Below are 105,520 nucleotides of genomic sequence, written 5' to 3' on the forward strand. Positions count from 1 at the left end.
TTCGCAATGCATGGCAAGTTATTGTTTCACAACATAAGTCAGCTCCTGGCTCTCCAAGGCAGACACCCTTCTCTGGTCGCACAAGGCAGGAACTGAAGATCCACCCTTCCTGGTGCCTCCAGCGCTCTGCTCATCATGACCCCCTAAGCTACTCCAGGCATGCTCTGCTCCCTTTCACCCTCAGCTATGCCAAAGCCTTTATCGCCTCCAGCCCTTTGCACTTGCTGTTCCCTCTGCCTGGGCCCCTCTTCCTTCACATCTTTGCATGACTGACTGGCTGTGACTCATCCTTTAAGGGTCCCAACTCCGACCTCTCTCAGAGAAGAGGCCCCTGACCACCCTGTAAAGAGGGGCGCCACTCAGTTCCACTTTATCTCATCCAGCGTTCATGTTACAGCACGGCTTGCAAATTGTAGTTACCTTGTTTGTTTGTCTACTCTGTTCTCATCTGCCTTACCCATTAGAAACTGGATCCAATCTTTTCTTTTTATGCAAACACCTTCTATAAATATTTGCTTTTTGTTTTTGTTTTTGTTTTTGTTTGAGACAGAGTCTCACTCTGTTGCCCAGGCTGGAGTGCAGTGGCGCTATCACTATGAAAAGATCAGGTCACAGGGATACACAGATGACTAGGATTTGTAGTTGACCAGGATTTGGTGCTACCCTAAAAGAGGTCTTCTTTTCTGGGGGCCAGGGACACAGTAATGTAAACGTGTATTTCAATGCAATATGATAAATGTAATGTAAACGTGTATTTCAATGCAATATGATAAATGTAATGTAAACGTGTATTTCAATGCAATATGATAAATGTAATGAAACGTGAATTTCAATGCAATATGGTAAATGTTTTGCTATTGAAGCACAGAGATAAAGCTCTCTCCAAGTCTGAGTCATATTTGTTCTGGAAGAATCAAGGAATTTTGAAGACAAAAAAATGAAGCAACGGCTCTCCGGTTTTATTTGCAATGTTCTGTGTTTCCAAATCACTTTTAGTAATCTGCCTTTTGAGAGAGGCATCCCCTTTACCACCCTGCCTAAGAGGAAAATTAATTAGATGATTATTTAAAATTTGGTAGGTTTCAAAGGAATGGGTATTTGGAGCACACTTCACTAGTCTTTCCCCTTTTGTTTTAAAAATTTGCCAAAGTAAAAAGTTGCTTTAGAAAGTAGAAAACCAATAATGACTCTAGCAACCTGGAATGCAGTAGAGGCAGCTATCTGGCATATCTCAGATTATAATATTCAAATACGTGCCGAAGACAAACACAATTTGGCATGCTACAGAACTAGAGAAACAGGTAGGCCTGAGAGTTACTTGAATTTTTTCTGGGGCAGAAACTCAGAAATCCAAAAATGATCTTATTTACAAGCCTTTAGTCTGAGTTGACCTTTCTTCTTTAAAAGACATCGATGCCCTTTCGTCGTTTCATTTTCTGCCAATTTCCAAATGTTCTCCAAGAAAAAGACAACCTCTGAAATTCACCAAAAAATAAATAAATAAAAACCCTCTAAATCAATCACTAAATGAGGAAAAACAGACAGAACTTCGTTAATTGACTCAGGCTTTTAAAAATTGTCTCTCCTGATGGGGACTGAGGGATGAGAGCTTGAAGCTCACAGAACACAGAGTGAGTCAACAGCGGCATCTAGTGTTCAATCCGAATCCTGCAAAGCCCCTCGTTGGAGATGGGAGGATCTGTGTGTTATTGTAAGAGGCAAATCAGTTACATTTATCCACTCATGGAAATCATTGAGAAGCACTCACCCGAGTGTTTATGGTGCTGCTTCCATAGATGTTCACAGGAGAAGGACGCAGGTTGTCCTAATTCCAGAGAGATGGAACATCACACAGCCTTGGCATGCATCTCACCTGCATCTCAGCCTCATCTCAGCTTCCCCTCAGACTCAAACTCAAAGACAGGACTACGTGCCTGAGAGTCCCTGAAGGGGAGAAGCCCTCTAAGGTGGTTTAACAGCCTTCTCTGGAATAAACGGAATAGATTGTGTTAATTGTTGGAAATAATCCTGCTTTTGCCTTAACTTTTTTCTGGACACCCTGAACTCTTCAGTGAATAGTGAATTCTGGGGAAACTATTTAATCAGCTACAATCTATAAATAAGGGGTGATTTTGGATCTGTGTATGCCAGTGATTTTCACCATTTTCCCCCAGCAATGAAATGATTTAAGGGAAAAACATGAGATATTTGGAATGACAATGTTACAAAGAATAGATACATATATATAATCTATAGCTGATCTCTTTAAAGGGGGGTTGGTGTAGAAAAACCAGACCTACAGGCACTCAGCCTTCCAGAACTCCCGCCCTTCCCTTGCCTCTCCTCACCCCACTCTCCTTGGCCTCCCACCCTATTGGCCCCAGCCCCGTGCCACTCCCAGCTTCTGAGGCTTATCTGCAGAGACCTAGGTCCTCCTAGAATAACACAAGCCTTTTAAACTTGGATCTGTTTTCTTTCGGAGAAAAGTGACAGAAAGGCACCCAACAGACCTGGGCAAATGATACAAGGTACATTAATACAGGTTAAGATGTAACCTAGCGGACACAGAAAGCTACAAAAAGCGGGAGGCTTAGCAGCATTTTGGCAGTTGGAAAGATAAGCTTCCCTTGTTTTCTATACCCACCAAGGTGCCCTGCCTTCATCCTCACCACTTTGCTGATAGCATTATGTCTTTGGCTGAGGATGCCATCAGATCCTTTGGGAAATTCTCCTTGACATTCTGAGAGATTTTCTACCCTCCTGAGCCCTCCCGGGGGCTGCCCACCTGTCTGCCCATAGATGCAAGTTACTGGTGACAGTGCCAGCAAAAATCTGAAGGTTTACTGAAAGGAGAGTCAGTGGGCAGTATCTTCCTAACACCATGTGCCTTGGAGCTTCCTCTATAATTATTCATTCATTCACTTCATTCACTGAGAAAGCATAATTGCGCATATTCCAAACTACCCCCAACCAAAAGGCCAGGATTTGTTATGGTTGGAAACTACTTGTTTACCTAGATTATAAAAATCATAAGCCCGGGCACAGTGCCTCACGCCTGTAATCCCAGCACTTTGGGAGGCCGAGGCAGGTGGATCACCTGAGGTCAGGAGTTCACGACCAGCCTGGCCAACATGGTGAAACCCGTCTCTACTAAAAATACAAAAAATTAGCTGGGCATGATGGTGAGCACCTGTAATCCCAGCTACTCAGGAGGTGGAGGCAGGAGAAACACTCTAATCCGGGAGGCGGAGGAAGTTGCAGTGAGCCAAGATCGTGCCATTGCACTCCAGCTTGGGCAACAAGCATTTATCTTTCGTGTTACAAACAATCCAATTACACTCTTTTAGTTACATTTAAATGTACAATTAAACTATTATTGCCTATAGTCACCCTGTTGTGCCATCAAATACTAGATCTTTTTCATTCTTTCTAATTTATTTTGTACCCATTAACCATCCCTACCTTCCCCTCAAACCCCTTCTCCACTACCCTTCCCAGCCTCTGATAACCATTCTTCCACTCTCTATCTCCATGAGTTCAATTGTTTTGATTTTTAGATCCCACAAATAAGTAAGAACATTCAATGTTTATCTTTCTGTGCCTGGTGCCTGGCTTATTTCACTTAACATAATGACCTCCAGTTCATCCATGTTGTGCAAATGACAGGATCTCATTCTTGTATATATGCACCACATTTTCATTATCCATTCATCTGTTGATGGACACTTAGCTTGCTTCCAAATCTTGGCCATTGTGAACAGTGCTGCAACAAACAGGAGTGCAGCTATCTCTTTTTGATACACTGATTTCCTTTCTTTTGAGTATATACTCAACAGTGGGATTGCCAGATCATGTGGCAGCTCTATTTTTGGCTTTTCGAAGAACCTCCAAACTGTTCTCCATAATGGTTGTACTAATTTACATTCCCACCAACAGTGTATGAGGGTTCCCTTTTCTTCACATCCTTGCCAGCATTTGTCATTGCCTGTCTTTTGGATATAAGCCCCTAAGACATCTTCAGACATGTCTGAATCCTTGAGTGGACACAACATCCAGTCTTTCTCCAAAGGTACTCCAGAGATCACCTGCATCAAACTATCCTGGAGCAGGAAGCATGAAAGCTGTCTAGTTTCTCAGGCAGGTGATCAAGGTCAACAGCATCATACTAAGTCGCCTTGTTAATGTGTAAGCTTTATATGATGTGATGAAAATGACACTTCATCTCTGTGGCCTCCCCCCAATCTAATCACAAGAAAAATATCAGACAAATCCCAATTGAGGTATATTTTTACAAAATATTTGGCCAATACTCTTCAAAAACACGGACAGTCCAAGACACTATCATGCCCAAGAAGAGGAACCTAAGGAGGCATGGCAACTAAATGTAATGTGGCATTAGGTAAAAACCAAGGAAATAGGAATGGAGTAGAGCCTTTAATTAATAATAATGTATCAATATTGGTTCACTAGATATGACTAACCATACTCATGTGAGATGTTAATAACATGGAAAACTGGGTGTGGGGTATACGAAAACTTTCTTTTTTTTTTTTTTTTTTGTCACAGTTTTGCTCTTGTTGCCTAGACTGGAGTACAATGACATGATCTCCGCTCACTGCAACCTCTGCCTCCCTCATTCAAGCGATTCTCCTGCTTCAGCCTCCCTAGTAGCTAGGATTACAGGCCCCCGCCACTACACCCAGCTAATTTTTTGTATTTTTAGTAGAGATGGGGTTTCACCATGTTGGCCAGGCTTGTCTCGAACTCCTGACCTTAGGTGATCCACCTGCCTCAACCTACCGAAGTGCTGGGATTGCAGGCATGAGCCACTGCACCCAGCTCATGAAAACTTTCTGTACAATCTTTGCAAATTTCTATTAATGTAAAACTATTCTAAAATAAAAAGTCTATTAAAAATGCCTATTTTCAGGCCTCATGCTAGTCCTTCAGAATTTAAGACTATCCTGAGTGGGATGCAGACACCTACATATCTAACAAGACCCCCAGGTCTGAAAACTAATTTAGGATTAGCTGGAACTCCTACTACACTTACAAGGCAACACCCTTGCTGCCACCTGCTCAGCTGCCCAAAAGAAAGGTGCAGAAGCTTCAACAGAGACGAAGTTCAGGATACTAAAGAGTAGATACTTAGCTTCTAGAACACAGCAGCCAGTTCCTTTGTCTCGTGTATTATATTGCCATCAAATGCCTCTGAATAGAAATCAGCAGTTCAATTTTTGCCCCAAAATTGGATTTGAACCTCTTGCAGTAATGATGCTAATAAAATTACCTCTAATAAGATATCTAAACTGCATTTTTGCACTCTGCCATTAACAAAGTAAAACACTTAATGGTTAATTTGTCCTGCATCTTGGCTCACCACTGTATCTCTCAAAGAGTAACAAAACCAGCCGGGCAAGGTGGCTCATGCCTGTAATCCCAGCACTTTGGGAGGCGGAGGCGGGCAGATCACAAGGTCAGGAGATCGAGACCATCCTGGATAACACAGTGAAACCCCGTCTCTACTAAAAATACAAAAAATTAGCCAGGCCTGGTGGCGGGCACCTGTAGTCCCAGCTACTCGGGAGGCTGAGGCAGGAGAATGGTGTGAACCCGGGAGGCAGAGCTTGCAGTGAGCCGAGATTGCGCCACTGCACTCCAGCCTGGGCAACAGAGCGAGACTCCGTCTCAAAAAAAAAAAAAAAGAGTAACAAAACCAATATTTATAAAAGTTTTCCATGGCTCTGGAAATTTTTCATCAGGCTTGAAAGAGCTAAGTAACTACTCCTCTGTAACAGATTTCTGACATGAATATAACGAAAATACTGCCATTCCTTACTTGAATTAAGATACATCAGGACCAAATTATATTGCAAAATGTAGCAGTAACATGCAGCAACATGCAAACAGAACATGATGAAGCGGAAAGACAATTAAACTTGAGATCATAGTCACAGGTAGTAGATCATGTTGCAGTTACTTACTAGCTTTATGGCTTCTGAGGAGTTACCTGAACCCACATTAGCAAAACGATCAGTTTGGAATAGAAGACTTGTAAGATCCATTTGAGCTCTGGAGTTTTCACTATGGAATCTCAAAGCCAGGAGTTAGTCTTGCACCCAATATCACAGTGCTAAAACTTGGATTTGTAAACTCAAAATAATTTAGAACATAATTGAGAAACTAATGATAAAAGGTAAATGTAAAACTTGAGCATCTTAGTCCTTGAGAATTATGTCCCACAACATGAACTCAGCCAGTATCAAAGGCATTCAAAGATGCCTTTCAATCCATTTTGCCTCTATTACAAATGCTGCCATGTGAGACAGAGACCCAAGGATAAAAGCTGACAAGTAGTAGAGAACAGAAAAGCCCCATAAAACAGATGTTTTAAACATGAAGCAGGTGTTGATGTTTATTTATACCTGGCTGCTGCATAGATTGACATTCTTAAAATTTCAAAGTAGAGTTTCTCCCCCACAGACAAGGGACAATGAAAACAAATAGACAAGTCACAAAAGAAATAAAAATGGTAAACAAGCATATGGAATAATGTTCAACCTAACTAATAAACATGCAAATTAAATCAACAAGGAGGTACCAATTTTTTTCTTACCAATTTTTTTACTAGTGTATATTTCAGTGATGACAAAGATATAGTGAAACTATATTCTCATACATCACTGGTAAGTGATAGCATAAATTTGTACAGGTCTTTTGGAAAATATGTAATGATAAGCATAAAGAATGATTTATATCTTCATGACCTTTGATTCTGCAATTTCACTAAGAACACAGGAGAAAGCAATATGCAAGAAGATGTTCACTGCAGAGAAAAATTGGAAACAGCCTCTAAAAGTCCAGAAATAGATGAAAGATTGTAAACTTTGTTACATCTACTCAAATATTATATAGCTTTGTAAAAATGATGTTCTCAGAGGCTATTTAGTAACATAAAATGTTTATGACTTGTGAAATGTGGTAAATTACCAGATCATATATACACACACACACACATATATATATATATCTTTGGCTTATGCAATGTTTTTAAAATTTTAATTTAGTGAACATTTTCATACTGAGAAAATTTACACAAAAATATGCTTGTTTGGCTCTACTCAAAAAATCAGAATAACTGGCAAAACTGAGCCCTCGTACATGACAATTATTTGCAGCTGAGTAGTAACTATTCCCTTTAGGACAAAAAATATATAACCCCCTTTGATCTACAGTCCCAATCCAATGGCTCATGGAAGCATTTGAGTTCATAATCCCTGACCTAAATTTAAAAATCAGGGTTTAAAATTATACATATAGGCCAGGCACGTGGCTCTTACCTGTAATCCCAGCACTTTGGGAGGCTGAGGTGGGTGGATCACCAGTTTGAGACCAGCCTGGCCAACATGGTGAAACCCCATCTCTACTGAAAATACAAAAATTAACCAGCCATGGTGGCAGGTGCCTGTAATCCCCGCTACTTGAGAGGCTGAGGCAGGAGAATTGCTTGAACCCGGGAGGCAGAGGTTGCAGTGAGCCAAGATTGCGCCACTGCACTCTACCCTTGGCGACAGAGCGAGACTTCATCTCAAAAAAACAAAAAATTATTATTATACATATAAATTTTAAATATGCACATAAAAAAGAATGAAATATCCCAAATTGCTACGAATGCTTGGTTGTCTAACAGTTCTGATATTATAGTTGATTTTTTTTTAATTTTCTGCACTTCTCTTTTATTTGGAAAATGGGTTAGAAATTAGAAATTAGAAACCTGAGCCAATGTGACCTCTCAGTAAATGTCCAGTCTTTTAGTAAATACCAATAATCTCCAGCAACAAAAAAAAGAAAGTGAAGACGATATATTTATTTCCCCATAATCTTGTAACCAGGTGGCGTGTTACAAGGAAAGCAAGTGTTGCCCCAAATTCTTCTAAACGTACAATTGTTATTGGCCAGAAATTCTACCTTTGCTTCCTGTAATCCCAAATAAGTCCTCCTTTCTGTTCTCAGCCACAAATATTGAAATAAAAATGGGAGTGAAAGTTTCATTCTTAGGCAGACACAACAATATTCCAATAATAAGATCCGACAACGTATCGTCAGGTGTGTGAAGTAGGCAGATAAAAAACAAATGGAGCTCTAGGCCTTGAGTACTGCTGGGTTTGACAGATTTTTAGTATCTTCTTCCTAAAAAAGGTGATGGAAACCAGACAGAAAAGTATTCCTAGCATCATTTACACAGCTTAATAAACTTTCACATACAAATTTTGATGAAGATAATTGAAATGATTAAGCAACCATCTCTAGAAAGTGGATTCCTGATTAAGATACTTCAAATGCTAACTATATGTCTCTAGAATATATGATAAAGTTCAGTTACACATATGCATAATTCACACTACATGTTTAAAAATGTTTAAAATAAATTGCTGCATAAAAACTACAGATGTTGTTTTTTTAAAAAGTAATGATCTATAGGCCTAAGCTTCCTCTAGCTATTATGTCATTATTTTATTTCTGTATTTCTAATTCTATTCTCTCCAAATTTATTATCTTTAAATACTTAGAACATAGGTGAGAAACAATATCAAATAAATCCGCTATAGCTAATAAGTGATTAAATGATGAGACTCAAGCTAAAATCTGGTTGCCTGACTTAGTTCTCCACAACCCAGTGTTCTAAATCCATATGTTTAAGTGACTTGAAAACTGGATACCCAAATGTCCATCCATAGTGTGTCAAAACAGAAGATGGAAGAATATTCTAGAAGTTAATAACACTTGCTGAAACATTGTAAATAGCAAGTTCAAAGTGGCTACCCATTTTCATCCTGTACGTAGTTGTGATTTAGAAGTTATGAGAGTATACTCCCTTCACTGCAAAATATTTCTTGTGATATTAGTAATAGAAAGTGATCCGAGGAAATGAATAAATACATTAATTCAATGGAAAGGAAGCCAGGGTTGTGCCATGATCCCTCTCTGGGCATTGGAAAATAGTCAGATAAATTGGTTTCTGCTGCTACCACTGCAGTTCTTTTCCAAAAGTTACTGCCGTTAGTCGGATAACTCCTAGGGAAACTTAACATTTAATGTCTTCACTAAAGAAAGGACACTTGATGATGGTCTTGAAAAACCATCACATTGGAAAACATGTGATAGTGATTGTATTGGCAACTCAGATACTGTCACAGTTGGGTTCCCTGAGGGAAATTATTTTGAAATGGAGATTGGCATGAAAGAAGTCTATTAGCAAATTCCTGTGGAGGAGAGAAGGAAGACAGGCTTGGGGAAAGGGAGAGATTTTACTAAGATGCCGTCACAACAAAAGCCTCAGCCAACCTAATAGGGAACTCTGGAGCAATGTAAGTGTATATGTGTTGTGTGTGTGCACGTGTGTGTGTGTGTCCATCATAAATATTTTCTATCTCAAGTGAATACAGTTTTTGATCTACCATTCTGATGGGTGGGGAAAGAAAACATTTGACAGATCAGTGGCCACAAACCATGTAGCTGACCTTGTCTTAGTCTATTCTAGCCAAGGTTTCACATCTGGTACAGACGCTGCAGTTACGATTACTACTTGGCTGAGTTTTCAATAGTCCACTTTCATCCTCCAGTGTCTGGTTTTTATAGAGGTCAGAGTGGTGAATTAAATGGAATTATGATAAGGCTCAACATTCCCGCTTCCACATGGCTTTCCCTTTAAGGAAATTCTAACACACATGCCAAGAAAGGAATGGCGGTTCTGTCAACTCCCAAGTATGTTCAGTCTGATTATTTATTCTGAAAGTAAGGAGATGACAGGGACAGGGAGTCTAAGTAGGGGGATGATTATTTATTCTGAAAGTAGTAGTCGACAGGGAGACTACCATTGGGTAGAGCCATGAATTCAGTGGACCTAGTGTTAAGTAATACCTGGAAAAGAACTCCATTTATTACCTGAATCCCATATGCCCCTCACTCCAAAAGGTGGACTGTAGTGATACTCTGGTCCTGAAGTATCAACGTCAGCTTGGACCTTGTGTCTCAGTGCCCTCAGATTATTCATGTACTCCCCTTCCCCAGTGTACAGTTATCCAAGTAAATAACCATAGGGACATCATTGCCATACACACTTGCATTGGTTTTACAAAGACCTTCTTGGAGACCTAGATTTTGCTTCAATCAGCAGTTTCTGCATTTGGAAAATAACAAAGGTCTGAAAATTTGGCAAAAGATTATAACCTTTTATTAAGGTGGCTGTGTCCTATCTCCTGATCACCCATCCTTGAGGTCTTTTGAAGGTATCCTTTGAGCAATACTCATTTTAGACTTATTTTGCTCCTAAAGATGGCATGTTCCATTAACTGTCTCCAAAGCTCTCTGCAGGAATCCTTCAACCTGGCCACTCATTGTGATAATTGTATCCATTTGGCTTCTGATAGTGACTCACTGCCATTGGGCCTCTGTTCTTCCATGTCCATTGCTGTCAGTGAGCTCACTTCTGTAACAGCATCTGGCCTTCAGAACTGCCACTGAGCTTCTCAGGGATGCTGGTGCCCTCTCACCAATGCATTCCTTATCCCTTTAGTACATGTGTCCTCTGTGCCTTCCTGGGTGTCCCTTTGCCTTTAAGAAAGCATAAATAATATTCTGTGCAACACATCCATGAACTGTAAAACCAGGTGTTTGATCTACTGGTTAGAGGGTTTTCTCCTGGTGCATATTAAAATAAATATTAATATAAAAACTTCCATCCATCTACCACCCCAAATCAACCTGCATACACAGATGAGCCTTTAAGAAGTATTAAAGTAAGAATATAAAAAAAAAATGAAAAAGGAGTACTAAAGTAGTCGACAGGGAGACAAAAAGTGGGAAACTCTCTGGCCTTCCACACTTCTGTGGCCACTGGTCCTGCCAAGCACACTGTGACATCTACAGTGGCCACCTGAGGCACCCCTGCGCCTCTCTCATGCACTGCCATGTCCACTGGACTTAACACACATCTAATCCTTGACTGGCTTTAGGATGATGGGAGGTCCTTAAACCCATGAGTGTTTCAGCCTCTCTGCCCTTTAATTTAAAGGGATTATGGAAAGAATATCTATCCCTTCTTATTTCAGAAATATAACACACATCCAGCTGAAAAGTAAATACAGGAGTCTTTTAATTCCTTGTAAGGAAAATTTCCTGGATAATTCCATGTATTTTAATAATCACAGAGATAGTCCTATCCTTATTCATTATCAAAAATACTGTGGTAACAATTTATAGATGCACACAATCTCATCTATTTTGACATAAAAAAGGCAGAAAGGCAAAATACAAATTCTGAGACAGAGAGTAAAACAATACAACATCCTTAGATTTATTTATTTTATTGTTTGTTTCACTGTTTGAATGTTTATCTTGCGAGAGCCTACAGAATTGAGAGAAAATATCTGCAGGCTAATTTTACATAACATGAGGCAAAGATTAAGCACTAAATATAAAAAATAAAACTTTCAGCTTGCTTATTAAACTAGGAAGAATTTTCCTGAAACACAGCAGTTAAATTGGTCTACAATGCATTAATAAATGGAGAACACGGATCTCGCCTATGAAATATTTTAAACATTGTGGACGCTACCAAAAAGCTCATTGGTATATAAAAATTTTCAAGTCACAGTCCTCTAAGCAGACTAAATACAAGTTAGTTTTTAACCTGAATTCAGAAGTGCAAAATCTGTAAAAATAAAAATATTGCCATTGTTCTCGGCAATCTATGGATTAACCTTACAAATCCTTAAAGTCTTTTCAGTAACATGAACCATGATCTCTTGATAAGTTCCTTGCTTAAGTGGCAAGTAACTTTTGAAGCTGGACTTCTCAATCTGTAGAGAGAAGCAAGCTGCATTCACAGCATTGCTCCCTTTTGAAAATTATCTTCTGAAGAGAAGAAGGTCCAGCAAAGATCTTCAGTGCAATACTCCCTGCATATGTGCAAGTCTGCATGAGAGGTTCTCCCACAGGTGCAGCTGCCAGCCAACGAATCAGAAACAGATGAAAGAGGAGAGAAGAAAACAGATGTCAAACACTTCAGTTTACAGATGCTATTCCAGATAAAATGCCAAGGGCTTGGCCGGGCGCGGTGACTCACTCCTGTAATCCCAGCACTTTGGGAGGCTGGGGCAGGCAGATGACGAGGTCAGGAGATCGAGACCATCCTGGCTAACATGGTGAAACCCCGTCTCTACTAAAAAATACAAAAAATTAGCCAGGTGTGGTGGCACGCGTCTGTAGTTCCAGCTACTCCAGAGGCTGAGGCAGGGGAATCACTTGAACCTGGAAGGCGGAGGTTGCAGTGAGCCGAGATCGCACCACTGTACTCCAGCCTGGGCAACAGAGCGAGAGTCCATCAAAAAAAAAAAAAAAAAGCCAAAGGCTTTTGGAATAGAAATGGACAATATACAAAGATGAGAGAACCAGATATCAATAATGTTGGGAATTTAAAATGCAAGTACCACACAGGAACACATAACTCTTTAAATGCAGCTGTAGGAAGTTCCATTTGGGTCTCCCTTCTGAGCAGCACTCCTTGTCATTTCTGTTTTTTTTTTTGAGACAGAGTCTCGCTCTGTCGCCCAGGCTGGAGTGCAATGATGCAATCTCGGCTCACTGTAACCTCCACTGCCCGGGCTCAAATGATTCTCCTACCTCAGCTTCCTGGGTAGCTGGGATTACAAGCACGTGCCATCACACCTGGCTAATTTTTGTATTTTTAGTAGAGACAGGGTTTCACCATGTTGGTCAGGCTGGTCTCGAACTCCTGACCTCATGATCCACCCACCTTGGCCTCCCAAAGTGCTGGGATTACAGGCATGAGCCACTGCGCCCAGCCATTCCTTGTCATTTCTATCATTTGATACATCTATACTTCTGAATAATCATAACTGATACTCAGAGAGATGCCCTGACACCCTCTAAGGTTCTACAAGGTGACCAAATCAGAGAGGTCACCTCATGCCTAGTATTATTTTGGGGTTAGCATACATTTTATAATAATTATTTTTAAAACTGGCAATCCATTTTGGGACTCAATGACAGCTCTCTCTATTAATCATATTGTTTTATTAACTGAAATAGTCCACTCAGTCAGTAGGATTAATGATCAGAGATTATGACACAACCAAAACCAAAGCTGGAGCAATGGGCTCTCAGAATGGAACCACCCATTATGAACTATCCATCTGACCAACTCTTTAACTTTCTTCCTAAATATGAGATCACCAAGGCGTTTCAGTGCAGCCTGCACAATTCATGGGGCAGGGTCCTCAGATTAAAGACTTTACATTTATGTAGAATTCAGTATCATTTTTCACTAAGCAAACTATTTGCTCACTCTCTTCTACATGTAATTGTCCAACTTTGGTTGACTGCTGAGTCCTCATGGAAGAATTCCCATTCTGCCCCTGAGACTCTCCTTTAGGGACTTGGAAACGGAAGGTAGTGCAGTTCTTTCTGGCCATCTGCCAGGCATGGAACCCCAGGCTTCTTGGGGTAAGTTCGACGAGCAAGCTTAAAGAACTCTTCTGCAGCATCAAGTGCAATGAGACGGTCCTGCAAAAACGAACAACAAACCAAAAAACTGCTGGCAAGATAGGAACCAAGACATGTTGATGGGAAAAAGCAATCTAACAACAACAAAGCCCACCCTGGAAATGACAATGAGCAAGTAAGACGTTTATTAATTTTTTCCTAACAAATGTAGAGACACGCCTTAATCCTTTAGTTACATTATCCAAGAAACATTTCCCCACTCCTTAGCGTCCTTTCAGATTATTTTTTAGTCTTATAGGTTATATAAACAATACTTCTCACATCTCTTTGACCTACAAATGGTTCAGAAAATAAGACTACACAGTAGAATTCACTGAAAAATACAAATTCTTGAGCTGGAACCCAAGCCTCAGTAGGTCTACGTGTGATACAGAAATCTGAACTTTTAAAACTCTTTAGGTGATTCTGATGCTGCGGGCCACTGGGGACCACAGTATATAATGCCAGCATCTGCCACCTCATATGTGATAGTGATGGTGGTGTTGGAATACGGAGGATAGTGAATAGTTTTAAAAAGCCAAGCAATTAAAGCAAAATTAGGGCAAATGAAAAAAAGCATCCACTTACCACAACAAAGAGATATCTCTCTGAGAGCTCCCAACTTGTTGGGAAAATATTGGTTTCTTCAGCCAGTTTTAACAACATCTCTCGAGCTTTCCTTGTGTTTTTAGAATCACTGATGGTGCTGAGTTTAGTCACTGACAACAAAGAGTCAGCTTCCTTTTGAAAACCTAAGGTAGAAAAATGGACCACTCATGTAAAGTAGTCCCAAGTTAACAAGTGTCCCGCAATACGGTCCCCGCAGGAGATTACGAACAGACCGATGTGGATTCTGTACAAGCATAAAGCATCAGAAAACTGAAGCCAAAGGTACTATTCCATGTGCTGCCTCCCAGATCCATGTGATTGGCAGGATATTTAATTACAATTCTTTTGGTATTTTTTTTCTCTTTGTTAACTTTTCCCTCAGAGCCTCAGATACTCATCCACTGGCTGCTTCCCACCTTGTTTCTGGTTTGAAGCCCTCTTTCCTGTCCTCCTTACTCTTTACCTTCTCCCCTGTCCCCAGAATTCCTACCTGCCTCCCAGCCTGCAGAGTGGTTCCCTCCAGGCTGTCCTTCTCCAAACCTGGATTTCCTTCCTCAGGGTAATATGATCAGCTGGTAAAAATCACTTACCCAAAAGTATAAAGGATTCAAAGACTTAAACCTACTTGGAGTAACTTACATTGTTTAAAAAAAAAAAAAAAAAAAGGCTATTAGCTCACAACAATACTAGATATGCAAAGAGGGCAGAGATCCCATCCCATCCCACTGCATGCCAACCAAAGCCATAGAGATCGGTCACATGGCCCCCCACGCTTGAAAAGTGATGATGCCAAGATGTCATGTTCTCTTTCAAAGCAAAAGGATCAAGGACTTCAGAACTGATAAATTCACTTTTTAAACATTGAAGCAGGATTATTTTATAATGTGGGGGCCACATTTATTGTATCACAATCCTGGAAGAACTGAGAAAAATCATTATCATTAACCATTAGTGATGAGGGCAGGTATCTACCCTAATGCCACAAGTGTTTTTCCCAACCTCGAAGCTTTTCTTCCATATTTCTTCTGAAATTCTACACTGAGTTTTGCTGTCTGTCTTGCAAACAATATTTCTCCCAACCTGCTTCATCTTACAAAGCTATGACTAATTGGCCAACACCCCATCTAATTAAATTAATGTACAATGCCAAAAAAGTAAATGGTAGGGCCCACAAGACTGCACTGGCATGTGTACCCAATACTAGGGACAGATGGAGTAACACATGGCACAGTGTGTCCTGAAGACATGGACTGGTGACAACAGAAACATCAGGCATTTATGCTTGAGGATATAAGAGCAAGATTGGGAGAATAATTAGTACACAGTAGTCTTAATTAGTCAATTATTGACATTCCTTTTATAAAAACCATGGTGGAGAAATTGAAGAATAATGATCACAACTAGTTATTTTTACCATTTCACAATCTCTTTCAGACTTACCTAAATCTTCTAAGATGCGCTTCCATCTGTTTCTTACTTCCCTTCGAACCTGCCGCAGGGTATGGATATCATAGTTGAGCTTCTGCCACTCCTGCAGGAAAATAAAAGTTTAGTTTTATTTATACCCCTTGGCTTAAACCTCTATCTCATTCCCAAACTTCATGTTGCCTAAACACCTGGCTCTTCTCTTTTATTAATCTTCAAAGCAAGCCTAAAAGAAGAGAAGGAGATGGATGAGATAAAGTTGATAGGAATACTATCAGCTACCACTGCTGGAGAATCTGCTCTGCACCAGGTGATATGGCACCTTGCATAAATTATCTTACTGAAACTCTTCACATTACATATTCTCTCAACTTAGTGATCTCACCTGTAAAGTGGAGTTAACAATGATAAATATTCCATTTAAGAATGTTATAAAGATTGATGGCATACAGAAAGTACAATATCTGCACACAGTGAGCATCTAATAAAATCTATATATTATTAAAGCCATTTTATAGATACAGTAACTGAGGCCCAAAGAGCTTCCTTGGCTAATCCAATGTCATCAGCTAATAGGTATCAGAATAGATATTGGAAGCCAAGTCTGGCTCAAAAGTTCATAAGAAACTGACACACACAAAAAAATCTATGTCTCCCTTTGTAGTCAGAATAAAGTAGACCTGAAAATCCCAAGTTTCTTGATTCCTGGGCAATGTCTCCTTCACCACCATATCTCAGCAACATTCTTTTTTATTCATTTTCCTTTGATAGGATGAATCTGTCACAAATTCAACTTTATCAACTGATTAAAGTTCTTTATCAGTCCTTTGTAAAGGAGGCCATCATGTTGTTCCAATACAGAACTTGAATATTTTAGGAGCATTAGGGTCTTTATTGAGATAAGTGTGCCTTTAAAATGTCATAGAAATTTGTTTTTAAGGAGGCTTGTCACTATAGAGCAGTCATTTTATAGAGTATACCTTTTACTGTTTCTTAGCAAAGACATTAACCACACAGCTATCCTAATGCACAGCCCAAAAGAACATCATTCTAAATGCTCAATTTAGGACTCAAGTTATATGATATTTTGACTCCTCTAACTGAAAATGTTTCAATGATGCCATTATTTCTCTACTAAGTTCTGTTCAAGGCTTGCCTTGTTGACTGCCAATCAACTCATGACTGTTTAAGAAAAACCAGTTTAGCTGCCATTCGCAAATGTTTATAGATACCACTTGGAAAAAGAAAAGCTAGCAAAACAAACTGTGTTTTGTTACGACGGCATTTTAGATCTTGAATCTGAGGATATGCCATCAGCAGGGCATGAGCTTTCAGCTATTTTCTAGAAGTCAGGAAGTGGCAAGTTTGAACACTTTCTCCTGGTCCTCTTTTATTTTACCAAAGGCATGTTGAACGTGCATGTGCACATGTGCATGGTGATTGGGGTCAGGGACAAAGTCTGTGACCTTGGAAGAGGGCAAAGTTAACTAAGTCATATAAGAAATATGCAATCCTGGCCACATCTTTAGCATCATGTTAAGGCATACCTATCTAATCCCTCACAGACTATATAAGTTGTAAGGGAAAAAACTCAAGTACTGCTGTCTTCATTGGATGGGCCTTATTATACTTACTTGGCCACTCAGTATAGCATATTGGAAAATACTGTGGGTGCTGAGCCTGAGTGTCTGGGTTTGAATCCCAGCTCTGTTATTTACTAACAGCCTGACTTCAGGGAAGTTCTTAACCTCACTGTTCCTCAATTGCCTCATCTGCAATATGGGGATAATAAAACTACCTACCTACCTCATTGGCTTATTGTGAGGATCAAATGAGTTAATACAAGTCCTTAAAATGGAGGTTGGTCCACTTGCTCCTCCAAATCAGTGTAGCACAATTAAGAAACAATCCTAGGTCGAGGATGCTGGCTCACACCTCTAATCCCAGCATTTTGGGACACAGAGGAGAGCAGATCACTTGAGGTCAGGAGTTCGATACCAGCCTGGCCAACATGGCAAAACCCTGTCTCTACTACTACTACTACTACTAATAATAATAATAATAATAATACAAAAATTAGCTGGAGGTGGTGGCACACACCTGTAATCCCAGCTACTCAGGAGGCCGAGGCAGGAGAATCACTTCAACTCAGGAGGCAGAGGTTGCAGTGCGCAGAGATCGCACCACTGCACTTCGGCCTGGGCGAGAGTGAGACTCTGTCTTAAAAAAAAAAAAAAAAGAGGGCCAGGCATGCTGGCTCAAGCCTATAATCCCAGCACTTTGAGAGGCTGAGGCGGGTGGATCACTTGAGGTCAGGAGTTTGAGACCAGCCTAATCAATACGGTGAAACCCCGTCTCTACTAAAAATACAAAAAATTTGCCAGGTGTGGTGGTGTGTGCCTGTGGTCCCAGCTACTCAGGAGGCTGAGGCAGGAGAATTGCTTGAACCCGGGAGGCAGAGGTTGCAGTGAGCCGAGATCACGCCACTGCACTCCAGCCTGGGCAACAGAGCAAGACTCTGTCTCAAAAAAAAAAAAAAAAATCCTCCAGGACTCAGAATTATTTCTACTATGAGCATGGAGGACATGATACATTACATTATGCAGTATGCAATTTGCCAGGACCTCCAGAAGAAAAATTTCTCTGCTCTAAGTACTAGATGGTTTTATCTTTCCTAAAAATTATTCCATCTTTCTGGATGTTGTAAATTTTATAACTGATCCATTTCCACTTGTGCCTGAAAATTTCAAGTCCTTTCATGAAAAAATATATACATACAGGATTTCACAAGCATTTTTGAATTTCTTCAATTTCTGGCTACTTGTTATGACTTTATTCATATTTTCCTCTTTCTTTCCTGTCTTATTTTAGTTTATCTCATCTCACTATACTTTTATGTAAGTTGCCTTAACTCCTTTTAGATAAAAAGATGACAATAAAATAAACAAAATAGTAGGCAGAGCTACACCGTGCTTATTCTCAATGAAAATGACCCTGCTTTCTGGACTTCATGAAAAGTGACCAGATTGTTAGTCACACTTGATTAGAGACCCACTCAATCAATCCACGGATGAGTTGCCTCATATGTTCACACAACTTTAACTTATGAAACAAACCACTAGGTGGCTTCACCAACTTGCAATAAAAGGTCTCTGACAATTTTTCTTTTAGCTCCTTAGGCTCATGTCTTAGGCCTTGTTCTAAATGCAGCCAAATCTCTGTTTTTCAGAGACTCATTCATCATTGGATCATCCAGGCTTTGGACTTTTAAAACATCCTTCCCTTCCTGCTGTCCATCGATTAGTCATTTTGCTATTCCTAAATATCTACAATGAATGTTATATGAATTCATTCAGTTTCAGTGTCTGTTACTCTGATAAAACATTTAATGGGGAAGCAACACATAACTAATAATCAATATGAGATTAAAGATCTGCTAAGGATGGATCCATAGTTGATGCATCTTTGGATCCCACCTTCCCCTACCATGGTCTGGGGACAGCTTGCACATGACAGGTGCTTGTTAAAATTAGTTCAATGAAACTATGGATGTCATACTTCCATATTATTACTGTCTTCTTTTGACAGAATAGTCATGAATAATTATACATGAAAGTATCTGGAAATTTTATGCAAAATCTAAAGCTCTAAAACAAGTAGAAGCATTGACAGGGTTTTAACTAAGAATAGGCACTTGATTAAATAATTGGTAAGAGGAGAATCTGGATTCCTCTTAAACATGTGACTCCAAAGAATTGGATCTTGATATGGTTTGGCTCTGTGTCCCCACCCAAATCTCATGTCGAATTGTAACCCCCATATGTTGAAGGAGGGGTCTGGTGGGAGGTGACTGGATCATAGAGGTGGTTTCTAATGGTTTAGCACCATCCCCCGGTGCTGTCTCGTGATAGTTTTCACAAGATCTGGTTGTTTGAAAGCATGTAGCGCTTCCCCCTTCTCTCTCTCTCTGTCTCTTTCTCTCTCTCTCTCTCCTGCCACCATGTGAAGAAGGTGCTTTCTTCCCCTTCACCCTTTTGCCATGAGTGTAAGTTTCCTGAGGCCTCCCAGCCATGCTTCCTGTACAGCCTGTGGAACTGTGAGTCAATTAAACCTCTTTTCTTCATAAATTACTCAGCCTCAGGTGGTTCTTTATAGCAGTGTGAGAACAAGCTAATACAGATCGAAATGCAGCAAATGAAAAATAGTGATGTAAAAAATGTTATCCAATTACATCTCTCCATAACTAAAGAAACTAACTCCGCTACTCCCTGGCGTTAGAGCAAGTCTTCTGATGTCCCTCTCCAATTTTTAAATTGTAATGATTTATCTTTTAAGCTTGAAACAAATAATTTGAAAATAACAGTTAAAAGTCAATTACATATTCTTCCCAAGTGACTTCAATGCAATTCTACCAGACATCAAAAGTTAAAGTCTTATTTTCTAAAGTAATATTTTATTTGTTTTTCCTTAATTTCTGAAATAATATATTGTGGTCAATGTGATGCCGTGGCCCTGAACTTTAACAATGGGTCAATTAGCAAAGGTGTAGCAAAAGAAAACATACTGAGCTAATTTCATAAGATACCTGAGAACAAGTCAAAACTGCAATCAATAACTGAAGATGTTTATAGCTGAATTCTTGGGGTTTTTTTCCTCGTCAGTTGTTGGCCAAATCAGATTAGGGCTGCTAGATAAGAAGGTTGAGGCAACAAGATGAAAGGCAGAAAGAACTCAATGTCCTGCCACCATCAATGGCTAATTCTCCTCCAGCTTTCAATCCCCAGGAGCTGACCTTGACCTTGAGTCCTGATTTAAGCTCCTCAGATCACTTTCTCATGCATAAAACTAAAACAACATTTGATTCTTTAACCAGCATTTCCCCATTTCCCCCACCCTCTATCCCCTGGCAACGACTGTTCTACTCTGCTTCTACGGGTTTGACTTTTTTAGATTCCACATATAAGTGAGATCATGCAGTAATTGTCTTTCTGCGCTTGGCTTATTTCACTTAACACAATGACCTCTAGCTTCATCCATGTTGTCACAAGTGGCAGGATTTCCTTCTTTCTTAAGGCTGAATAGTATTCCATTGCAATATATTTACCAAATTATCTTTATCCATTCATTCATCCATAAACACTTAAGTTGTTTCCATATCTTGGCTATTGTGAATCATGCTGCAATGAACATGGGGGTACAGATATACATCCCCATAGTGTATATATGGTGACTATAGTTAATAATACTGTATTGTTTACTTGGAATTCAATATGATTTTAAGTGTCCTTACTGCACACGTGCACGCACACACACACACAGACGGTAATGGATGTGTTAATTAATTTGACTGCGGCAATCACCACACAATGTATATGTATATCAAAGCTTCATGTTGTATATCTTGAATATATATAATTTTCACTTGTCAATTAAATATTTTAAAATTAAAACACAACATTTGATTCTCATCTGTATTACTGAGTTTGTAGATAAATGGGATTGTTTAAAAGTACTTTTTATTTCTTATAAAAAAGGGGACTTATACACTTAAAGAAATATATTCTAACAATAACTTACATATATTTTAAACCATCTTAAACTCTTAGGAACAACTTCAAAAGAGATCAATTTATTTTTAATTATAAAAACAATATAATCACATAGAAATAAAATATCAAAGAGAACAGAAAGATACAAAATAAAAACCAGAGGTTTTCATTTTTCATTTAATCCTCTTCTTCCAGTCTAATTCCTCAGAGACAGCTATTGTTGAACATTTCCTCTTCTTCTTCTTTTTCTGATAGCTACTTCCATAACTCCAAGAATAGGCTTATACTTCCAATTTCTCATGTGTTAACTTTAAACTTCCTTGTACTCCCTCTATGAACAAAGAGTAACTTAGCTTTTCCTCTGTGCACATGTGTGCTCTCTCTTTCTCTCTCTCCCCCTCTCTCTCTCCTATCTCATTGCAAGGGAGGCTGGAAAAGTGAGGAAGCAGATTATCAATAGCACTTTGGACCAATCACGATTCATCCCTTAAGGTTGGCACCTTGCTGCCCCAAACAAAAGCTGGATTCTGATGGCAAGGAAGAAACAAAGGGCATGAACACCGGGGCAGCTAATATGTTTGCCACAAGTAATATGATGTTTTCTTTGCCAACATCTGTTATCCTCTTCTCCCATCAATCTATTAAGTACACTCAGACTTTCCCTTGCAGAACAATTATAGTCTTAGCTCTCAGAGTGGACACTGATTGGCTTATGCCAATAAACTCATTTTTGGCTGTATATTAGAATCACCCAGGGAGTGTTTTAAAATAGCCATGCATGGGATCCACTTCCCAGACCAATGACATCAGAATCCCTTGAAGGGGTTCCAGGTTTGTGATCCAATGACCTAAGCCAACTAGCATAACCTATTGGTTCAGCGATGGGCACATAACCCAACTCAAGCCAAAAGAGAGGCAGTGAAATCCATGAAGCTTCTGGAGCAATCAGGAATGGTGTTTTCTCTTCTCCTGCACAATGTGATATGAAGGTGCAAAATCTGGAAATGCTCTCATCACTTTGACTAGCCTAAGAAGAGCCAGATTAAGCAATAAGTAACAGAGAACAAAGTTGAAAGAATCACAGAGATATAGAGCCTATGGATATCCTGAGACTCTGGGTCAATTCTCATCTGAAGTCAGACCTACTTCAGGAACTCTCTGTTGTCTTAGCCAATTCCATTTGGGTTTAAACAACTGGAGTTCTTTTTCCGGCCCTTGCATTGGAAACATTCATGTTGTAAAGCCCACTCATTGAGTATATAAAGCACAATATAGATACCACACAAAATATTAGTTTCATATTTTCCCACCCTTGCCCCCAGGAAAAACTTTCAGTGCATAGATTTATCTAGCAGGGAATAGATAGGGCTTACAGTGGATGCAGTGTTAATGGCTCTGCCTAGATCCCAATCTTTCTGTCCCAAAAGTGTCTTAGGCAATGACACAGATATAACAGCAGCCCTTGTCTGTAGCCAGGGCTTACTTTATGGTGCCTCCCCTGAATTCTGTCCAGCAGAGCAAAGCCTCTGACTCTCATGAGATGTTGCTATAACAAAGGAAAGAGGTGGCTTACATCTAATTGGCTAATTTCTTCCGAAGATCCAAGCAAGAAATGTCTAACTATGATTGGCTTAACCATTCAACTCTCTTATGAAGACAGGTTGAATCCTTTTGGCTGGATCTAATGACCAGTTCAAAGTTCACTTTTGATTAAAAACTTTGAGCTAAAATCTATTCACAATCTGAAGACCAACCATTAAGATGACCTTGTCTTTTGTCTTTCTTGGATGGTGAAAAACCATCTTCAGAGGAAGATGTTCATACTCAGGCTAAAATGATCCTTATTGTATTTGATCTGTGCACAACACACACACACACACACACGCACACACACACACAAACACACAAAACAACCAGAAGAGTATTGCTCAAATGTTATAGATGACACTCTGGTGAAGTTATGTAACTTGCCCCATGCCCAACCGCAAACAGCAGCTAAGCCAGAACTCAAATCTAAGTGCATCGAATTCCAAAGCCCACAGACTCTATAAAAAAGAAGAAACAGAAAAGAATGACTATTGTTGTTTCCTCAAATTATGCTTCTTTTTTCTTATGCATTCACTATTTTATTTTATTTTTTTAGAGAAGGAGTTTCGCTCTTGTTGCCCAGGCTGGGGTGCAATGGCACGATCTCTGCTCACTGCAACCTCCACCTCCCGGGTTCAAGCAATTCTCCTGCCTCAGCCTCCTGAGTAGCTGGGATTACAGGCACGCACCACAATGCCCAGCTAATTTTGTATTTTTAGTAGAGATGCAGTTTCATCATGTTGGTCAGGCTGGTCTCGAACTCCTGACCTCAGGTGATCCGCCCACCTTGGCCTCCCCAAGTTCTAGGATTACAGGCGTGAGCCACCTCACCTGGCCACATTCATTATTTGTTAAGGTAATACATTTATATGATTCAAAAAGTACTAAAGGCTCTGTCCCCCAGTCACTAGTGTTATCTCCACAGGTAATTAATGTTACCAATTTTATCAGCATTTTCCCTATAAACACTAGCATATTATACCTTGCACTTTTCACTTAATAATATGTTTTAGCAATCAGCCTGTGTCAAAAATGTAAGATTTGGGCTCTTTCTTTGACTTTTTTACCATTTAGTATAGACAGAAATGGAATAATAAACATATTTGTTTTATAGAAAATGCCCCCCCATATTACAATATATTCCTGCATGTGCCTTAAAACTTGAACATTCCTTAAGATTTTTCGCCTCCTAGTCATTCTTTCCAATATCACTGTTGAAAAGCATTAAGCTCCCACGTGGATTCATGCACTATATACCACCCTTTGGGAATTTTCATTTCAACTCAAACAGCAAACTAAAAGAATATGCCACGCTGCTGGGACAATGACAACACTGCATTACAAAAATTAAATACATCTAAATCACAGACTAAAAATTAGAGTAGTTAAATACTTTTCCTTGGAAGTGGCAGCTTGTTGGCAAAATGAATTCTTTGAATACGATGACTGTTGTCTCTTTCCTTTCAGTTTGCACCAATTGACATCATCTTATGCTGCTTCTACTTAAAATGAAGAGGGATTATCGAAAAGATAGAAAAAAATGTATTGACTGCTTCTCCAGTTCAGTTTTCTTTCATTTTGTAGGTAGTAGAAAATATCAGATAAGGTGGAGAAAGACATATAATACACGGTGGGAATCTGGATTATCACCAGCATCTAAGAAATCCTCTCATGTTTGTCTTTCACAGAGAAATGTGAAATAGATAATACAGACTAGGATAGTTCTGCCGCTACTGAAGAGTACACAGAACTGTTGATGTCAGTCTGGAAAAAGGTCTCCAGTAATGCACCGTGGGGCTCAATTTTGGAGCTGATTTTTATCAGTGACTCGATGAAGTCAAAGATCACAAAAGTAGAAAGGATTACTAGTACATGGAATCATAATGTCAAACGTATAACAAATAAAGCCTGTGAGGTACAATCTAAAGGCCAAAATTTATTAGGAATAAATAAAAATACATCCTACTTTTAGGTCGAAAAAAATCAACACAGCCAAAGCAGCAGATCCAGGGATCGGCCTACACAGCAGTTCATGTGAAAGAAAGGCTGAGGCCTTGGAAAACCAAATGTTCCAAATCTACCCAAAATGTGGCATTCCTGAGGATTAACTGCGTTAATATATATAAAGAGATGAGTGGTACCTAGAAAATAGTAAATACTCTGTAAACATTACATCTATCTATCTATCTACCTACCTACCTTCCTACCTACCTATCTAATCTATCAATCATCTATCTGCCCTTTTTTGCAGATGCCTTTAAATCCTTTTTGGGTTTTGTCAGGTAGGTGATACAGAAAATAATATATATATCAAAAGAGCCTGTAGAAATTAAATTTCTAGAAATTAAAAATTTTATAGTACATTTCTTTTGGTGTTGTTTGTTGTTGTTTTTGAGATAGTATCTCACTCTGTTGCCCAGGCTGGAGTGCAGTGGCATGATCATGGCTCACTGCAGCCTCGACCTCCCAAACTCGAGCAATCCTCCTGCTTCAGCCTCCCGAGTTGTTAGGACTACAGGTGTGCACCACCACATCCAGCTAATTTTGTTTATTTTTTGTAGAGATGAGGTCTCACTATGTTACCCAGGCTAGTCTCAAACTCCTGGGATCAAGTGATCCTCCCGCCTTGGCCTCCCAAAGTGTTGGGATTACAGGCATGAGCCACCATACATGGTCTAAAAATCATATAGTGTGTTTCTGTATAAAGTATAGAAATTATACTTCAGTGTTCCAGTTGGGGAGGACTGTGTTACCCTATGAGACGGATACCCTTATAATCCATCTTAAGATGAGGAAACTGAGACTGAAGTAACTTACCCAAGCACACACAGCAGGTAAGTGAGAAGCTGGGATTTGAAACCCAGACAGTCTGGTTGTGCGGCTGACACATTGAGCTACCATCCACACTGCCTGTTAGAACAGGATGGGAGAGGGTGGGCAAGGCAGGAAGGAAGGAAAAAAAGTAGAAAAAATAGAGAAAAAGCAACTGATTCAAGAAAAGACCAACCTGAAGCCACAGCAGCTATGCCTGAGGAGGAACTAGGAAAACACAATTGAAATCTGGGGAGAAAACAGAACTTTTCTAGAGGCAGAGGATTCCCCGCATCCAGCACAGGATGCTGCCAAACCTAAAGATGTTCTTTTTCCGAAGGGTGGATTCACAGGACACAGCACCCTGGTGCTTCCTCTGGGGACTTCAGCGCTCCTCTTCCTCCCAGAGCCAGTGGCAGGACCCTCCAGCCCCTCCTACTTTTCCCATGCCTCCCTCCCCCACACTCTCCTCTCCACTTTGTCCCCACTTCATCTCTCAAGGAGTTTGACGAAGGTAAACCATTCCCCTCAAGAGGAAGAAAGAGAGGAGGCGGGCAGGAGCCACAGAGGTCTGAGATTCTAAGGACTGAAGAGAGAAGGTAAATATTTGGGGCTGAGCTGTGCTTGTCTGCAGCAGGGAGGGCTGTGAGACTCCCTGATACTTTTCTGAAAGGAGGTTTCAGGCTTCCGGACTGAGAAATCCCCAGGAAGACTTACCTAAGGTACCTCCTCAGCTCTTCCCACTTCCTTCCCCCAGCTCTCATCTCAAAAGGAAGCCTCTCCTCGGAAACCTCCCTGGACAGCATGCCCCCTTCTTCCCCCATGCTTGTGAGATTACAGCTTTAAAACTATTCACAATGGCAAAGACTTGGAACCAACCCAAATGTCCAACAATGATAGACTGGATTAAGAAAATGTGGCACATATACACCATGGAATACTATGCAGCCATAAAAAATGATGAGTTCATGTCCTTTGTAGGGACATGGAGGAAACTGGAAACCATCATTCTCAGCAAACTATCACAAGGACAAAAAACCAAACGCCGCATGTTCTCACTCATAGGTGGGAATTGAACAATGAGAACACATGGACTCAGGAAGGGGAACATCACACACCGGGGACTGTTGTGGGGTGGGGGGAGGGGGGAGGGATAGCATTAGGAGATATACCTAATGCTAAATGACGAGTTAATGGGTGCAGCACACCAACATGGCACATGTATACATATGTAACAAACCTGCACGTTGTGCACATGTACCCTAAAACTTAAAGTATAATAATAATAAAATAAAATTTAAAAACAAACAAACAAAAATAAATAAATAAATAAATAAAATAAAAGAACTCCTGATTCAGAACCCAGCCAAGTCCTCTTCAGAGTTCGTGCAGCAAACCAGTTTCACTCACTCACATGATGGGCCTCTTCCTCCCAGAGTTAATTAGCTGCACATTTTAACAAACACCCAAATGTTTGACTGTATTTGCCAAACCCAAGAGAAAAAGGATTCTGCAAGAGACGAGCTCACTTCTCTTCACAGGGCAGCTGGCTGCACTGATGCAAGCAGCCACAGTACCCTGCCCTTAATGAACTCCTTGACCTCCTCAAGCTCCAGTCCATTCTGCATCCCTCCCTTCACTGCCAAATGGCTTAGACTGGGAGCCTCCATTGCTCTTCTCACTTCCTCCTATCCCCTGATCACCAGCCCCCAGCAATCTGCCTTCTTCAGGCCTGCTCTCTATGGAAAGGGCTAAGGTATTAATACTTCCTCCCCATCCCACTAGTGACCTGATTTAGGGGAGTCTTATAGTCCTTTCCAAAGAACCTCACCACCTCTAAAGCATTTAATCCTGATGGCCATACCCTTCTTAACATGCTTTCTAGGTTTCTATGGGAAAGGGAAAAGGAGATGAGCATTTATTAAGTGCCCACTGAGTGCCATGGGTAGTAAGTCCCCCACCACCCTGTGAGGTGGGTATTAGTATCCCTATTTGGGGGAGGAAGGCGACAGTATCCTGCCTAGAGTCTAAGTCAAGAGGAGCTCTGGGATTCGCGATCTGCTGCCTCTAAAGCACATCCTCCAGCTGATCCCCCTCACTCTCAGCTCTCTTCCCTCTGCTGGTTCCTCTTCCTTCATCTCTTCCTTTGCAGTCCTTTCCTAAGGCTCTGTCTTAGGTCTTCTTCTCACCTCTATCTCCCTAGATAATTTCCCCTAATGCCTCAATTTCTCCTGTCATTACTTCTCTCTAGTGACTCCTAAGTCTCTTACTTTAGTCCTCACCCCAAGCCTTGGCTCCAGGTCTCAATTTCCACCTTTCTGCTGGATGTGTCCAAGTGGACGGGCTGCTGACATGTGGATGAGCCCAATCAGACTCCACCATCCTCCTGCAAGTCACCCTTCCACCTTATGTTCCCAACTTTGCCAACTGCTGCTCACTCCCTTAATCCCATCTTCCAAATCTAAGCCAGCCACCTCAGCTTGTTGATTTTCCCTCTGCACAAGATTCTTACTCTTTTCTGCCTTAATTGGCCTGAATGCCTGCAGAAACTTGTTCCTCTGCTTCCACAAGCTAAATTCTCCAATCTCCTCCCAACCTGCTGTCTTCCAAAGATGAGATTGGGTCACTTCCCTCCCTGAAAACTTCAGTTGTTCCATACCGCTTACTGAATAAAGTTTCAATCCCAAGAAGGTTACCCATGATCTGACCTTTCTGGTCTTGTTCCCAATGACAGCCCTCCACACAGCGTCTGCCTCTGACACTTGGGAACACCACTCTATCCTCCAGCACACCTTGAATGAACCTGCATGCCTCGACCATGTTCATTCATGGCCTCCTTCCTCTGTGATCTAAATCCTACTCACCCTTCAAGGCTCAGCTCAAATGCCACCACCTCTGAGAAGTCTCTGCTGTTCTTACCAATTGAAAGTAAACTGCTGCTTCCTTTGAACTTCCTCAGTTCCTTTATGAAAATTGTTGTAGAGTTACTGACTGTATAGATACTCCTTTTTTTTTTTTTTTTTTTTTTTGAGACGGAGTCTCACTCTGTTGCCCAGGCTGGAGTGCAGTGGCGTGATCTCGGCTCACTGCAAGCTCTGCTTCCTGGGTTCATGCTGTTCTCCTGCCTCAGCCTCCCAAGTAGTTGGGACTACAGGTGCATGCCACCATGCCCAGCTAATTTTTTGTATTTTTAGTAGAGACGTGGTTTCACCATGTTAGCCAGGATGGTCTCGAACTCCTGACCTCACGATCCACCCGCCTCGGCCTCCCAAAGTGCTGGGATTACAGGCGTGAGCCACCGCGCCCAGCCAAGATACTCTTATACAATAGGTATCTATAATGTCTCCTTTATCACCAGAGTATAGGCTACCTGACCACAAGAACCAGGATTCGCCCAGGTCCTAACCAGTGCTTTGTACACAGCAGGTCCTCCAGTGGGGCTGCTGAACTGCACTGCACATGATGATGCATGTAAAAGCCAAGTTCTGGCTGTGCTCGAGTGCCTATTGTGAATATAGAAAGCTGCACTAAATTTTATTGGAAAAAGCCACTTGGGCTATAATCCATGTGAATTCTGAACAAGGCAGGTTTATATAATTAAGATATTTGGGCCGGGCGCGGTGGCTCACACCTGTAATCCCAGCACTTTGGGAGGCTGAGGCAGGCAGATCACACGGTCAGGAGATCGAGACCATCCTGGCTAACACGGTGAAACCCCGTCTCTACTAAAAATACAAAAATTAGCCAGGCGTGGTGGCGGGCGCCTGTAGTCCCACCTACTTGGGAGGCTGAGGCAGGAGAATGGCATGAACCTGGAAGGCAGAGCTTGCAGTGAGTCGAGATCGGGCCACTGCACTCCAGCCTGGGCGACAGGGCGAGACTCCGTCACGAAAAAATAAAAAATAATAATAAAATAAAATTTAAAAAGCACCTGGGCCTGGACGGTGTCAAGGAGGGCACCCTCTTCCGGCACTACAAAAGCTGACTCTCTGCATCTACCAGGCATGGTATGCAAGCGAAAAAGAGAAGATTGTATTTCACTGTTCCTAGACAGCTGGTGCACTCATTAACTGTCTGCCCTAACCTCAGCCCAAATGGAAAAGGATCAAATGACACAGCAAAGAAACATAGTGACTGAGAGGATAGGCAAAAGACTGGACTAACCTTGGAGTAGCGGTTGGCAGGGGGTAGAGGCCAGGAGGGGCCTGTGCCCAGCAGTCTGGCACCTTCAAGACTTAGAGGGGCCCTCAATAACTCCCAACAATGGTTGGCTTTATGCTTTAGCTTGGATGTCTCACCACTCTGGAGCACTCCCTTTAAGAAAGGTTTGTCTGTTGGTAAACAGAGCTGATGAAAATGAACCTTTTTGGCTGGGCAGGTCAAACTCGGATGTAGGTATCTCTCTCCATGCCTCATTAGACCTACCCATTTAGTGAGATGAGAACTAGCTTCTAGGTATCAGATTCACGTGCAGGTCTCCTCCTCCTTTTTTTTTTTTTTTTTTTTTTTTTTTTGAGACAGTGTCTTTCTCTGTTGCCCAGGCTGGAGTGCAGTGGCGCAATGTTGGCTCACCGCAACCTCCGTCTCCTGGGTTCAAGCGATTCTCCTGCCTCAGCCTCCCTAGCAGCTGAGATTACAGGTGCCCACCACCATGCCCATCTAATTTTTGTATTTTATAATAGAGATGGGGTTTCATCATGTTGTCCAGGCTGGTCTTGAACTCCTGACCTCAAATGATCTGCCTGCCTCAGCCTCCCAAAGTACGGGGATTACAGGCATAAGCCACTGCACCCAGCCTCTCCTCCTTTTTGACCCAGAGCTATCTACTTGCCCTTTCACTGAATCCCAGGAAAAACTGGGTCTTAGTCGAGTTCACGATCCCCCTAGGCCTAGGACCACATGCTGCTCCCATCACCAGGCCCTAAGGTCCCACCCCAGATGCTCTGATACTTAAAAGATTAATAAAGTGAAATTTGGGGTCAGTTCATCTCTATATACCATGCGGAGCCTCAAACCCCAAATCACACCTTGGAGTTACTGCTTAGAGCACCTTAGACAGGCACATCCATAGCCTGGTTACTAATGCAGTCCCACCACTCTTTGCAATGCTCAATTGTTTTGACTCTGAATCTGAGCTAGAGTTTTGACCTAGAACAGGTCAAATGCAAAGGCTGAGTAATGCTTTTCCAATTCTATTTATTTTTATTCCACGGCTCCACTTGAGTTCTGGAAACAGACTGCTTTGCAGCCAGAGGCCCCTGACCTAATTCTTTATCCTGGTTTTAACCAGATTAAGCCAAGGGAGAGCTCACAGCTCCTGCTGCCCAAGTATGTCTGCAAAGCCACAGGAAGGGGCCACTAAGCAATAAGATTCGAGCTAGTTTTGTTTAATTTGGGGACTCCCACCTCACTCACAGTTTAGGGTTAAAAGAGCAAAACTCAGGATGAGATTTTGCTAATGCTGTCAGGGGAGGGCTGGGGCTTGCCATTTTCCATGTGATATTGTTATTCCTAATCAACTAGCTGGAACCACCTCCGAGTTCTGGGGCTCTGCAAGGAAGAAAGATAATTAGTCACAGCAAAGACAAAGGATAATATGACTAAATTCCTGCCCGTGGATAGAAAAAGAAGACTTACATTTCTAACAAGGCAGAAATAGCCAATTCGTTCAATTAGTTTAAGCATGTACCATTGAGAAAGGCCACTTCTTCAAAGTCGTGACCCAAATTTAGACTGAACTCTGAATCCAGAGTAGAGAAAACATCTCAAAGATCTTGCTATCCCTCCACATCCAGACCTGTGTTGTCCAATACAGCAGCCAATAGCCACACGTGGCTACTGAGCACCTCAACATAGCTGATCCAAACTAAGATGGGCAGTAAGGGTAAAATACACATCAGATTTTTGAAGACTTAAGAAAAAAGGGCCAAGCATGGTGGCTCACGCTTGTAATCCCAGCAATTTGGGAGGCCAAAGCAGATGGATTGCTTGAGCCCAGGAGTTTGCGACCAGCCTGGGAAATGTGGCAAAACTTTGTCCCTACAAAATATACAAAAGGCGTAGTTGTGCACACCTGTAGCCCCAGCTTCTCAGGTGGCTGAGGTAGGAGGATTGCTTGAGCCTGGGAGGTCAAGGCTGCAGTGAGCTGTGATCACGCCACTGCACTCCAGTCTGGGTGACAGAGCGAGACCCTGTCTCAAAAGAAAAAGAAAAAGAAAAAGAATGTACAATCTGTCATTAAGAGTTTTTATATTGGCCAGGTGACGTGGCTTGCACCTGTAATCCCAGCACTGTGGGAGGCCGAGGCGGATGGATCACTTGATCTCAGGAGTTCAGACCAGCCTGGGCAACATGGTGAAAACCCCGCCTCTACCAAAAATACTGTAGTCCCAGCTACTCAGGAGGCTGAGGTGTGAGGATGGCTTGAGCCTGGGAGGCGGAGATTGCAGTGGGCCGAGATCGTGATCATGCCACTGTACTCCAGCCTGGGTGATAGAGTGAGAACCCATCTCAAAAAAAAAAAAAAAACAAAAACAAAAAAAACAGAGTTTTTATATTGATTACGTGTTGAAATGATAATTTTGTTATATAACTGATTAAATAAGACTATTACATTTAATTTCACCTATTTATTTTTACTTTTTTAATGTGGCTACTAGAAAATTTAAAATGACTTATATGGCTTGCATTGTATTTTTATCGGGCAGTGCTGATCCACACAACATTATACTCAATTGTTTAATTTTAAAGTATGGCAAAACTTGCAAAGGAATGTCTTTTTAGCCTAATACCACCAGAAAACACTCTTGTGTAGATCCTCCAGGTGGTAGTGGAGGTGAAGATTCATCCTCCTTTTAGTCCTTTATTTGAAGCGTGTCTTTCAGTTTACAAAAATGCTTTCATACCCATAATTCATTAACTGATAACTACACCTAGACAAACGTCATTGTTTTGAAAAGACCTCTGAGACAAGAAAAAAGATAAATACATTTGACTAAATACAAATTTGAAACTTTTATATGTGACGGGAAGGAAATAATAGTGCCTTTCAGTTTACAAAAATGTTTTCACACCCATAATCTCACCTAACTGATAGCTACACTTAGACACATCTCATTACTTTTAAAAGACTTCCAAGACAACAGAAAAAATAAACTTCACTAGTAAAATTTTGAAGCCTTTATACAGTTAGGGGAAAAAATCACAATAAAATGGCAAGCAATATACCAGAAAAAGCATTTGATACAAATATACCAAGGGGTTAATATAGAAAGAAAGTCAGGCCAGGTGTGGTGGCCCACACCTGTAATCTCAGCACTTTGGGAGGCAGAGGCAGGTGGATCACTAGAGGTCAAGAGTTCAAGACCAGCCTGGCCAACATGGTGAAACCCTGTCTCTACTAAAAATACAAAAATTAGCTTGGCATGGAGGCACACATCTGTAGTCCCAGCTACTCAGGAGGCCAAGGCACCAGAATCGCTTGAACCCAGGAAGTGGAGGTTGCAGTGAGCCAAGATTACACCACTGCACACTAGCCTGGATGACAGAGTGAGACTCTGTCTCAAAAAAAGAAAGAAAGAAAGAAAAGAACAGAAAATCACACTAATGAGCAAAAGACATTGAGATAATTCACAAAAAAATCAATTAAGGCATAATATCCACCCTATAATAACCAAAGAAATTCTCAAACAATGAACACTGTGTTGCTATTGTTGTCTAGCCAAATTATCTATCAAAAATAAAATGAAATTGTCCAGTGCTGGAGAGGGTCTAGTGAAAGGGGCTATTTTGTATTATGATTGAGTTATAAAATTTCTGTCACTTTCTGTGAAAACTATTTGTCAGGATGTATCAAAGCATATGAAAATGGGCAAAATCTTTAACCCAAGAATTCCAGTTCTAAGAATCTAGACAGACAGATAGATAGATAGATAGATACATAGATAGATAGATAGATAGATAGATAGATAGATAGACAGATATCTCTTTTTAAAATACCAGAAGCAAAATGCAATAAAATAGTACGATAGTATTTATCTTGGCTAGGATTACATATGAGTGACTTTTTTTCTCCCGTACTTTTCAAATTTTCCACAATGCTCACATACTTCTTTTATAATCAGAACAGAAACTTTAAAATCCCTAAGAATGATTATTTTTAAAGCTTCCTTTGTAAACCTAATCTAGCATCTAATTAGCTCAAAAATGGAAAAGTCTAGGTCTGAGTATGACTATAACTTAAATTTATTTTAAAAGGTATTTGCTATGTTTCAGACGGCAACTCACAGGCCATAACTCATCTGATTTCAAAGAATTTTGTTAAATTGAAAATCCTATTGATACATTTGCAGGTTCCTGTGCATGTCCCAGTATTCAGCCGAAAACACTGTTGCTTCTGTGGGGCATTGACCCTGTATTCCAGGATCTCGCCAGCCTCAAAGGGGAGGAGGCAGACAGGGAGCATGGCGACAGCAAGAACAAGGTGACGACAAGGACAGGAGCCCCAGCAGAGTTGAGGTCATCTTGGGGGATAGGGGAGAACATTCAGCAGAGATAGGCAGGGGATACAGAGGGAGGAAGGAAGAGAAGAAATTAGAAAGTTAAAATGTGCTTTTTTAGAAAAACCAACAATCCTAGAAATCTGACAGCTTCTCATTCTTTAGCCCAAAAGCTTCTTGTTGTAGTGGTCAACCCTTTCCTAATTATTCCTCCAGGATACCTATCACCATGAACCCTACCTTACATTTGCTCTTCCTTTGTTTGCAAGCTGTCAAGTTGTTTATCTCTGCTTGACACTGCACAATTACAGTCCTTTTTTACCTTTACTCCCTAGGAGGAAGAAGTTTAAGCAGCAGGGCTGTGATCCATTCATTCACCTAAAGGGAGTAGGGGACTTGGTGGTGAGAAGAGATGAATGATCCCAGGAAAAAAGGAATGAAGGCAGGTGAACCAATCTAATTTCTCATCAATTGCACCTCCAGGTAATGAAAGGAATGATCTTTGCTAGGAGGAAAAACCTTGTCTACTGAATGCCCTTAGAAGGATGTCTCTGGCCAGAGGATTTCTTAGAATTGCAATACCCAAAATCTTTGGGGCGTGGCTCCCTGGAAAATGTCATGTAGCCAACAAAATAATGAGGGGTATCAAATGGAGTTCTTTTATAACTTAAAAGCTTTGCACTGTACACCTTACTTAGACCCATTTAGTATTGTGAGTCAGAGGGACAGGTCTAGGGAGGGAGAGGGGGTCCCAGGGAGACATCCTCAATGCCCCAGACCTCTCTCTGCTTTATCTGAGCCTCTCAATAGCCTGCCTCTTCGGAATTATTAGTAAAGCTTAATGATGGGTAAAATTCATGATCCGCGTGGATCTGATTTGACAATGGGTTTTGCTCATCCCACCCCACTTCCATAGCTTGATTTCTACTGTCTAATTTTTCCATATTTTCATGACCTACCCCAGATCTTCTCAAATTACCTATATTCTTTTTTTAAGACTTACAGCCACAAACTAAACCACTTCCCTAATCACCCCAAGCACATCTAGAGCACACTGTGTCCCCACAAACAAACCTGGTCACACTGACACTTTAATAAAAGGGACAGTATGTTGTGCTTGTCAATGGCAATAGGGTTCCTTTAACAGCTGAGAATTATTACTTAAGTTCAAGCCTTGTAAAACATTTTCCCTTTTTTTTTTTTTTTTTTGAGATGGAGTCTCACTCTGTCATCCAGGCTGGAGTGCAGTGGCACAATCTCGGCTCACTGCAACCTCTGCCTCCCAGGTTCAAGCAATTCTCCTGCCTCAGCCTCCCAAGTAGCTGGGATTATAGGCATGCGCCACCACGCCTGGCTAATTTTTGTATTTTTAGTAGAGACGAGGTTTCGCCATGTTGGTCAGGCTGGTCTTGAACTCCTGACCTCGTGATCCTACCACCTTGGCCTCCCAAAATGCTGGGATTACAGGCATGAGCCACTGCACCTGGCAAACATTTTCCATTACAATTCTAGTATCCCATTCACTGTCCATTTTTATACCCCCATAATCTTTAACTGAGCCTACAGATTCTGCCTCCCTGACTCAAGTGTTGGGGTTTACTCTTACAAACCCTAATGCCAAAAGCCTCAGGCAAAATAATCACTTAAGCTGAAGCAGTCCTGGGATTGTCTGGAAAAACTGGTTAACATATTTGTTTATAATTACCCCAGTCTTTCCTCGTTATTATAGACATATGAATGACTCCTCACCAAGCCAGTCACGAATCTGCCTTTTGGATCCTGAATCTGCAGCCATTCCCAGTTTCTGAGACCTTTACCTTGTCGGTCATCTGCCTGCCTCTTTGTCAACATGATAGGCTTCAGATAAAGCCATTAAAACATTTCCTGTGAATTTAAAACCCCAGAATATGAAAGGAAAATAGCAGAGTGGCACTAGTCCAAGACAGGGTGCATTTTAATATATTTGAAAATTATAGTGCATTTTTTCACTTAGACTAATCTCACATAATAGAGCACTGTTTAGCCATTTTTCAAAAGAAATCATCAGTAAATGAAAAATGTTTTATACCCATAAATGAAAAAGCTAGAAGATTCTCTCAATCTCTAAAGAGGATCTCTTCTTCCAAAGTATCATAAATCAGGGGGTATAAGAAGTCTTCCTTAAAGAGGCTGCTCATATGTCCTTTTTGTATGAAAAATTAAATCCACACAGTCATTTGCGCCAAGTCTACTGAGCACCAAGTGGCCTCAAGTAGAGGCCAGCAAACTTTTTATGTGTATTTTATCTTGGGGTTCTGTGTGAGACATCATTTGTAGCACAAAAGCAGCCATAGTCAGTATGTAACCACATGGGAACGACTGTGTTCCAATAAAACTTTATTTATAAATAGGCAGCAAACTGGATTTGGCCCATGTGTCATAGTGTGTCCTAAGTGTGAAGGGAAATGTAGCAGGAGGAATCAAATCCACCCATCTTACTCTCAAAAATGCCCACAACTTCCACTTCAGGCCCAGTGCATGCATCTTGTTCAAAGGGCATGAATGAGGTGTGGCATGAATGAGGTCTAGCAGCTTAAGATGCAAACACATAGGAATCCAATATTTAATGTTTTGGGGGTTAAAAGCTACATCACCTCTTCACAGCACATCAGCCTTTAAATATGAGGACTTTTTGAAATCATGTCTCCAGAAGGAGGTATCCCTTCTGTTAGATGAGAAAACAGGCCCAGAGAGGTTGAGTGGCCAGCCAAAGGTCACAGAGCAAATTCACAGTAGAGTCAGAAGACAGTAGTAGAGTTAGGCCCAAACCCCAGGAACCGTTTCTGCTGAGTCACCTTCCTCTTGTGCTCTAGGGAACAAGCATCTGTTTTACTTTTCAACACTCACTACCACAGCGTCAGGTAACAGAGTAAAAAAGACGAGCTTTTAATCTTGCTTCAGCAGGATAGTGATTTTTTCAAATGTTGCCTCACAACAGAACCCCAACATAAAATACACATGAAAGAAAGGTGCCTCTCTCCCTCTGCCTGGCCCTACCCAAAGCTCATGGGACAGCTTGAAGGGATCCTAATGATCACAGAAACCAAGTAGTTCAAAAGTGATTTTCATTACCATCTACTGTCTCTTAGCACCTCTCAGTTCTAGCACTCCCCTCCTCTACCTCTCAGCCCTGCCCTACGCCCAGGGCCTACTGATGCAGTGTTCCCTCTTACAAGCTTCCCCTCCGTAGCCTACAATCAAAACTTACTAGTCCTGGAGCACAGTCCTTTGAAAAACTAATTTGTGCTGACCTATGAGTAATTGGTAACTTAATTTTTTGCTAAACATAATTAATCTGTCTCATTAGAACTTTTTCTTTGAGACAGGGTCTCACTCTGTCACCCAGGCTAGAGTACAGTGGCGCAATCATGGCTCACTGCAGCCTCAACCTCTGAAGCTCAAGCGATCTTCCCGCCTCAGCCTCCAGAGTAGCTGGAGCTACAGGTGCACACCACCACCACGCCTGGCTAATTTTGTTTTTATTTTTAGTAGAGATGAGGTCTTGCTATGTTGCTCAGACTGGTCTCAAACTCCTGAGCTCAAGCAATCCTCCTGCCTTAGCCTCCCAAAGTGCTGGGATTACAGGCGTGAGCCACTGCACCTGGCATTGTCTGATAAGAATTTAATGTGTTATTCTTCCCAGACATCAGATTTGAGTTTTAAAGGGGCCTTTAGTAGCCCAACACAATGTTTTTGAAATTGGGCAGCTTCTCCAAAGATGTCTCGGGAGCTGCCTAAGATGGAGAAATCTAGGCTTCTACCCCTATGTCATTCACCCAGAGAAGCTTTAATTGCATTAGTTTCCTGGTGGATTTCATTTGAGGGAAGAGTTCCAGAGATAACATAAAAAAGCTTAAAAACCACAGACTTATGCCAAAGCACTGACCCATGATCAACATCTGAACCACAATGCCAGTACAGAAGTTATTTTAAGTGTGTCAAGAACTGTAAAGCATCTGAGATTTCACCCCCTTTACAAGCTAACAAGTTCTCCTGCCAATTTCAGGGGTGCTGGCAAAAGAAACGAGATTCCTGGATCAGCATTTTTATGCCATTTCTCTGAGTGCCAGTTTCCATATTGTAAGGCAGAGAAAAACAAATGATGTCTATACAGTAGGTTGCATTACAGAGGAGAAACCCTGAACTTAGGGAACCTGAATCTTTTATAACGGGCAATAATCCTGCCTGCCCTTTGTGCCAGAGGGAGACAGTATGTCCACCTCCCAAGGCCACGCATTATATAAGCATCCTTGAAAAGACAGTCCAGAACAAAGGGCAGACGATGACTCTGCTTACAACATGTGCAGAGACCAGCAGACCCAGGGAGAACTGTCTCCCAATATGGAGGTCATGGAGGGGTGGGGGGCAGTTAAAGCTAGGCCTACTTAGGACTCCCAGTGTAAGCTTCCCAGGCTGGGAGTTAGCAGGTTCAGAGGGAAAGAAAAAACCTTGCAAAGGGACAAAGAAGTGTTTTCTACTCATTTAGTTAGAAAGCATTCACCATCCCTCTTAGGATAGAGTTAAAAATTCTCACCATGGCCTACATTTTTTATTTTATCAATTGCATGCCTATCATTATGGGTTAAAATGAGTCCCCTCAAAATTGGTATGTTGAATCCTAAGCCCCAGTACCTCAGAATGTGACCTTATTTAGACACAATCTCTTTACAGAAGTAATCGAGTTAAAATGAGGTTATTCTGGTGGGCCCTAATCCAGTACAACTGCTTTCCCAATAAGAAGGGGAAATTTAGATAGAGACACATGCACAGGAAGACAACAAAGATACAGGGAGAAGACAGCCACCTCCAAGCCAAGGATGGGGGCCTGGAGAACATCCTTCCCTCAGAGCCCTCAGCAGGAACCAACCCTTCATCTCAGACTTCTTGCCCCCAGAACTGTGAGAGAACAAATTTCTGTTGTTTAAGCCACCCAGTTTATGGTACTTTGGAACAGCAGCCCCAGCAAACCAATACACCCACCACATGAATGTATTTTCCATTTTGAATTCACAAGATGAATCAAATAAACAGAGCCATCCATGAAATATGAGTTTTTCTACTTTGAGACTTCTGCATCAAAGGACTGTGACTCAAGCCTCTCTAACAAGAGTCTCTTACTCATCTGCACAGCCATACATGCACAAGGGCAGCAGGGAAACAGCATGGGCTCTGGGTCTGAGTCTGAGCTTCACCCCTGACTAGCAAGTCATTCAGCCTCTGTGACCTCAGTTTTACGAACTGTAGAGTGGAAGACACTTGCCTGCCAATGCCACAGGCTTGTAAAGCTCAAACGTTACACGAGAAAGCACACTGCAAAGAAAAGTGCTATACGAATGTTAATTATTAGGATAAGATGATCACAGCTTCAGCTGCTACAGTGGGTTAAAAATAATACTGATATTTACAATAGCAAAGACTTGGAACCAACCCAAATGCCCATCAATGATAGACTGGATAAAGAAAATGTGGCACATATACACTACAGAATACTATGCAGCCATAAAAAAGAATGAGTTCATCCATGTCCTTAGTAGGGACATGGATGAAGCTGGAAGCCATAATTCTCAGCAAACTAACACAGGAACAGAAAACCAAACACCACATGTTCTGACTCATAAGTGGGAGTTGAACAATGAGAATACAGGAACACGGAGGGGGACATCACACACTGGGGCCTGTCAGGGGATGGGGTGCGAGGAGAGGGAGAGCATTAAGACAAATACCTAATGCATGCAGGGCTTAAAACCTAGATGACAGGTTGATAGGGGCAGCAAACCACCATGGCACATGTATGTCCATGTAACAAACCTGCACATTCTGCACATGCATCCCAGAACTTAAAGCAAAATTTAAAAAAATAAGAATAAAATAGTGACAACTGCTATCCACGCTTGGAGGTAGGAGTTCAATAGAAAATCATCATTCTGACACATGTCAGCATTTGCCCTCTCTCTAGTTTCCATGTACCCTAAGGTGCTTTTTATTCCCCAACCATCACTTCAAAACAGGTAAGCAGTAAATACTATGTCATGGATCAAAATATTAAGAAGTCAATGAAATTCTATGTTTTTGGACACCTAGCAATCAAAAGCCTAGATCTATCTGGTCCTGAGCCAGTTCCTCCAGATGACTGGATCTTGCCCTGTGTCAGATGAGAAGTTTGCATAAAGAAAGGCACAGGCAGAATAAGGTAGAATATCCTGGACAAGCTGAATGTAGAAAAACATGGATCAAAGGAGCAGAGGTCCTGCCTGCTTCCTTTCCTGCGTGTGTTACAGGGCCCTGCTCTCAACTTACTGTAGCTGGGAGAAGAGTCCAAAGCAGCAGAGACAAAAGAGCAAGAAAAGACCTTTCAAAACTAGGGCAGAGGAACAGGTAGAGTGAGTATATGAAGGACAGTCTGTGTTTCAACATCAACCAAGGATCTGCCAGCGAGAAGGGAGATCATTTCTCAAACGCACTGCCTTACCTAACCCATCAGATGGGAAAGACATTCCCGGCACCCGCAGTTAGTTGCCCAATGGTGCAACTCCAAGATATGCCAGGTGCTGATTGCCAGCTCATGCCAGGGATCACCCCCTCTAGACCATTCAGTCCTTGGGCTCCACAAGATCGTTTTGGACAGGAAGCCACCTGGATGGTCCAGTGCTGTGTCCTCTACCTTCAGGACCCTGTCTCCTTCCTAGGAATCCTGGATCCCAAGCCTCTGGCAGTATTTCTCAGATGATGAGGCTGCTCCAACTCCAACTTGGGAAAGACCAAAAACTTCAGCAGCATTATCCACGGGTTATCTGGAACTCCAGCAAGAAAGCACTGAACTGGCCTCTCTATTTAGAAAACCTCTCCTCTCCATAAAAAATTAAAAAAGAAAAGGAGGAATAAGAAGATAGGATTAAAAAAAGCTGTGAAGCTAGGTGCAGTGGCTCACACCTGTAATCCCAGCACTTTGGGAGGCCGAGGCAAGTGGATCACTTGAGGCCAGGAGTTAGAGACCAGCCTAGCCAACATGGTGAAAACCCATTTCTACTAGATGTACAAAAACTAGCCAGGCCTGGTGGTGCTTGCCTGTAATCCCAGCTACCTGGGAGTCTGAGGCGAGGTTGCAGTGAGCCGAGATTGTGCCACTGCACCTCAGTCTAGCCAATAGAGTGAGACTCTCTCCCAAAAAAAAAAAAAAAAAAAGGATAGCAGAAGCATTTTGGGATATGGATATGTTCATGACCTTGATTGTGGTGATGATTTAATGGGTGCAAAAATTATCTAATTGTACATTTTAAATATATGCAGTTTATTGTATGTCCATTATACCTCAATAAAATTGTTTTTTAAAAAACAACAACCACAACAATTCCCTCAATTTCACCAATTACGATGAATTGGGGTTTACAGTTTCCTCTTCCAAAATTGGAGAGCAGGTTAAATTCATCCACCATTCACACCCCACACTAATACCTGCTTTTTAACAATTCCCAGGTGAGCTAAGCCTAGGTAGAGTGAATGGACATGTAACTGGGTGAAAAGAAGGGAGAAAAAAAATATGAGTGTTGGGGTCCTTTGGGGGTGAGCCAGACTTGGTAAGGAGAAACCAAAAGGGGCACAGCCAGAGGATGATAGGGCAAGAACCCTGGAGGCTGGATGACCCTGGAGAAGGGGCCCTTCGAGAGTTAAAAGGAGAGCCCAGGACAACAGAGGGAATGACCTTGCATGCAAAGGCAGCCCACCTTGCTGGTTACAAACACCTCTTTGGGTAGCTTCGTCCTACTCCAAAGCCCATTCCCTCCAAACTTCTGCCTAGAGAAGCAAAGAGATAATGGCTCAAGAGCATGTACTGCAGTCACTCCCCATTGAAAGCAACGCTGAAACCTCATTAACATTAAACAGATAACACCACATGCAGCAAAAGATGACAAAGAGCATTTTTGAATTTATTTTTGCAGACTGCCGAGGCTAGATTCAAAGAGTGGACACCCTGTCCAGTCCACAGTCCACAGGCCTCTCCCTCCTTACAAGCTGTTGCATGCCCACTCCCAGCTATCCTCCAACTCCCCCAAATGTTAAGTGATTGCTGGGAAAGAGATTGGAGCAAATGGATAAACGCACGTCCCTGAGGCATGTCCTGGGCTTTTCAACAAATTCAACTGCAGTAGATTTTTATCTCTACCACTTCGACCTGTTTTCCAAACTTTCTGGTACACTCACCAATGCTGGCAAAAAAGAAAAGAAAAGAAACTAGAACAGATTAAAGTACATTCAGTTGTACACTGGAACAAAAAATATTTTGGTTGTGCTGCAACAGGCTGACTCCCATCACAGCCCTCTCTGAGGACAGCCTAATACCTGGGCCTGGTTAACCATCAAAGGCACCTGCACCTTCTACTTCTTAGTTGAAAAATGCAACTCCACAGCCAGGTCTGGCAATCTGTGGCTGCAACACACTTCTTGCATGCTTGTGGCCTCCTGCTGCAAAACATGTTTTTTATGGAAGAAGAAACTAGGTTAATTTGCACTCGGGTCCATTGAAAATCACCCCATGTTAAGTGCTTTATTAACAACAAAGACAACAGCATATTGGTAAAAGAGCTTGGGTGTGACTTTTCCTCACCTAGATTGTAATTCGACATGGCAATTATTTCAAGAGGGTGTGCCCAGCTTGTATTCATTTGCTGTGTGGCCTGCCTCCTAGATTGCAAAACCATAAAATGACACAGCTCACTCCTGGGCTGTAAATAGCACGACCATGTGTAAGGATTATGTAACAAGTATCCGGGGACCTGGCACCCAAAGGAAAGGACTGTTTCAGGTCAAGAAAAATACGGTCTCTTTCCAGAACACTGGATTTAAGTCTGAGAAGTAGCAGGTCTCAGCCCACATCAGAACTGGGCAGGTGCTCCCATTTCCCCACATATTCAATTAAAGCCAGAAGGCAAGCCCAGTGTTCTTATGGAGGGCTCCTCAGAACCCTCCTCGATGCCCCACCTGAGCCCAAGCATGTCAGGAGGTTCCACTGCGTCTGTATCTGGGACTCTCCTGGGCTCCATGCAATTAAGAGCCATTTTTACTGTAAGAGGAGCCAGACCAACCAAGGGAAGAGGCAGGGCTAGGAGTGGTGGTGAGGGCACAGTGGTGAAAAAGGCAACACACAAAGATCTATTAATTAGCATGTGACTTTACAGGCAGGGGAGGGGAAGACAGCTGCAAAGAAAGGTACTGATGTAAAGGAAGAATCTTAGACCCTTGGAAAGATAAATGCTGACCAATGGCTTCATCGCCTTTCTGCTTTATCTACTCTGGTGAAATTCCTCAAAGCCTGCTCCAGTTCCTAAACACAGACACAAACACACACACAGACACACACACACACACACACACACTCTCTCTCTCTCTCCCTCTCTCCACCTCCCACTTTCTCCAGCACACCCACAGTAAATCAAAGCAAAACAGTTTAGAAAGACCCAGGGTAACAGCCACCACAAAATGTGTTAGGAAATAACAGGGAGAGAATTTTATTTTATATGAATTATATATATATATATGAAATAATACCTCTGAATTGTATTCAAACTGTACAGAAAACTATAAAGTTAAAGGAAAGTAAAAGCCTCCTTCCCTCCACCTACTTCTAATGCAGGTAACAGTCCACAAATCTTATCACTGTACATTAGCATATACATGCTTTTACACAAATGGGATAACATTATACATACCCATTTAGCAATAGATCATAACTGTCTTTCCAAGTCACTATCTATAAATCCTATCTCATTATTTTTCAAGGTATATAGCATTCATTAGTGAAGCTACTTAAGACATACTTAGCCAGTACTTTCATTGGGTAGTTTTATTTCTATACTTTTGCCTTTCATAACCATAACTTTGTTTAGCAGTGTGAGAATGGTGCCCACTGACCATAGGCTAGATTGACAGCAAAACTGCTGGATGAGTTGACTTAATTTAGTTGCAATATGTAGGCTATTCTACCTTAAAAAGAGCTAGTCAGTGCAACCTAAATGACTGCCACAGAAGCCAAGGAGCTGTTTTGATCACAAGGAATACCATTTGGGGGCAGCCACATCCCATGGGCTCAGCCAAGAGAAAAATGTAAATCTTTACTAGACACTGCCACAGTCCATTCGGGCAGAGATTTTCCAAAGCTTAATAACCTCATAGGTTTCTGTACCTTCAGTCAGCTTTATATATTAAATAATGCATCAAGAAAATGAATAAGCCTTCAGTTGGGAAAGTGTAACTATCAATGGGCAACAGAGATGATATCATTATTTGACAGGAAGACAGTCAAGAAGTCTCATGGGGCCAGGCACGGTGGCTCACACCTGTAATCCCAGCACTTTGGGAAGTTGAGGCGGGCAGATTGCCTGAGGTCAGGAGTTCAAGACCAGCCTGGCCAACACGGTGAAACACTGTCTCTACTAAAAATACAAAAAGTAGCCGGGCATGGTGGTGTGCACCTGTAATCCCAGCTACTCGGGGGGGGCATGGTATGGGGGAGCTGGGCTGAGGCAGGAGAGTTGCTTGAACCCAGGAGGCAGGGGTTGCAGTGAGCCAAGATCGCACCACTGCCCTCCAGCCCAAGTGATAAAGCAGGACTCCGTCTCAAAAAAAAAAAAAAATGGGACAGTAGGATGTCATTTCCTCACTGAGCCTTGGCAGTGCATTAAGTTCTACTTGCAACAATCTGTGTGTTTCACTCGGACTACAATTTCTTGAAACTCTACCTTCCATTCTATCCCATGCATCTTGCCTTCTATTCCAAATCTGTCGGTTCTGTCTGGGTATCTGCCCAGCCTCTTCAACTAGAGCCTTTATTTGAAATACATCCCTTGCTCTTAGCCCCATATTCACACAATATTACATTATTCTAGATTTGCCTTGATTCCACATTCTGCTACCTGCCTTCCCAAATTTCTGCCTGTACCCAGTGCTTAAGGCTACTACTCATCTGGGGATGATATTCAGAAATCACCATCTACCACCATCAAAGGACAGGAGGTTCTAGCCAAATGACGTGAATAACTTTATACTGGAGAGGAAAGCACCAAGTTATCATACCTTGAGGACAACGGTAGTTGGTGTGGTATAGGTAACGTATTTAGAGCAACATCTGGAGTACAGGGAGTGCTCCATAAGTGTCAGTTGTCGGGAAGCCCACCAGACTAACAGCGGATCTCTCAGCAGAAACTCTACAAGCCAGAAGAGAGTGGGGGCCAATATTCAACATTCTTAAAGAAAAGAATTTTCAACCCAGAATTTCATATCCAGCCAAACTAAGCTTCATAAATGAAGGTGAAATAAAATCCTTTACAGACAAGCAAAGGCTGAGAGCTTTTGTCACCACCAGGCCTGCCTTACAAGAGCTCCTGAAGGAAGCACTAAACATGGAAAGGAACGACTGGTACCAGCCTCTGCAAAAACACGCCAAATTGTAAAGACCATCGATGCTAGGAAGAAACTGCATCAACTAACGGGCAAAATAACCAGCTAACATCATAATGACAGACATATAACAATATTAACCTTAAATGTAAATGGGCTAGATGCCCCACCTAGAAGACACAGACTGGCAAACTGGATAAACAGTCATGACCCATCAGGGTGCTGTATTCAGGAGACTCATCTCACGTGCAGAGACACACATAGGCTCAAAATAAAGGGATGGAGGAAGATCTACAAAGCAAATGGAAACCAACAAAAAGCAGGGGTTGCAACCCTAGTCTCTGATAAAACAGACTTTAAACCAACAAAGATCAAAAGAGACAAAGAAGGCCATTACATAATGGTAAAGGGATCTATTCAACAAGAAGAACTAACTATCCTAAATATATATGCACCCAATATAGGAGCACCCAGATTCATAAAGCAAGTTCTGAGTGACCTACAAAGAGACTTAGACTCCCACACAACAATAATGGGAGATTTTAACACCCCATTGTCGATATTAGACAGATCAACAAGACAGAAAATTAACAAGGATATCCAGGACTTGAACTCAGCTTTGCAACAAGCTGACCTAATAGACATCTACAGAACTCTCCACCCCAAATCAACAGAATATACATTCTTCTCAGCACCACACCGTACTTATTCCAAAATTGACCACATAGTTGGACGTAAAGCACTCCTCAGCAAATGTGAAAGAACAGAAATTATAACAAACTGTCTCTCAGACCACAGTGTAATCAAACTAGAACTCAGGATTAAGAAACTCACTCAAAACTGCACAACTACATGGAAACTGAACAAGCTGCTCCTGAATGACTCCTGGGTAAATAATGAAATGAAGGCAGAAATAAATATATTATTTGAAACCAATGAGGACAAAGACACAAGGTTCCAGAATCTCTGGGACACATTTAAAGCAGTGAGTAGAGGGAAATTTATAGCACTAAATGTCCACAAAAGAAAGCAGGAAAGATCTAAAATCGATACCCTAACATCACAATTAAAAGAACTAGAGAACAAGAGTAAACAAATTCAAAAGCTAGCAGAAGGCAAGAAATCACTAAAATCAGAGCAGAATTGAAGGAGATAGAGACACAAAAAAACCCTTCAAAAAATCAATGAATCCAGGAACTGGTTTTTTGAAAAGATCAACAAAATTGATAGACCACTAGCGAGACTAATAAAGAAGAAAAGAGAGAAGAATCAAATAGATGCAATAAAAAATGATAAAGGGGATATCACCACCGATCCCACAGAAATACAAACTACCATCAGAGAATACTATAAACACCTCTATGCAAATAAACTAGAAAATCTAGAAGAAATGAATAAATTCCTGGACACATACACCCTCCCAAGACTAAACCAGGAAGAAACTGAATCTCTGAATAGACCACTAACAGGCTCTGAAATTGAGGCAATAATTAATAGCTTACCAACTGAAAAAAGTCCAGAACCAGACAGATTTCACAGCCGAATTCTACCAGAGGTACAAAGAGGACCTGGTACCATTCCTTCTGAAACTATACCAATCAACAGAAAAAGTGGGAATCCTCCCTAACTCATTTTATGAGGCCAGCATCATCCTGAAACCAAAACCTGGCACAGACACAACAAAAAAAGATAATTTTAGACCAATATCTCTGATGAACATCGATGCAAAAATTCTCAATAAAATACTGGCAAACCGAATCCAGCAGCACATCAAAAAGGTTATCCACCACGATCAAGTCAGCTTCATCCCTGGGATGCAAGCCTGGTTCAACATACTCAAATCAATAAACATAATCTATCACATAAACAGAACCATCAGCAAAAACCACATGATTATCTCAACAGATGCAGAAAAGGCCTTTGACAAAATTCAACAGCACTTCATGCTAAAAACTCTCAATAAACTAGGTATTGATGGAACATATCTCAAAATAATAAGAGCTATTTATGACAAACCCACAGCTTAATTACTAATCAAAGCTTCCTGATTTAATGTGAGACACATCATTTTGAATAAAATTAACTGATGAATGGACACATCGGGTAGAATTTGAGCTTCTGTTAAAGCATGCCCTGTGTATGACAATAGCCTAGATGTCTTTGAAATAACAATCACACATTGGAGTTTTCATAAGAGGGAAATAAGCTGGACGCTATCTTACATTTTTTTCTATGAAGTTCAATGCCTACAAGCTTATTCCTGTTAACATTTAAAATAAAAGATAGGTCGGGCACGGTGGCTCACGCCTGTAATCCCAGCACTTTGGAAGGCCGAGGTGGGTGGATCATCTGAGGTCGGAAGTTCGAGACCAGCCTGACCAACATGGAGAAACCCCATCTCTACTAAAAATACAAAATTAGCCGGGCATGGTGGCGCATGCCTGTAATCCCAGCTACTCGGGAGGCTGAGGCAGAAGAATCACTTGAACCCGGGAGGCAGAGATTGCAGCAAGCCGAGATCGCGCCACTACAGTCCAGCCTGGGCAACAAGAGCGAAACTCCATCTCAAAAAAAAAAAAAAATAATAATAATAATAATAAAAGGTAAACAAAGTTATTCAATTATCTGCCCTAAATTCACTGAACCTTGTAGCTTTCCTTCTCCACTTTATAGTAAACAGCATTGACACCAAGTAAGAAGCGCATTTCTGTTTGGACACTACTGAGAAAAGTCCCTTAACCTCTTGGGTCTCTCACTCACTCTCTTTTAAAATAAATAGTTTATTTATCTCAAAAGACTGCCTTGAGAAGCCAGCAAATGCTTATAGAAGGTGCCTTGACTGTATGACAGGCAGGTATCTCTGATGATCTCAGATAGTCTAAGAAAAACCAAAGTCAGTACTGAGTAGGTCACTGGAGGCTTGACTTGGTATTAACCCCTGGTGTTTCAAAATGTATATGTCATCGACTGTGATTTTTTAAAGATAAAAGCTTTGAGGCAGCTTTATGGTTTCAGTTTCCTTTCAGGCCCTGTTTTATGCAAGATGTGAAAAAAACAAACAGAAAACAAAAAAAACTAATGGAAAGAGCCCATTTCTGTCCGCAAATTATCCTGCACATGCCTGCCAATTAATATGTGGCCTTCCAGAAATTTTGACCATCACAAGCACAATACGCAGGAAACGCAGAGGTGCAGCAATGCGTTGCTGTGACAGCGAGGTTCTGGATATGGAGAAAGTTGGCCAGCATCTGCCCTTTTCCTCCAGGCACTGCATTCTCCTGGAGGGCCCCAACTTGTTGTCCATCCTTCCTATTTCACTGAACTGTCAGGACTCACAAGGTACGTAACCCTTGGCCTTCATATATCTTTCTGGGGCTCCAGGGGAGTGAGGTCAATGAGGACAAACTCTAAAGAAGAGTAAAACAAGGAGGGCTGGTCATCACAACCTAGAATATAAATGCCCAGAAAACAGAGTAGAATTCAGTTACAAAAAGCTCCCCAGTCTCCTGCTCTTTCCTTTACCTTCCACGGCCAAGCAGCTTCGAGGGAGGCTCCACCAGGCATCAGCCTCTTCCAGGTTTACATCCCTCATGATGATATTGAGTGGTTGTGACTGGCCCACAGTTTCAGTGCATCTACTTTATGCAGGTGTGAAAACTGATCAGTATGAAGCTGTCAGCTATTTTTTTATTGAGCAATTTGGAGGTTAAGAAAAGTGATAGAGGCTGGGCGCAGTGGCTCATGCCTGTAATCCCAGCACTTGGGGAGGCCAAGGTACTCGGGAGGCTGAGGCAGGAGAATCACTTGAACCCGGGAGGTGGAAGTTGCAGTGAGCAGAGATCGCACCACTGCCCTCCAGCCTGGGCAACAAAGCAAGGCTCTGGCTTAAAGAAAGAAGAAAAGGGAAGAGAAGCAGAGGGGAGGGGAGGGGAGGGCAGGGCAGGGCAGGGCAGGGCAGGAAAGGGAAGGGAAGGGAAGGGAAGGGAAGGGAAGGGAAGGGAAGGGAAATATTAATAACAAGTGTTGGCAAAGATGTAGAGGAACTGGAACTCTTGTACCTTGCTGGTGAAAATGTAAAATGGTACAGATACTGTGGGAAACAGTACCGCAGTTCCTTAAAAAATTTAACAAATTAAATAACTTAAATAATTAATAACTCATTAAATAAATTACTCTATGATCCAACAATTCCACTTCTAGGTACATGCCCAAAAGAACCGAAAACAGGGACTCAAGCAGATATTTGTACACCCGTGTTTGCAACAGCATTACTCACAAGAGCCAAAACATAGAAGCAACCCGAGTGTCCATCAATGGATGAATGAGTAAACCAAATGTGGCATATACACACTATGGAATATTATTCCACTTGAAAAAGGAAGGAAATTCTGACAGCTGCTGCAGTGTGAATGAACTTTGGAAACATTACGCTAAGTGAAGCAAGATAGCTATGAAAGGACAAATACTGCATGATTCCACTTACAGTATGTACCTAAAGTAGCCAAATTCATAGAGAAAGAAAGTAGAAAGTTGCCAGGAGCTGGGGAGTTATTGTCTAGTGGGCACAGAGTTTTAGTTTGAGAAGATAAAAAAGTTCTGGAGATGCATGATGGTGATTGTTGCCAAAAAATATGAACGTACTCAATGCCACCAAACTGTACCACTTAACTGAAAAATGATTACAAGAGGAAATTTTTGTTATATATATTTTAAATTAAAAAAGAAAGGTGATCCTTGTCTAGGGCAGTCCCAGTTTATATTTTTGGCCTGGAATACTTAATATTAGCAGCCCCTCTCCTCTTACTTAAGAACTTAAGTGACTATGTCCCAAACTGGACAACAGATAGTATAATCACTCTAAGATTAAATAACTATTCAGTATCATCTCATTAGAATATGGCAGAGGTATGCTTCTTATCCTCAAATCTGTCTGATTCCAGAGCCCATGTTCTTCACCACCACACATCCTGCAGAATTGCTAATGATGCTGCTCGCTGGCCTACATCAGGTTTGCCACTATTTATTGTGTCAACTCTGCTGACTTACATGGAGCACTGAGGTGCTACCTACTTAGTAAGAAACACTGGCCGGGCACGGTGGCTCTCACCTGTAATCCCAACACTTTGGGAGGCTGAGGTGGGTGGATCACCTGAGGTCAGGAGTTCAAGACCAGCATGACCAACATTGCGAAACCCTGTCTCTACTGAAAATACAAAAATTAGCCGGATGTGGTGGTGCATGCCTGTAATTCCAGCTACTTGGGAGGCTGAGGCAGGAGAATCACTTGAACCTGGGAGGCAGAGGTTGCAGTGAGCCAAGATCATGCCATTGCACTCCAGCCTGGGTGACAAGAGCAAAATTCTGTCACAGCAAAACTCCATCAAAAAAAAAAAAAGAAAAAAGAAACATTGATTCTCTTAATGCTAATCAAAAGAAATGCTTATATATTTTTTAAAAAGGAGAACGGGGATGAGCAAAGAATAGAAACATTACAGACCGATGAACAGAACATCTTCTGGTATAATCCATGGATTTTAGTAATCGAATGGTGCAATAGCATCAGGGCCATGTGATACGCAGTGCCCAAAGCAGGTGGATACAAAACCAACACCAAAACCAGTTACTCCATGACTCAGTTGACACAGGGTGAGTAATGATCAGCAAACACAGACCGGAGTGTCTACTCGAGGCAGGAAGCCAATATCCGCTTAGGAACTTTGTCTTTGACCAAAGAGTTTCCACTGACGCTCTTTCTAAACTCACTGGAGAGCCTGGAGTAATGTTTCTAGTCATGCAGGTTTCTGGGTCACACCAACCTGAGCTGGGATCCCAATGCTCCCAGTCACTTCCTCCAACACTTTGTACCAGTGACAAAGTCTCTAATCATCTGAGTCAAAATGCCTCTTTCATAGGGTTACCGTGAGGATTCAGTATTTGTCTGGAGAACATGAAGCATGTTGCTTAGCGTACAGGGTAATATTCTATAAATATTATTACGTAGAAAATAGAGTGCAAGAACCCTTGATTCTCAGATCCTAGTAAGCTTGTTTATTCTCTCCCTCCACCCTGCCCCAAATCCTGTAAACCCAAATAGTCACTAGCAAAGTAAAAGAAAGAATAAATGCATTCAAGAATCCAGATAATCTGGACCTCAAAGAAAGAAGCCTTTGGAGGATCCCAAAATTATCTAGAGAATTGCTTCCCTTTTCCAGTTATTTTGCTCCTCCGTGGTTGTGGTAAAACTTGCAGTCCTATCTCCAAATGTAGCCAATGTTCACCCACTTCTGGAAAAATCAGATGGCCCCGAAAGAGTGGGCTTTGTCCAATTCTTGGGGACATATTGAGACACAGTAATGCAGAGCCAAACTGGAGTATCTCAGTTTCTGAGTGCTTAAGCATTATGTGGCTGGTCCACGATCAATTCAACCCCCCTTTCCCTGTTTCTCCCACCCAATATTCCAATCAACTCTGCTTTGTTGTCCCTTTTTGTATTAGGGACATGATAGGCTAAGTGTATGATCCAGACATTGGAGACAGCCCCTGGGGGAAGGTCTGTTCCTATCTTAAACATTTTTAAGGAACTGTTTACAATGTCTGGCAATACCCTAGCAGGTAGTCTTCATGTACTGGGGGCAAATAAATTATAAATGAGGATCATTTATGTGTCTGCCTCTGTAGTTTTAATTTTTCGCTTTTATTTTTAGTTGACATGTAGTAATTGTATGTATTTATGAAGTGTTGCCTCTGTAGTTTTAAAAAAACAAAACTTAGCTGCTCCCAGGGGGTTTGGCCAAGTGTAGTTTTCAGAGATCACTCCAGCCACACAAGCATCTGGTGACCATGTGGTTCCTGCTGATGAGTGACAAGCAGGCAGACACATGTCATGAGAGGTATATGCATTTGTCAGCATGCAATTACTTAATAGCCTTAAAGGATAAGCGTAGAATTTCTGTCACTCATTATGCCAAATAAACATCACCTGTTTTTGAACCAAAACAGTACTTGAAAGAGTTTATGAGAATGATCTGATAGTTAGTGTATTAGTCCATTTTCATGCTGCTGATAAAGACATACCCCAGACTGAGAAATTTACAAAAGAAAGAGGTTTAATTGGACTTACAGTTCCACGTGGCTGGGGAAGCCTCACAATCATGGCAGAAGGCAAGAAGGAGCAAGTCACATCTTACATGGATGGCAGCAGGCAAAGAGAGAGAACTTGTGCAGGAAAACTCCTCTTTTTAAAACCATCAGATCTCATGACACTTATTCACTATCAAGAGAACAGCATGGGAAAGACTTGCCTCTATGATTGAATTACCTCCCCCCATGTCCATCCCACAACATGTGGGAATTCAAGGTGAGATTTGAGTGGGGACACAGCCAAACCATATCAGTTAGCATATATCTCCTTAACCAAAAATGTAAGAGCAGCCAGTCACAGTGGCTCATGCCTGTAATCCAATGCTTTGGGAGGCCAAGGCAGAAGAATTGCTGGAGCCCAGGAGGTCGAGGCTATCATGAGCTATGATTGCACCTCTGTACTGAAGCCTGGGCAACAGAATAAGACCTTGTCACCAAAAAAAAAATTAAGGCTTTTTTAGCAGAGTCAAAATGTGAAAGCTATGTACAAACTCCTAAAGGAACTGCCAAACCATAGAAAGAGGCACTAAAACAGGTCAGAGAACACTAAACAAAGTGAAGAAGGGATGGAACAGAGTAGAATGAAATATTTGGGAGGTAATAAAACAGAAGCCCAGGAAATAAGTCTTAACAAGCTGCAATCACCATGGAAAAGCATAACTTGGGAAAAATGTGTGTTGTCCCTGGAAACACTTTCTGAAACGTGGTCACCATCCTCAGACCAAATGTAGCTGTCATCCCACTGATATGAAAATCCCTTTCGTACTCATTGGCACCAACAAGACACAGAGACAGGCTTATGAGCAGACTTTGCTTATACATTTTGAAATCTATATTGAATCACAAACAATATCTGTTCCTTTCTCTCCATTTCAATCCTGATACTCATTATATATCTCTGGAGCCATAAAGCCAGATTCAAATCCTGCATCCAAACTCAACAGCTGTGTGCCCTTGGATAAGTTGCTTAAAATGGAAATAATAATGGTGCCTGCTTCAGTGAGTTGTTGTTAAAGAGGACACAGTTAACATATGCAAAGTGGTTAGAACAGTGCCTGGCACTATTTTCATTATTATTAATATCTTAGAGAATAAGTTCACTCAGTATGATTACAATTATTAAATAAATAATAAGTTGTATCCATATTTCATTAACAATTATTAAGCTCCCTAGAGCAGAGCACGTTATGTAAAGCACAACTACTTTAATGAAAATGAACATAAGGATAATGATTTAGGAACATTGAGACTGTTTACTACTTCTTAGGCAAACATAATGTACTTTATGGCATCATTCAAAGACAAGAGCAATAATTTTTCCACTACTTAGAGGTTTGCAAATGCATCATTTCTTCTGCTGAAGGTCTGTTTTCCATCAGCTCCAGAAGCCTTATGTAAATGAAGGTGGATTCTGTCTATGAGATTTAAATAATGTTGTTTTGTATTTTTTTGACCCCAAATGACTTTAAGCTCATGCCTTTGTTTCATTATTTGCTCTTCTCTATATATTTTTTTTCCTGACTTTTTTTCAATTTGGAACACTGTAAATTTAGCCTTAATTATTTGTGGTCCTTCCTCTACCAGCTTCAGATTCCAAGGAGAATGCAGACTGTACATACACTGTCTTGAATTTATTTGTTATCATTCAGAGAATTCCAAATATGGACATTCCTAGGTCTTTTGTGCTATTTCTACTCAAGGAAAAACATTATGTTCCATTTTTCTTAATACCTTTCTTGAGCTTCTAAATTGTATCATACAAAAAATATCTAGGGTTCCTTGTTCCTTAGTAAGTGAAATTTGGTTTTCTTCCAAAACCAGAATACTTTTTTTAAATTAAAATCTGTACCAATTTTATCCTGTGTGGAAAAGAAAATAAGCAATGGTAATAAATATGGAACTCATTCAAAGTTAAAACAATCCCCGTCTAGCTTCCCACTTTCACCTTCTAAATCAATGGTGAGTTCATTTTTCAATTATCTTGGACAAAACAACAATAATCATAACTAGTAGTAGTCCTTGCTATAAACGTCTTTACATATCAATAGCTCATAGGCATATTTTATTTTATTTTAAGCTATCTCCTACTGGAAAGAAAACATATTTATTTAGCTGGCATATTTTTTAATTGAGTTATTTGAAAATCTGGACATTTTATATGAAAATCTGGATTTTCAGCTTCTTTTGAAAAATTAAAAATTCCAGTATTTGTGGGTCCACATTCTCAACATGGCGAGTGGGTTCACATTCTCAACATGGCAAGCAGCTATCTAGAGCTTAACAGCTGCTCCCATTAAAAGCAGTATGAGTTTCCAATGCCATTCAATATGCGGGGTGAAGGGCAGCAGGTACCCACTTCCCTCACTGATATTATTGCCTAGTTCCTGGAGAGATCTGAGATGGCAACCTCTGTTCTCCACCTTGAAGTGTTTTTCCTAGTTTCCCAAGAATGAAGTGATATAGTTTGGCTGTGTCCCCACAAATCTCACTTTGAATTGTAATTATCCCTACATGTTAAGGGCAGGGTCAGGTGGAGATAATTGAATCATGGGAGCAGTTTCCCCCATTCTGTTCTCAAAGTCTCACAAGATCTGATGGTTTTATACATACGAGTTCCCCTGCACAAGTTCTCTTGCCTGCCGCCATGTAAGACATGACTTTGCTCCTCCTTTGCCTTCTGCCATGATAGTGAGGCCTCCCCAGCCATGAGGAACTGTGAATCCATTAAACCTCTTTGCTTTATAAATTACCCAGTCTTGGGTATGTCTTTATTAGCAGCATGAGAACAGACTAATACATGAAGCACTGTCACAATTCCAACATTTCAAATGCACATACTTTGATCCAACAATTCTACTGAAAAAACTATGAAAGGTCATACAAATATATATGGATGTCCACTACAGTATTTCTTCCAACAGGAAAAAAAATAAATCAACATAAATATCAATAGGAACTGGTTGAATAAGTGATGGTGAATCCATGCAAGAGAATACTAGAGAGTTCCCTAAAGCAAAAAAGTAAATCTAAGCATATTAAAATGGAAATATGTCCAAAATATATTAAGTGGGAAAAAAGCAAAGTACAGAACAGTACATAGTATGCGATCCAATCTGTAGGGAAAATGAATTTCAACATTTTAGAAGAAAACATAAGCAACATTTTTTTTTTTAGATGAAGTCTTGCTCTGTCACCCAGGCTAGAGTGCAGTGGCGCGATCTTGGCTCACTGCAAACTCTGCCTCCCAGATTCAAGCGATTCTCCTGCCTCAGCCTCCTGAGTAGCTGGAATTACAGGTAAGTGCCATCACGCCCGGCTAATTTTTGCATTTTTAGTAGAGACTGGGTTTCACCATGTTGGTCAGGCTGGTCTCAAACTCTGGACCTCGTGAGCCACCCACCTCAGCCTCCCAAAGTGCTGGGATTACAGGCGTGAGCCACCACACCCTGCAACATAAGCAACTTTTAAAAACTACATTACTTTTATACTTTTAAAAGAAGAAAGTGGAAGGGCGCAGTGGCTCAAATCTTTAATTCCAGCACTTTAGGAGGCCTAGGCAGGTGGATCACCTGAGGTCAGGAGTTCGAGACCAGACAGACCAACATGGTGAAACCCCGTCTCCACTAAAAATACAAAATTTACCAGGTAGTTAATTAAAAATTAGCCGGGTGTGGTGGCGCATGCCTGTAATCCTAGTTACTCTGGAGGCTGAGGCAGGAGAATCACTTGAAACCAGGAGACGGAGGTTGCAGTGAGCTGAGATCACACCATTGCACTCCAGCCTGGGCAACAAGAGTGAAAAACTCCATCTCAAAATAAAAAAAATTTAAAAATTTAAAAAATAAAAAAGAAGAAGAAGAAGGAAGCACTATGAAAAGGTTTATTTCAAATCATTTCATGCATAATTATCATCACGTCTTCATGTTATTTATTTGACTGCCTGTCTTGGAAACAGAGTTCCTGTTCCTCTACAGTCGAGCCTGATTTTATTTCTTAGGCAAGAGGAAGAGGTTATTCCAAGATGGCTGAATAGGAACAGCTCCAGTCTGCAGCTCACGGCGAGATCAACGCAGAAGACGGGTGATTTCTGCATTTCCAACTGAGGTACCTGGCGTATCTCATTGGGACTGGTTAGACAGTTGGTGCAGCCCACAGAGGGCAAGCTGAAGCAGGGTGGGGCGTTGCCTCACAGAGAAAAGCAAGGGGTCAGGGAATTCCCTCTCTTAGCCAAGGGAAGCTGTGAGGGATCGTGCTGTGAGTAACGGTGCACTCCAGCCTAGATACTATGCTTTTAACATGGACTACGCAACCTGCAGACCAGGAGATTCTCTTGGGTGCCTATGCCACCAGGGCCCTGGGTTTCAAGCATAAAACGAGGTGGCCGTTTTGGCAGACACCGAGCTAGCTACAAGAGTTTTTTTTCATACCCCAGTGGCAGTGGAACACCAGCGACACAGAACCATTTACTCCCCTGGAAAGGGGCCGAAGCCAAGAAACCAAAGGGGCTGGCTCAGCGGATCCCACTCCATGGAGCCCAGCAAGCTAAGATCCACTGGCTTGAAATTCTCGCTGCCAGCACAGCAGTCTGAAGTTGACCTGGGATGCTCAAGCTTGGTTGGGGGAGGGGCATCCGCCATTACTGAGGCTTGGGCAGGCAGTTTTTCCCCTCACAGTGTACACAAAGCCGCTGGGAAGTTTGAACTGGGTGGAGCCACTGCAGTTCAGCAAAGCCACTATAGCAAGACTGCCTCTCTAGATTCCTCCTCTCCGGTCAGGGCATATCTGAAAGAAAGGCAGCAGCCCCAGTCAGGGGCTTATAGATAAAACTCCCATCTCCCTGGGACAGAGCACCTGGGGGAAGGGGTGGCTGTGGGCACAGCTTCAGCAGACTTAAATGTTCCTGCCTGCCGGCTCTGAAGAGAGCAGTGGATCTCCCAGGATGGCCCTCAAGCTCTGCTAAGGGACAGACTGCCTCCTCAAGTGGGTCCCTGACCCCTATGCCTCCTGACCAGGAGACACCTCCCAGCAGGGGTCAACAGATACCTCATACAGGAGAGCTCCTGCTGGTATCTGGTGGGTGCTCCTCTGGGACGAAACTTCCAGAGGAAGGAACAGGCAGCAATCTTTGCTGTTCTACAGCCTCCGCTGGTGATACCCAGGCAAACAGGGTCTGGAGTGGACCTCCAGCAAACTCCAGCAGACCTGCAGCAGAGAGGCCTGACTATTAGAAGGAAAACTAACAAACAGAAAGGAATAGCATCAACATGAAGAAAAAGAGCATCCACACAGAAACCCCATCCACAGGTCACCAATATCAAAGACCAAAGGTAGATAAATCCCCAAAGATGAGGAAAACCAGTGCAAAAAGGCTGGAAAGTCCAAAAACCAGAATGCCTCTTCTTCTCCAAAGGATCACAACTCTTTACCAGCAGGGAACGAAACTGGACAGAGAATGAGTTTGACAAATTGACAGACGTAGACCTCAGAAAGTGGGTAATAACAAACTTCTCCGCCCTAAAGGAGCGTGTTCTAACCCAATGCAAGGAAACTAAGAACCTTGAAAACAGGTTAGAGGAATTGCTAACTACAGTAACCAGTTTAGAGAAGAACATAAATGACCTAATGGAGCTGAAAAATACAGCAGGAGAACTTCATGAAGCATTCACAAGTATCAATAGCCAAATCGATCAAGTGGAAGAAAGGATATCAGAGATTGAAGATCAACTTAATGAAATAAAGCATGAAGACAAGATTAGAGAAAAAAGAATGAAAAGGAGTAAAGAAAACCTCCAAGAAATATGGGACTATGTGAAAAGACCAAATCTACGTTTGATTGGTATACCTGAAAGTGATGGGGAGAGTGGAACCAAGTTGGAAAACACTCTTCAGGATATTATCCACAAGAACTTCTCCAACTTAGCAAGACAGGCCAACATTCAAATTCAGGAAATACAGAGAACACCACAAAGCTACTCCTCGAGAAGAGCAACTCCAAGACAAATAATTATAAGATTCACCAAGGTTGAAATGAAGGAAAAGATGTTAAGGGCAGCCAGAGAGAAAGGTCGGGTTACCCACAAAGGGAAGACCATCAGACTAACAGCGGATCTCTCTGCAGAAACCCCACAAGCCAGAAGAGAGTGGGGGCCAATATTCAACATTCTTGAAGAAAACAATTTTCAACCCAGAATTTCATATCCAGCCAAAATTAGCTTCATAAGTGAAAGAGAAATACAACCCTGTACAGACAAGCAAATACTGAGAGATTTTGTCATCACCAGGCCTGCCTTACAAGAGCTCCTGAAGGAAGCACTAAATATGAAAGGAAAAACCGGTACCAGCCACTGCAAAAAACATACCAAATTGTAAAGACCATCGACACTATGAAGAAACTGCATCAACTAACGGGAAAAATAACCAGCTAGCATCATAATGACGGGATCAAATTCACACAAAGCAATATTAACCTTAAATGTAAATAGGCTAAATGCCCCAATTAAAAGACACAGACTGGCAAATTGGATAAAGAGTCAAGACCCATCAGTGTGCTATATTCAAGAGACCCATCTTACATGCAAAGACACATATAGGCTCAAAATAAAGGGTTGGAGGAATATTTACCAAGCAAATGGAAAGCAAAAAAAGCAGGGATTGCAATCCTCATCTCTGATAAAATGGACTTTAAGCCAAAAAAGATCAAAAAAGACAAAGAAGGGCATTACATAATGGTAAAGGATCAACACAACAAAAAGAGGTAACTATCCTAAATATATGTGTACCCAATACAGGAGCACCCAGATTCATAAAGCAAGTTCCTAGAAACATACAAAGAGACTTAGATTCCCACACAATAATAGTGGGAGACTTTAACACCCCACTGTCAATATTAGACAGATCAACAAGACAGAAAATTAACAAGGATATACAGGAGTTAAACTCAACTCTGGAGCAAGCAGACCCAAAAGACATGTACAGAACTCTCCAACCCAAATCAACAGAATATACATTCTTCTCAGCACCACATCACACTTATTCTAAAATTGACCACATAATTGGAAGTAAAACACTCCTCAGCAAATGCAAAAGAACAGAAATCATAACAGTCTCTCAGACCACAGTGCAATCAAATTAGAACTCAGGATTAAGAAACTCACTGAAAACCACAAAACTACATGGAAACTGAACAACCTGTTGTTTAATGACTACTGGGTAAATAACAAAATTAAGGCAGAGATAAATAAGTTCTCTGAAACCAATGAAAACAAAGACACAACGTACCAGAATCTCTGGCACTCAGCTAAAGCAGTGTTTAGAGGGAAATTTATAGCACTAAGTGTGCATAGGAGAAAGCAGGAAAGACCTAAAATTGACACCCTAACATCACAATTAAAAGAACTAGAGAAGCAAGAGCAAACAAATTCAAAAGCTAGCAGAGGACAAGAAATAACTAAGATCAGAGCAGAATTGAAGGAGGTAGAGACACGAAAAACCGTTCAAAAAAAAATCAATGATTCCAGGAGCTGGCTTTTTGAAAAGATTAACAAAATAGATAGACAACTAGCAAGACTAATGAAGAAAAGAGAGAATAATCAAACAGATGCAATAAAAAATGATAAAGGTGAGATCACCACCGATCCCACAGAAATACAAACTACCCGTCAGAGAATACTATAAACACCTCTATGCAAATAAACTAGAAAATCTGGAAGAAATGGATAAATTCCCAGACACATACACCCTCCTAAGACTAAACCAGGAGGAATTTGAATCCCTGAATAGACCAATAACAAGTTCTGAAATTGAGGCAGTAATTAATAGCCTACCAACCAAAAAAAGCCCAGGACCAGACGGATTCACAGCCAAATTCTACCAGAGGTACAAAGAGGAGCTGGTACCATTCCTTCTGAAACTATTCGAAACCACAGAAAAAGAGGGACTCTGCCCTAACTCATTTTATGAGGCCAGCCTCATCCTGATACCAAAACCTGGCAGAGACACAACAAAAAAAGAAAATTTCAGGCCAATCTCCCTGATGAACATCGATGTGAAAATCCTCAATAAAATACTGGCAAACTGAATCCAGCAGCACATCAAAAAGCTTATCCACCACAATCAAGTCAGCTTCATCCCTGGGATGCAAGGCTGGTTCGACATATGCAAATCAATAAACGTAATCCCTCACATAAACAGAACCAATGACAAAAACCACATGATTATCTCAATAGAAGCAGAAAAGGCCTTCAACAAAATTCAACAGCCCTTCATGCTAAAAACTCTCAATAAACTAGGTATTGATGGAATGTATCTCAAAATAATTGATGGAACGTATCTCAAAAGAGCTGTTTATGACAAACCCACAGCCAGTATCACACTGAATGGGCAAAAGCTGGGAGCATTCCCTTTGAAAACTGGCACAAGACAAGGATGCCCTCTCTCACCACTCCTATTCAACATAGTATTGGAAGTTCTGGCCAGGGCAATCAGGCAAGAGAAAGGAATAAAGGTATTCAAATAGGAAGAGAGGAAGTCAAATTGTCTCTGTTTGCAGATGACATAATGGCATATTTAGAAAACCCCATTGTCTCAGCCCAAAATCTCCTTAAGCTGATAAGCAACTTCAGCAAAGTCTCAGGATACAAAATCATGTGCAAAAATCACAAGCATTCCTGTACATCAATAATAGGCAAACAGAGAGCCACATCATAAATGAACTCCCATTCACAATTGCTACAAAGAGAATTAAATGCCTAGGAATACAACTTACAAGGGATGTGAAAGACCACTTCAAGGAGAACTACAAACCACTGCTCAAGGAAATAAGAGAGGACACAAACAAACGGAAAAACATTCCATGCTCATGGATAGGAAAAATCAATATCATGAAAATGGCCATACTGCCCAAAGTAATTTATAGATTCAATGCTATCCCCATCAAGCTACCACTGACTTTCTTCACAGAATTAGAAAAAACTACTTTAAATTTCATATGGAACCAAATAAGAGCCCGTATAGCCAAGACAATCCTAGGCAAAAAGAACAAAGCTGGAGACATCATGCTATGCTACCTGACTTCAAACTATATTACAAGGCTACAGTAACCAAAACAACACAGTACTAGTACCAAAGCAGATATGCAGACCAATAGAACAGAACAGAGGCCTCAGAAGTAATGCCACACATCTACAACCATCTGATCTTTGACAAACTTGACAAAAACAAGCAATGGGGAAAGGATCTGCTATTTAATAAATGGTGTTGGGAAAACTGGCTAACCATATGCAGAAAACTGAAACTGGACCCCTTCCTTATACCTTACACAAAAATTAACTCAAGATGGATTAAAGACTTAAACATAAGACCTAAAACCATAAAAACCCTAGGAGAAAACTTAGGCAATACCATTCAGGACATAGGCATGGGCAAAGACTTCATGAATAAAACACCAAAAACAATGGCAACAAAAGCCAAAATTGACAAATGGGATTAAACTAAAGAGCTTCTGCACAGCAAAAGAAACTATTACCAGAGTGAACAGGCAACCTACAGAATGAGAGAAAATTTTTGCAATCTATCTATCTGACAAAGGGCTAATATCCAGAATCTACAAGGAACTTAAATAAATTTATGAGAAAGAAAACAACCCCATCAAAAAGTGGGCAAAGGATATGAACAGACACTTCTCAAAAGAAGACATTTATGCGGCCAAAAAACATATGAAAAAAAGCTCATCATCACTGGTCATTAGAGAAATGCAAATCAAAACTACAATGAGATACCATCTCATGCCAGTTAGAATGGCGATCACTAAAAAGTCAGGAAACAACAGATGCTGGAGAGATGTGGAGAAATAGGAACACTTTTACACTGTTGGTGGGAGTGTAAATTAGTTCAACCATTGTGGAAGACAGTGTGGCAATTCCTCAAGGATCTAGAACCAGAAATACCATTTGACCCAGCAATCCCATTACTGGCTATATACCCAAAGGATTATAAATCATTCTACTATAAAGACACATGCACATGTATGTTTATTGCAACACTGTTCACAAAAGCAAAGATTTGGAACCAACCCAAATGCCCATCAATGATAGACTGCATAAAGAAAATGTGGCACATATACACCATGGAATACTATGTAGCCATAAAAAAGAACAAGTTCATGTCCTTTGCAGGGACGTGGATGAAGCTGAAAACCATCATTCTCAGCAAACTAACACAGGAACAGAAAACCAAACACCACATGTTCTCACTCATAAGTGGGAGCTGAAAAATGAGAACACAGGGACACAGGGAGGGGAACATCACACACCTGGGCCTGTCAGGGGGTGGGGGCCTAGGGGAGGGATAGCATTAGGAGAAATACCTAATGTAGACGACAGGTTGATGGGTGAGCAAACCACCATGGCACGTGTATACCTATGTAACCTGCACATTCTGCAGATGTATCCCAGAACTTAAAGTATAATTTTAAAAAAAGATGGAGAAGAGGGAGAAGGGGAAGAAGAAGGAGAAGAAGAGGAAGAAGAAGAAAAGAAGGAGGGGGAGGAGGAGGAGGAAGCTTCTGGAGGACCCATCACACCAAGCCCAAGGACCAGCACAAAAAAGACACAATGGGCCACTTTAGAAGCTGTGCTTTTCAAGAGGGCTTTGTTGTTCATGTTCCTCTGCTGTCTTCTGAAAAGTAAAGATAAGTGGGAAGAAAGGTAGGAGCTCCTCCAGGGAGAGCTGCCAAATTCAGCTCCAAATACTTTTCCAGCCCCTTTCACATTTGCATGGGGCCCTGGTGAGAGAGAGAGAAAGAGAGAGAGAGAGACACTATACATTATTTCCATATTGCTGTTACTGTTTTGGGCAGAGTCAGGGAAGAAGAGGAAGAAAAGAGAAGAAATGACTCTGTTTTCACCAGCAGAAACCTTAACTGGTTAATATAATACAGGAGTGTAAGAATTTGTTCTTTCCACTAAAGAGAAAACAAGGCCACGCATTCCCAATTATATGCTCAGAAAGGGCAGCCAGGGAGTGCAGTTCTTGGCAGCAGCAGGATTTATGACTTGCCTTCAGCATTGCCCATCACAGAGGGGATTTTGCTGGGGACATGGGCAGCCAGAGGTAGTGGGTGCTCGGTCACTAGTGGGATGCTACACAGCAGCCACTGAAGGAGTCCCAGTCCACCCTTCCCCAGGCCTCAAGAGCAGAGGCAACTGCCGGCCCTTCCCCCATCCTGTGATCCACATCTCCAACCCCTCCAAAGCATCCAACTCACATCAGAATAAAAGGACCGGGACACATGGCACTTCTAAAAGTTATCACCTCCTGCTAAAATATGTTTTTTTGGGAAAAAAAAAAGTTACCAATTACCAAAAATAAAGAAACCTCGATAAGGAAAAGACAAGCTCCACAGCACCTCCACCCACCCCCCGCCACCAATATACACACTAAATCCAACTATAAGTTTCCCTACCCTGCTCAATTCCTCTACACAAAGAAGCATGGAGTGTATATTTAATACAGGTTTCTCCTCAGAGGTAGCTGATGAACACAGAAGTCAGAAAACCTAACTCAAACATGACTTTCCAAAGAAAGGAGAAAAAAAGTATGATTGTCTTTGCTGTTTTTTTCTTAACTTACAGAGTTCTCTCCTTTTTAATATTCTAGTGTTCTTAAATCAATCACTTTGGATTTAGAGTTATTGTGAGGGTTCAAGGCTTATCACAAGAAGTATCTCAAATATATAGTGGATCCACTGCTGTCTGATCAGTATGCATAATTTAAGGACCTTTAAACAGGAAAAAAAAACTAATTCAGGCTTCACTAATTCAAAATTAGTGATAATGCAAAGTACCCTTCAAACTTCAGTCTGAATCAAGTAAGCGTGGCTTACTAAACAACTGGAAAGATTAGAGATGGACGGTTTAAGCCATTTAAGATGACAAACTATCTTCACACTCTTCAACAGCATTGCCTTGCGTGTAATTTGTGCCATTAAGGTAGGAATTAGAAATGAGCCTTATCTCTATATCAAGCAGGTCAATCAAGACTAGCTATAATTAGCAACCAGTGATAATATATGCTGCTAAAATACCTGCCCTTCATTTCAAACATTTCATCCTTCATTCTTTTTGTTATTTCAAGGGGATCTTCTCAGGAATTACTATTTTTTACTATATAGCATCATCTGCGCACAGCAAGACATCAAAAGGTGCTCACCTCTGAGTCTTTGGCCTGCTGATTACGAATGACTATCAAATTGTACAGGGTTCTGTCGTCGTCTGCCTCTGTGTGGGACACATCATGGGGCATACTCCATAAATTCTTCTCATCATCCCTCACCAGAGTTGCTCCAAATGAGGAATATGGATTGTTATCACTGTTGTATAAAAAAAGGAAAGATTGGGGTTTTATAATATATATAAAATGTTATATGTCATATGCATGCAACATACAATATCAATTAAAACTTATACTATGTAATATATAAATATGTTGTCAAAAAGGTCTGAATTGTCTTTAATAATTAAGCATAACACAACAGAGCAGTAAAACCAAACCAAAAATATAAATAAATCACTTTAAAAAGAACAGAGAACAGATGTACCTGAGCAGAGGTAATTACTACAGTTAAATATGAAATTCAGCACCGAGTACCCCAGAAGCTAAGACAACAAAGGAAATTCAATTCTTCTTTTTTTTTTTTTTGAGACAGAGTCTCGCTTCATCACCCAGCATCACCCAGGCTGGAGTGCAGTGGCACGACCTCAGCTCACTACAGCCTCCACCTCTCAGGTTCAAGTGATTCTCCTGCCTCAGCCTACCGAGTAGCTGGGATTACAGGCGCCTGCCACCACGCCCGGCTAATTCTTGTATTTTTCATAAAGACAGGGTTTTGGCATGTTGGTCAGGCTGGTCTTGAACTCTTGGCCTCAAGTGATCTGTCCACCTCGGCCTCCCGAAGTGCTGGGATTATAGGTGGGAGCCACCGCGCCCAGCCAGGAATAGAATTCTTGTGTGATTAAAAGAAGAAAACGATTAACATGAAGGGATGAATGTTTGACCAGCTCTGAGTTCAAGGAAGCATAGTAAACTTGGAGTACAATGATATATAATAGCTATCAAATTCCTTATGCCAGGAAAATTAAGTAGTAAACATGCGTACCCAAAGACTTTCAATAAACAAGGCAGAATGTTGAGTGAGAATTTCAGTAGTCCCGTTCTGTACATTTGTTTTATGATTTATGCCTTATAAGGTGGTACCTGGGTGTGGACTTACAGAGAAGATTAGTGACAGAGCATCACATCTGGGGCATGCCTGCACACAGCCCCAGTTAACTTCTGTAACCCCCAGTTGACTTCTGTGGGAAGGACAGGTAGGGTCACACAGAAGCTATTCACTTCACCTAGTAATATATATAAAGCACTGACTACATGCTAATCACAGGGCTCAATAAAATTGTGAGCAAAACAGACATCATCCCTGTCCTTGGACCTCACTAGAGTCTAGCATGGGAAACACATTAATGAATGACCACATGACTATAAAATAAAAATTGTGATAAGTGCCATTAAGTGGGAGCTCAGGAGGCCATGAGAACATATGCAAGCTGCTAAGAGAAAATCCTCATGAAGGCAGGCATCAGGTAGGCGTCATGAAGAAGAGATGCTGGAGCTTTAAGTGGAAAAACAAGAACAGAGTTGCAGGCAGAGGAAACAGCATCTTCAAAGGCCTGGGGTGGAAGGAAACAGGAAATGTTAAGATGTCAATATGGGATGCTCAGAAGTTGGCACTAAGGAAATTTTGCAACAGGAAGCAAAGTGCCAGTCCCCAGACTGGGGTTCAGCAGCAGGAACCCACCCAGCTAGGGAGGGGCTCCAGCCCTAGAGTGATGAGGTACAGGTCAGACTGCCAATCACCGCCTCAAATTTTGGAAGACAGGGCCGGGCACGGTGGCTCACGCCTGTGATCCCAACACTTTGGGAGGCTGAGGCAGGTGGATCACCTGAAGTCAGGAGTTCAAGACCAGCATGGCCAACATGGCAAAACCCCATCTCTACTAAAAATACAAAAATTAGCCAGGTGTGGTGACACATGCCTGTAATCTCAGCTACTCGGGAGGCTGAGGCAGAAAATCGCTTGAACCGGGGAGGCAGAGGTTGCAGTGAGCTGAGATCGCGCCATTGTACTCCAGTCTGGGCGACGAGCAAAACTCCATCTCACCAATAATAATAATAATAATAATAATAATAATAATAATAATAATTGGGACAACAACCAGGGCCCACTTACAAAAACTAGGGCAAAAGGTGGGGACAGAATCTTGGAACCAAGGCTAGCAGGAGACCAGCTACCTGAATCAGCATGGGGTTTAGAGACTGAATATTGAACAGTGCTCCTGAAATCCTTGTGGCTGCAGGTCAGAAGTTTAGGGTCTGGGACTGAACAAAGTACCTGGCCCTATGGGGAAAGGTGCAGATGATGGGAAATCAGACACAGCTCAGGCACACTATGCTCAGAACCACGCTGTTTTTACTGATTAATACCACAAAAGCTAGAACACAGGCAGCCCCACAGCCTGACTCTTCCTAAGAATGATGAACCAGTGAAAGAGGAGGAAAATGATGCCTTTGGGCCCTGCCCATGTGAACTTTTATGAGCATGTCAAATTCATTAATTTCATTCATTCCATTGTTTGTTTATTCAACAAATGTGGAATAAATGCCTGCTGTATACTGAGTACCGGGCTGGGTGCCATGGGGACATGAAGATAAATAGGACATTGTCTCTGCCCTTAACATAACTATAATGCAATGAGATCAGTACATTTTTTTAAAAAAAGTCTACACAGATTGTTGTAGGAACAAACAGGAAGAAGTGATACGTTATGTATGATGAGAAGGAAGTTCAAGAACTAACCAGACCTGAGGACTGAACAGGCTTCCACCAGGAAGAGAAACAAGGGCAGAGTTATTCCTTGTAGAAGGATCAGCTCAAGCCAAAGCAGTATATGGAGGTTTCAGGAGCCCATGGGGTTGGGGAATCGAAGTATTCCTGCATGACTGCAGCACGTGGTGCGCGGAGCAAGGAAAATGGAGAGACATGAAGAAGAAAAGGTAACGTGGGGTCAGACTAAAAGTAGTGCTGGTGTCCAAGCTTCATTCTGTGAACTGCAACATTATCAACAGGATTTTGAGCCATGTCAGGTCTGGATTTTAGAGAAATAACTCTGGGTGAAGGAAGAACAAGAAGATGGCTTAGGAGGGTGTCACAATCAACTGTCACACGGGAGTAGGTGTAATTTTCAAGCCATGCTCTTTGAGGTCCTGGTGTCAGGGGGCCTTGGGACCACAGTGGGGCAGAAGTAGAGAAAGAGATGGGCAGGGCTTCTCTGGAAGAGATAGAAAGAAGCCCATGAACCAACCACAACCAGAGCAGCTTCTCCATTCAAATAGTCTTTGTTAGAGCTAGAAGGAAGACTGTTTGAGGTACAGGAAAAATGGGGTTCTACTGCTAAACAAATACATAATTTTGAACATTCTGAAATTATGATTGAGATAAAAGTAAGCGAGATTGAGAGCGAGGGAAATAGCAGTGAGAGTGGAAATGAGGACCAATTCCAGCAGCATCAGAGAGCGGGTGACAGCAGCCCATGGTGGGAGGCACAGAGGTACCAGCAAAGGTGATGCCTTTAACTGTAACACATGGGGCAGAAGCCAAGGCTGACATTATGAGCAGGATGTTCAGGGAGATGTCAGGGATCTGGGTTTAGGAGCAAGGACAGGGTAGAGATCTAGATGTGGGAGCAATACACAGCATTTCATGGCATCACAGAAGCAGGTCAGAGAATCAGAAGAATGGTCTTAGGGGATTTGGAGAGGGAAGAGAATAGGTGAGTCAAGAAAGAGAGATCAGGCAGGACAAAGAGCAGGTGGACACCAGAGAAGTGTCAATAACATGAAAGATGCTGACTCCAATTTCTTTCTGCAGCCAATGATATGCAACCACTGCATAATATATTCAGGGCTTGAGCCAAGGGCTCCTGCATTCCACCCCTCACGTTACACAAGCATCTAAGGTAAGAAGGATGGGTGGCATTGGCCTACTTTGCAGATAGGGACAAGAATACTGCAGTGCTTGACTTCTTCTGGGCCAGACAGCCAGCTGACAGTCCCCTCAACATGAGTTCCTGGGTGGGGATCTCGGAGCAGCCACTGTTATATAACTCAACATCCAAATGCTGTGACAGGGATGCACTCACAGTGAAGTAGCTCAGATAATAACTACCTGTGTGGATGCTCCCTGTACAAACCAGCAGGTTCCCCTGTGGCTTGTCCCCAGGATGCACTCTCCTTGAGTCACCCAGACCTGGCACAGAACTTCCACCAAGAGCTGCAACCATGGCTTCCAACATCACAATAACTGCACCTCTGGAGCAATGAAACCCTGGTACTTTTCCTGACATTGGTCTTCCATCTTCCCCCAGATGTGTTTCATTTCTATGTCTTGTCTCCTCAACAGGTGGGTCAGTTCCTCTAGGGCAGGGGTTGTATCCAGTATTTCTTCTACATTTCTACATTTCTTCCCCACATCACCTAGCAGGGTCCTAGGACACAGCAGTTGCCTTAAAAGTACTTGTTGAATGCAACAAACTGTGCTGTGATCCCAATCTGCTGAAGGAAATCCCAGACATAACTCATGGTTACCGCCTTTTAAAAATTTCCCTAAAGCAAGAGCTTTAGAAAGGAGCCAGTATGTACCTGAAAAATCAGTAAAAATAACGTTAGACCATGAATAATCTAGCCACCTTTTACTTTACTAAGCCACAATTTATTTTCCTATTTTAAAATGACGATCTCAGCTGCCTCCCTGGCCAATTCCCAACCCTCTCACAACCTCTGTCTCTGTCTCTCTGTCCCTCCTCTCTCTAGCTGTCTCTGTCTCTCTTTCCTGTCTCTTGCTCTCTCTCACTATCACTTCTTTTCCTCTTTATTTCTCCTCTCCTCTCTCTAGCTGTCTCTGCATCTCTGTCTTTCCTCTCTTTTTCTCGCTTATCACATCCATCCACACACATACATGCATGACTTCAGCCAGCATAAAACACTAGCCTCTCATCCTTAATCTACAAGCCCAAGTAAAGCTCTATAGGAAGGTCAACCCCAGCCTGTTCAGAAGTGCCCATGTCTCCAGAAGGTGAGTGCCTCCTGGGTTCTCACCATATCTAGCCCTGCCCTAATTAGAAGCAGTATTACCCTAACAAGCCTCCAACTCTGCCTAGCCACTGATATTCAGGGGATGATGTAAATCAGGAAAGAGAACCAACTGCTGTGCTCCTGGACCGGCAATGCCTCCCAGCAGTGGTATTCTCTGCGAGCTCCTGGGCCCTCCCCAGCAGGATCTGACCTGCTCGTGGCTACGAAGCAGCCTCCTCCACTCTGCCCCTCTCCCTCTCCAGACCCAGACCTGGCTCCTGCTTCGTTCTTATTCAGTAATTGCAAGCTTTCTTTGGGGCATAGGAAAGGTGGGGTGCCACTGTTAAATAAATAAAGAACTTTTTTCAAAATATTAGTGAAAATGCGCAGGGGCTGTGAGCTCATTCAGCAGCATCAGAAGCATCTGTGAGAGTTGGCCTGGCTCACCAGATCCTGGGTCCCGTTCTCTGGGCCTGCCCCTTTCACTCCTGCACGGCCACCAGGTCAAGGTGTCAAGCCACATTGTTTTAAAACTTTTAACCCTTTGGACAGAGAAACTACAACAGAGAGAAGCCTACAGCAAATGGCCTAAGGAGAAGCACCTTTGGAACCTCTATGTATCCCAGACCATGAAGGGCTCTGGGGCATGTGTCAACAGAATTTAGTGCAAAGGCCTGGGGGTCTGGGCCTGAAATCCCCTGGGAGGACAGATGGCGGGAAACAGACCATAAGTCAGAAGGTTCCCTTTTTCTCCCTCCCCCATATCATGAGTTCTAAAAGGCTCTAAAGAAAGTGAGAGTGGTTGTTTTTCCCCTGGCCACCACCTGCTGATGATAAATATTTTATTAACATCAGGCATTTGAGAGGTGGCTCTGATATTACACACTAAGCTGCTTTTACTCTCAAAAGGTAGGGTAAGATTTCACCCTTAATCCCACCCAGGGGCTCAAGACCCAATCAATCCAGAGTCTTTTCTTTCAACATGATATAAAAAAGAGACAAAGGTTTGTAGGAACTAACTTCTGCCTGGGGGTATGGCTGCAAAGTGCTAGTCAGCATTGAAGCTATTTACCAAGAGTTCCTCAGGATTCCTCACTACTAACAAGGGCTGCATGTAAAAGACCTTGGAAGGCTCCATGAAATACAGTGCACACAGGCTGGCCTCCGACACCAGCAGTTCCAGTGACTTTACTGCTCTCCCCACAGGCCATGTGGCAGTGGCCACTAGCTTAAGACTGAAACTTTGAAAACAGCAAAGAAAGAAAATCTCCAGTCAACAGCAACCAACGGTCCAGAAAAACAGGCTGCCAGGTCCACACCCTTGACACTCACAGACTTTTGGTTTGATTTCCTGCTAGGAAGTCGCTGGCCTGCTACCCCCCTGGCTTCAAGACCTTTCCCTTCTTCCCTCTATTGAGACCTCCCTGGGATGGAGCAGGTGAACCTAAGATCTTCTCCCTCTCCATCCTCGCCTTGCTTCCCTCCTCACTCTCCTTCTTTGTCTTTCCTTCAGTCCCTCCTTTCTCCCTCTCCTCTTTTTTTTCTTTTTTCTTTCTTCCCCCTCTCTCTTCCTCTCCTTTGTTTTTCTCTCTCCCTGTCCTTCTCTTTCTGTCTCTCTTCTCTCTTTCTCTCCCTCTCCTCCTCTCTCCTTTTTCCTTCTCTCCCATTCTCTCTTTCCTTCTCTCTCTCTTTTCTCTCTTTCTATCTCTCCTTCCTTTGTTCTTTCTGATACTGGCTTTCTCCTACCTAGTCGATCCAGTGTTTAAACATGTCTTATCCCCAAGTTTATTTCTTATTTTTTTAATTTATTTTTTATTTTTTGAAACAGAGTCTTGCTGTGTTGCCCAAGCTGGGGTGTGGTGGGGCGATTGTTCCATTAGTTCCAGCGCTTTCCTCAGCACTCGCCACCTACACTCATGACCTCCTTCAGCCCCAGAGATGTGACCTGCCTCAGTGTGAAGGAAGAAAAGCCCTGGGCACCCCTTTCCTGGCATCCCACTCTGATGTGCTCCTACCATTTGGGCTTTCTATTCTCACGCTGAGGCAGAGCCCCATATGATGCTGCTTCACACATCTGTGCCCTGCTTTCAAGGCCTGAAGACGGTCCTGACAGGCACCCTGTGAAGCAAGCACTGTTATGTCATCCAGCTAAGGAAACATGAGGGCTCAGGAAGAAGGCCCAGTCCTTGGTGTCTCCTCTGCTTTCATTCACACCTGGTCACTTCATCTAGTGCCATGCCTTTAAACATCATCTACATGAGGAAGATTCCCGAATCGGAATCCCCAGCTCAGTACTCTCTCCCAAATTTCAAATTTCCCGTCTCCGCTGGGATGTCTCACAGACAACACAAGCTCAGTGTGGTCCCGACCAAGCACCTGATCTTCCCGCTAAACCCATCCACAGGCTCCCCACTCAGATGATGGCAACTCCATCCTTCCCATTGCTCAGGCCAAGACCCTTGACGGCATCCCCCTCTCCCTCATCCCCTATATCTATCCATCAGAAAATCCTATTGGTCCACATTCAAAAAATATCCACCTCTACCACTACACCCTGAGCCAAGGCTTTTTATGTTTTGCATAAGAATTTCTACAGTTGTCTCTTTTACCCAGCTATTTCTTTCTATTCTTAACACAACAGCCAAAGTGATCCTTTTAATATGTAAATCAGATCATGTCATCCCTTAGCTCAAAATCTGCCAGTGGCTAACCCATTTGGCCTAGAGGATAAGCCAAAGTCCTGCAGTGGTCCCCAGGCCTGCAGTGACAGTCCACCACCCTGCCCTCTTCAGTTCCCTGAACCCATTAGTCAAGTCACACTTTGACCTTAGGGCCCTTGCACTGGCTGATCTCCATCTACCTAGAATGTTTTTCTCCTGACAGCCAGGTCCTCACTCCTCCCTCTCCTTCAAGTCTTTGTTTAAACACCACCTCCTCAACAAGGCCTGCTCTGACCAACCTATTTAAAATTGCAAACATGCTCCCTCCCTTGCTCTACTTTTGTTTCCTACACACTTATTTATCTCCTAGTTTACTTATTATGTTTCCTGTTTATTGGGCTCCCCAACACTACCACCACCACCACTAGAACAAAAGCCACGAGGACAGGGATCTGTATCTACTTTGCTCAGTGATGTATCTCAAGTACTTAAAACAGTGCCTGACAGGAGAATCACTTGAACCTGGGAGGTGGAGGTTGCAGTGAGCAGAGATAATGCCAATGCACTCCAGCCTAAACGACAGAGTTAGACTCTGCCTCAAAAAAAACAAAAAACAAAAAACCTGTGCCTGGCACATAGTAAATGCTCAATAAATATCTGCTGAACCAATGCACTCTTGTTTCCCAAGTTCACAGGGCTCTAAACTGTAGAGATGAGTATGACTCTGTGTCTTCAAGCTCACAGACAAGCTCCTAACATTTTTTTAGCTGTTTAAATTTATGAAAATTGGCCTTACAGTCTTGTGGGAGGAAGCAGATGATAAGCACATATGTTTACGCCATGTGACATTCAGAACTGTAAAGAAATACATAGTGAGTAAGGGACACAGTGAAGGGTGGGGCACTGTTTTAAGAGAGTGGTCAGGGTAGAATATTCTGATAAAATGACTTTGAGAAGAGATCTAAATAAAGTGAAGGAGTTATCCACACAGAAAACTAGAGAAAGAGTCTTCAAGGCAGGGCAGGCAGAAAGTGCAGAGGCCCTGAGGCAGGGGTGTGGGTGGTATATTTGAGGAACCAGGGGAAGCCAGTATGACTGAGGGATGAATAATTAATTTCACTTATATGCTGACTTTAAACCATACTTAATAGCCCAAAACTGGAAACCACCCAAAAGTCCACCAAGAGTAGAATAGGGGAACAAAATGGAATACAGTCTAAAGCGATAAGAACCATGAACAAGGCTACACACAACAACACGGAGGAATCTCACAAAGCTCCACCAACAAAGTGAGTTCTATGAGAACACACAGTTTGATCCCGTTTATGCAAAGTTTAAAGGCAGGCAAAACAAAAGTACATCTTCAAGGTGCACACATAGGTGGGAAAGCTAGAAGTCTAGACATGATCAAGGAGGAGATAAGGGGCTGGCAATAGCTATCTCTTGCCATGGGAGGTGGTTACAAGAGTACTCACTTTCTAGTTATTCTTTTTTTTTTTTTTTTTTTGAGACAGGGTCTAGCTCTGTCACCCAGGCTGGAGTGCAGTGGCACAGTCTTGGCTCACTGCAGCCTCTGCTTCCCAGCTTCAAGTGATTCTTCTTCCTCAGCCTCCAGAGTAGCTGGGATTATAAGTGCCGCCACCACACCAAGCTAATTTTTTTGTATTTTGAGTAGACACAGGGTTTCACCATGTTGGCCAGGCTGGTCTCAAACTCCTGACCTCAAGTGATGCACCTGCCTCGGCCTCCCAAAGTGTTGGGATCACAGGTGTGAGCCAACCATGCCCAGCCTATAGTTATTCTTTATACTGAACATATTTGTGTATGTTTTTTGTCTGTAATATCACACATTGGAACACAAGTTTTTAAAAGATTTTTGTAAAAAAAAAAAAAAGCTAAGTAAGAGCCAATTCAGGACAGTGTCAAACAGTTCAGGGGTTCTTTTGTTGCACACTATGTCACCAAAATTATTTCCTAAAAGGGCACAAAAGAATAGAGTGCATGGTATATAACTGTCACAAAACAAAGATTTATTAACCAGACTAAAATGACTTCAGTTGCTAACAGAATAAACTATTTTACCCAGCATTTAAGCAGAGTTTATACTTTTTAAACATAGGTGGTGTAGTGATAAGATCACTTCAAGATTCTAGAGAATAAAAAGTTGCAGGAAACTCTCACATGATGTGTAGGAGAAAGAAATTTCATCTTCTCGGGAACTTCCAATGGCACTATGACTAATGCAAGTCACAAAAAGAGAAGAGGGACGCTGTGGCTTGCCGGGGAAGAAAACCTTTAAAAGTCATCTTTGTGAATTTTGGACAGCTGACTTCTTATAAAGAGCTTCCCTCCTACACGTTGGGCCTAAAGCCCAGTTCCTGGGACAGCACTCATGCACCTCTGGCCCTCCCCTGTCACTCCCCTGTCTTTCAAGAAGGCAAAAGCACCAGCCTTGCAATGGGAATCTTCCAGCCAGGGCACTTTCCTTCAGTAAAAACCCTTTGTGCCCCTGCAGGCACTTCCTGTGAATCATTGTCCGGCCCCGGAGCTACCGGCTTTGCAAACTGCAGGTTTCTGCAGGAAGCCACAGATGAGGTGTGCCAATCTTCCCAATCTGCTCAGAGACCTGGCTCCGGAAAACCCAATAGTATGGGGTGGGAAAAAAGTCAGGCCATCTGGGCCCCAGTCTGAGAAATCTCACTGACATAAACGTACTCGTCAACTTTCTAAAAGCCCTTCCAACGGGGAGAAGACGATTTGGTCAGCTCCAAGGTCATGTGAGTCCACACTGTAAAATGAAAAACTCTAAAAATGTAAAAGATTATTATACTTCTAGAGTTGGTGGTGATTCCCTTTTACATGTTGTGAGCCCTCCCTTACCCCCACCCTTCTTTCCCACTGGCACCTGGTTTCCCTAGCCTCGATGCAGGAAAAGACCCAGGGTTTCTGGACCCCGGGCTATAACAATTCAGGGATAGATTCAAACTCCAAACACAACTTCTAACACACACCACATAAGCAGCTAGTTCCATACCTCTCTGCACACCAGAAGGGCTCTGCTCTTTCTATGGCATTGAAATCTACTAGCATATGAATCCCAGTTCGACCACGTGTGCCTCTAAGCAAGTTACTGAAGTTCTCTCTGTCTCAGTCTCCTCAATGGCCAAGTGGGGATTGTGGACATAATTACAGCCAATCCTCATTATTTGGAGATTCTGCATTTGCAAATTTGCCCACTCGCCAAAATTTACCTGTAACCCCAAAATCAATACCAGTGATGTTTCCAAGGCCATTCGTGAACATGCCTAGAGTGACAAAAAATTTAGAGTTGCCTGAGACGCACAGCCCCAGCCGAGGTCAAAAGGCAACACTCAGGCTTCTTGGTTCAGCTCTCAGATTGGAAACAAGCATCCTTTTTGTGATCACTTAGCAACATTTTATTTATTTATTTATTTATTTATTTATTTATTTATTTATTTATTTTGAGATGAAGTCTCGCTCTGTCAGCCAGGCTGGAGTACAGTGTCTCAATCTTGGCTCACTGCAACCTCCGCCTCCCAGATTCGAGTGATTCTCCTGTCTCAGCCTCCAGAGTAGCTGGGATTACAGGCATGTGCCACCACGCCCAGCTAATTTTTGTATTTTTAGTAGAGATGGGGTTTCACCACGTTGGCCAGGCTGGTCTCATACTGCTGACCTCAAGTGATCCACCTGTCTTGGTCTCCCGAAGTGCTGGGATTACAGGTGTGAGCCACTGCACCCAACCCCCACTTAGCAGCATTTTTTTTGCATTTTTGTACTTCTAGCTGGCAATTTCACTGTTTAGAATATCTCCCAAAGTGTAGTGCTGAAGTGCTAACATACATGTTGGATAAGCTTCACTCCAACCTGAGATATAGGGTGCTGGGCATGAGTTCAATGTTGATAGATCAACAATATATATTAAATAAGGTGTCTTTAGGCAGAAACACATAAAACAAAGTTATGTATTGATTGGTTGACAGGGATCTAATCCTGCCATCGGCTCACAGGAACCTAACTCTGTATTTCCCCTAGGAACAATGGTTCAGTATTCACTAATTCAGTGTTCAAGTGACTTTACGGAACCTAACTACCACAGACAACAAGAATCAGCTGTGCTTCATAGGGCTATGGTGGGGATTTCATTAACAGATATAGAAGAAATGGTTTAGTTTGAGTCACGCCGCTTGGGGCAGAGACTGAGTTGAAGAGGAAAGTGTCTCTGACAAGGAAGTTCATCTTCCCTGCCCTCATGCTCCTGATCCTGTGCAGATTGGGCTCAGTGCTTGTGACAGACTAGGCACTGTTGTAAATGCTTTGTATCTGTGGGCCATTCAGGAAAATTCAATTTGTAACAATTGTTACTCTCTAACTTCTATTAGCTGTTAATAACTGATAATCAAACATCGTTATATCTGTCTGATTTTTCAACAGCAAAAGAAGAAATGGAAAGAATGAACAACAATAGCTATGATTTTATGTGTGGCTCTCTCTTAAGCCACCCAAGTGGACCATATAATGAGCTTCCAAATCTGTTTTGCTCCTTGTTCATCTGGATGCCCACCTGCAGCTTCCATTCATGATAACAAACTTGATGCCCTCTGCAGGCAATGAATGGACAGACGTCACTGTTTTATTTTTCTACAGTGCCTGAATTCCTGGGAGGGAAAAGTAAAATAAAATCTCAGTTTGCTCTAGATGACTGTTTTGTGCCCACACAAAGGATCATTCTAAAAAGGAATTGATCAGGACCTTCGGGTGTGGGCCAAATTCAAAACAAATTGAATTTTCCTGAATGGCCCACAGATACAAAGCATTTACAACAGTGCCTAGTCTGTCACAAGCACTGAGCCCAATCTGCACAGGATCAGGAGCATGAGGGCAGGGAAGATGAACTTCCTTGTCAGAGACACTTTCCTCTTCAACTCAGTCTCTGCCCCAAGCGGCGTGACTCAAACAAAACCATTTCTTCTATATCTGTTAATGAAATCCCCACCATAGCCCTATGAAGCACAGCTGATTCTTGTTGTCTGTGGTAGTTAGGTTCCGTAAAGTCGCTTGAACACTGAATTAGTGAATACTGAACCATTGTTCCTAGGGGAAATACAGAGTTAGGTTCCTGTGAGCCGATGGCAGGATTAGATCCCTGTCAACCAATCAATACATAACTTTGTTTTATGTGTTTCTGCCTAAAGACACCTTATTTAATATATATTGTTGATCTATCAACATTGAACTCATGCCCAACACCCTATATCTCAGGTTGGAGTGAAGCTTATCCAACATGTATGTTAGCACTTCAGCACTACACTTTGGGAGATATTCTAAACAGTGAAATTGCCAGCTAAAAGTACAAAAATGCAAAAAAAAAATGCTGCTAAGTGGGGGTTGGGTGCAGTGGCTCACACCTGTAATCCCAGCACTGAAAAAGTTCAAAGCAACCCTTGTGAAAGATCCCTCGGTGCATGACATTTACACCACAGCCAGCTTCTCTGTGTTCTGATTCAGCATCTCCCAGGCCTCTGATGTCTGTATTAGATCCTACATGGCAGTAGGCTCCATGGTGCCAAAAGACCTGAGCGTCTTTCTCCTTAAAGGTGACTGCAGCTGTGCCTCCAGGAACACAAACATGCTCAGGAGAATCACATGTTCAAGCGATTCTCCTGCCTCAGCCTCCCAAGTAGTTGGGATTACAGGTGCCCGCCACCACACCCGGCTAATTTTTTTATTTTTAATAGAGACGGGGTTCACCATGTTGGCCAGCCTGGTCTTGAACTCCTGACCTCAGGTGATTCGCCTGCCTCGGCCTCCCAAAGTGCTGGGATTACAGGTGGGACCCACTGCACCTGGCCTCAGGTAGATTTTTGTATGGCAAGAGCATGCTCTTATCACTGATGGAAGAAAGCCATGCTGCAAAACTGAAATAATTACCAATGCTTTGGGCTCACACATCTTTCAAAAGTACTCTGTAATGGGCTGAATAGTTTCCCCCCAAAAGATATGTCCAAGTCCTAATCCCCAGTCGCTATAATTATGACCTTATTTGAAAACAAGGTCTTTGCAGATGTAATTAAGTCAAGGATCTTGAGATGAAATCATCCCAGGTTTTAGGGCAGACCCTAAATCCAATCACTGGTGTCCTCATAAGATAAAAGAAAGGGAGATTTGAGACACAGAGGAGAGACACATCTAAGATGAAGGGAGGCAAAGACTGAAGCTGTGTGGCTACAAGTCAAGGAACACTGGGAGCAACCAGAAGCTGGAATCAGTGAAAAATGATTCTCCCCTAGACCCTTTGGAAGGACTGTGGCCCTGCGGAAACCTTGATTTCAGACTTTTGGCTTCTAGAACTGTGAAAGAATAGATTTCTCTCTCTCTCTTTTTTTTTTTTGTTGAGACGGAGTCTCGCTCTGTCACCCAGGCTGGAGTGCAGTGGCGCGATCTCGGCTCACTGCAAGCTCCGCCTCCCGGGTTCACGCCATTCTCTGCCTCAACCTCCCGAGTAGCTGGGACTACAGGCGCCCGCCACCACACCCGGCTAATTTTTTGTATTTTTAGTAGAGACGGGGTTTCACCGTGTTATCCAGGATGGTCTTGATCTCCTGACCTTGTGATCCGCCCGCCTCGGCCTCCCAAAGTGCTGGGATTACAGGCGTGAGCCACCGTGCCCGGCAGATTTCTCTTGTTTTAAAAGCCACCACGTTTATGGGAAGTGGTGGTGGCAACCACAGAAAACCAGTGATTACATACTCCAAGTATTTCTTTTAATTAATAAGATGAAATTTTGAACCAAAAGTCACTCACTATTTTGCAGACAAATGATCAATGATCGGCCGGGGGCAGTGGCTCACGCCTGTAATCCCAGCACTTTGGGGAGACCAAGGCAGGCAGATCACGAGGTCAGGAGATAGAGACCATCCTGGATAACACGGTGAAACCCCCTCTCTACTAAAAATACAAAAAATTAGCCGGGCGCGGTGGCCGGCACCTGTAGTCCCAGCTACTCGGGAGGCTGCGGCAGGAGAATGGCGTCAACCCGGGAGGCGGAGCTTGCAGTGAGCCGAGATCATACCACTGCACTCCAGCCTGGGCAACAGAGCAAGACCCCATCTCAAAAAAAAAAAAAAAAAATAGTGGTGATTGTTGCTCAACTTTGTGAATGTACTAAAAACTACTGAATTGCATACTTTAAAAAATTTTTAAATCAACTAAAAAAAAGTTTTCAGATCCAATCTTCAGATGCCTTGTATAGGAAAGAACCTGCAGGTACCCATATACACACACGCCACTGTTCCACGTATCCATTAATAAGCTGTTCTTCCCAAATATTGTTATATGGAAATGGTGCCAGAATGACACTAAACCACATGAGACCAGTCCACTCATACCCACATGCTCAGAATAACGATAATTAATAACTACAATTTATTGAGTGTTAACTATGTGTCACACTCTATACTAAGCACTTTATATGTATTATCTCCTTTCATCTCTCATGGCAAACCTTTGAAGTATGTACTGTTATCATCCCCATTTTACAGATGATGAAATTGAGGCACAAATAATTTTAATAACTTGTGCCAAGTTACCTAGTTGGGTGAGCAGACTCATTCCAGGCAACCTGATTCACAAGCCCTATGCTACTCTGCTCCAATTGACCCTTGGGCTTCTTAAAATCACATGCAAAATTCACTGACTTGTATTCACTGGATAGAAGCTAAGACAGGAGAGCATCTAGATTTTAAAACAACCAGAACTATTAACTGAAACAGCAATCCTGGACAGAAAAGTGGAAATACTCAAGCCTCTGAGGTTGAAACTAAGCTCAAGTCTGTATTTCATGTTACTAAGAGCCCTGACAAGTTCAGCGTATAACCTAAGCATAAAATTCTAGATTGTAGTTACCCACTACCTATTAGATTAGAGATAGATTATTCCATTTCTCCCTACGCACAATAATCTAAAAATCTAAGTGGGAGTGTCATTGACAAGAGCAATCAAAATCACTGTATATTGTGTGTATGACTTTATATATATAATATACATCAGTTACATGTTTATATACATGTGTGCTTACCAAACAGCGAGGAGTAGATGGTAATTTCTAAGTACTACATCCTAGAAGAGGAAGATGGATAAGGGCAAAGTAATCAAAGAAGATTGCTTGAGAAGGCCTTGAAAATAGCTTTTGGGAAGGAGGAGCAAGGATAAAGGTCACCACTTGAGGGAGGGTTGGAGCGAATGAGTGGATTATTCCCACGGCCACAAGGAGTGTACACTGTTTAATGTACTGGAAAATCAGAGTGGACAGGCAGGAAGGGGTTATGTAAGATCTCCAAAGTCAAGGGGGTGTTTGGACTTGATAGAGTAAGAAAAGGTAAACCATTCCTTAGAAAAAGTTGTGCAAGCTGTATTACGTGAGTTTCATACTTCAAAAGAAAGAAACCCTGGCTTTAGTATTTGCTTACTCAACCCTGGAATTCCACCTGAAATACTGTTTCCTAATTCCATTTTAAATATTCTGTTTCTGTCATGTCTACCCCTGAGGCATGACCTAGTCCAGCCTCGATTTCAGCAAACTCAAGATAGAAAATGATTGCTTAAAATCACAGCCCTGAACAAAACTGGGCTGGTATGGTCTCTTCACAAAGCCTCTTAGCTTATTGCTAATGAGCATTACATTTCCTCACACTTCATAGCTTAACCTGTAATGAATCAACATCCTAGTGAATAGGCTGCCCCTTGATGAAACATGCATTTTTTTCATGTGAAAAATATTTCCTTATACTCAGTCACTGGAATCGTCTTCGTTGGGTAATAAAATTGAATGAGAAATAGACAACTTTTTTGCTGAGTGGCACAGAAATCCAGTCGCCCGTTTCACTGTAATATACCGATCAAATACCCAGTCACAGTTGTATTTTATCAGACCCCTATGGAAACTTCTGATCAACTTCTCTCCCTTACTTCCCTGCCCAGGTAGGACACCCGAATTCTTGGCACTTTGCACAGACTTCCAGCTGGGTCTCAGGTGTCTCCGAAGATTTGTGCTTTTCGGCAAAAATCTTACTCAAGGAACAAACCCAAAACATCCCATAAGGAACCAAGGGGCTGAGATGGCGCCTCCGCGTGCCCTTCCAGCAAGTCCACCTCCCCAATTCACACAAGCACACAGGTGTCCACACTCTCGGCGCCCGGCTACGGCCCAGGTAAGCCCAGATCCCGGCCCGGGCGGCGCACCCACCTGACGAGGGGCTCCTTCTCAGGCAGGGCGCGCTCCTCCAAGCACTCGCACCGGCAGCAGCAGCACACGGTTCTCAGCCAGTCCCTCAGCCCCATGGAGAGCGAGGGCCCCCACCGGCGCGGGAAGCCTGGGGCCGAGTCGCCGCGGCGAGCGATCGAGGCTGGGGCGCGGCCACCGCGCCAGCGTCCAGGTGCGGGGACAGCGGCAGCCCGGGCGTCGCGGGCTGGTCCGCGCGCATCACGCCGCGGCCGGGGACGCGGGCGAGGGCTGCAGGCCGCGCGCCCTCCTCTACTTGCGTTTTGTTTGGGGCGTGAGTTTTCTTCGGGCTTTTTTTCCCCTCTTTTAATTCCCCGAGCGCAATTTGGGGCGCATGCGTCCACGAGACGCCCCGCTACCGCCCTCTAAGGGGGAAGCAGGGACTCTAGCCAGTCCTCAAAATCCCAGGGCACCGGAGGCTGGCAGCCGGGCTGGGGAAGGGCGGGGAGGGGAAAGCCCTGGAGCCACAGAGCACGAGGTTGGGCTGAATCTATTCGTACCTTTTATTGGCTTCACTGCGCGAGGAAATTAAAGATCCTCCCCCACCCCTACAGGCCTTCAAAGCAGAGTTTTGGGCATGTTTTTGATGTCAGCTCCACACAGAGTAAAAGTTACCAAAAGAGCATGGATTGATGCATATCGACGTAGGGTTTTTTTTTAAATAATATATTTACAATGATTTGAAAAATTGTTTTCAAACCTCCTAGTCCTTAAGTAGCCCCTATTTGTGAGGCAACCACTTGTGAGTTTCCAGAGCTATTTATATATAGTTGTATTTATTTGTGCTTGTACAAACTTGTTAATATATGTGCCTGTCCTCATCCCTTTGACCCAAACAGCGGCACACTCCACACATTTCTGCACCTGGCTTTTGTGACTCAGTGTATCATGGAGGCTGTCCCTTGTCAGCGCGTGGATATCCTTCTCTCATTTTAACAGTTGCATGCTAAGCAGTTTTAAGGATGCCCACATGTTACTTACTCAGACCCCTATTGATGGACATATGGGTGGATTCCGGCCTTTCATTATTAAGATAATGCTGCAGTGAACATTCTTGAACCAAAGTATTTGAACACGTCTGCAAGAATGTCTATTGGATAGGCCGGGCGCGGTAGCTCAAGCCTGTAATCCCAGCAAGTTGGGAGGCCGACGCGGGCGGATCACGAGGTCAAGAGATTGAGACCATCCTGGCCAACATGGTGAAGCCCTGTCTCTACTAAAAATACAAAAATTAGCCGGGCGTGGTGGCGGGCGCCTGTAGTCCCATCTACTCAGGAGGCTGAGGCAGGAGAATTGCTCGAACCCGAGAGGCGGAGGTTGCAGTGAGCCGAGATCACGCCACTGCACTCCAGCCTGGGTGACAGAGCAAGACTCCGTCTCAAAAAAAAAAATAAAATTAAAAAAAATATATCTATTGGATAAATGTTTGGCAGTTGAATTGCTGGGTCATTGGTCAGGTGCCTTTTTAATTTTGATGGATCTTGCCAAATTGCTCCCCAAAGAAATAATCCGAATTTACTCTCTGACCAGCAACATATGAAAGTATCTACTTCCCTATACCCTCGCCAAATGCAAGGTTCAATCTAAAGTTTTGTCTTTTCCAGTCTGATTTATTCAACAAATATTTATGGAGCATCTCATCTGTTATGTGCTGGGTATTTTCTAAGAGCCGGGAATAAAGCAGTGAATGAAACAAATACAAATCTTTACTCTCATGGAGCAAACGTTCTAGTGGGAAGTCAGACAAACAAAGTATTATTCAATATGTTAGGAGTCGATATGTACTATGGAGAAAAATAAGGCAGGGAAGGGAATAAGAAGTGCCAGGGAGAGCGGGGTGTGTGTGTGCACGCGTGTGTGCGCGCGAGCATGTGCGCGCATCTGTGCGCGCGTGCGTCTGTGCGTACGTGTGTGTGCGTGTATGTGTGCGTGTGTGTGCGTGTATGTGTGCGTGTGCGTGTGTGTGTTGGGTGGAGGGGAGTGGTGCCTGCATTTTTAAATGAGGTGGTCAGGGAAGGCCTCGCTGAGACTGTGACGTGTAAGAAAAACTTGAAGGAGGTGAGCAAGCTAGCCATGATATCGCCAGGAAGAGTATTTCAGGCAGAGTGAATATGGGCAAAACCCCAGAGGAGGGAAAATGAACTATAGGGTACCTGTGGGAGAATATGGACTCTAGGGGCCCTAGAGAGAAGGGGGCCATGGAAGGGGAAGAGTTATAGGAGATAGCGGAACACGGGACGTTGTAGGACATTGATTGCAAGGACTCTGGATTTTGCTCCACATGAGCTGAGAAAATCTTCAGAGGTTTTTGAGTAGAGGGAACGATACGGTCTAACTGAGATGGTAATAGGATCCAATGGCTGCTGTCTTGAGAAAAATCTAAGTGTCAAGGGAGATGTATATGGAGGCCATTCTAAAGGTCCAGGTGACAGATGACAGTGGTTTAGACCAGGGTGGTGGGTGGTAGCAGTAGAGGTGGTAAGGAACGGCTGGACTCTAGCTGGAATTTGAAGGTAGAGCCAACAGGATGTGCTGAAGGATTGTAAATAGGGTGTGAAAAAAAAAGAAAAAAGTGAGTCCCAAGTTTTGGATTTATAAACTTGGAGGCTGAATCTCCACTGGCTGAGATAGAGGAGTGTGGGAGGAGCCGCTTTGGAGGGTGAGGAGGAGGAGCAAGAGCTTATGAAAGTGTCAGTCCTCATGGGCGGTGTATTATTTTTAAAAGTGTCTTACTACACATAGGTTTGTCCTGTTCCAGCTACAGTGTGAGGCTGAAGGGACTTATCAAGTACATAATTCATTGAAAGGCTACGAAGGGATAAGGAAAAATAACAGAAGGTCCCTGCAGCCTCTGGCTTAGCTGGGGAGACAGGATATGGACCCATCATGAAACATTAACAGGATGTGACAGAGAACCAGCTGTCACCAGACAGCACAGGACTGTGTTGTCATGCCCATACCATGTCGCTTACCACTTGCACCTGGTGCCAAGATGGAGGCTGAGTGTGGTTTTACAAAGCACACTTCCTACTGGCTGGAAAATCCCCTGGTAAAAATGACTGTATTCTGAAATTGGATTTTGGATTTTGAGATAATCCACCTAGGTTCAAATAGAAAGTGGGTAAAGGAGGGTCCCAAAATGTGAACTCAGCTAGCAAGAAAATGAAAACTAGGGACTGACAGCTACTAGTAACTATTTGAGTTGGATTTGCTGAGAATGGAGAAAGTGGAGCATTCAGCTCCTGGAAAATATAAGTGCTGTGCCCCATTACTAACTTTGATTTTTAAACATGTCACTTAATTTTTCTGAACCTCAGTTTTCTAATCTATGAAATAGAGGTGACAAGTCTTACCCTATTTAACATAGTTGTGAGACTCAAATGAGACAGTCTTAAAACCTTTATAAAGCCCTGAAGAAATATCAGAATTCAATATTATTAAACAAATTCAAATAATATAGGCCCGTTTGGGGAAATGTCTGCTCCAGCACTACTTGGCTTGCATATGACATTTGTACCTCTGCAATATACAGGCATCTTTTATGTGGTTTGTTTCAGACAGGATATTTATAGAAAGCCACAGAACTACACCTATTTAACAAACTTGATCAAGAGGTTAATGTCCTGCCTTGCTAAGGATCACATCAAATGTTTGCCAACTGTAACAGTTACTAACATTTTTTAAATTAATTTTAAGTTCTAAAACTTCTAAATGAAATAGTCTTCTAAAAAATTGGAATATTCCAGTTCAGATTTCCTCTGTTGACTATCCACAACCTAATCCCCTTTCTACCTCCACCCTCCACATCCCCCCGGGTAACCATTATTACCAATATGGTACAAACCTTTTTCTGGACACATAAACACATATGTGTACTTGTGATGTAGCATCATTGTGTGTGCTGTTATTGTTAGTGAGTTTTGTTTTGTTTTGTTTATCTAAAAGGCATGCATGCATCTATTTGCAAGCTTTTTCTATTTAATAATATGTCTTGGAGAGCAATCCTTGTTAGTATACTAATACTACCTCATTCTTATTAACTGATGTGAGTATTCTGTTTACTAGGTTTTTAGGGATTTTTAGATCAGTTTTTCTTAGCATTCCTCTTCCCGGAACTTTAATGCCTTCACTATTTCCTTGATAAATTACAACTTTGATGGGAATAAAAACGTGACCAAACTCTCCAGTTTCACATTCAAATATGGTAGCTGAGATCACATTTTGACAATCCTATTTCAGATATCATTCACAGGGCAGCGGCAAGCTTCCCCTTTTTTAGAGTGGCGCTAGATGGTTCCTACTGCCTGAGTTGAAGCCAACACCGCCAACCACATGCAGCAGCATCTGACTTTTACCAAGAGCCCTCTGGGCACCTGATGTCGGGGAGTAGGCAGTCCCCTGCCATCAGTGACTCACAGACCCATCAGCTGCTTGTTTCCAAGGCAGACCTGCTGGCTCCTATTTTCAGATTTCCCCATAGCAGGGGAAACTCTACAGTCTGGTTTGAAAACAACTAGTAGAATTTGGAGGCCCCTCTCTTTAAGAATTTTTTTACGACTTCTGGGAGTTAGAGGAAAAAGCATAGGCAGGGAGGAAAAATTAGAAATTCAAAACACTGAAGCTTCACCCAGGCACGGTGGCTCATGCCTGTAATCCCAGCACTTTGAGAGGCCAAGGTGGGCAAATAACCTGAGGTCAGGAGTTTGAGACCAGCCTGGCCAACATGGTGAAACCCCGTCTCTACTAAAAATACAAAAAAAAAAAAAAAAAATTAGCCATGAGTGGTGGCGCATGCCTGTAATCCCAGCTACTCGGGAGGCTGAGGCAGGAGAATCACTTGAACCCAGGAGGCAGAGGTTGCAGTGAGCTGAGATCGCACCACTGCACTCCAGTCTGGGCAACAGAACGAGACTCCACCTCAAAAAAAAAAAAAATTAAGCTCCAATGCCACATCATGAACACATTCCACCAAAAAGTTGTGCTTAGACAACATAGCATGAGCTGGTATCATTCAGTTATTTGTTCTACAAAAATTTATTAAGCCAGGAACTGGGAATACAATGGTGAACTAGAATGTAGGGTCCATTCATGGAGGCAGGGATTTTGTTTTGTTCTTTGCAATATCCCCAACACCTAGAACAGTGCAGACCTTGCCATATGACAACATCTAGAACAATGCACGCACATAGTGGGCACTTTAAAAATGTGCTGAATAAACACAAGAAAACAGAAAAAGAGCTATTTAGTGTTGGCATGGAAGGTTATGTTTAATTCTGAGGAGTCTATTTATGAGCTGCCCACATCCAGCAGAGAAAAACTAACAAGTAGTGTCTTCCTTAAAGAAAAAATAGGGCTTCTGAAACAAACCAGTACTCTGAGCCAAGCATCATCACTCACCCCAAGTGATCCAAGATAGAGAAGCAACATGCCTCACCTCTCCAGAGAAGTCACATTAGGGAATGGCATGACTAATGTCACCAAAGTAAAATCCGCCAAGGGTCCTTATGGAGTCTGTTGTTTCTGCCTGTGTAGTATCCCTCACTCTGCCTTTTGGTAATAGTGTTTTGTTTTCCTTTGAAGAACATGCCCCCAATTCAATAGGCTGGCTATAACAATGAAGGTACCTTCCATCCCTCACCCCTAACCCTCAACAGGAAATGGACATGTGACCAAGAAATTGACATGTGACCAAGATGAGCCAATCAAACACTCTTTCTATAATTTGCTTCTTAATGGCAAAGACTCAAAGTTGGAAAACAGCTGGAGTTGAGGCATGAATTATTTTAAGGGTAGCATCTTGAAGAGCAGACCCAACCACAATTGCTCTAGGCTTTAGATGCTTAGAGCTTTCCTGCTCTTGCATTTCCAAAACAAGATCTATTATTCTAGCTCTTTAGTATTCCCATCATTCTATGGGTTACTCCATAACTTGTCAATCAATACTAATTTTTTTTTTCTTTTTTGGCTTAAGTTAACCAGTGTTAGAGTCTGTTCCTTTCAGAACTAACCCCCTATAGTCCCCTGAACTGGGTTAAGAGGCAGGAAAAGGGTAATTGTGATGAGAGAGAGAGCTAATCCTGAAAAAACACAACCCTCTTTTAGGCAGGGTACAACACACCAAAGTTTGATTTAGTCAGGTGAGATTTTTATTTCTGTTTCTCTGCTTGGCTTTGCCTCCCTGAAGAGAAACAGACACTATCTATCTGTTTCTGTCTGTCCTATCACTCTGTCGTTTCCCATAATGCAAAGGACTTTCTAAATTTTCAAACCTTTTTTTTTTTTTTTTGAGACAGAGTCTTGCTCTGTCGCCCAGGCTGGAGTGCAGTGACGCGATCTCGGCTCACTGCAAGCTCCACCTCCAGGGTTCACACCATTATCCTGCCTCAGCCTCCTGAGTAGCTGGGACTATAGGCGCCCGCCACCATGCCCGGCTAATTGTTTTTGTATTTTTAGTAGAGACAGGGTTTCACCATGTTACCAGGATGGTCTCAATCTCCTGACCACGTGATCCGCCCGCCTAGGCCTCCCAAAGTGCTGGAATTATAGGCTTGAGCCACCGCTTCCAGCCTCAAACTATTTTTATTGGGTGCAGTTTGTTGGTTCCCTCCCTTCCCCAAAATATATACTCTAGAAAACCTTAATAGTCATAGTCTTTGCTTATTCTTCAGTTCCAAGCAACAAACATATTATAACTTCTCCTCAAAATTCAGTAGAGATTACTCTCTAGGCAACTTCTTACTCAGGAATAATTCTGCCCTTTTAAAAAGAGAATAATTTTTCCCAGGGAGGAAAAAAAAACACATAAGCTGGGCTGGAAGAGGAGTAGAGCACGGTAAGATGTTTTTCTTCAAGAAAGTTTGGCTCTTTCAGCCCTTCCATGAAGGGATTCTAACCCTGTTGTGTGTCCAACACCTTTTTGTATAGCTATTATGACCTTTATCCTCTGGATATTAATCATCTTCTAATTATTAAGGACAAAAAACATCACTCAAACTAGTTTAAGAAGAAATGTACTGCCTCAAGTAACTGGAAACTTCAGACATTATGCTAGCTTTAGACATAACTGGATCCAGGCCCTCCAAAGATGAAATAAAGATTGGTCTCTTTTCATCTCTGAGCTCTGAGTTATGGCATTCTCAGGTCCCCACTAGGCCTGAATTGCACTGTCTTTTCTGTTAGTGATCTTAGCAGAAAGAGGATAGCTCCTTCCCAGACAGTTGATCAACAGGCCCAGGCTTGACTCTCCTTGACCCAAATGGAACCAATTGCTGTGCTCGGAGGGAGAAAATACATCTACCTAGCAGGTTCTAGTCTCATGCACACCCTTGCAGAGCTCAAGTGAAGAGGAGCTGAGGAGACAGGAAAGGGCTAAGAGTGGGAAAGGTCTCGTTTCCAAAGGAAAATCAACTGGAAACACAAAAAGGGGAATGGATACTGGCAGGGCCAGAGAAAACATCCATTGCACTTGGTAATAACAGCTAGCGATGCACTGTTTCAAGCATGGTGTGTGTATCCAAGGAGGACCGCCATCTAGAATGGACAGAAAGGACCCCACAAGGAATAGTCCTGTTGGGCCAAAGCCCCGCAAAACACACTACAGGAGCTCTCTGCAGAGGAACATCAGACTCCCACTGCGTCCCTTAAAAATTCAGATAGAAAACTGGTGACCTCACCAACATCTACCCCCAAACCAAACAGACAGAGAGAAATTATTTCACTGAATGTAAAGGGACTCTCATCTGAGACTGTCGGCAGAAGCAGAGTTTCTCACAGAGCGATGATCCTAAACACCTGCACTAGAATCCCTAGGGATGCTTACGGAAACTCCAGATTCCTGGACCCTATTTGACATCATCTGAATTGATGTTCTTCAGTAGGGGCCCAAGAATCCGTGTTTTTAGTATTTGTCGGGCTTTTTAGGCTTTTCTGAGATGTGGTCTCACTCTGTCACCCAGGTTGGAGTGCAGTGATGCAATCTTGGCTCATTGCAACCTCCACCTCCTGGGCTCAAGCAATTCTCCAATCTCAGCCTCCCGAGTAGCTAGGACCACAGGCATGCACAACCACACCCAGCTAATATTTTGGGGTTATCCACCCGCCTCGGCCTCCCAAAGTGCTGGGATTACAGGCGTGAGCCACTGTACCCGGCTAAATCTGCATTTTTAAAAGGCTCCCAAGCCTTTTATAGGGACTAGGATGAGAAGGGAAGGGACTAAAATGAGACAAATGAGGAGCTTAGAGTGCAACATATAAAGAGACACTCGCTTTTGGGGCCCACCCTGCAACTGTACAACCCCAAATGTGAGTGCCTTCTTTAATGTTGTTCCCTAGGCCCCTCACTCCCCTCTCACCCTAGTCACCCCTGTTCCAGAGGCACAGGGGTGCCTCTGGGAATTCTGAGGCACGTCAAATTTATGAACCACTGGCAGGGTTGTTTAGAGTATGGCCTTTGGCATAACAGTGCCTCCCTGTGGCTGCTGTCAGGATTGGGTGAAATAACACAGAAAGCCCTTAGTATAGTTTCATGGGAAATGGGAAGCACTGCGTAAACGTTAGCTGCAATTATTGTTAAGTATTCATACTTTAGTCAGATCCGACCCCATCACCTTCCATTGCCAACTGTGACCATCTGAAAGGATTCAACTCAACAAGTATTTATTATCAACTGTGTAAGCATGGCACTGAGCTCAACCTCTTGTGGAATGCAAAGATGAAAAACAAACAGTACTTGGCCGGCTGTGGTGCCTCAGGCCTATACTCCCAACACATTGGCAGGCTGAGGCAGGTGGATCACCTGAGGTCAGGAGTTCAAGGCCAGCCTGGCCAATATGGTGAAACTCCGTCTCTGCTAAAAATACAAAAATTAGAAAAATTAGCTGAGTGTGGTGGCTGGCTGGCGCCTGTAATCCCAACTACTTGGGAGGCTGAGACAGGAGAATCGCTTGAACTTGGGAGGTGGAGGTTGCAGTGAGCTGAGATAGTGCCACTGTGTTCCAGCCTGGGTGACAAGAGCAAAACTCTGTCTCAAAAAATAATAATAAAAACAGTACTCATCCTCAGAGTACTATCCAGAGCCAAAAATAGAAAATTATGGAACTCAAATGTTCTGTATTCATCTATGCCTCGAGTCACCCATCCTTCAGTTCCTACCATATGCTCTTCCCTACCTCACCCCCCTATTTCCCATGATTAACTATGCTGCAATCTCTAAGTAGATTCTTATAGCTAACTATGTTGTCATCTCTAGTCTCCCATAGTTATACTGCTACGCCTAACAATATTCCCACTTTATCTCCATCTCTAACTATACTCCTATATTGAGCTCTGTTGTCACAGCTAATTCTCCTGCCATAACAAACACTTTCCAGATGCCCAGAACAGTCTCAATTCTCAGCCCCAGAGATGAGATTTGGAATTCAACCTCTTCCTACCTCTGGAAGACAAGCCCCCTACTATTCCAAGTTTTCTGTGTTCTCCAAAGTCTCTCCATATTATACCTAACCAAAATTAAACATAAGCCTAGACCCAGCTATCATCGGTGTGCTTCCTAATTCAATTAAACTCTAAGAAGCAGAAGCAGAGTTTCTAAGAAGTATTTATTAAGCACTTGCTATATGCAAGGTGACTCGAAGTTACAAAATAGGAGAAAATATGCATCAAAAACTGTAGTAGGAGAAAACCTGAGCATCATTCGCGTTTGCTATGAAAGGCGACCGGAGGCTTGCCTCAACTTTAAGCCCAGATCCTACCCATCTGAGTGTTAAAGATAACCGAATTTATGCCTTTAAATTTGTGTTTTTAGTTCACCATTCCTTTATATGGTTTCTTTTTCCACAATACTCAAGAGATACATCGACAGGCCAGAACACTGCAACTCTCCCGGACAAGTTCTACCAAAGTAAAGACAGCAGGTGGACCTCCCCCACAAAGGTTATATACAAACCTTAGACTTCCCCACAAAGGTTATATACAAACCTTCCTATAATCCTCTGTGCTGCCACCTCCTGGCCTCCAATTGTAAATTCACTGCAGTCTCTTTGGAGATGGGGCTAAGGATCTCAAATAGGTTCTAAAGCTTTCTTTTACTCAACAGATGGAAAGCTGCTGTAGCCACAATGCCTGTATGAACCTAGAGCTTAAAGGGACATAGTAATATTTAAGTGGGAGATTTAAACTAGCTGTAAACTAAACTCTAAACCTGTTAGGGCACTGCTAAATTGAGCAATAAGTAAATCCTCTCTTTTCTTGGCTACCATGTGCCAAATAGCATTGATTATTGTATTACTATTTCATTTCATCTTATTAAGCATTGGTATTTGATTTATTAGCCTGAAAACCATGGAAAGTGTATAGGCCACTAGATATATTTCTTAAATAATATAAGGGAAGCAATTTAAATGAAGCATTAAAACTTTTTGTTTTTACATTTTATTTCTCTGGGTGTGTGTGTGTGTCAGAATCTCACTCTGTTGCCCAGGCTGGAGTGCAGTGGTACAACCTTGTCTCACTGCAACCTCTGCCTCCAGGTTTGAAGCGATTCTCCTGCCCCAGCCTCCTGAGTAGCTGGGATTACAGGCACCCACCACCATGCCCAGTTAATTTTTATACATTTAGTAGAGACAGGGTTTCACCATGTTGGCCAGGCTGGTCTCAAACTCCTGACCTGAAGTGATCTGCCCATCTTGGCCTGCCAAAGTGCTGGGATTACAGGTGTGAGCCACCACACCTGGCCAGCCTCTCCAATTGATAAATGCTTAATATTAAATATTTTGCTTGACCAAAGTAGAGGGCCCTTTCAAGTATATGCCATGAGTACCGCTTTGAATCACTTTGTGGAGCTGAAACTGGGTGCCTCTAAGCTCCATTCTCCCTTGCCATGCCGAGCCTTTCAGGGTCTTCTCTCCTTGAGCTCTTTTCAATTTAGAAAGGCCTTGTCACTTCAGGTAGGGAATTTAAACTGGGCCACCCCTCCCTATCGCTCACATCTTTCCTATGTACCCCATAAGAAGACCAGGTGCTGGCCAGGCACGGTAGCTCAGACTTGTAATCCCAGCACTTTGGGAGGCTGAGGCAGGCAGATCACCTGAGGTCAGAAGTTCAAGACGAGCCTGGTCAACATGGCGAAATCCCATCTCAACTAAAAATACAAAAATTAGCCAGGCATAGATCACACCACTGCACTCCAACCTGGGCGACAGAGTGAGACTCAGTCTCAGAAAAAAAAAAGGAGGCCCAGTGCCCTCTCTTTTGTCCCTAGGCCAAATGACTTATCAAAGTACTCCTCAGTCCAAGGGAGAGCAGAACCTGTTCAATTGTTGTTAAACAAATATGGTTTCTTGCCTATAGAAAATGTATTGGCTGGGTGGGGTGGCTCATGCCTATAATCCCAGCATTTTGGGAGGCCGAGGCGGGTGGATCACCTGAGGTTAGGAGTTCGAGACCAGGTTGGCCAACATGGTGAAACCCCATCTCTACTAAAAATTCAAAAGAAAAAAAAATCAGCTGGGCATGGTGGCTCACCCCTGTAATCCCAACTACTTGGGAGGCCGAGGCAGAAGAATTGCTTGAACCAGGGAGGCAGAGGTTGCAGTAAGCCGAGATCACGCCATTGCACTCCAGCCTGGGCCACGGAGCAAGACTCTGTCTCAAAAAAAAAAGAAAAGAAAAGAAAAGAAAGAAAGAGAAAGAAAGAAAGGAAAGAAAGAAAGAAAGAAAGAAAGAAAGACAGAAAGAAAGAAAGAAAGAAGGAAAATGATTATAAAGATGAACTGGCATAACAGTTTGTATCCCTTTCATGATTCCTGGCACTGTGACATCCCTGAAAAGCAAGAGAATGCATGAAAATGCACACCTCATTTTAATGTTTATGTTTTCTCTATGGCAACATAGGAGAATGGTTTTGTAGTAATGCAAAACTTATTAATAAAGGCAAAATCCTTAGCTGCCAACCCACTGATACCCAGAAGAGGTTGATTTAAAGATCTCGACAGGACAAAAATTGTAAAACTAAGAAAGAAGACCTCTACTACCCACAGACAGCCCAGTAGCTCAAAAGCAAAGCTTCTCAACTTAGAGGAGGTGCAGACCTTCCTTACTTCTCTGTAACGGGCAGAAAATCTGGTACTGCCAATTAGCTTCCCAGGAAAGCTAACTCTGAGATGGAATTTAGCATACAGGAGATTTATTATGAGTGTGCATGGAACCAACACCTGTGGAAAAGAAGGGCACAAAGGAACTGATTGGGCCTCAGTCAACCCTACGGGGAGTTCTAAAGACAGAATGAAAATTCAGAGCTGTTCTGAGTCAGTCAGTAAGTGAGAACTGGCCCTTTCTGTCCCCTCCATGACAATCAGTCTTTGGATGAGGGCTACCTGGGAAAGGAACATGGCCTTAGCCGAGGCAGCCCTCTTCAGCAGAGGCTGTCCCAGAAATGGGCTGACAGCTAGGGCTGTGGCGGGCAACACTTCCAGCAGCTCCTTCCTTCCCGAGGGAGGATCTAGAGCCCGTGAATCTCAGCAGCCACGGCTCGGCAATCCCTGCACCGAAATCCATCCCTGTGGGCAGTCACAGAAGCTCAGGATTTCCTTCCTCTCAAAATGCCAGGAATTCTTTTATCAGATTTCTTTAACATAAGATGAAGTCCTCCAGGCATGAACACTTAAGCCTTCAGCCCTTTGGAGGGAACATTCTAGAAATAAGGTTCAGGAAATTGTCCACAAGTAGAAGCAGTCTCACCTACATAAACTTGATGAAAACTCTTCCCTAGAAGTACTGACGTATGCTACAATGTGGATGACCCTCAAAAACATTATGATAAGTGAAAAAAGCCAGACACAAAAGGTCACACATCATATGATTCAATATACATTAAATATCCATAGAGAGACATAACTCCAGCTGGTGGCTGCTGGGGACAGGGGTGGGGGACAGAATATGAAGAACAACTGCTTAATGTATATAAAGTTTCTTTTTGGGATGATGAAAACGTTTTGAAACTGGACAAAGATGATTACACAACACTGTGAATGTGCTGAATGCCACTGGATCATTCATTTTAAAATGGTTCATTTCATTTTATTTATTTATTTATTTATTTATTTTTGGAGACAGTGTCTCACTCTGTTGCCCAGGCTGGAGTGCAGTGGCACCATCTAGGCTCATTGCAACCTTCCCAGGGTCAAGCGATTCTCCCGTCTCAGCTTCCTGAGTAGCTGTGACTACAGGCATGCGCCACCATGCCCAGCTAATTTTTTAATTTTTTGTAGACATGGGGTTTCACCATGTTGCCCAGGCTGGTCTTGAACTCCTGAGCTCAAGCAATCCACCCGCCTCTGCCTCACAAAGTGCTGGGATTACAGGCTTGAGCCACTACAACTGGCTAAACTGGTTAATTTTATATTATGTCAATTTCACCTCAATTAAATAAAATGGGGTAAAACATACACACACACACACTCAAACACAAAAAATCTCTTCCCTGGGAACAGCCCACTTTATGAAAATTAATGCTCTACTGTAAGAACCTTAATTTTTTAATAACTAGGAATTACTAAAATGTTACTCTGTCTTCAGAGTAAACTTACATCACATAAGGCAAATCAGGTAAAACTATCTGTACTTAAAATCAAGCATCCTATCCATGTAGTAGGCTCTGGATAGCCAAATTATGTAAATCTGTACTTTAAACATGAGAGATAACTTCTGTCTACACATAAAGAATATTTTCCTTCAAAAGGAGTTTGAAGTGTTATGATCATATACTCTTTAAAGTTTCTTGAAATAAAAATGATATTTAGAGATTTCAGGGTCTCCAAAATAATTATCCGTTTGCAAAGACATACTCCAAACAATTCAAAGATACTTGATGAAATCAATCGTCTCTTATTGGTAAAATGTGAAAGGTGGTATAGGAATATTTTGCTGTAATACATTTGGTGTTTTGTGAGAGAAAGACAAAACAATGGTGTGAATATACTTGTTGGAAGCTAAAAAATATGTGAATTGAACTATCTTTAAACAGATAATGCCATGCCACCACCATTTCACCACCATTACCCAGTAGAGTTGGAAGCTCTCTAAGAGAAATTTAACTTTGAAGTAAGAATAATCGTCCAAAAGCCACAAGGTACCCAGGTGCAGTGGCTCACCCCTATAATCCCAGCACTTTGGGAAGCCGAGGTGGGAAGATCATTCGAGGCCAGGAGTTCAAGACCAGCCTGGCCAACATGGTGAAACCCCCATCCCTACTAAAAATACAAAAATTAGCTGGGCGTGGTGGCACATACCTGTAATCCCAGCTGCTTGGGAGGTTGAGGCATGAGAGTCACTTGAACCTGGGAAGCGGAGGTTGCAGTGAGCCAAGATCACACCACTGCATTCCAGCCTTGGTGACAGAACAAGAATCTGTCTCAAAAAAAAAAAAAAAAAAAAAAAAAGGCATGAGGTAGTTAAGATACTAGGACCTTGAAAGAAGAAACAGAAAGTGTCAGTTTAAAATTTGCCTAATATCAAAAATGTCCATTCTGAACAAGAGTCAAGCCAACTCTCCCTTCCCCCACCCTCTGTGATAAAAAGTCATTCACAAGTTGCATTGTTTTTCTGAAAGCATTCTAAATCTGAAAATATTGAATAAATTTTCAAACACACTAAATTTCAAAATACACTTAAAGTCAATTATTTAATAAAACTTGAAATTTTAATGTTTAATTCTCAACATTATAGTTTTCTGATTTTTCTATGTAAATACAGTTACTTCAGAAGGAAAATTTTAGAATTTGAGGCAGGGCATTTTGACTTCCATACAAGAGTTTGGACTTCTACACTAAAACCAAATAATGCTTCATGTAAATATAATGTAAAACATAGGCTTTAAGTGGAAATAAATGACATGTATAGTGTGGTATGGTTGTAAACCATTGAAAGAGATGTCTTTCACGAATTTGCTCAAAATACCCAGATAGGCCGGGCGCGGTGGCTCACGCCTGTAATCCCAGCACTTTGGGAGGCTGAGGCAGACGGATCACGAGGTCAGGAGATCGAGATCACGAGGTCAGGAGATCCTGGCTAACATGGTGAAACCCCGTCACTACTAAAAATACAAAAAATTAGCTGGGCGTGGTGGCGGGCACCTGTAGTCCCAGCTACTCGGGAGGCAGAGGCAGGAGAATGTCATGAACCCGGGAGGCGGAGTTTGCAGTGAGCCGAGATCGCGCCACTGCACTCCAGCCTGGGCAACACAGCAAGACTCCGTCTCAAAAAAAAAAAAAAAAAAAAACCCAGATAATCTGAAAATATATACAGATCAGTGGAAAAAATTCCATTTGATATTTCTAGGCAGGATTTTAATGTGTGATAGCTGACATAGATTTCCATAATTGTGTATTTATTTAATTCCATTTTTTCTCACTGTACTCTAGATATTTTCTCAAACATACTTGGATTTTGGGAATTCGAATTTGTATAGTGTTAAGGTAATGCATATTTGAATTTATCTTGCTGTTTGAGAAATTTGAATTCTACCAATTACAGACAATTCTGTAATTGTCTATAACTACAGTAGGAATTGCACACTTAAAATCATTAAAATGGCAAAATTTATGTTATATATATTAGTTACACCACAATAAAGAAAAAGAACAGAAAAAGGAAGAAAAAAATAAGGCTTTTTCTCTGAGAGAGAAAAAGAGAGACACAGTTTTGGTTTTCCCCCCATTGGAATATGGAATTAAGTGCAGACCACTCAAGATACACAAATTTCTGACCAGAGCACTTACAAGTAGCAATTCCAAAATAAATACCAGTACAATAAAAAAGATGTTATATTCATCTTTATGTATTTATTTAAAAGGAAATAAATAATTTCCTGTAAAATAAAAGGATGAAAGCAGCTTGATGGCAGCAGATGTAAAGAAGGATTGAGGCTGGCCAGGCGTGGTGGCTCACGCCTGTAATCCCAGCACTTTGGGAGGCTGAGGCAGGCGGATCACGAGGTCAAGAGATTGAGACCATCCTCGCCAACATGGTGAAACCCTGTCTCTATTAAAAATACAAAAATTAGCTGGGCATGGTGGCGCGCTTCTGTAGTCCCAGCTACTCAGGAGGCTGAGGCAGGCGAATTGCTTGAACCTGGGAGGTAGAGGTTGCAGTGAGCCGAGATCACGCCACTGCACTCTGCCTGGCGAGAGAGTGAGACTCCATCTCAAAAGAAGGATTGAGGCTGCTGAGTTAGGACGACAAAGGCAAAATGATAAACACAAGGCAGAAGGTGCTTATGCACCTCCCACTGCCTCCAGGCTGGCCCTTGGGCTTGAAGAACTAGAAACACAAACTTGTTATCCCTCTTTCCAGAGTTCTCAAAATACAAGGATGCTAAGTCATGCTCACAAACTTGCCAGAAGCTGAAATACACAGCCTAGACTAACACAAAACTCCCAGCATGGCTGAAAATGCCTAGGGCCAGAATAGTCCAGTATTTCCCTTCGGGCAAAGTTGCACAGCAAATCAAAGTTTTAGATTTGTTTTTGACAGGGATTCAGAGGAAAAGGAGATGGTTTAATGAATTTAGCTCTGAGAGTCTGATGCATCATTTTACAAGAGAGGAATGTGCATGCCAAGCAAACCAAATGTTTGTAGCCTATGGCTGAGTAGTATCTCTTATGGCCCGTGGTCGGTGCACATGCTCATGGTGGTCACGTGGGCTTCTCATATGCTATCATGGTGGACCAGTCTCCCACTGTGAGCCCCATCTTTGTGTTCACATTCATATTTTCAACCACCTTAAAATTACTGCTTGCTCTGAAATGACAGGTTAAAAGGTTATAAAGAAGATTTAGGTTTCAAATTTGTTCTAAAATACTTATAAATCAAGGGGGACAGATAGACAAATTTTAAAAATATAGATTATTGGGGGTGATGGGTACTATTACACTATTCTCTTTAGCCTGTGTTTGAGAAATTCCATTAAAAAATTTCAAAATTACCTCTTCATTGTCCTTGGTGCCGGTCTGTCTCTTTCAGTACAGGGCAGGGGTCGGGGCTCTGAAGCCAAACTCCTCTGGTTCCAATGCCACTTCTGCCATGTGCTGAGATCTTGAACAAGTTTCTTGACCTGTTCATGCCAGTTTCCTCAACTGTAAAATGCTGGTAATAATGCAACTACCTCACAGAGTTTTTGTAAGGCTAAAATGAGATAATGCATGGAAAGGGCTTAGCAGTGTCAGGCATATAGTAATCACCTAATAAATGCTAGCTATTGTTACCCAAAATATTTTGCAATTTTTTTTTTTGAGACAGAGTCTCGCCCTATCACCCAAGCTGGAGTGTAGTGGCACAATCTCAGCTCACTGCAACCTCCGCCCCCAGGTTCAAGCGATTCTTGTGCCTCAGCCTGCTAAGTAGCTGGGATTATAGGCATGCACCACCACAACTGGCTAATTTTTGTATTTCTTTTTTTTTTTTTAAGTAGAGAGAAGGTTTCACCATGTTGGCCAGGCTGGTCTTGAACTCTTGACCTCAGGTGATCTGCCCGCCTTGGCCTTCCAAAGTGCTAGGATTACAGATGTTTTGATTCCATAGTTTAATTAATTCTGTGGGCAATTTATTTCGGCATTCCAATTTGAACACACAAGCCCACTATGAGGCCCATTCTCTCTCTCTCTCTCACACACACACACACACACACACACACACTCTGTCCCTGCTCGCTCTCTCTCATTTGCTTGCTCATCAAAACATCTGCTCTGTATCTCACTGAAATATCTGTCTTCTGTTTCATTCCTCCAAGTAAAATGGTAACAACGCGTTAGAAAGAGTTGCATAGGCCAGACATGGTGGTTCACACCTATAATCCCAGCAGTTTGGGAGGCTGAGGCAGGCAGATCACCTGAGGTTAGGAGTTCGAGACCAGCCTGGCCAACATGGTGAAACCTCGTCTCTACTAAAAATACAAAAATTAGCTGGGCATGGTGGTGGGCGCCTGTAAACCCAGCTACTTGGGAGGCTGAGACAGGAGAATTGCTTGAAGCCAAGAGGCAGAGGTTGCAGTGAGCTGAGATTGTACCACTGCACTGCAGCCTGGGCAACAGAGTGAGAAAGAAAGAAAGAAAGAAAGAGAGAGAGAGAGGGAGGGAGGAAGGAAGGAAGGAAGGAAAGAAAAGAAAGAAGGAAGGAAGGAAAGAAAGAGGCAGGGAGGGAAGGAAGGCAGGAAAGAAGGAAAGAAAAGAAGGAAAGAAGGAAGGAAAGAAAGAAAGGAACAAGGAAGGAAGAAGAAAAGAAAGGAAGAAAGAAAGAAAGAAGGGAAATGAAAAGAATTAGATAAAAGCATCCATTTACCCCAATTCCCCTAATGTCCATACCAGCCTACCTCCACTTCACAATCAATCCCATTGAAACTAATCCAGATTCAATGTCTCACAGCTAAATCTCGCAGCAAGTCTTACCTACCTGAGGACTTTATCTTCCTCCTCATCTTTTACTATAAACTCTAATTGAACCTCTCTACTTCTCCGTATTTTTGTATTTCTTCAATCATCAAGGATTTTTAAAAGGCTTCAGTAAAACCAGAAATAGGCTGTTCCTCTCTTCTTGGTTCATCTGAGAACAGGAAGCCAGACATCTAACAAAATAGCCTTTGATAGACAGCTTTTCATGCAGAAGGTAAAATTACAGGGTAAGAAATTCTAACTTACATCTACTGTGAATCACTTACAGAAATGACTCTTTTTCTTCAAATCCTTGCTATTTAAGTCCATGATAATCATTTGCATTTGAAAAAGCTGACTCTGTTGAGTCATACTTAGAACTACAAACTCTGACTATTATAACTCAGTCCAGACAAATGAAAACAAAAGCCAAATGGTCCAAAATATGCAAGAGAAACAAGGAATATTGTTTTTACTTTGCTGATTTGTTTGAGTTTTTTTCCAAATTTACCAACTGGATATAATTTCCCCACTCAAAGCATATGAACTCAGGTACAACAATGCTATAGAATAATTGGATGACATTGTCCATTTCTTGCAACCCTCTGTTGACCCAATTGGCTTATGCTAGAGCTGACTAACTGGTAATGCTAACCCAGCATGGGAGACTGACCAGGGGTACAGGGGTCTTCCTAGGGCCTGCAGAGCAGAATCCAGGTCAGAAGGCAATAGCTTTACACCATCAAACATATATTCTATTTGGGACCTGGTCTTCCACTCTCTCTGCCACACTCATGAACCACCATAAACTACGGGAGGCTCAGTGCAAACTCCCTCCTGTTTCTCCCCAGTAAATTTTATATGTAGTCAGCTCACTCTTCCCCATGTTACCCCCATCCAAATAATTCATTCTGGGCTCAATAATCACTAGTTTTGATGTAGCATACCTTTCTTGAATACGGTTTAGAATCTTCCTGCTGGTTGGTCTTATTTCAATAGATGCCTTCTTTGCTGAAATGAAATCCTTGTAAACAAGGAGTGCAGAAGAAATACCAAAGCAAAAAACTAAAGCTCAAGTTGAAGCTTTGCAACCAGGTCTTGAATCCTAAGAAGGCACTGCTCAGACGGGCTGGTGTTCCACAACTAGCCACAATTATTTGAATACAAATAATTCATTCATAATTCATGAGGCCATTTTCATTTTACACATTTTAAACCTTTACACCCAAGATTGAGAGACTAGTAGAATTAACCATATAATGTATAATATAGCTGCAGACAGATAACGTATAATGTATAATGTATCTGCCACCCAGCTTAGACAATTATTACCATGTTGCCAATCTCATTTCACCAACCCCCCTTCCTCCATTTTTTTAAGTTGGAATATTTTAAAGTAAATCCTAGAAATCAACATTTCTTAAATAAAAAATAATAACAACTGCCATGCCATTATCACGTTGAACAAAATGACCAGTAATTTTGCATACAAATTCCTCAGCTGTCTCAATGCCTTCACAAGAGCGAGTAAGTGGTAGAAGCTGGGATTCGAACCCAAGCAGTTGGACTCCAGTGCACTCTAAAATCTGTACTTCACGGAAAGAGAGAATCCAACAAGAGCCCTGAAGGAACTGGCAGAAAAGGGCAAAATAAGCAGAGAAACAGGATGCCAGGAAGCAGCAAGCAGAAAGGTCAGTAACCTCAGCAAAGGGTGGCCTCAGTCAAGAAGGGGATTTCAAGATATTTCCTATTGGGGAACTGAAGACCTCAAGGAGAGCAAGTCTGAAGGCTGCAGACAAGAACAGGTGGTGGGCCTACCTATCTTGGAGTGGGGAGGAGACCCCTGTAAGGCAATGTGAATGCTGATGGCATCAGGACTTGGCAGATCCTAAGACTCTGACTCCCACCAGGCAGAACGCACGAGTGCCTCTCACTAGACTGAGCCACGGCTGCTTGAAAGCTGAAACTAACCCACAGAGGGCCTTGGTTACCATACAAATCAGAAATAGTGTTGTCCAGGATAAGATCCAAAATAGCCTAGAGATTTGGCTGTCTTAAAACATGGGCTCAATAATCGCTAGTTTTGACGTAGCATACCTTTCCTGAATATGGTTTAGAATCTTCCTGCTGGTTGATCTTATTTCAATAGATGGCTCCTTTGCTGAAATGAAATCCTTGTAAACAAGGAGTGCAGAAGAAATACCAAAGGAAGAAACTAAAGCTCAAGTTGAAGCTTTGCAAGCAGGTCTTGAATCCTAAGAAGCCACGGCCCAGGCTGGTGTTCCAAAACTAACCACAAGGTGGCACTGCTTTGAGCCAAGCCCCAGGTCATGTTAAAAAAAGAATGAGATCAATGGTGAAGTTTTACAGTTGCAGAATAGCCAAGTGGCAGCCATGAAAAGTAACCCCTTAGACCTCCTGCTACAGGAAACAAAATTGACTGGCTGTGGGTCCCAGCTGCTGCCCCTCTCCATCCATCACTGCCTTCCCCTCGGGCTGCTCCTGGCCTGTGACAAGCACAGCCCTGCTGTCCATCTAGGCTATTCCCTTGGGACAAGGGTGGTTCCCATGGGTGACTTTGCCTTGAGGACTTCCCATCTGCCTGGCCCTCTCTTTCTTGGACTGTACTGCAGTCTGTGATTTTTTTTTTCCTACCCAATTCCCTTCCTCCTCTCTCTCCTTCACAGTTGTCAGAACTTCATTATAGCCCTATTCAGGAGTGGCCCCGTGATGGTGGAGATGGAAAATCTTTCTAATGGGCACCGTGCGAGAGTGCAACTGGTATCTACAATGGAACAAAAAGTGGCCCGAGATGAGAATACATACAGTGGCCAGGAAACAAGGTCTGGGGTAGAGGATTACGGATGAGCCCAGGGGAGTGGGCGCTCCAGGGTAGTGTCATTTCCGCCTCCCACGTTAATGTCCCCAGAATGCAATCCTCATGGAAGAGGCGTAGAACAACCAAGCAGCCAAGAAAACTCAGCCAGTTGATAGCTGGACTTCATCACCAGCCAGCCCAGAACTGGTGTGACAGGCACAGTGATGGAGCCAGGCTGTAGACGGCCCATTAGCATGGACTCCCCATTAACCAAGGTCAACGGAGCTGTCACTGCCTCTGCATGTCCAACCTTCCTGCAACACAGATCACTGCGGAGCCCTGAAGTGGCATTGCTCTTTAAGGAGACCAATGGGCCACAGGACGGCCAGTCGACAAGCGGCAGGCTCCAGATGTAATTGCTCCTCTGTTCTGGGAAAATGGATCTGGGTCCTCTAAGTTGTTCCCCTGAGCCAGCGGGCTCTGAAGCTTTGTTGGGACAGGGTGATGGAGAGACACTGGAGGAGGAAGAGGGTTTTGCTTCCTGACCCGTGCAGTGCAGACTGCTTCACAGGAGTGCTAAGGAGCACCAGCTTCCCAGCACCTCCCTCAGGGAGTTTTGCATCAGAGGCCTCTGGTAGGACACTTCTCTGTACAGTTTTCCCCAGGACGCCAGAGGGCAGGTTTCTAGCAAGTTCCACCAGCAGAGCACCACAGTGACTTCTCTGCCCTCCACTGGATTCACAGCCATGCCCTCCCTACTCAATCTGGGTGTCAGCCCCAGGGGTGCTATGGAGGGCTCTTCTTTTTTTTTTTTTCGAGACAGGGTCTTACTCTGTCACCTAGGCTGGAGTGCAATGGTGCAATCTTGGCTCACTGCAATCTCCGCCTCCCAGGTTCAAGTGATTCTCCTGCCTTAGCTTCACTAGTAGCTGGGACTACAGACGCCCGCCACCAGGTCGGCTAATTTTTTGTATTTTTCATAGAGACGGGGTTTCACCATGTTGGCCAGGCTGGTCTCAAACTCCTGATTTCAGACGATCTGCCCGCCTCAGCCTCCCAAAGTGCCGGGATTCCAGGCGTGAGTCATTGCGCCCAGCCAAGTCTCTTCTTTGAGCTCTCAGTCTTAGTCCTAGTGGTGCAGGCTACTCCTGATATCTGCTATTCTCATGTTCAAGTTCTTTTTACTTCCTACTAGCCAGTCCTTCACTACTCCAATCTGCTGTGATAATCACTCTTCACTTTTAACTTGTCCTGTTCAAATTGCTGTGTGGTTTCTGCGTCACTCCTCATAGTGACAGATACCTCTTCCAGGCAAGAGTTTGTCTTTCCTGCCTGCAGGGACTCAGACACCATGACTATCTGGGGGCTACAGAAAGCCTGAACCATAGGCATGGAATCCCATGGGGCATAGCATCCAATCAGGTGACTCACCTCCCAGTGAAGGAGACGAATGAGTGAGCCCCTGGTTGTGGAACCACTGTCTATCCACACCCCGCACCATCCATAGGCAGCCAGCCTCATAGAGGGCTTGAACAACCAAGACCCAGCTGAAGGGCCAGGATGGAGTTCTTGCTGTCTTCAAAGATGCATGTCCCCAGTAGGTTTGGGACCATGTCTGGGATCCGGTAGATGAAATTGGGAGTGGCCCTGCATTCCATCATTCCCAATGATGTGCTGCAGGATTTAAGGAGAATAGCAGCACTGGAAATCCTGGTGCCAAAGAGGGAGGCTCTTGCCAGGGGACGTAAGGTCCCAGTGAGCTACAAACTATGACTGATGCTGGAACTGATCTCTGAACTCCCTTTGTCCAGGCACCAGCAGGAGGAGACAGAGTTACTTTTACACAGCAGAGAATCCACATGACCCACTGAGCGCCTGCTGGTATTCCTGTGGGCCACTGTAAATGCCAATGCATACTTTCAGCAAGCCTGTCTTAAGAAAGCATCACTTTGCTGCAATCTGAGATGCCTCCTGCCCAATTCTCTCTCCCCTCTCTTTTACAGGGGTCAGCCTTGCAGCATGGTCTGAAGGCCATCGCTGCCTTCTCTGGCTCCCTGCCCTTATCCTTCACGGGCCTGGTGCCCAATAAGTGTCATGCAAATCTCATTATGTCTGGGCACCTGCTTTTCAGAGGACCTGAACTAACATAAGCCACAAACCATAAGATTAGTGTGGGGGAGGTATAATGTTCACAAGGGTCATCTTTATCAACAAACTCTTTTTACATAAATATAGAATTTTCATTTTGTTTCCTGTCTTTCAGTTATATGCTGTGGGCATCATGGCCTTATCCTTTATAGCACTCGTGTTCTCTCTCTCTCTCTCTCTCTCTCAATCTCTCCCTACTGTAAGCTCAGTAAGGACAAGATACACGTGTATTTTTTCACCATTGCATGTCTGACTCCTAGCATAATGCTAAATACATAGTAGATGCTCCAAATTATTAAGCCTATTCAAGAACAGTCACTCTACAACAAAATTTACTAAGCGTAGTTGCAAAAGTACATTATTGACAGGATACTATTA

General features: G+C 42.5%; 1 protein-coding gene across 5 annotated transcripts; it reads right to left on the reverse strand.

Moving 5' to 3' along the window:
- Positions 1-11,131: 11,131 nt before the first annotated feature.
- Positions 11,132-101,263, reverse strand: MREG (melanoregulin). Of its 5 annotated transcripts, none has more exons than XR_611496.4 (6): positions 81,722-82,210; positions 64,823-64,982; positions 15,616-15,706; positions 14,155-14,318; positions 13,370-13,587; positions 11,132-12,005 (listed from the first exon to the last, which is right to left on the reverse strand). XR_611496.4 is itself a non-coding variant. In XM_055109079.2 (6 exons), exons 2-6 carry the CDS (start codon positions 98,742-98,744, stop codon positions 13,453-13,455), a joined length of 558 nt encoding a protein of 185 aa, XP_054965054.1. In that variant the 5' UTR covers positions 98,745-100,348; positions 101,124-101,246; the 3' UTR covers positions 11,132-13,452. The 5 variants fall into 5 exon arrangements, 4 of the variants coding, with proteins under 4 accessions (XP_054965054.1, XP_034810984.2, XP_034810981.2 ...); XM_055109079.2 differs by lacking the exon at positions 81,722-82,210 and adding exons at positions 98,737-100,348; positions 101,124-101,246 and having other exon boundaries at positions 11,132-13,587; XM_034955093.3 differs by adding an exon at positions 29,712-29,861 and having other exon boundaries at positions 11,132-13,587.
- Positions 101,264-105,520: the final 4,257 nt, after the last annotated feature.

This window comes from Pan paniscus, chromosome 13 (assembly GCF_029289425.2).
Source record: "Pan paniscus chromosome 13, NHGRI_mPanPan1-v2.0_pri, whole genome shotgun sequence".
Lineage (NCBI taxonomy): Eukaryota > Metazoa > Chordata > Mammalia > Primates > Hominidae > Pan > Pan paniscus.

Excerpts from the sequence above, each read along its gene's own strand:
- MREG (XM_034955093.3), bottom strand. The coding sequence starts at position 81,816 with ATGGGGCTGAGGGACTGGCTGAGAACCGTGTGCTGCTGCTGCCGGTGC. Across the intron at positions 29,862-64,822 it reads AGCAGGCCAAAGACTCAGAG|GGAGTGCTCCAGAGTGGTGA; the intron begins GTGAGCACCTTT and ends CCTTTCTTAAAG. Across the intron at positions 15,707-29,711 it reads CTGCCAACCGCTACTCCAAG|GAGTGGCAGAAGCTCAACTA; the intron begins GTTAGTCCAGTC and ends ATTTTCCTGCAG.